Raw genomic sequence first — 121,896 nt, forward strand, 5'->3', positions numbered from 1 at the left:
GCACAAGGCTGAGAGCAATAAGGAATAATGGTCACCGACCCTCCAGCTGAACTGCCACCACCATAAGGCACCTACAGAACACAGCTTTTGAAGGCTGTGGGCCACTTGAGGGAAGGAGAACTCTGAGTTCAGGCAGCTTGAGTCTGTACCAAGGACTCCCAGGCTACCCCAAGGTTGCATCTTCTGAGGTCTGTCTTCAGACAGTATGAGGGGCATGCCTGATTGGGGTCGGCATAAAAAAAAAAGTTTGCTTTTTTGTAAAAACAAAGAGAGTGGGAGCGGGGAGAGAAGTCCTCTAAACACCCCTCACCCCTATAAAACTAAGTGCTGCTAGTCAGGCAACCAACTGATAAGGGACAGAGTCTGAAATATCTTAACATGACACAAATCCATAGCAGGTGAGGTGCTGCACGCCTTTTATCCCTGCACTAAGGAGACAGAGGCAGGTGGATTTCCATGACTTTGAGGCTAGCCTGATCTATATAGTAAACCCCAGGACAGTCAAGGCTACATAGTGAGACCCTGTCTCAAGCAAACAATAAATAAAATAAAATCCCACGAATCCAAAGGACTGAGTTTGGTTTTGCCTCTTCTGGTACCATCCCTCCACCCCCACAAGGACAGCTCCGTCATTCCAAGAGACATCTATTATCTAGGAGTCATCCTGGATGCCAGTGACACAGCACTCTATGTTCCACTACATCACCTCCACAGTTACCACTCTCTCAAATGCCTTGTTCCTTTACTTGGATTCTGTACCCCTGAAAAGACAGGCCCAAAGATGTCCCTGCTGTGTCTCCAGTATTAGCATAAAGTGGGTACTGGATTCACACTGCCCAATTTGCAGAGCTGAATGGTAGTGTGTGTCAAATGTACACAGTCTGGCCTCAGAGGGACTGTTTAAAAATATTTTATTTCTAATTATGTGTGTGTGTACACGCACACATGGGTATGTAAATGTGAGTGTGAGTGCCCCTCCGTGACCAGAGGCATTGGTTCCCTTACAACTCTAGTCACAAGTGGTTGTAAACTGACGTGGGTGTAAGAAACAAACTCTGGTCCTTTCAGAGGGACTTTGAATGAGCATGTGAGGTGGGACCTGACATGCTTGGGTACATAAACTATGGTACACTTGTGTACTCAGGATACTATGCACATCTATAAAGACAAAACTCCCTGTGAAGCAATATAGGATGGTCCCTGGGATACAGTAACTGGTTTAGGCAGACTGTTGCTGTCTTCAAAGGATGGGGGAGAATACAGAAGAGAGAAGATACATGCACATCCATTGTTTATACAAACCATTGCTGCCTGGAAACAAACAATAACAAAAAACTAGTTATTCTGACTTCTTCCAGGGAAGGGAAGTGGGTTATTTGGAAATAAGGAAGAGGTCTTTTGTTTTGGGTGGGTTTTTTTTTTCCTAACCACAAACTTTCACGTAACTTTTTAAGTTTTAAGACTATATTGCTTTTTTCAAAAAGAATTAAATTAAATGCATAATCATATCGACAACTCCTTATAAATACATGTCATTGAAGGAGCTGCAAATGCCCTGGAGTTTCCTCTGGCGGCCTGCAGGAAGTGTCAGCCAGGAACCCTTCCTATTCTCCAGCAGTCACCACCCTGGGTCCCAGCTCTTCTCCAGGCTTCAGTCCTCCCTTCAAAGAGGAAGGCTGGGCCTGGTAGCAGCTGCCTCTTCTGCTGAAGGTGTGTGTGTGTAAAGGACAGGTAAACAGTAGCCTGTGGTGGCAACAGAAACTCCCTCCATGCCAATGTGTCCTGTAAACAGAATGGAAGAATATGTCATGTTTACCTTGTAGAGAGTTTTACAAAAACAACTTCCCTGCTTCCTCCAGCTACTAGATAATAAACTTGGCTCTGCTCTGAGTCAGCACTGGGAGCCATAGTGCTTAAAGGAAATGTCTGGCAAAGCGGCCGCACTCTCCTCGATTCCTGGTGTGCCTTGGATAGCTGCAAGAAGTATCTGTGGACACTGAAGGGAAGGATCTGGGAAGCTGTGATGTCCACAACAGTGCATGGGCAGCCCAGGAATCTGAACCAATCTCCTGGCTGTGTGACCCAGGCAGGATTGTGACCCAGGCAGGGGTATGACCCAGGCACTGCAGGGCTTTTACACTTGGCTGAGTGCTCTGCCATCTTGAAACTGACTTTTTCTTTTTCTTTTTCTTTTTTTTTTTTTTTTTTTTTTTTTTTTTTTTTTTTTTTTTTTTTTTTTTTTTTTTTTTTTTTTTTTTTTTTTTTTCTTTTTCTTTTTCTTTCTTTCTTTCTTTCCTTAACTTTATGGGCATTGGTGTCGGGTCCACTGGAACTGCAGTTACAGACAGTTGTGAGCTGCCATGTGGGTGCTGGGAATTGAACCTGGGTCCTCTGGAAGAGCAGCCAGTGGTCTTAACTGATGAGCCATCTCTCCAGCCCCTTTTACTGACTTTTAAAAGGGGGCCCACATATTCGTGTTGAATTGGGCCTTGAAAATTATACACTCGGTACTCCAGGAAATACTCCCAAAAGTTTTTGTCCACCACAAATGTCAGTTAATTCTTTGGTGAGAAACTGTAGTGTCTCCTCCTCACCACTCACAATGTCAGTGTTTCTTATGTACTTGTGTGGAGAGATGTGTGGTGGGGGTGGGGTACCACAGAGCATGTGGGAGTCAGAGGACAACTCTCAGGAACTGGTTCTCTCCTTCCCCGTGGGTTCTGGGTTGTAGGTTTGCATGGCCAAGAGCCTTTGCACATTGAGTCATCTCAGCCCCAAATTCAGAATTTCTGAATTCATCAGGTCCTTTCCCATGAAATCTGTTTTAGAAGAATTTAAAGGTCTAGACACTTATACCTGCTGCCCTGTGCGAGCAGAAGGCTACAGCAGCAGTTTAGAGGCCCTGAGAATCTGGGACACACACAGCCAGACACATATGCCACTGTAGAGGGGCTGGGCAAGACGGATCTCAACCGCCCCTTCAGCCCTAGGCAGGCACTTTCAGGGCTGGAAGGGAGTTAAGTCAGTTGTCAGTGTTTGGGCCAGGACTGTCCTCTCTACCTAGAACGACTGGTTCATAGGCCTGAAGAAGTCTGAAGAAAGCACAAGAACAATGTCTTTAATTTCGCAAATGCTTCTTCTTTGACTCAAAAGATGTTTGTGGAGGTCTAAAGATGTCATCATTAGGTGTAGAGTGCTTGCCCAGCATTCACGAAGCCCTGGCCCAGTCACTAGCACCACATACACTGAGTTTATGAGCACACACATCCTGTATCCCAGGACTTGAGAGGTGGAAGTAAGAGGATCCAAAGTTTAAAGTTATCCTCAGTTACATAACCAGCTTGGACTATCGAGGGCCCAGTCTCAATTTTTTCTTTTTCATTTTTTCCTTCTTTTTACTTTTTGTGGAGAGCTATCTACAGTATGCACACCTATAGTCCCAACTGTTCAGGAGGCTGAGGTCACATGAAGCTTGAGCCACAGGTTGGGTCATAGCAAGACCCCACCATGAAAAAATAAAAATACAAACAGAACTACAACTGGAGTTTCAAAGCCCTGGGATACAGCAGGAAAATGTTGTTCCTGCCTTCATGAAATGAGTAGAATGATGGACTAGTCAGTGAGCAAGTGTGTGAACACATGATAAATGTGAGTTTCGGCAGCTGTCATGGATGGAACACAAAGACCACCAAGAGAAAGTGAAGGGAGGGCCAGAGAGATGGCTTGGGGGTAAAGGTGCTTGCCAACTCAAATATCAATTAATTCCTTGGTGAAAAAAATTATAGTGTGTTTTTTCACTATTCACAATTTCAATGTTTATTTAGATGTGGTGGGGGAGCACTCGGTGTGGTAGGTGTGTGTGCTTCAGTGTCTTAGTTAGGGGTTCTATTGCTGTGAACAGACACAAGGACCATGGCAATTCCTATACAGGAAAACATTTAATTGGGGCTCACTTACAGTTCAGAGGTTCTGTCCATTATTGTCAGCAGCAGTAAGTTTGCTGCCTTAATTTTAAATGCCCTTTTTTGTCCTGTCCCAGTTAAGTTGTTTGTGTGAAAAATGTTGGGCTTCTGGAGGGTGCTGGGGATCAGTTCCCCTGTGTTTTTTTCCTGTTTGGAAAACAGTGTCACGCTTGCCTCTGGATACAGAGTAAACCATTCCTTGACCCCTGCTGTTAGAGGGGTATATAAGCCCATGTTGGTACGAATAAAGAGAGCTGCTTCCCTGATGAACTGAAACTGGGTGTCTAGAGTGTTGTTTAACCTCGGCGTCCCTCGCCAGATTTCATGCTCCAGCTGCGCAGGTCGCAGCACATTATGATCATTGTGAGACATGGTGGCCTGCAGGCAGACATGGTGCTGGAGAAGGAGCTGAGAATTCTACATCTTGAGCTGCAGGCAACAGGAAGTAAACTGAGTGTCACACTGAGCAAAGCTGGAGCAAAGGAAACCTCAAAGCCCACCCCCACAGTGACACACTTCCTCCAATAAGGCCATACCCACTCCACCGAGGCCACACCTCCTAGTAGTACCACTCCCTACAAGCTTATGGAGGCCAATTACATTCAAACTACCACAGTGGAGATGTATGTGAGTGTGTGATGTGGGGGGAAGGGTTTGCCACAAAGCATTTGTAGGTCAGGACAACTTCCAGGACAACTGGTTCTCCCCTTCCATTAACTCGTGCGGTGCACACGCGTGCGCACGCTCTCTCACACACACACACACACATTAAAATTAAAAGACTAGAAGTAAAGAGGGGCAGGGTGCTACTGGAAGAGGTGATAGGGAAGGCTTCTTTGACAACGTGTGTGGCCTTCGACCTGCACTTGAGCCATTAACAGGAAGAGCTACATGAAGAAAGGAGAAGAGCTGGTCAGATAGGACAATGGCCTAGGAAAGCCCATCAGCATATTTCAATGTGCAGGAACTAGTTTGTTCATAAGCAGAACAGAGACTAGTACTGGAACAGCATGCAGAGAGGAGGCTGGGCCAGGGAGGTGGGCCGGGGCCAGGTCCACAGGGTGTTCTCTGTAACCACACCAAGAACTGTGGAGTTCATTCCAGATGTGCCCAGCAACCTCTGAAGAGTTGTAAGAGGGGTGGTAATGACATCAGATCTGTATATGAGAAGGTTTACAACAGCTGGTGCGAATATTCTGGGATGGAGGGGAACAAAACCGGAAATAGTTACTAACAAGTAAGTAAAAGAGGAGAGAATCTCGGGTGGGTGGTAGCGTGGGAATGGGCCAAAATGGAAGTGTGCTTTAGAAGGGAACAGACAGGATTTGATAACAGTGTGTGTGTGTGTGTGTCTCTGTGTGTGTGTGTGTGTGTTGGGCGGGGGTGGAGGGGACTGAATGGCTACAGATGACATTTATGAAATTGTAAAAAATACAACAAAACATGTTTCAGAGGTAGAGACAGACCATAAGACTCATTCCAAAGGTTAACTTGACATAACTGTTTCCCAGTGGATGTGATTCCCACCACACACCAGAACAGGCCAGGGGAGGCTCTGTGCAGAGGTCCCTGGGGAGGACAGGCTGGTCGGTCACTAAAGAGCCTTGCTTCCTGCTCCCTCGCCCCCATTTGCTGGGTCTTTTGTCTCCAGGCTGAGAATCCAGGATCCATTCCCCCTGAGTGATTTGGAGCCATCGGTGATCTCTGGCCTTCATCCTGATCCCAGGTGCCTCAGTTTACGACCTAGGATGCCACTGCTCTATAACACGAATCTTAAAAGGTCTTATAATAAAAGAAACCAGAGCCAGATACTGGGGTGGAAGCTGAAAGATCAGAGAAGCAGAGCAGCAAGTCACTGGCTTACCTCTCCAAAATTCTCAGCCTCGAGAGAGTGAGTTCCTGTTTCCGCACGCCTTATATGCCTCTCTGTGTCCTGCCATATTACTTCCTGGGATTAAAGGCGTGTGTCATCACTGCCTAGTTCTGTTTCTCTCATGTAGCCCAGAGTGGCCTTGAATTCACAGGGATCCAGAAGGATCTCTGCCTCCTGAATAATAGGATTAAAGGTGTGTGGCACCACTTCCTGACTTCTATGTCTAATTCAGTGGCTGGCTCTGTCCTCTGATCCCCAGGTAAGCTTTATTGGAGTACACATATATCACCACACTGCTCTGTAGAATAACAAGGTTTATTCATTTAGGGACAGGATATCATATATTCCAGGCTGGCCTCAAACTCCCTATGTATGTATGTAGCCAAGGATAACCTTGAACTCCTCATTCCCCTGCCTCCACCTCTCAAGTGCTAGGGTTACAGGCATGTGCCACCGTGCTCAGACTCTATGCATGGTAGCCAAGCATTCTGCCAACTGAGCCACATCCTAGGCCCTCAGGTTTAGGGTGCTAACCTTCCTCAGGAGTAGGGAGTCCCTGAGCCTCACTGGGTTAGGAGTCAGGGAGTCCTAAGCCAGTTGGTCCCCCACTCAGCCAGCTCTCCGGGGCCTACACAGAACTTTCCCATCCATTGCTTCGCTTCAATCTCTCAATGGCCTTTTCGACCAAAGGCATAGAGTATTATGAGTTCCATTTCACAAAGTAGGTCCAGAGAGGTGTAGTGACTTGCCCCGGTTGCACAGCCATAGAGGTGGTCCACAACTAAGGCAGGAATCTGATGTCAAGATCAAGGCCCTTTCTAGCAGGTGACATCACTCCATGGTAGCTATCACCCACGTTCTGAAAAAGCTGCTTCCATTTATATCGTGTGATATACAGGCGCAGCCTGTGACATTGACCAGAACCGCAGTCTCACACAGAGCTGCACGGCCCCATAGAAGTTCCACCCAGTCTCTTTGTCACAAGGAAAAAGAAAAACAAGAGGCTTTGAAAAGAAGGACATTTGTGCCAGCATCAGGCCAGAACCCAAAGCTCTGGCCCGGATCTCTTCCTGCTTCACTCAAGGCCTCCTGAGTTCCACCGGCCTCCATGCTGGAAGATTAGCCCTTGAGTGAGGCAAGCTTGTGGAACAGGGGACTAACCAAAACGGAAAGGCGAAAGGTTGCTTAGCAACTAGGAAGGTGACCATATGTGACTGCTCTGGCCACCTGGCATCGATTTCCCCTTCTTCCTGGCGCCATCATCTCTCCCCACGTCTTCCTCGGGGAGCACTTCCAGCTCAGCATCTGCGTGGAATCTGTTTCCCAGAGTTCATTTTTCCTTCCGCTTGGGAGGGGCATGTGACTCAGGCTCGACCAACCAGAACATCGTATTCATTGCACCCTGGTGAGTGAGTCAGGAATGGTCATGTGACCTAAGTTTAGGGGCTTGCCTTTTCTCACCCAGGACTCATTAGTCTTTCCGGCCGTGGTAAACCGAACAGATGAAGGCCTGGAATCCTTCAGTTGGTTCTGTAGCAGCCTCCGCTCATCAGCCACAGCCTTTAGCCCTCTCAACCACAACAACGCATCCCAACTGAACCCCCTCTGCAGCCCTTGGGGAGTGATAAACAGGACAGATTATATTATTACTTCTTCACAAGAATAATCGCTGGCTCCGAGGGCGACAACTTTATTCCTAAATGCTTACGTGAAAGTGAAACCCAGGGCAAGGAAATTCCTCTAACACAGTCCCTTCTTTGTCTTTGGGTCTTTAATTTGGGGCGCAAGTGTGGGACAAGCAGCAGCAGCACCACTGCAGCAGCAGCACGTGAGAACGTGCTGAGAACAACACATCCTCGACTCCACTCCCAGACTCCACCAGCAGAAACTCTAGAGCACAGGGCAGCAGCCCGGAGCTGTGGACGCTGTCAGGGAGGCTGGAGGATGCCAGAGCGTGTTAACTACGGCTTTACGCCGTGACTCTCCATCCTAGATGGGTTAATTTATAACAGTAGACTATGAAGAAAGGAGATGCTGACAAGTTCTCCGGGTCCCAGCATCATGGTGGCCCACACCTTTACTCTCAGGCAGAAGTCGGCGGAGCTCTGTGAATCCAAGAACAGCCAGGACTACATCGTGAGCCCACATCTTAAAGGATTATTACGTATTAATCTGGTGGTTTAGAGCTAGGCTTTACACTTTTAAGAGACTGAATTCTCACTCTCATTCTGTTATATACTGGCCATGTGATCCTGGGTTGCATACTTCACTCATTTTATATGTATCTGTATATGTTCAGGTGTCTACACATACATACAGGGTCTCACAAGCTTGTGGAGGCTCCAAGAAGACCAGTTATTTCACAGGAGACAGACACATTTTTTTTTTTTTTTTGAGACAGGGTCTCTCCTTGGCCTGAGGCTTACCAAATAGGTCAGGCTGGCTAGCCAGTGAACTCCAGGGATATCCAGTTCCTCTTTCCCAGTGCCGGTTACAAGCACATGCTGTCACACCTGTCGTTTGTTGTTGCTGTTGTTTTTTAGTATGTGTTCTAGGGATCAAACTAAGGTCTCCCGTGTGCAAAGGAGGCAATTCCTTGACCGAGCTGTCTCCTGCTTCTTGTATGTCTCAAGTTCTCCATCCGAAAAGCCTAGACTAACAGCATGTCCTTCACGGGTAACCGCAGAAATTAAATGAAGTAATGACCATAAAATCGCTAGCACATAATAAGCACATCATAAACATCTCAATAAATTTCAACTCTTAATTATTATGGGTGTGCAATTAGGGTGACTAAGTACCTGTTTACAAGCACCAGCTCCCCTTGCACCTCATGCTGGCTGAGGACATTTCCTATTTGCCTTCGGTAGAGCCTGAAGTAGACGTCTAGTCTGAGAGAATCAGAAGACCCTTGCCTTAGGCCTGGCACTGCCAGCAACTGACTATGGAACGCCCAGTGAGTCCTTTACCATCGCTAATCCTCATTTGCCCACATACTGACCTTCATGTGGACAAGGCTACACAGCTCTAGCTCATTGTTGGTTCCTATTGAGGGATGTGTGTACACCGTGTGAAGATGTGTTGCTGTGATTGGTGTAATAAAAGGCTGAATGGCCAATAGCTAGGCAGGAGAGACAGGCAGGACTTCCAGGGAGAGAAAGGAAGGGAAGAATCAAGATACAGAAGAGATGCCAATGAGACATGTGTGGGAGTCTGTGGGAGTCCAACTCCAACCTGCTCCCACCTGTCCAAGGGTTCTTGGGTAGAGGAGAGAAGAATGAGGAAATATTAGATAGAAAGATAGAAGGAGATGATTAAAAAAAAAAAAAGACAGAGACACAGGATAGCTTTGGGAGGGCCTTGGGTCTGTATGCAACTGCCCAGAGGTTTATTCAAAAGGGCCTTTTATAATATGCCAAGGGGAGAGGCAAAAGACCTTCCCCTTGCAAGATCAAAGCATGCCATATAGCTGAGTGTAGACCCTTCCAAACACCTGATAAACATGCCTGTGGTCAAATCATTTCCTTACACAGCCCTGCTGGGTAAAACAAGCTCAGATTCTCTGACCCTGAGTAATTAGGGCTCCCACAGACATGGAGGGAGCCAGACATACAGAATGAAGGAAAGGTAAAAAGCCATGTGGTAGATCAACATAAGTGAGTTAAGTTATAAGAGCTAATTATGAACAAGCCTAACCTCTAGGCTGATCTTTCATAATTAATGAGAAGTCCCTGTATCATTATTTGGGAGCTAGCTGGTGGATCAGAAAAAAACTCATTACAAGTTCCAACATGCTGAAGTACTATATTGGTAAAGTATGATGGCTCATGCCTATAATCCCAGCATTCAAGGTCATCTTTAGTTATATAGGGAGTTCAAGGCCAGTCTGGGCTAGAGACCTTACCTGAAAGAAAATGTATAAAGCAGGGAAGAATAGAGGGAGGGAAAGAGAGAGAAAGGAAAAGAGGGAGAGAGGGAGAGAGAGAGAGAGAGAGAGAGAGAGAGAGAGAGAGAGAGAGAGAGAGAGAGAGAAGGGGAAATGGAAGGAGGGAAGGAGAGAGAGTTTAACTGGCCAAAGGAAGCAGAGACTTCGATGCCTAGATGTAAATACAAATAACTGTTTACTAAGGTCAGAGGAGGACCAACATCTAACACTGGGTGTTAGAGGAGGCAACTCTTCCCCCAAACAAACCTCCCTGTAGATTAGTTCGAGGACCTCCCCATCCTCTGGGCTGTACCCTCCTCTAGGAACCCATCTCTCCGGTCCCCATTCCTCTCTCTTCCTCTAGTGGTTGTATAACCACTTGGCTTGAGTTGAAAACCCAGGCACTCCGGTGAAGAGCCTCCCCAAAGCTGAGTGGTCCCGAACCCTCAACAGCAGCAAGAAGACACTCACTTGCTGTTGAGTTTAAAACCTGCCCCTCTCAAAAGCTGGCAAGGCAACGGGTCGCTCCTTTTTGTTTTTCTCCATTTCTCTACTCTCTCTGTGCTGCCTTCCCCACACTGAGTGTTTATCGTTTCTGTTTAAACCTAAAACCAGTAACTCTATCTATCTATCTATCTATCTATCTATCTATCTATCTATCTATCTACCTATCTATCTACCTATCTATCTATTTTTATTTAGTTATTTATTCATGTAGCCCAATTTGCTACATGAATAAAGACTCCAATTTGCTATGTAGTCAAGGATGATCTTGAACCTGTGATCTTCCTGCCTCCACCTCCCGACTGCTGGGTTTGCAGGTGCCTATGCCTCCTATGTCTCATGTTGAGGATGAAGCCCGAGGCTTTGAGCATGCTCAGCAAGCATTCTGCCCGGTGAGCTACATCCCCAGACCTAAACTGGGGAGCCACACATGAAGATCTTTAGCAAGCACCCCAGTGGTCTCCCTTAGCAATGAGAGTCCAGCACACAGGGAGGCTGGAGGACCTGCTTTAGTGTGGGGTCACCGTGAACACTGAACAAGCTGCGGAGACCCCCAGTCTCCCCTTTTCTCTGTTGTAAGAAGCCGTGAATGTAATGGGGGGAGGGTGTTGGCTCTTCATACGCGACACTCCCTGGACTGCAGAACACCATTGGAGAGCTGGGCAGAAGTCTAAAGCACTTCCCAGGAGAGGTCCTGAACTCAAGCCTGGCTCCAAACCAAGTTGTACCACGCATGGTGTTTGCACAGTGTGCCCCCGAGTTCTGCGAAGGAGGGAGGGTGGGTGATCCTGGAAGGCTCACATCTTTCCACAGGCCCCTGAGCTCATGGAGTACAGACTAGAAAGAGAGGAACAGAGCCATGGCTGTGTCACCTCATATCTGAAATGAGGCCATGAGGACTCCAACTGAGGAAGTGGGCCCTCGGGGCCACACAGACAGGAAGCAACTCCAGGCTCTGCTTTTATGTTCTAAAAGCTAATGGGCTCCAGGGTTAAAAGAAAAAAATATTTTTTTGACTAGATCTACCATGGAGGTAGATCAGAGGACCCCTCTCAGCCATTCAGGGCAGGTCAGTCAAAACTGAAGAATGCCCTTTGGCAACCCTAACCCCTCCATAGCCAAACAGACCCCAAATGCATTTTCTCAGGACCTCTGGAACAAAGGACCGGCCTGGCCTGGCCTGGTCTTCTTATCTCTTGCCCTACATCAGACACAGTCCATTTTCTATCGGTTTTACCTACAAAAACCTCCTTAGCTGCCCAACAGGAAGACCGTGCTGAAGCCCAGAGTTAGTTTGAAGGTCAAGCTGGGACTGGTTTGAAGGGAGAAAATGCAGTGCATGTGTTGGACCTCCAGCCTGTGGTACCTTCAGACACCCACATGCCGGCACATACTTGGAGGCAGTGTGGTGTAGCAGAAAGAGCAATAGGGCAGGCAGGCCTGAGTTCTAATTGAGCCTAATTTTTGTTGTATGAATCTGGGTAGGATATTTAGCCTTCTGAACCTTGGTTTTCTCATATGCAAAATAGGGACGACACCATTTGCCTCATGGGGTGTTGGGTTGGATGTATAACATCAGAAGCTCTATACCTAGAAGAAGGACTTTGGGTTATGTTTGTTTTCCTGATGCTCAGTGTGTGGAGCTGTGTTAGATAGGAGTTAAAGTTTCCTCTCTGACTGGAGGTGAGCTGTGCTGTGGCAGTCAGAGCCCATGAGTTAGGTCTGGGGGAGGAGGCACAGAAGTTCACTGGATGTAGCTAATCCCATATCTTACTGAAAATTTAATTTCTTAGCCTGCATGTAGAAAGCCTAATGACTTTCCTGCACCCTGAGACTGGTTTTGAAAGTTTCCTAGGAACTGTAAAATACCGTAATAGTTTTCTGAGTAGCACTGGTATGCAATCAAATCCTCTTGCAACCTTGGGCAAGTCATTAAGCCTCTCTGAGCATCCCAGTCAGGCTTCCAGCAGGAAGCAGATGGTACATTTAAGCTTCTTCCTGATTTGATTACAGGGCACTCACAGGACTCCTACAAAGGTGCACACACAGAATAAAGTGCAGTGTCTCAGGATTTGATGCAAAACTCCTTGCTAACCCCAGGCCTTGAGAGAATGAGAGAGAGGCAGTGAGTTCAGCAGAGATATCACTGCATAAAGCAAGCCACCATGTGAGAGCTGTGGCCTTCAGAGCGGAGACACAGCCCATGCAAAGTGTCCTAGCAGGGAGGGAGTTGAGCAAATAATAGCCTTGCCTCACTCTCCTCCTACCTCTCATCTCCTTGTGTAGGGACCTTGCTTGGCCTAGCCCATTGACACAGCTCACCCAAGCCAGCCTCCCGGAACAGTGCAGGGTGGAAAGGGTGGAGAGCAGGCCCGAAGAGGCAACTGGCAGGTGTCCAACACCCTGGCCGTTTATGTACTTCACAATTAAAGGAAGATGTTTGCTGAGCAGATGTCTCTTTCAATCTCTGACTCTTGCAGATTCTCAGCACTTTTTCCAGTCTCATATGAGAGCCAAAGGTAAGACTCTAGAAGGGAATCCCAGACCTCTCTTGGGGAGATATTTAGCCTTCCTGATTAATCTGGAGCAAGGATATCTGGGACTTGAGGAGTGGGAGGACTTCTTGAGGCCAGGCATTTGAGACAAGCATGGACAATATAAAGAGACTCCACTTCAAAAGAGAAGAGGAAATGGGGCGGAAGGCAGGGACATCCTTTTCTGGCAGCCCCAAATTTAAATTAGATTTAGTAAGGACTCAAAGCAGTGGGCAAGCCAGCCACAAAAGGAGTGATTCTATGGATTGTTATATTTTAGTACTTATTTTTCTCTTTTAACCGAAGTGAGCCAGGTGTGTGACTCAAATGCTAAATCAGATGTCTTTCTGCACTGACTCATGGAAAGGAATATAGAGGTCCCTGTAGGCCTTATCTTTAGAGATAATAAATTGTATCCAAAAAGACTCTAGAGCAATCTAATTTCTTCCTGTGCCGTCTAGTTGACAGTCAATGTGGCTCCCAGGGGAGAAATCGAAGTGCTGAGTAATCCTGGAGAGACAGGAGCTGTGTCCTATTCTGGCTGGGTGACACAAATCATATGCTTAGAAAAGAAGGAAGGATGAGCAAGCTTCCCAGGAGTCTCAGCACTGTGGGCTGTCCCCTACACAGCCATGATACTTTGTCTGTGGCCTTAACACTTGCCTTGGTGTGCTGACCATCCCTGTGTTCACCCAGCTTGGGTGCATCAACTACAGTGTTTCACACACACAGTGCCCTTGCTGAAGAGCACTTCCTTTCTCCCAGTTCAGTGTTTGTCCACTAAAGAGTCATGCACTTGGCCCCTCATGCAATGATCTTGGGAAGCTGTGGGATCATTACCAGGTTGAGTCTGGTGTGAGCTTATTGGATCATTGGGAGCATTGTCCTCAGAAGAGCTTAAAGCTGGGTCTAAAAGTAAGTCAGTTCTCATAAAAACGGCTAGTTATAAGAGGAGCATGCCTGGCCACTGAGCTTCTCAAGCTTTCTGTCCTACAGTCTGATCTCTCCCATGAGTGCTCCTACCATATCCTCTGAAATGTGATATTGCTGGGAGGACCTCGAAAGAACCAGAGCCATGCTGTTTGAACTTTCAACCTCCAATACAGTGAAATGAACCTTTTTTCTTTGTAGGCACACAGGCTCAGTTATTTTGTCACAGCAACAGAAAATAGATTTGCCCAGCTGCTAGATGTGTGAGGAAGTATTAGCTCCCAAAGCAAATCAGCACCCTGAAGAATTGTGTTAGTTATTGAGCATGTTTTGGAATACTAAGTAGGAGGCATCTGGGTTGTGAATAAATCTAGAACCAGATGAACCTATATATCAGACAGTATCTAGAAGACCGGCAGCCCTAGAATCTACATGACAACAGGCAGTTTAGCCCAAAATAGTCCCTGTGGACAGACAACCAGCCACAAGCAAGAAGCAGATGAGAAAAGAGAGGAAGAAGGGTTTGAAACATACCTTTTATTTCTTGTTTTCAATCTGTTTCTATGTATTTCACCTTTAATTGTTTACCTTTTATTTATTGCTCACTGGCAGGTCTTTTCCCCATGAGACCGGCAAGTGAGAACCACAGCTCTGGGAAGAAGCTAGCTGTGCCTCCCCTCTCTGTAGTGGAAGAAACTGTCTCAGAAAGAGGAAGTGGGAGCCGGGAAATAGCCCTCAGGCTAAAAGCACTTGCTGCTCTTGCAGGGGCTCCAGGCTCAGTTCCCAGCCGCCCCCTCCCCTAGTGGTGGCTCATCACCATCCAAAACTCCAGAGAACCTGATGCCATCTTCTGACCTCTTCAGGTGCCAAGCCCGCAGCACCTGGTACACATCCATAGATACAGACAAACACTCACATACATAAAATAAAAAAATAAATAAATCTAAAAACATTTTTAAGACGAGGAAAGTGAGTCCAGCGTGGTGACACAGGCCTGTAACCCCAGATCCTGGGAGGTAGAAGCAGGAGGAACACAAGGGCAAAGTTATCCTTAAGCACATTAGCTGGCTTATGGCCAGCCCTAGCTACGTGCAACCCTACCCCCAACCCCCAAAAGGGGGAAGTGAGCGACTTACCCCAGAATCACACAGCTTTTTCAAAAAGAGTAGAAAATCTCAACAGATGGATATGTATCACGCCACCCTTCCAAAGGTATGTTGTAGGACTCTAAATTCACCCTGACGTTTGCCAAGGTGTACCTACTCAGCACCCCTGTCTCCGAGGTGTTAAAGATGCTGTATCCTCACAATGTACCTAAGCACGCCTTATGGCTGGGATACATCGAAGGAGCAGAACATCTGCCTGGCATGTCTGAGGCAAAGGGACCTTCTGCTTCTTGTCAGTGTCCTGCTCATACTTGGCACTCACCCTTTGGGGTTATAAACTATTGGCCTAGAGAAGCCACCTAAGAACTTGAGGCGGTGTGTGTCCAGCCTTGCCTTCAGTGTGGGCCTCAGTAAGTGACAAGGACTTCTTCTAAGACTCTGAGTCCAGACTGGGGCTCCGGCTCGGCTGTTGGAGAGTTGGCTAGAGAAGGCCTCTGGGGCTCAGCACCGCACAAAGCAAGCACTGGGTAGCATGCCTTAATCCAACCACTAGGAAAGTGGAGGCAGGCAGATTAGAAATTCAAGGTCATACTAGGCTACGTAGAGAATTTGAGGCCAGCGCAGGATACATAAGACCATTTTTTTGTTTGTTTGTTTGGTTTTTGTTTTTGTTTTTGTTTTTGCAGGGTCTCTCTAGGTAGTCCTGGCTGTCTCTTGAACTCACTGTGTAGCCGAGGCTAGCCTCAAACTCACAGAGATCTGCCTCCCAAGTGCTGGGACTAAAAGTCATTCACCACCATGCCCAGATAGGACCCTGGCTTTTTAAAAAATAAAATAGCCACATATGATGGTCTTTAGCCCCAATACTTGGGAGACAAAGGCAGGTAGATCTCTATGAATTTGAGGCCAGCCTGGTCTACATAGAGAGCCCCAGGCCAGCCAGAACTACATAGTAAGACCCTAACTCTAAGTAAAAAAGTAAATGAGAAATAAAACAGAACCCTTAATCTGTCATCTTTTTTTCTACTTCCTTCCCCTCTTTTCAGCTCTTTGTTGCTGTGTCAGGGTTCAGTCTTTAGGCTGCTTTGGTACCTACCAGTGACCTCCTCTTGTGCCAATCCGATCTACCCTTCACATACTGCCTTTTTCTAAAAAGGGTAATGAAGTATTTTCAGTATCTTCAAATTACCTATATATTTATTTAAAAACCTCCTAGCCCACACCCAAGGCTCTCACCTCTTCCTACTCTGACAATAACATCCTTTTTCAATACTCCCATTGGACAGGAGCCTCAACTATTGCCACTGAATCTCTCTACTTTCCCAAAAGAATATACCCATGCCCAGTTTCTCCTCTGCCCTACCTCCTTCTTCTCATCCTTCCTCCTCCTCTTCTTCCGTCTTCTCCTTCCGTTTCTCCTTTTCCCTCTCAACTCCACCTCCTCCCCACAAGAAGGCTGCCCCTGGCTGCTCAGGTCACAAGCTTCCATGCTCAAATCCACCTGCTTTCTGGTAGGTGTTCCTGGCTGGCCTAGCATTTGCCTTCTGCCTCTTTGAATCAAAGCCTGTGGCCGGAGACAGGCTAGGCTGATTATAGCAACTCCCTGATCAGCTCGATGTCTTGGCAGATGTGCCTTAGAACTGAGTCCAGGGATGTCCCTAGTGGTGTGTGTGTGTGTGTGTGTGTGTGTGGTGTATGTGTGTATGTGTGTGTGTGTGTGTGTGGTGTGTGTGTGTATATGTTGTGTATATGTGTGTGTGTTGTGTGTGGATGTGGTGTGTGTGGGTGTGGTGTGTGGGGGGTGTGTGGTGTGTGTGGTGTGTGGTATGTGTGTGGGGTGTGGATGTGTGTGTGTGTGTGTGGTGTGTGGTGTGTGTATGTGTGTGTATGTGTGTGTGTGGTGTGTGGATGTGTGTGTGTGTGTGTGTGTGTGTATGTGTGTGTGGTGTGTGTGTGTGTGTGTGTGTGGTGTATGTGTGTATGTGTGTGTGTGTGTGTGGTGTGTGTATGTGTGTGTGTGGTGTGTGGATGTGTGTGTGTGTATGTGTGGATGTGTGTGTGTATGTGTGATGTGTGTGTGTGTGTGTGTGTGTGTGTGTGTGTGTTGACCAAACACCCTGCAGGCTTATGAGCCATGGAGCTTCCTTCTTAGTTCTCCAGCTAACAGGCACATTCTTATACAAATCTTCAATTCTTTTTTGTTTTTGTTTTTCAAGATCAGAATTTCTCTGTGTAGCTCTGGCTGTCCTGGAATTTTGTAGACCAGGCTGGCCTCGAACTCACAGAAATCTGCCTGATCTGCCTCCCAAAGTGCTGGGATTAAAGCGAGTGCCACCACCACCACCTATTTTTTTTATAGCTTTACTTTTATGGTATGAATGTTTTACCTTCATGCATAGCTGTTTTCTACATGTGTACCTGGTCCCCATGAAGGTCAGAAAAGAGCATCAGATCCTCTGGAACAAGAGTTACTGATGGCTATGAGCCACTGTGTGGGTGCTGGGAATCAAACCTGGGTCCTCTGCAAGATCATCCAGTGCTCTTAACCCCCGAGTCAGCTCTCCATCACCTCATTCTTAATATTTCTTTCCTTTTTTTTTTTTTTTTAAGACAGGGTGTTTCTATGTAGCTCTGGCTGGCCTGGAATGCACTATGTAGATCAGGCTGGTCTTGAACTCAGATATCTGCCTGCTTCTACGTCCCAAGTGCTGGGATTACAGGCACACACCAGTACACCTATTTTTATGCAATGCTGGGAACACACCCTAGTCTTCATGCATGCTAAGCAAGCATTCTATCAACTGGGCTATATCCCCAGCCCTACCATTTTTGCAAGTAAAATTTTATTGGAACATTGCCACACTTGTTCATTTACATATTGTCTCTAGTTATTTTCATACAGCAAAGTTAAGTAATTCGGATAGACACTATATGGCCCCCAAAGCCTATATCCCTTCTGGTTATTTATATTTTAAAAATTGCTAACCTCCCAGCCTATCATAAAACTTAGCCTGCCTTCTTGATCGCTGTCTTTAGCAGGGATAATGGGTCAATCTGTGATCAAGATCAGGGTTCAGTTTGGGGCCCTCAAACAGCGCAATTCCAAAAACTGTACCATGCCTAGGGCTGTTCTCCATCCCCTTGACCTCGGAGATTGCCGTACGTCCCTTCCTCTTCCGGTATGGAGAAGGGCTCCAGAAGAGTGTACGACTTCACAGCCCAAAGGGAAAGAATGCCCATAAACAAGAACAGGATTTTCTGGAAACTGCCCTCGCTGACTCCATCCTATATCCGCACCCTGTATATAACATCTAACTCAAGAGAAGGCTGCCGCGGCCCTTTCTCTCTGAAAACCAAAGAGGTTTTTCATTTTTTATTTTTATTTATTTATTTATTTATTTTTTCCTAGGCAGGGTTTCTCTGAGTATCCCTGGCTGTCCTGGAACTCTCTCTGTGGACCAGGCTGGCCTCAAACTCAGAGAGATCTGCCTGCTCTGCCTCCAGAGTGCTGAGATTAGAGGCGAGTGCCACCACCGCCGACACGGAAGAGATTCTTAACAATACTGTGCCTGAATGTGAAACAAGTTCTTGCTCATTCACAGTCCCATGGTAAGCCCACACAAGGCCCACATTTGCGTGCTGGAACAGGGTTTCTAATCACACTGCGCATGCTCTTCTGCCTACCCAGGCTGGACACCCACTTAGCACTTCGGTTCATGGCAGCCCCCTTGCCCTCTCTGTCTCTCTGTCGGCCGCCCCACCCCCTCCTCAGTTATTGCTCACAGTTGTGGGGCACCGAGAGTCCCTAACTGAGTGTCAGCAGATATAGTGTCTGCTCAGAGCCTTCTGCTTCAAGATGGCATTTCCTCATGACACCCTTTCATGGTGGAAGGGGAACGTCACAACCCTCCACACCCTTCGTAAGGTCACGAATTCCATTCATGAGAGACAACGCTCTGACTTAGTCACTTCCCCAAAGGCTTCGTTTTTTTAATATTATTACATAATCAATTGGGTTCCACTATATTAACTGGGCAGAAACCCAACATTCAAAACGTTATAAAGTCACATTTCAACTTTTCTGGTGAAAACAGCCTTCTTTTAAATGTAACTATTTTAAATATACCGCAACTTGTGTAATACTTCTTTTAGAACTTCTTCATATTTTCATTTGCCAACAAAACGCTGAAGAGGGCTGGCAAGCTGGCTTATCCATTACGGGCACAGATACCAAGCCCAGCACCCACAAGAACGCACAGAGAGAATCAATTCCTACACATTGTCCTCTAATGTCCAAATTTGCTGTGCCAGACATACACACTAAATAAATAAAAATATAATTTAATTTAAACAAAACCAGAAGAATCCCAAGCTTCCTCTGACTTCCAAAAAACCTGCTGTCTCAGTCAGGTTCATCTGATCAATCAAAAGGCAGGGCTCTGTCCTGACCACAGCCCAGAGGTGGTATAACTGGGTGTGGCTTACCTACCCCAACCATGCTCCACGCTATTGGTACACTTCAGAGGTCGGAGGGGAGTCTCTGCTACCCTTATGATGTCATCCCCTCCCCTCATCTCCCTCCTAGAAGAAAGTTTCAAACACGGAGCAACCCGAGAACTGCATGCTTCAATAGAACAGAAACGCGGACTCCATCACCCCAGACTAACTCAGTGCTGGACACACTCACATGCCGTCAGAGGGCAAGCGGTGTTGTCTGCCAGGATCTATTTAACTTGGCACGGTGTAGCCTGCGAAAGCTGATATATACAGTGCTAATGTGTATACACATTATTTGTATATATATGTATATATATGTGTGTATATAACTGTTACAGATGTAATATGATTTATATTGGCATTCACATACAATACATAATATATTTATAGTATATGATAGCTAATTATATATTATTTATTTATTTTATAATCCCTTTGTGTTTTTATTTAAATATTTTAAAATTTATTTTTATTGTATGTGTGTGAGTGATTTGCCTCCATGTCTGTGTACCTTGTGTGTGCCTGGTGCCCTCAAAGTTTAGAAGAGGAAGTCAGACGCCCTGAAAGTGGAGTTCCAGATGATTGTGAGCAGCCACGTGAACACCGGGAACTGAACTCAGGCCCTCGGCAAGAGCAGTAGTGCTCCTAACCACTGAGCCATCACTCCAGCCCAAGCTAATTATATGCTGTAATACATAATCACACGTTTATTATATGATACATATTATGTAATTATATATGATTCGTTTGTAAAAATGAATCCAGTATAATATTATGTGATATGACAGCACCCTGCCACTGAACTGCATCCCAGCCCTTTTGTGTGCATGTAATTAACTGAATTAGCAATGATTTCTGAAATTGCACCTCCCGTTTCTGATGCTGGAGGTTAAAGTTACTGCACCTTTACATGAGCGGAAGACGCCCGGGGCCAGGTTCTCTCTGTGTGGTTCAAGCTGGCATTGGCCTGTGGCAGTTCATGCCATCTCATCCCAGGGCTGGGATGGCATGCTTGTGTAAACACCAGTCGTTCTTCTACTAAAGTCCACTGGACAGCTTGAACACAGGTAAGTAGGATGGCTGTGGGGACCTGGAGAGTGGGGAGGGAGAAGGAGATCGTCTCCAGTACACGCAATGTGCTCAAGGTCCCAGCCTGGCTTCGAGGGGGACTTCAGCTAGAAGTGAAATTCGGTCTGGGACTTTTAAAACAAGACTTTAGCAGGGTGGTGGTGGTGCACGCCTTTAATCCCAGCACTCAGGAGGCAGAGACAGGCAGATCTCTGTGAGTTCAAGGCCAGCCTGGTCTACACAGTGAATTCTACGACAGTTAAGGCTGTTATAGAGAGACCTTGTCTCAAACTAACAAGCAAACAAATAAATAAACAAAATAAAACAGGATTTGGGAGACAGAGATGAGAAGGGTTTTCTATTCAATTTGGCATCCTCTACCAAAACCACCAAACTGCTTTTATTTTTTTGGGGGGGGGTTGGTTTGAGACAGGGTATCTCTATGTAGTCCTGGCTGTCCTGGAACTTACTATGAAAGACGAGGCTGGCCTCAAACACAGAGATCCTCCTGTCTCTGCCTCCCAAATACTGGGACTAAAGGTGTGCGCCACCACTCCCATGCTCAAACTGCTTTTCTTGAATAGGTGCTCAGATCTTTCTCACACTGTTATGAAGTCAGGTACACACTGAGCCCACAGTAGCCTACCTGGAGCCTTTGTTGTATTAGAAAAAGCATCCTTCCTTCTAATCATTAGAGGACACAAAGACTTGCTGAGTCAGGTTGGGGTTTAGCCCTGTTGACAATCCCACTGACCCAACCTGTTCAACACTGTGTGGCTGTCCTGAGTGCATGAAAGAAAGAAAACACTAATTCAAGGTACAGTTCCTGGCCTTGAGTAGCTTAGCCAGGCGAGGGAGGAAATACATAAGTGCACATGATATCATGTGAGAAGCATCCGTGATAAAGGTATGTTTCGGTGTTATAGGAAGAAAAGCATAAGAAGGAGGTGTAATCAAACAGAAGGAAGGAAGAGAACACCTTGAGACAGGAAGGGACAAGGAGTCCCTGTCACCACCCACGGCTTCCTAAAACTTACAGGCATCAGAAGCAGAAAACTGACAGTCTCCTGTCCTCCATACTTCCATCAGGTCTGAGGTGGGACTAGAACTCAGTATGAGAAGTTGATTTTGATGACGAGAGCCATGGGTGCGAACAGAGCCCAGACAGCCTCGACTCACCTGGGGCCCACTTTCTCTCAGTGAAATCGCCGTTCTCGGTACTTTCTCCCTAGAATAAAAAGGAAATGAAAGTCATGGGGTCGCTAGAGCTGGCTGCACAGGCGAACTTTCAGTTCTGCTCTAGAAAGACAAAGGCCCCCTGAGACCCGAGTTGGCAGACACAGCAAGAACAAGTCCACAAAGTGTTATGAAAGTGTTTCCCACCTGCTGGTGCAGCTACCGCAAGCTGTGTGGAGCAGAGGGGCAGCCTGGCCAGGAGAATGGTCTGAGAGCAGAAATCGTGACCCTCAGAGCAAATCAGTCTGGTGTCTGCCATGTCCACACCCACGAAAGGACCTTTCCTGACTTCCTTGGCTATGACCTTTCTTTCTTCCTTCCTTCCTTCCTTCCTTCCTTCCTTCCTTCCTTCCTTCCTTCCTTCCTTCCTTCCTTCCTTTCTTTCTTTCTTTCTTTCTTTCTTTCTTTCTTTCTGGCTTTTTATTTGGGTGAATTTGGTGAAGAGTTACAGGACCAAAAGGTGAAGTGTGTTCCTAAGCACTTAGGCTTATACACAAATGCATGAGTGCATTCTCGTGCAACAGAAAGGCCTACTGAGTCTTCCCATCCATGACTATGAACTGTCAGTCAACCAGACCAAAAGCCTTCTTTTGAATAGGTCAATAAAATCAACAAGCTTCTTACTAGGATAACTCATAAAGAGAGAGAGAGAAAACACAAATTACTGTCACCAGAAATGAAAGATAAGACATCATCACTACAGATCTTCATTGACATTAAAAGGGTAATAATATATCACAGGGCAAGTGGTATCTAGTTATCCTGCCCGCTGCACCCTAGCGGTGTATGCAATAAATTATGAAATAAGGGAGGAAGGAAAAGAAGAGAGAGGAGAGAGAGATTAGAATGCTGAGATAGGAGGATCTTGAGTTCAAGACTACCCTAGAGGGGCTGGAGAGGTGGTTCAGGGGTTAAGAGTACTTGTTGCTCTTGTAAAGACCTGCGAGTTCCCAGGACCCATGTGGTGGTTCACAACCATCCACTCTAGGGGAATCTGGCCTCTAAGGGTTCCAGGCACATACATGGTGTACATATATACATCCAGGCCAAATATCCATGCACAAATTTTAAAAATAAGTCTAAAAAAAAAAAAAAGCCTAGGCCACACTATCTTTTAAAAAAGATTTCAGGGGTGCTAATGTAAATGGCAATGTGGGATTTTAACGTGTGTGTGCGCGCGCGTGTGTGCATGTGTGTGTGTGTGTTCATGTCTGTGTGTGGAAGTCAGAGGACAACTTGTGAGTGTATCTCCTTCAACCATGGGGGTTTTAGAGATCGAACCTGGGCCATCAGGTTTGGCGGCAAGTGACTTTTCCTGCGGAGCCATCTCACCTGCCCAGCAATGTGTTTTTATTTTCAAATTCTGTTTGTTCATTGCTGGTATATAAATGATTGACCTTCAGACATTAGCCTTGTATCCTTATTCTTGCTGTCATCACCCATTTAAGGATACCGCTCAGATGGTAATATGGCTATTCTAACTTTCTTCCGCTAAGTGTTGGCATGGATATCTTCTCCTCCCACCCCTCTTACCTTTTGTCTGTCTGTTTTGTTGTATTTGAGACAGGGTCTCTTGTTGGCCAGACTAGGTAGTCAAGGATGACCTTGAACTCTCGACTCTCCCACCTCTACCTCCCAAGTGTTGGGATACTAGACCTGACCCACGGCACCCAGCCGAGCAGAATTTCCTGACTGGGGTCCATGGATTCTATTGAGCATTCAAGTCTTCAAGAGGTGTATTGTTAAAACTCTTAAAACTGTTATACTTTGTGAGTGTGAGAAGTTTATCTGCTTCATCAAAGCCTCAAAGAGATTCCCCAGTGCAAACAGGATTAAAAATAATTAATATATTCTTTAGCCAAGACAGGACTGTTTTTAGATTTCCTCCCACGACCAGGGAGAAAATCAGACACAAGAAAGGAATGTGGCAGTTCCTAGTGGGAAATAATAATAACAGTAATACTTCAGTAATTACTCTTTTCCTCTGTGTTGATTGAAACCAAGATCTGGCTTTGGTGAGGAAAAAGGAAGGAAGGAAGGAAGGAAGGAAGGAAGGAAGGAAGGAAGGAAGGAAGGAAGGAAGGAAGGAAGGAAGGAAGAAACCCCCTGAGTGGAGCTGGGACTGGAAGGATGCATCTGTTTCCTGCATCTGCCAGATCAAATGGGTACGCACCAGAAACTGCCTTGCTGAGGTGACCCCCTAGTGCAGAGAGAGATGAAGGAGCAGACTCAAAGAAGTGGAGGAGGAAGCCCAGGCAAGAGCAGAAACAGGAGCTGCATTTGAGGTGAGGCCGACAGGTTCCGTTTGGTTTTCCTCGTGTCTCTGCAGTCCTGGACATATCAGCCGGAGCCCCGCACACAGGAGACTCTGCCATGGGCCACAATGACAGCAGATTGGAGGGAGATTGCGGGGTCTTGCTGTACAGCCCAAACTGGTCTAAACTCATGATCCCCCTGCCTCAGGCTTCTAAGTGCTGTGATTATGGCCATCTGCCACTCTGACTGGCACCAGCAGACTCTTCTCATTTTGGTGGTGGTATTTTTTGAGACGGAGGATCACTATGTAGCCTAGGCTAGCCTCAAGGTCACAGAGATCCACCTCCCTCTCCCTCTGCTCCCCGATTAATGTTTTGCCTCTTCAGTTTTTTAATGGGCTAGTGATAAGCATGAGCATGTGACATGCCTCTCTCTCTACCACGACAGCCCAGGGGACCTAACTCAGTCAGGCTTAGCAGTAGGCACCTTTGCCTGCTCAGCCATCAGCCATCGGCCCCCTGCTTGAGTTGTTGATTTATATGTCTGTGTGTAGTTCTACACACACATGTGCAGGTGCGCTGAGACCAGAGATGGCATCAGATCCCCTGGAGCTGCAGTTAGAGGTGGCTGTGAGCAGCCCAATGTGAGACTGAATCTGAGATCTGCTGAGCTACCCCCCACCCCAGCTCCCACCTGGGGGTTCTTGACATGGCACCTTCTTCAGACTAAAGGTCTCTCAAAACAGGTGTCGTCTCGAGGCACCTCTCTGAAATCATTAAACACTGGAGACTTTGACTGAGTCTGTCTGATTTTATTTCTGCAAATGGGACCTTGAAGCCTGCCCATCCCTCCATCCTCTCCAGTTTCCCATATTCCTGCTGTGACGAAGTCATACTTTTCCTTGCCGAGTTCTTGGTTCTCCCTGAACCTCTGCATTTGCTGTTCTCTCTCCTTAAAACACTCTGTCATTCCTTGTCACCTTGTTACCTCCTCTGCAGTCCATTGGACACCCAGGGAACTTTCTCTAAGCTGGTAGGAAGAATTAAGTAGCCTTTCTTGTCCTTGAAATCTGTAAACCATGCTTTGCTCGGCTTCATTCTAGCATCCACTGAGACCATTCCACTCTAAGCCCCGAGACGGTGGGAACCACAGGTTTCATTTGGGGTGTGCGCCCATGCCTGACACACGCTGTAACTGTGTAACACAACTGGACATGTGTAAATGAACACACGGTTGATTCCCCACCAGTGCCCAAATAAAGGTCACGAAGTGACGAGCCCTTGCCCAAGTATCTGTTGACAGTGACAGAACGATCCTGGCCACCACCATCTCCCACCCCTGGAAGACCTGTGTTTTGAGAACTACTCCCCTCTCAGTGCCAGAAAACTCAGTATAGCATACCCCACTAGATATCACAGAAGCTTTAAGAAAACAAAGTGGGGGCCTGGTTTCATTTAATATAGGAAAGCAGACAAATTTGTTAAAACAAAAGAAAAAAATTGGGTGCTAGTTTCAAAAGTACCATTTCTTACTCTGAAGCTATTGCTCTGATGTTCAAGGGAAATGACCATCATTAGTCTCTTTTTTTTTTTTCTGTTTTTTTGAGACAGGGTTTCTCTGTACAGCCCTGGCTCTTGTGGAATTCACTCTGTAGACCAAGCTGGCCTCGAACTTGCTCAAAGATCTGCCTTCCTCCGTCTCCTGAGTTGCTGGGATTAAAGGCATGCACCACTATTGCCCAGTAAGCCATTTTTTTTTTTTAAAAAAAAAAACTGACTATACAGCATATAAACTTCATTAACTTATCTGGGATGTAGTTTAGTTAGAATAGTGCTTGCTTAGCATGCTCAAGCCCTGGGTTTTATTCCCAGCAGCACATAAGACAGACATGGTAACCTATGTCTGTTAATTCAGTAGAGGTAGGAAGATCAGAAGTTCAAAGTTACCATAGTCTACATATGGAGTTCAAGGCTAACCTGAGATACAGGAGACTATACACACACACACACTAGAGATAGATAGATAGATAGATAGATAGATAGATAGATAGATAGATAGATAGATAGATAGATGATAGACAGATAGTGATAGAGATAGAGATATGGATATAGATATGCACATACATATACATATTTAGGCCGGGTGTGGTGACATATGCCTTTAATACCTGCACTCGAGAGGCAGAGAAAAGGGGAGTCTCTGTGAGTTTGAGGCCAATCTGGTCTATATAGTGAGACAGACTCTGTCTCAAAAATAAATAAATAATAATAAGACAATAAAACAAGCATATATAATATACATTTTATATGTTATTTGTACATTTTAAACTGTTGTTTCTCCAATTGCTGAATCACAGCTGCTCATTGAGTCTCAATGCTGTTTAACTTTGAACTTGAGAAATGCAATTACAAAATTGGGAAACCAGATAAAATTTTAACTTCTGTGGTGGTTTGGAAGAAAATGGGCCCCAAAGGGAGTGGCACTATTAGAAGGTGTGGCCTTGTTGGAGGAAGTGTGTCCCTGTGGGGTGGGCTTTGAGGTCTCCTATGCTCAAGCTATGCTCAGTGTGGCAGACAGTTCACTTCCTGTTGCCTGCAGATCAAGATGTAGGACTCTCAGCTCCTTCTCCAGCACCATGTCTGCCTGCAGGCCACCATGTCCTGACATGATGGTAATGGACTAAACCTCTGAAACTGTAAGCCACCGAGTAAATGTTTTCCTTTATAAGAATTATGGTGAACATGGTGTCCCTTCACAGCAATAGAAACCCTAGTAAGACAACTTTCCTCTTCTAAGAAGGGAAATTGAAGCTGCCTTTCCTCTCCCATTTCCTAGAGGAAAAGAAATGAGTGAAAAAGAAAAGGAACATAGACCATAGACCAATGACTTCACCCATTTCATCCAACTGGGGGAAACTAGGTGTTGTAAAACAGCGTGCAGCAGCCTTCGAAGGTTTGAGCTAAGGTGCCCGTAGTGGGTAAAGGAGACATGCCTTGCAGACAAAACAGGCAGTGTTGCCTAGTGGAAAGTTACTCACACCATGTAGACACAGCATCCACATTGAATGAAAGTTTTATCATTAAAGGGGGAGGGGAGGGAACAGAGAGAAAGAAAGGGAAAGAGAGAAAGCAGAGGTGCACATAGCCTCATGGAAAGAGGAAGAGGGAGAGAGGAAGGAAGAGAGAGAGAAGAGGAGGGGTTTTCTCTTAAAGGGGACTTTATGTAAAATGATGTGGTCAGGACGCTGGGCAGACATTCCCTAACACTATATCTCATTAACCCTAGCGGAGCTTAAGACAAATGAAGTAAACAAACCACACAGAAGAAATGGCTTTGGGCTGTGTTGCACATCAGTGGCAGAATGGTTACCTAGCATGTGCAAGGCCTTGAGCTGGACTCCAGCACCAAAAAGGAGGAGAAGGCAGGAAAGAGGGAAGGACGGATATAGGGAGGGAGGAAGGGAGAAAGGGAGGCAGGGAAGCAGGGAAGCAGGCAAGAAAAAAAGATAAAAGATTTTTTGATCCCAGAAATAGGATTTTAAAAAACTAAATTCTTCTTTTTTATTTAATGTTTCAAATAATTTAGTATTTTGTCCTCTGACATCCATACCCGTGCCCTGGCACACAGGTGCCCACACTTACATACACTTACAGTAATAGTAATTTTTTTAAGTTTAGTCTTAAAAATAAGTGTGTGCATTGTAATGTAGCTGGAGTTTTTTGTGTCCACCTGGCTCCTGCAGCTGCTCAGACCCAAGTAAACACACAGAGACTTATCTTACTTATAAACTGTATGGCTGTGGCAGGCTTCTTGCTATCTAGTTATATCTTAAATTAACCCATTTCTAGTCATCTATAAGTTGCCACGTGGCTTGCAGCTCACTGGTACTTTATCCTGCTTCCTCTGTGTGTGGCTGGCGACTGCTGGCAGCAGCATCTCCTGACTCAGCCTCACATATGACACTTCACATGTATTGTTAATTCGGGCTGATCGGCAAGTCCATCCTTTCACATACTTGTTTAGGATGAGGAAAGCCTCTGAAATCTACTTTTGGAACAGCCTGAGAGCTTCTGCGATTCTTTTCTAATGATACTGACAAAGTCCAGTTGACAGCTGTCCCTGTTGGGCAGCTTGCAACATTCCTAAAAGAACCAGTTTCTACATAGCAGGAAGAGTTCGTTCTGACCAAGCTTGAGACTGAGTGCTCCCTACTTCTGTGTTAGCCTGGACAGAGAAGAAGAGGGGATGAACTATTTCAATAGTTCTATTTCAATGGAAAGTTTTGAAGGTTTAATCTTTAAGATCAAACAGACTTGCATTTGAGTCTCAGATGTGCCTCTTATTGGTTGTAGGACCTTGAAAAAGTCAATCACAAATCCAGTCAGTTTCTCAAAACTTCAATTTCCAAAGGTAGAACAGATGTAACAGTGTGTAACTCATGATATTAGCTGAGGATTAAATAGCTAATGAACAGTGCCCAGGATGTTGTCTGGTACCCAGCAGACTCAACACATCACACCTTCTAAGAAGGCAAATTCTTGGGAGACCCTGGACTCACACTCTGCCTGGGAGCTGGCTCCCTTGCAACTGACAGAGTGTGACAAAGAGGGACAGAGTTCCATCCTTACAGTGCACACTAGAGAGACTCTGGCCCACGTGGCAATGGACAGTGGGCAGCCTCGGTGGTTAACAGCAGCTCTTGGTTGTCAGGCAACAAGAAAACAGAGACCCTTGACATTCATCCATAAGGAAATGTCTTAGAAGAGTTCTGGATTAGAATGTGGCCAAGAAACTGCTTTAATGGGAGCTGTGTGAGACCTTGAGTGAAAGACAGAGCAAAGCAGAATCCAGAAGGCCTGGCATGAGGGATGGAGATGACCTATGTGATGCTCTCACTCACACAGGAATTTAAAAAATGCATAATACAGATTGGACTAACTTTCATGGTATAAAAATATTAAACATTTTTATTATGTTTTGTTTATTCTGTGTGCAGGTGATGAGGTGAGATGGAGGGGTGGGTATACCCATGCCACAGCATCCAAGAGGAGGAAGGAGTCCCTTTCTCTCTCTCCATCATGTGGTGAATCCAAGAGCAAACTCAGGTTGTCAGACTTAGTATGAAATCGGGGATGTAAGGTATGTCAAGGGAATATATAGATATAATGTTGGAGTAATTGATAAGTTTTAGGCCTCCTGAAGGCCTCTCTGCTGACGCAGCAAACTGAATCAGAATGAACTGGAAAGCCCAGGTTTAATGGGTAAAGCATTCCCAGGTCATGCAGAGAGGAGATGGGGACATGAGTCCTGAAGAACCACATGTCTGTTTTTGGAGATGCCACTTTATATCCCCTGTGGGAGTGGTCTTGAGCCTCTTTGGTGGAGGAGCTGTGTTTGGTGGGCTTTGAAGGGGTGGGTCTAGGGAAAGAGATGGGGAGGGGAGTTGAGGTGGGTCTTCCGCCAGACTCCTTCCAAACAGTAAAATCTTTGCAATATTAGGTTAAATCAAATATACTCTGAAAATCAATGTCATCTGTTTCTTTTTACTCTTTTTAGTGTGGCTAAACATTGTTTCTTTTGTAGTTTACATTATGTTGTTATTGGACAGGGTTGCTCTAAATGAAACTACCAGCCCCAAGGAAGCACTATACACCTGAAGCCAGGGGACAGCAAGACTGTTCAGTGGGTAAAGGTGCTTGCCAACTACCTGAGTTCTGTCCCCAGGCCACAGCATGCAAAGAGAGGAAGGAGAGAACTCACTCCTGCAAGTTGCCCTCTGACCTCCACAGGGGAGCTGTGATATGTATGTGCACATACGCTGATTTCTTACTGAAGAAGCAACAGCCCCCAGGCTCATTCCTACAGCGGGAGGAGGTACTCATTTGAATTTGGTTTTCTTAGAATCTGTGCTTTTCTATTGATACTCACCAGTCACCATGGTCCTCTTCTCCCAAATCATCTCCTTGAGCTAGCATTCACACATCAAGCCAATATGTCCCCTTCCCTAAAACACCAACCTAGAGCCAGGCACCAGCCCCTGGGCCTCAGAGTACACTTCAGTTCTTCAAGCTTTTCACCCTCTATGCTCTGTCTTTGTTACTGAAACCTTGACAAAGGACATCAGCCTATTCCCTGTCCTGCCTCCCCTTTGCTTTGTTACCAGACCTATCCCTCTTCATGGGGCCCCGTGGAAACATAAATCATAAATTCTGTGTCACTCAGACATGTTATTAAGCGGTGTTGTTTACCTTGCTAGAGAAGTCATGAGGCATAACAAAACCCACTAAAAGAGTTTATTAAGAAAAGGGAATAGAAAGGATGTGCATAGGCTTCTGGAATGACTATGCAGGAAGAGAGAGAAGGAATAGATGGAACCCACTTTTAGAGGTGTCCCCCACCCCTGCACAGGGCATATGAGCTTATGTAGCTATGCCACGCATGTGCATAGATTACGTGATCACACAGTGCATGGATTATGTAGGACGTAAAGTCCTAGGATGACTAAGCATCTTGCCTGGCTACTGGACAGTGCATGCATGGTCATGTAGCTGGGAGAGTGGCTAGGAATTCTAACAAGACATCTCCATAAATTAAAATCCTATATGGAGCTAGGGATGTGATCCAATTGCCATAGATCTTGCCTACCATGCACGGAGCCCTGGGTTTGATCCCTACCACGGCATAAACTGGGTGTGAAGGTGCATGTCCTTAATCTCAGCTCTTGGAAGGTGAAGGCAGGAAGATCAGAAATTCAAGGCCATTTTCAGCTATATAAGAGTTAGAGGCAAGCCTAGGATATATGAGATTCCACCTCAGAAGAAAATACAACACACACACACACACACACACACACACACACACACACAGTATGACAAAGACAGTTCTGTCTCTGTACTTCCTAGTCAGAGGGAAAGAATGGGTCCCTTTTTAGACTCTAAGCTAATCTGAGTTTCTATCACTTGTAGGCTACAGAATCTAGACTGATATACAGACCCCTCAAGGTCTACCAGAAGCTCTAGAACTTGCATCTGGATAAAGTGATCTTTTCGTGCCATGGTTTGAAACCACACCAGGCTATGGTTTGAAAACACTTGCTGGGGTCCAAGGCAGTTCTTTAGCGGGTGGGATAAAATCATGATTACATTTCAGATGCAGGAAAATCATTGCTGACAGTTAACTTGAAAGATGAACCAAGAAGGCAAGGGATGAATGACAGGCCACTCCCAGGCCCTCCAGAGACTGCCAGTGTGCCCCCTCACCCCCAAGCACTGTGCCATTCCCAGGACATGGGCGTAGAAGGAAAAGGAAGGGATGTGGGCATGTACTGACGCCTCTGGCCCAAGAGGGTGGAATTTTGGGAAGGGGTGTGTTCTGAAAGTCAGGAGGAAGTTGCCACCCCATTGGAAAGAATCTGCCACCCTGCCTTCCAGCTGAAATATCAGATAGAGACTGTTCTTCTCCAGGACAGGAGGGAATTGGAATGGCCAAAGGGGTTTACTTTTTTCCTGAGGGACTGAATGAAAGAACATGATGTTTCAGGCTCACAAAGGGAAAAAAGATAAGGGGAAAGCAGCAAGTTAAAAAGTCCATTGTGTGTTATCTCTGTTATTTTAGAATTAAATAATACGTGTGGTGGGCTGGGGTCACAGTTCATGCCAGCCTAGTGAGGAACCCTCGCTTTAACCCTGCAGCCTTGCATTTAGCACTTTTGGCAAAGCTTTCTCTAGAGGTCTTCTGCACTCAGCCTGGCTAAGAAAACTGAAGAACCACTGAATGGAGAAAGGTTGTGTTGAGAGAGAACAGGGGGTGCAGGGTGACGATGTGGGCCTGGTGGAGTGCCTAGCATGTGTGAGTCCCTTTACTCAACCCTTTGCGTGCATGCTTTTACACACACACACACACACACACACACACACAGAGAGAGAGAGAGAGAGAGAGAGAGAGAGAGAGAGAGATCTGGAACCCTTGAGACATCTAGAAATGTTACAAACCATCACTACACCATCAAGTAGCCAGTAACGGAGGGGACAATGGGAAGGGACTGCCCTGGGACCTCTGCTGCCCATACTGCAGGACAGTCCCTCCACAAAGGTGAGGTCACAGGCCTCAGCGAGAGCCTGTTACTGTTGCTCTGGCGAATGGACATGTTGTCAGACTGTCTTACAAATATTTGTGTATCTGTGTTGCTTCCTTGGAGAAGTCTCTTTTTACAGGAGGGAGAAGTCAATGCAGACTCTTAACTGGTCAAAGAACTGGGAAGAGGTGGCTGCTGAGTGCTCAGACATAAAGGGAGCGTTTACTTCAACCCCACCCCCAGCCCCACCCTCATGGCTGGAGGAAGAAAGGGCATGAAGAATGTAAAGGCGGGAGGACATGGAAGAGTGCTGTGAAGTGACATCTGGACATGACGTGACACGGCCATTGCATTTAGGAACAGACAGCTGTGTGGTTACCTGCACAGGATCACAACAGTCACAATTCTGACACAGACAGGGGAAGGTCTCATGAGGCTCTACCCCTAGTGAGGAGCTGCTGGCAACTGATGGTTGTTGGGGGTGAGGGAGTTTTTGGTTGGTTGGTTTTTGTTGTTGTTGCTGCTGTTTTTTTCAGGGATGTGGCCACTGGAAGGTTGTCCATGCTCTTGCAGTATTTGGAGTCAGTGGAGAAGAAGAAAGGGAAGGAGGAGGAGGACATCGATGACATGAAGGGAGGGAGAAAGGGGGCATTTGGGGTGGTCTTGTGGGAGGGGGATGGAGATGGATATGATCAAGATGCATTGTATGTATGAAACTGTCGAAGAATAAGTAAAATGTTCTTTAAAAATGAGAACAACAAACCACAAAAAATTGCAAGCAAACAAAAGACTTAATGACAGCAGGCGCTGGTAATCAGATACATCCATTTCCACCTCAAGGGGCAATAGCACCAGATATCTGTTATCTCTGTTATTTTAGAATTAAATAATACGTGTGGTGGGCTGGGGTCACAGTTCATGCCAGCCTAGTGAGGATCCCTCGCTTTAACCCTGTAGCCTTGCATTTAGCATTTTTGCGAGGGAGCACAGAGAGGGCACACCCGCTTTTTAGGCTGGGACGCCGTTGCAGGCTGGTGACATAATAAGGACGTAATCCTTACACCTGGGACCCACATTGTTTTAACAGGAGCTGTACAACCTGAGTCTAATCCCTTATGTGCATCATTGGCACAATGTATCAGTTAAATCAATACCATGTGTAGCCTTCAAGTCTGGTAAAACTGAGGGCCTGATTACAAGGTTCCCTTCTCACTCTACTCTTGAGGATACAGTCCCTAGCCAGTCATCATTGTCTTGGCCTTTGTATAAGGGATGGAGATACAGCTCAGTGGTAGAGGATGTGCTTAGCAATGTTCTGGTCCAACCCCACACTCTCAAGTACACACACACACTCATTATCACATAGGCCACATGCAATTCCTGCTCCTCCCTGACTGGCAGGCTTCAGTTCCCTCCCAGACCATAGGATTATCCAAACAAGCCAACCACAGCCTTCCTACGGGAGCAAAGGGCACCTCGCCCTCTTGTTGCACTTGCCTTCTGTAGCCCCTTGCAGTTTCCCGAGTGCAACCCCCCTGGCCCTGAGTGGCCGCCGAGTCCCTCTGGGTGAGCACATTTACCTGATGACGCTGTTGCTCCCACTTGTCCGGTAGTAGCTGTACTGTATCTGACTCTCACTATAACAGCAGGCCAAGGAGCTCTCGCTCTCCAATAGGGTGCATAGGAAGTAACTGAAATAAGTAGTTCAACTTCTTTTTAAATTTTACCTTTTGTGTATGGGTGTTTTGTTTTGTTCACGTATGTTTTCTGTGCAAGTCTTTAATGCCTTTAATCTCCGAACACTAGGGAGGCAGAGGCAGATGGGCATCTGTGGTTTGAGGCCAGCCTGGTCTACATGGTGGGTTCCAGGCCAGCCATGGCTGCACAATATCAGAAACAAACAAACAAAAAGCATGTGAATTTGAGGAACTAAGCTGTCTTAAGAGTGGGAGAATTAGTCTTCCCTAGGAATGACCCCTCGAGGGTTCAGCCCTGATACCATAAACACAAACACGCAACACTAAATGGACTCAGCAAGTTGTCTTTATATATTTATGAGTTTATATACATAAATAACAATAGCAATTGAAGAGGTTATGAATTTGGGGGCATGGGAAGAGTTGGAGGGAAGAAAGGTACGAGTAGAAATGTGATTATTATTATTTTTTTTTGAGACAGAGTTTCTCTGTGTAGTTCTGGCTGTCCTAGAACTCACTCTGTAGACCAAGCTGGCTTCAAACAAGAAGATCCACCTGCCTCTGCCTCCCAAGTGCTGGGATTAAAGGTGTGCACCACCACCGCCCAGCTATTTTAATTAAAAAAAAAATAAAATATATATTCATATATATTTTAAAATATATATGAATTTGGGGGCCTGAAAGTTATCTCCATGGTTCCTGAGGAAGGCCTGAGTTTGTTTCCCATGTTAAGCAGCTCACAGCCACCTGTAACACCAGCTCCAGAGGATCCCACACCTCTGAGCTTCTTAAGAACCTTCACACACACACACACACACACACACACACACACACACACACACACACACTACATCTTTTAAAACAACACAAAACCTGGGACTGGACAGAGCTAGGTTGGAAGTCCTACTTTGCCATTTACTGGGTGTGCACTGCACTAAACTCTTTTACAGATATAGTGAAGTGTTTAAAATTATTTTATGTGCATGAGTATTTTGTCTGCATGTATGTATGTTCATCATGTCCATGCTTGGTGCTCATGGAGGTCAGAGTTATGGATGTTTGTGAGCCACCATGTGGGTGCTAGAAACCAAACCTGGATCTCTGAAAGAAGAACGAGAGTTCTTAACCACTGACACATCTCTCCAACCCCGTTCATCTATAATTTCTACAGAGGTAAGTTAAATTAATCACATAAACCACCCCAAAAGGTTGTCATAAGTATTTGATGTTGTGATGATATGTGTTCCCTGCTAGTAGAGAACCCACATTGGTAGGAGTCCGTGGACAGTAGACTTACTGCCTCTTTCCCAAGAACTCTTAGAGGGGCCTTGCCCAAAGAGTCTGAAAGGATTAAAAAAGAGTGGCTTCTGGGAAAGTCTGACAGTAAGATATAGACACATGGAAAATGGAAGGCTTATATGTACCTACATCTGTGACTCCCTTCGAGGATTGTTGTAAGAGTCGAATAAAACGGCTTGGCACAGTGGCTAGCACACAGTGGTCACTATGTAAGTATGAGATATAACGATCATTGTATACATAAGATGGATATTGGGTTCTTATAGGTACTTGTGGGCATTTTATTTCTCAGTATTTACTTTGTCTTGTTTTTGTGTTTGTGATTTTAAAAAAAATTTATGTTCATTAGTTACCAGCCTGACTATTATGAGGTTCAACTGTAATGTTCTATCTAAAAATTTTTTTCTTTTTTTTTTTTTTCAGAGCTGAGGACCAAACCCAGGGCCTTGCGTTTGCTAGGCAAGTGCTCTACCACTGAGCTAAATCCCCAACCCCTAGAAATATTTTTTAATTAAAAAAAATCTTGCCTACATTAAATGGAGTATCATTTTTGGAGAAGACATTTAAAATCCCATTTCATTTTTCACTAAGGTTTGAAACACTGTGTCACATGATCAATTTTGTATCTGACACTTTGTAAGACTGCTTTTTTTTTAAATCATGCTTTGTCTTTCAAACTATATTAAACTTTTAAGATGGAAAAAAATTGATGTGCATATGTCCATGTATGTGCATTGATTAGTGTGCGTGCATGTGTGTGAAGGCCAGAGGTTGACACCAAATATCTTCCTCAATTGTTTCTCCACTTTATGTTTTTGAAACAGAGTCTCTCTGAATCTAAAGCTCACTTACTTGGCTAGACTGACTGTCCAACAAGTCCCAGGATGCTCCTGTCTCTGCATCCTCAGCATCAAAATTACGAGCATACACCACACACTGGCTTTTTATATGGATGCTTGGGATCGAACTCAGGTTCCTATGTCTGTGACTGATGCAAGTACTTTACTAACTGAGCCCAGTAACTTCAGCTCCAGAGGGATTGAACCTCTGGCTACTGCCGGCACCTGCACTCACAGCCCTTATCTTTGTTTTTTTTTTTTTTGTTTTGTTTTGTTTTGTTTTGTTTTGTTTGTTTTTGTTTTTGAGACAGGTTCTCACTATGTAGCCTAGGTTAACCTTGAATTCCTCCTCCTCCTGCCTCTGCCTTCCAAGTGCTGAGATTTCAGGTATGGACCATCATGCCTATCTATTTGCTGAAATTTAATGTAAAATATCCTCTGGCGACACTCTCCAGGAGTTTCACTGTATGTGGTCACTGGAGTCTCACTTTTGACAGTCACTAATCCTGTGAAAGAGTCTGTCGTGCATTTGTACAAAGAAACAATGAGACGTTTGGGGGAGGGTTCCTGACTGTCTAAGTTCTCTGGACAAAATTAGGTGTGAACTGTGTGCACTCTGGAAAGGAATGAGCTGGCCGCTGTACAGCTAAGCTCTGTATTGTTCTGTGAACCCAATGCCTGGTCCCCGAGATTGTTTGGGGTTGGACTGACCTTCTGAACTGGATTTCTTTTCAGATGGGTGTATTTTTCCTTATTGCAAATTTCCTCCAATTCATCATCAGAAATTATAGCCACTTTTCTGGGAGCTTATGACCCTGGTTTGGATGGCTTATGAACTTGCCTTTCAATAAATCCTTTTTCAGTTTCTTCATGGCACCACTACCCTCCCCCTGTGATGCTGTCTTAGTTTTCTGTCACCATTTTCTGCACCCTCCCGCTATAAACCACTTCCTTTGGGTCACTGTGTTCTCTTGTAGGAAAATCAAAATAAACAAAACAAACAAAAAAAAACTGGAGGTGTTTGCTTTACCATTCACTAACAATTCCTGGTCCTTTTGACTTAAATGCAAGTCACACTACATTACAAAATTTTCTATACTGTGAGGACTGCCATGGCATCTCACACAATCTACACTGCACTGTGGGTAATTTTTGTTTCTTTGAGATGTGTCTCATGTAGACCAGACTGGTCTTGAACTCCTGATCCTCTGGTCTCCACCTCCTAAGTGTGGAAATTATAGATATGCATGATCACACCCAGATTTCACCATGGGCAATTTGTGGCAGACCTCTTATAAATGAAACTGTCTGCTACCTTAGACAACTAATTTCTCTTTGGATTTTCGTATCCACAATGTTTAATCACTCATTTATATTTCATCTAAGGCCAATTTATAGATGTAAACACTGTAGCAATGAATTAGATATAAAAAGCATGCAGTAAAGTATAAAAACAAGATGCAAGCTGGGCGTGGTGGTACATGTCTTGAGTCCCAGCACTCAGGAGGCAGAGACAGGCAAATCTACATGAGTTTGAGACCAGCCTGGTCTACACTACAGAGGGAGTTCCAGGACAGCCAGGCTACACAGAGAAACCCTATCTTAATAAACGAAGAAGAAGAAGAAGAAGAAGAAGAAGGAGGAGGAGAAGAAGAAGAAGAAGAAGAAGAAGAAGAAGAAGAAGAAGAAGAAGAAGAAGAAGAAGAAGAAGAAATATTCAAATCAGCTAGTCGGGGAATAGGGATGCCACTCAGTTGGTAAAGTGCTTACCCAGCATGCAGGAAGCCCAGGGCTTAACTCTCTATATTCCATAAAACAGGCATGGTGGTGCATGTGTAATCCTAGTGCTCTGCAGATAGAAGTAGTGGTATCAGAAGTTCAAAGCCACACTGGAGGTAATCCCAGTCCTTGAGATGTAAGCAGGAGGATCTCAAATTTGAGGCCATCATGGCTAGATACAGAGTTCTAGAACAGCTTGGGGCAATTTAGCAAACTCTTTTTTTTTTAAGTCTCAAGTCAGTGAGACGACTCAGCAGGAAAAAGCATTCACAAAATCCACAGCAAAAAGAGAGAACCAACTCCCAACGGTTATCCTCTGACCTATGAAGCATTAATCTAATTAATCTTACCAATAAAAATCAGGAGTCAGATAATGGGGTAAAAACCTGAAAGATCAGAAAAACAAGGGAGCAGCCACAGTCACTTCCTACCTCTCTAGTTCCTCCATCCAAAAGAGGCCATGATCCTCTCTCCACCCTGCCTTACTACTTCCTGTATCCTCTCTGTCTACAATCCTCCAAGCCTCTATGGTTAATTTTGATGAACTAGTGGCTGGCCCCACCCTTTGACCCCAAGCAAACTTTGTTTGTCAGAACACAATCAAAATATCACACAACATTTCCCCTTTTTTGTCTAAATAAAAAGCAAAGGTTTTAACTAACAAAGTAAAACTATATACAATAAGTACAATAACTATATACAAATATATATAGCAATAATTACACTAACAATGTCCAGTCCATTTTCAATTGGTAAATTCAGAGAAAATACTCCATTATCTATTGATCTTAGTAAGTCCAAAGTGTTGTACTTAATTCACTTTCTATTCTAACTTGCATTACCAACCCAAAACTATCTTTTTATGTCTGTCAACCTTATACACTTTACACATTTTTTGTGAGTTTCTTTTCTGCATCTGGTAACAAAGAAAACTATAACTATCTTGTCTTCAACACCATCAGAGACTTGAGAAGGAGATAATATGACCTGAGTAAACAGGAAGTACGGAGCAAACAAGTTTCAAAACTAAGAAATGACAGAAACAGCTGGCTGCCTGGACAGTCACCCAAGGTTCCTCTGTAATTTGGGGGCATCCATCTTCTGCCTGCAGGCATAGAATATCTGACAGACTTTTCTGTGAAGCAGGAATTTTGAAGGACTGTCTCACATTGTCCTGGAAAAGTTCAGCAGTCACTTATTTTTGTGTCCTGTTTGTCCAATTTGAACAGCATACTCTTAGCAGTTGAAGCAGGGGCAGTTTCTTTCCCAGTGACTAATTTTTGCCACAAAGAAAGTAAACTCCATATGGAGTTTCTTCAGTGCCCATTATCTTCTCTTAAGTAGATTGGTGCTGCCAGGAGTAGACATGTCTCATTGTCATAAAAAAAAAGAACCTTATGTTATTAAACATCTTAAATGCCATATTCTGTAGATCTCTGAAGTTTTTGAAGATCACCTGTCTATCTAAAATATATCTGTGATGGATCTTGAAAACATACCTAACACAACTACAAGTTTGATTATAATAGGTGACTAACTACTAACTACTAACCTGCATTTCTTTTTTTTTTTCTTTTCTTCTTTTTTTTTTTGGGTGGTTTTTCAAGACAGGGTTTCTCTGTGTAGCTTTGCACCTTTCCTGGAACTTGCTTTGTAGACCAGGCTGGCCTCAAACTCACAGAGATCCACCTGGCTCTGCTTCCCAAGTGCTGGGATTAAAGGTGTGCACCACCACCACCTGGTGCATTTCTTTATTATTCCAGATAGTTTGTAATAATAACTTTCAAGGACTAGAAATTTGTATTACATTGTTAAATGAGCTGTATAGGTAGAATACCTTAAACAAAAATAGAAACTATGTACAGTATGTTCTAACAAAAATAACCTTAAATTTGTATCAATATGTAAAAATATCTTAAATGAGTAGAAACATATTATATATAATACAACAAAAATACCATCAAATTTGTATCAATATACAAAAATCTATACCAATGTAAAATATTTAAGACCAGTAGTTGCTCTTTTGGTTACAAGTGGATTCAATAATCTACCCTTTTGTTTTATTTCTATACCCCCCTTTTCTTTTTAGAACAAGATCCCTGAATCTAATTTCCTTTGTTCAGCTTTTTTCCTGACCATAACCAATAATAACTTGTAACCAACCTCTCTAAAAGATTACAAATATCTATGACCCACTGAATGACCAAAAACTGCCTACCCATCTCTTAGGAATGTGGGTGTCATGTTTTTAAAATTACTTTCCATTGCCTGGGGGATAACAGCATCTTTAGGGGACCCTGAAAAAAATTGGGATAATTGTCAAGTCCTGGAAGAGCTAGCTGTACCATTTGTTGTTCATGGGAAAGCGCAGGGTTTATGTTAAATCCTGGCTAGAGTAGTCTGTGAGGCTGGACCATCTCAGATAGCCACCTTGAAATTGTCCTGAGCAGTTTGCAGTCCAAAGCCCACCTTTAAGTGGTGTTTGTCAGCTTAATGTTATCACCAGATTCTGGGTAGAATCACTGTTGTGGGGCCCCATCCTCCTTTTGGAGACTTCGTCATTGTTAGGCATGGTCATGGTTTGCTGCAGAAAACTTAGACATTTTAAATGTCATTTGCCGCAGATCTCAAAGACGTTAAAGGACCATAATTTATTATGTACATCCAGAGTACAAAAACCTAATTCCTAGTTACCTAACAGAGACTCAAACCCGAAGTCTTGTATAGAAAGCTAAATGAAGCCTTTTTCTAAAATTAGTTAGTACTCTATATGACCATTAATATCATGACAAAAAGTTGAATATATATATGTATATATTATTTTTATAAAATTTGAGATATTTATACCTTAAGAGAAGTTTTAAAGAGTCAAAACCAAAGGATTACGAGGTTAGTGGCAATAGAATAGTCCCTTAATTTTGGTTTTGCTTCTGTCCCATATCATGTGGCTCTTCTGACATGAGATAGAGATTTTGTATTTTACTTTAACAACATGCTTGGGTTTAGAGAAGGAGAGAGTCAAGCTCCAATTCCAAAGTCAGCTTTAATTTTTAATTGAACTGGGACTACAAAAAGACCATTAGCATTATATGTTTATAGAGAAGAGCAGAAAAAAACATTTGGGAAGATTTATAAAATGTAATACTGTTGGAAATGTGATAGACCATTAGGCCAATTTACTCTTTTTCTTGGGACATTTTCTCTAGATAATTCATCCTTTTTCTTCACATGTCTCATTTGTCCAGTGGTCTTCAGATTCTTTAGCTGGATTCCTTCATTCTCCTGAACAGACAAAAACAAAACCCTGCGCCAAGCCTAACTTTGGGGAGGTTCCCTTTTGGCAAGTTATATTTGATTAAATTTGTTAGTCTTACAAGTTAGTTTAGATTGAATGGCCATGCTGTTTGATGAATTATCGCCTCTTCTAATCAAGAGGTCTCTCTTGTTCAAATTTAATCTTCATCAATTTTGATGGTATATTGTGTGTTTGCTCTTTTGGGGGGCCCACCACCCAGCTTCCAAATAAGTCACACATGGAGGCTTATTCTTAATTATAAATGCCCAGCCTTAGCTTAGCTTGTTGCTAGCTAGCTTTCCTTAACTTAAATTAGCCCCATCTGTCTTTTGCCTCTGGACTTTTCCCATTCTTACCCTTACTCCGTGGCTTGCTGTGTAGCTGGGTGGCTGGCCCCTGAAGTCTTCCTCCTTCTCTGGCTACTTTCTTTTTTCTTCCCAGATTTCTCTTTCTATATATTCTCTCTGCCTGCCAGCTCTGCATATCCTTTCTCCTGCCTTGCCATTGACCATTCAGTTCTTTATTAGACCATCAGATGTTTTAGACAGGTAAAGTAACACAGCTTCACAGAGTTAAGCAAATGCAACATAAACAAAAGTAACATACCTAAAATAACATTCTACAACAATGGTATCCATAGCTTTTCTTCACCTGTGGAAACAAAAGCAAAACCTCTTACCCAACTTAACACATATTCTGGTTTTCATTCTGAAGTCATCACATCTTTAAAGTATACAGGCTGACCTAATTCAGCAGTTTTTTCTATTTTCCAATGTCTCTCCACAGCTGTTGTTCCTTTCTCATTAGCATTTAGAAAATTTAAAGTTCATAAAGCATTATGCAATCTATTTGTGGGGGTCTTTATCACCCCTTTCTGTTTATTAAGCATATCTTTTAGAGTTTGATTAGATCTTTCTATAACTGCTTGCCCTGAAAGATTGTGTGATATACCTGTAATATGCTTTATGTTGTAATATGCAAAGAAACTGTTTCATTTTACTAGAGACATATGCTGGAGCATTGTCAGTCTTAACGTGTACAGGTATCCCCATGATGGCCATAACTTGTAATAGATGTGTATGGTGTACATATTTTCATTTTCCAAACTCTGAAAAATGAAACATATCCATTTGCCAAATTTCATTTCTTTGAGTACCCTTTGGATTACCTCGTGCAGGTAGTGGAATTTGGTTATACAAAGAACAAGCAGGACATTTTAATGGGGGAATGTCTTTCTGTATGCTGTGAATATGTGTTGCTTTGATTGGTTGATAAATAAAGTTTTGGCCTATGGCAAGGCAGCTTAAAGGAGGTGGGAAATTCAAAGAGAGAGACAGGAAAAAGGCTGGTGGAGATGCCAGTGAGCTGCCCAAGGAGCAACATGTAATGGGATGCAGGTAAAACCACTGAACATGTGTTGATATATAAATAGTTATGGGCTAATTTAAGATATAAGAGCTAGCTAGCAAAAGGCTTGAGCCATGGCCATAGAGTTACAATTAATATAAATGTCTGTGTGTTTACTTGGGGGACATGAGTGGGAGAGATTTGGCAAGTCGCAGGCTGAGACACAGGAAATCTTTCTACTACAACATTTCCTTGGCCTGTTGCCAAGTGATGGGAATATCTTTCTTCAAACCCTTGCTATTGACATGATGTTTCTTATAAAATTCTGAGGCTTCTAGCACATTTCCTACCAATAGTTGATCAATTTCATTATTACCTTGTGCTAAAGGGCCTGGTAGACCTGTGTGGGATCTGATATGTGTTATATATAAGGGATCATTTCTATTTCTAATTATTTCTTGTAACTGAACAAATAAAGTCAATTCTGAATAATCTGGAATAAATTCAACAGTTTCAATATGTAAAACAACTCTTTCTGCATATTGAGAGTCAGTAACTATTAAGAGGTTCTGGAAAATCTAATAATAGCATGAGTGAAACATTTCACTATTAAGATAAGAATTTTTACCTTATCAAGCTGATGAAAGATTATGCTGGCTGTACTTCCAAGAGGGGAGGCTAAAATCTTTTTAGATTATGGATTAGCCTATAGAAAAATGTCTGCCGTAAATCAAACAGTGAAGGGGACGATGAATAGGAATCTCATTTACACAACTTAAGTAAAACATAGATAGCTCTCTGAACAGATGAAGATAGGTTTCTTCTATATGCCAGAATCTAATGAATATTTGTATGTATAATTCAGCTATTATTTGGCTTAAAAGGGCTTATTGGGAAATGTTATCATTTTTACTATTTTATACAGAGAAAATATTTTCCAGTTTCAAATAACCCTGGACTTTTGAATTATAACCTGTTTTTATGTTTAAAAAAGTCTGTATGATATACTGGTTTTATGTATTTTCTGTCTATCTCCTATAATAAGAGAAGCATTTTTTAAAGTTTATTTTGTTCAGTGATAGGATTCTCAAATATATAGAACAGTGCTTTGTACAAAGTTGGCACTTGTAATTGTTCAATAAATAAATTGATACTTAAATAAAAAAATAGATTAAAAAAAATAGGACGACTGTTGATACCTTTAAAAGATCAGCATCTGTTGTGGCCTGTTTACGTACAACCTGAACAGTCGGTAACTATTCTTTAAAATGCCTTTTAATATTTTCCCCAGAAATGTACATTAGTTTGTAGTTTGCTTATGAGATTAGAGGAATGTTAATCTGGTTATTCCATTGCTTTAACAAATCATATATCCATAAATTCATTGCTATGTTAGCCACATATGGCTTTAATTTTCCTCTCTGTCCTTCTGGCCGTATACACTCAACCCATTGTTTTACCTGAGATAATGTTCCAGTCCCTAAAAGCTAAACATTTACCTCTTGAAGAGGTCAATTTGGCTGTGTAGATTCTGGTGGAGTTATTGTTACATCTTCCCTTGTGTCTATAACGACCCTCAATTACAATATCATTTATTTGTATTTTTAACTTTTGCCTTTAATCACTCATAGAAGTTTGACAAAATATTTGCTTTATGTTTTTTTCAGTTTCTCATGAAATTTTTGTTTTATGTTCTAAAGCTATTCTATCATCCAGAGCAGTTTTTTTTTTTTTTTTTACAACAGGCATTAGGTCCTTTAATTGCTCTATGGAAGTTTCCCCTATGATGACAAGCAATGATTGAACCAAATATGACATGGGGCTATGAGAGGCCTCCAAGGCATTTTCTAGTGACTAAGGGAAATGTCTGTCTCCTGTTAATCTGTATTCATTCATCCAATGTCTGCCTTTGCCACACCTTCTGCATACTCCAGAAGGCAGCGGTCTTCTGTTTGGATTATTCCTAGAAAAACATTGTCTCTAGGAACACTTTGCCTACAATCCCTTTTTAGGTGACCTTGTTTACCATAATTAAAACATATGACATCTTGATTTTTCTTCAAGCCTCTGTAAATCACCTCTCCTATCGAAGCACCATCATGGTTATGAGATTCAATATTGACGGTATCTCAGATCCTCTATGGGTGGTGATCTTGCCTTTAAAGGCTTAATTACCCTTTTTGCATTGTGAATTCACATTTTCAAAAGTCAAAGATTCAATTATTATGTCTAGCTTCTGAATTTGGTATCATTCTATTTACAGATGAAGTCAATCTTTGTAAAAAAAATCAATGAAGGTTTCTTTTGGACCTTGTATAACTTTAGTAAATGACTGTTGCTGTGGGATATTCTCTATGCTATGAATGTGTTGCTCTGATTGATTGATAAATAAAACGCTGATTGGCCAGTAGCCAAGAGGAAGTATAGAATAGGTGGGACAAAGAGAGAGGAGAATTCTGGAAAGTGGAAGGCTGAGTCAGGAGACGCTGCCAGCACTGCCATGAGAAGTGAGATATAAAGATACCAGTAAGCCACGAGCCAGCAAGGTATAGATTTATAGAAGTGGGTTAATTTAAGATATAAGAACTAGATAGCAAAAATCCTGAGCCATTAGGCCAAACAGTTTAAATAATATAAGCATCTGTGTGTTTATTTGAGTCTGAGTGGCTGCTGGCCCAGGCAGGACTGGAGATAACTCCAGCTACAGACTGTTCTCTTTTTGACTTCTTCAACTCAGTGCCAAGTATTCAAAGCTACTACATAACATAGAGCCAGGGTATGGGCATCATATATAGCCTGTCTTTGTACATCAGCATAATTGCCCTCTTCAAGAAGTTGATCTTGGGAGATTTCAATACTTCTAGTCCTACTTTGTTGTTCAATGGTCCTAGCCTCATCTTTCCACCAGGTCCTCCACTGTAATTGAAGACCAGGTTCCAATACTGCTGTAACCAAGTCTCTCCAGTGTTGTGGGAGAATTCTACTACTAGTTGACCATGAATTTAACATCTACCTCACAAAAGGTGAATGCATACCATATGAGACTACTGCTTCATTAAGTTTCCTCAAATCTAACATTTCCACAGGAATCCAGTCAGCTCTTACACAGCCTTGGGGATGCCTGTCATTTGGCAGTTGTTCCTGTATGGTGACTGGATAAATTAAGTTTTTTTTTTTTTTGATAACCTTAAGCTGTTCCTTTCTAATTTCACAATGTAATGTTGAGGTTGGTTCTCCCTTAAATTCCTTTGTCTTTGTCTGAATATCTCTATTATCTGTTTTAATAAGTTTTTTAAGGCTTCTAATTTAGAAGTCAAAACTGCATTATTTTCTTTAGTAATTAGTTGTAGGGCTTGCATATTATCAGTCAATTTCTCATATTTGGCATTGGTATCAAACAACTTTTTTAGGGATAAAACAAGAATTGCCAGACTGATAATGATTATAATTAACATTATGTAAATCACAGCTAAGTTAATTATCCCCTCAGTTAATTGTTCCATTTTATGATTGTGGAATCATACAGAGACATAACTCCCTCCATTGTAATAGTGTCTCCCATTTTTTTAACTGGGGGGCAGGGAACTCTTCTTTTTTTACAATTCCCCCTTTAAAAAGTCCCAGTTGTCTCAACGCATACACACACACACACACACACACACACACACACACACACACATACATCCTGAAGCATGTGTACACCCTTACACATACACAATACACATACAATAGTAATAATTATTTTTAAAAGCAAGAAGTCATTTTCAATGTGTCTCAGTAGTAGTTAGTTTGCCTAGCATATGTGACTCCTGCAGTTCAAAGCCCAGTATCAAAAAAAAAAAAAAAGTTATGTTGTCCATTGCCCTAAAAATCCTTTGTGCTCTACCATGTCCATCCTCCCTCCAACCTAACCCCTGCAATTTTTAACCTAGAATGAAATTCAATTTGACTGTGTTGAGCATTCTGACATGCCCTAGCAGGGGTAGCAGTGTTGAACATTAGATCTGTTCTATTCACTATCAAATTTCACACCCTATCTTTTTCACTGAAACCTAATTGAGCTCTTTTCCATCACAGCTTCTCAGTTTAAATCCCATGATACAATTCAGGAAATGAACACACTGTTTCCATCTAGAGTTAAAAAAAAAAAATTGAGTTTAGCAGAGTAAATAAATCTCTGTTAGTAAAACTTAGCTCTTGTAGCCATTATTTAATTGATTTGGGGGTTGGCAAGATGGCTGAGCAGGTAAAAGAACTGGTCACACATGACTGACTACCTGAGTTCAACCCCTAGAGTCATTTAAAAATGAAAGGAACTGACTTCAAAAAGCTTTTTATCTACACACACACACACACACACACACACACACACACACACACACATATTCATTTGAAGTTAGACACAATTCTCACTCTGAAGTGCAAATACATCAGAGGTATAACAGGCACGTGAATTTTCAGAACTCCCCTGCAGTGTGCCTGGGATGCAAAGGAAGCACTACCTGAATGTTTCCATACCTGGGGAGAAATGCAGCCAGGGAAACGTTAGGATCAGAGTGACCGCTGAGAAACGTTTGCAATGAGAAACTGAACATCCCTCCCACTGACAGCCGGTAGCTTCCTCTGGATCAACACTGAGTCTGCATAGAATATCGTTATCAACAGGGATCTAAAAGGCACGGGAGAAATCATTTTCTCTAACTTCCTTCTAACGTTAATTACTGACTTGGTTTCTAGTAGGGTTAAAAAAAATTAAGATAAATGCTTCTCTAGAAACTAAAGTTCAGTAAAATGTTTACGTTTTTAAATTATGTTTTAGGTATTGAGAGAGGTGTGGGCTCTGGTGTGCATGTGAAGGTAAAAAACAACTCATGAGAGTCAGCTCTCCCCTTCCAGCACATGGGTTCCAGGGATCAAACTTGGGTTGTCAGATGCAGGCGCCTTTGTCTATGAGCCGTCACAGTGGCCTTAAATTTATTTTTAATAAAATTAAAAGATTTTCAAAAGTATGGTACCAATTTTAGAAATTTCAAAAAACAAACAGACTTTTAAAAACTGTGTTACTAAAAATAGACCTGACCTTTGCTATTTGTCTAATGAATCCTCCAGAGCAGAAAAGATTTCACCCATTGAAGGTACAGTGGAGCTAACTCATCTGCAGTCCTTCATTTAATTAGCTAAATTCTTCCAGATGGGGAACAGTTGAAGCAGAATGATGGTTCTGAGCTCTTGGAATTGTAAGTACAACAATATGTTCCATGTATAAAGGGGTGCCCTTTGTCTTTACCTTCGCCTAGCAATGAGGAAGCCAGCATTTGGTAATATCATCTTAGGCCACTGAGAAAGATCTGCTCTCATTTTATCCAGTTTTCAACAAGCACATATCCAGCGCTCCCTCCTCCCCCTCAACAAACACTGGAGATAAAAAACCAGGCAGGCCCTGCCCTTAGAGACTCTCAAAGTGTCACAGAGGTTGTCTTCCGTGCATGGCATGTATGGTGATTGGATAACAATCTGCTGCATCAATGAAGTAAATGATACAGTTAAATAAGGAGCTGCTTTCATAAAGCTCTGGACAGAAGGCTTCCATCAGAGCGGAGCATTGGGCTCTTCAGCTGTCAGGGCGAGCTCTGCAAAGAAGTTTACCAGGCAGGAGTGAGTAAGAATTCCAGGCACAGAAAACGATGCTTACAAATATAGTATCATGTATTTAGACAAGAGCCAGTAATTTGGTGTGGCTACAGAGTGATGCGTCTATGGAATGTGGTAGAAGGTGGTGAGGTCACAAAGATAGGGTGTGGGTTCATATGAGGGGACCCTGAAAGCCAACTCAGTGTAGGTTTGACCCTTTAGCATGTGGTCGTGTTTGAGAGAGCTGACACAAGCCACAGTATTAGAGGATGCATAGAAGGAGAAAAGGAAACAGAAGAGAGAGAAGGAGAAGCGCTCATCTGTACCACGCAGTAGCTCAGATCCTCTGCAGATTTATAGTAAGCCTCATTTAATCCCTGCACTAGTCCCGCTGGCCACATAATGTTGTCCTTGTTTTCAGAGGAGGAAACTCAAGTTGTGCAGTTGTCCTCAGATCACACAGCTAATAATAGACAGAGCTGTGAGTGGAAACTAAAGGTACTAAAAACCTTATTAGAGACCGAAAATACTGCCCAACGTGTAAATTACCATCAGAAAATACACAGTGGAAGGCTGGAGAAAGTCGGTGAGTGACCAAGGAAGGAAAAGCCAGAGTGTACAAAGGGATACTTTACAGCGAGGGCACGGCAGCACAGGAAGTGGAAAGATAATCATAGAAAACCACAACACGTGTTTTTTCAATGCAAAGCCCCAGGGAAGAGACAGCCAGGATATGACTCTGCCTCTCACACAGACATCCTTAGCATTTGGTATCACTCTTCAGTCTTCTTTTTTTAACTTTAAACAATTTGTTGAGAGTAACAAAGACCCAGCTCATGATCTTGCAACTTTAATGCTCTAATCAGAAACAGATGGTGCCTAGTTTCCTAGAAACTGCAGAATTTTGAGGACATCACTCTGCCCCACACCACTGATTTCAGTTCCTTCACAGACAGTGACAAGTGCCACATAATGTGGCTGCTGGGCACCGCACTGGAACATCTGTCCTCCTAGCTAGAGAGTTTTTTAAAGGTTACAACCTTTTTTCCAGGGCACCAAGCTGGATGACCTGAGTTCCGTCCTTGGGAACCGCATGCTAGAAGGAGAAAGTCAAGCCCCATAAACTGACCTCTAACCTGTACATATATGCAGGGGGTATACATATGCATATATGCCTACATGCACAGAAATGAATTTTTTTTTCAAAATCCTCCATTTTAGTGTATCTCTTTTTAATTTCAAAATAATTCCTAAGCTGGGCATGGTGTTTAGTCCCAGCACTAAGGAGGCAGAGTCAGGAGGGTCTCTGTGAGTTCAAGGCCAGCCTGGTTTACATAGCAAGTTCCTCAACAGCCAGGGCTACATAGTGAGACCAGTGTCTCAAAAATAAAAAACAAAAAACCCAATAACGTTTTAAAATATTCCTTTTTATTGTTAAAAAATTAAACATTGAACATCATTGGAATGTAACTTAGTGTAGAAAACTATAGAGGCTATCCAGAACATGGAAAATTCAAGAAACTCCCACTGACTTGAGGAACCTAAAGATATGAATCTGGGTGCTGCATGTAACTGAGTATCCTAGATAGAATCCTGGAACAAAAAAGACCATTACGTTAAAAAGTAAGCAGGTCCAGTGAGATGGCTCAGTGGAAAAAAACACTTGTTTCACAAGCCTGACAACATGAGTTAAATCCCTAGAAACCAAAGAAGAAGGAGAACTTCTGGAAGTTGTCCTCTGATCTTCACATATGTACATGTGTAACATGCCCCCCCACACACACACACAGTATGAAGGTCAGATATAATGGTGAATGCTTGTAATCCTAGTATGCCAGAGGTGTCTCAAGGCTAGCCCAGACTTTACATAGTGAGATTGTAGCTTGGGGTGGGAAGAAAAGAAAGAAAAAGTATGCTTTAAGGGGGTATACTGGATAGTTCTATGTCAACCTGACACAAGCTAAAGTCATCTGAGCGGAGGGAACCTCAAATTAAGAAACTGCCTCCATAAGATCTGGCTGTAGGCAGCTGGGCACAGGAGCGCATGCATTTTTGGTTTTTTCCAAGCTTAAGTTTCTCTATGTAGCCCCGGCTGTCCTGGAATTTGCTTTGTAAACCAGGCTGGCCTTGAACTCAGAGATCTGCCTGACTCTGTCTCCCAAGTGCTAGTATTGAAGGTGTGTGAGGCAAAGGCAAGTGGACCTCTGTGAGTTCAAGGCCAGCCTGGTCTACATACTGATTCCCAGGACTGTCAGAGGTATATAGTGAGAACTTGTCTCAAAAAAAAGCACACAAGGGGCTGGAGAGATGGCTCAGAGGTTAAGAGCACTGCCTGCTCTTCCAGAGGACCTGAGTTCAATTCCCAGCAACCACATGGTTGCTCACAAACCATCTGTAATGAGATCTGGTGCCCTCTTCTGGCCTGCAGACATACATGCAGACAGAATACTGTATACATAATAAATAAATCTTTTAAAAAAAAAAAAGCACACAAACAAAAAAGATCCATCTATACATAAACCTATAGGGCATTTAATTAATTAGTGAGTGATGGGGGAGGGCCCAGCCTATTGTGGATAGTACCACCCCTGGGGTGGTGGTCCTGAGTTCTATAAAAAAGCAGGTTACGTATGCCTTTAATGCCAGCACTGGGGAGATAGAGCCAGGCGGAGCTCTGTGAGTTCAAGGCCAGCCTGGTCTACAAAGGGAGTTCCAGGAAAAAAAAGCAAGTCATGAGGAGCAAGCCAGTAAGCAGCACTCCTCTCCATGGCCTCTGCATCAGCCCCTGCCTCCAGGATCCTGCCCTGTTTGGTTGTCTGTCCTGACTTCCTTTGATGTTGAATAGTGATAAAGCATAAACCAAATAAATCCTTTTCCACCCCTGGTTGCTTTTGGTCATGGTGTTTCTGTTGTTGTTGTTTTTTTGGGGGGACAGGTTTTTCTGTGTAACAATCCTGGCTGTCCTGAAACTCTTTTTACAGACCACACTGACCTAAAACTCACTCACAGTGATCCCCCTGCCTCATCCTCCTGAGTGCTAAGATTAAAAGGCACGTGCCATCATGCCTGGTGGTCATGGTGTTTCTACACAGCAATAGCAACCCTAACTAGGACAGGGAACTTGCTTGGTTTTAGAGACAAGATCTTGCTATCTATTATTTATGTAGCTCTGGTTGGCCTAGAACTCACAATTTAGACCAAGCTAGCCTCAAACTCACAGAGATCTGCCTGCCTCTGCCTCCCAAATTCTGGGATTAAAGATGTGAGCCACCACACAGACTAAAGTATGCATTTTAGTTAACAATATGTTAACAGTGGCTCATCAGTTGTGACAAATATTAATGCGATCTGTTAACCACAGGAAACTAAACGTTTGCTTACGAAACAAACACTGCATCCCTCTGATTGTTTCCTTGGAATAAAACCCCGAGAGTGAAATGGCTTAGTCAAACTATGGAAACATTTTTCTCCTCAGAGATACTCATTTTTAAAGTAATATTGTGATGTGATGAGAACAAGTAACTCGAATGTCCATTCTATACATCTCTGAAAATGTCACAGGGAAACCTGATATTATTAACCATTAATGTACACTGAAAAAGGAAGAAAAGAAGCAAACAGTTACAAATGTGTACCTGACTCTTTACCAATAACTAGCACCCATGCCTTTATCTCAGCCTTTCCTCCTGGTTAACTCCTAAGAATGGAAGGCGACCTAAGAGATCATGACGCTTGGCTGCCTCATTTGACAGCTAAAGCAGCAGCTCAGAGCAATGAAGCAATCTGCCCGAGGTCACACAGCTTGTGAGCAGTGGGCAGGAAGGAGAGTCTGCACTCCCAAGGACTGCACACCTACTGAACTGACCTTGAGGCTGGTCCAATGAACTCACCTTTTCTGGCTTCTGGTGGTTAAAAGTAGTGATCAACAACCAGATCTGAGTCTTCTTATTTTCCTTTATTGCCTCCTATGTTTTGGACATGGTTGTAAGGCATGAGAGAGAGAGAGAGAGAGAGAGAGAGAGAGAGAGAGAGAGAGAGAGAGAGAGAGAGAGAGAGAGAGAGAGAGAGAGAGAACATTAGTTTATGTGCACCACATGTATGCAGGAGCCCAAGAGGCCAGAAGAGAGCATTGGTTCCTCCTGGAACTGGAGTTACAGGCAGTTCTGAGCTTCCATGTGGATGCTGGGAACTAAACCTGAGTCCTCTGCAAGAGCAGTAAGTGATTTGACATCTGAGCCATCTCTCTAGCCCCAGTTTTTAAATAGGTTTAAAGAATGGGTTCAGACCCAACTAAGAATTGTTTGACTAAATACATGGACAAGCTCACTTACCCTTTCTGAGTTATTCCTTGCCAATGAGGAAAACTTAGAATTCATAGCTAGGCACAGTGGTGCATGCCTGTATGCCAGCATTCTGGAGGTGGAAGCAGGAGGATCAGGAGTTCAAGGTTATCTTAAGGGTGTAACAGCTTTGAGACCAGCCTGGGCTGCATGGAGAAATGAAATAGTAAGTGTAGAAAGCATGTCGTCGGAGAGAAAGGCATTTGAATGAGAACAAAGGGAGAATTTTCTGCTAAGCAGTCTGTCTTATCCCAAGAAAGCTCATTTCCTTGCTTATATGGTCTTTAGACAAGGAAAATCCCAGACTTGGCATCAGTAAGGAAGAAGAGGGCAACAGAAAGGAAGGGAGAGAATTGTTAGACTTCTTGGCTAGGTTTCAGAAACAAATACTTCCCGAGCCTGGCATTGTCAGGCTAGCGTCAGGGCAAGCCCAAGAAGACAGACAAGGAACATTAGTGTTACTGACTTGGCTCCACACACTGTTACTCAGGAGAAACTGGTGCGTAAGCAGGGTCCTGGAGGGTTCGAGAGAAACATAACAATCACTGGGTGTGGACTGTGCTTGCCTGCGGAAGCTTTGCCAGGCCTGGAACTGCAGGCCTATGTTTCGGCTTACTGAATTTCCAGACATTCTTGCAGGAGTGACAAAGGCTGGCTAAAACAAAACTGGAAGCCTGGGATTTCGGAAAGCATTGGCCTCTGACCTCCAGCCTGAACCGCTTATCAAAGTCCCAAGTCCTGCTCGGGTCACTGAACACCAGGCTCTGCTGTATGAGAAAGCGACTTATTTTATTTTTATTTTATTCTTTTGGCACCTGCATAGAAATGAAACTTGGTGGTAAAATGAGGAAGGAGTAACGTTTCTAAAGATTCTATTTTTATGAGTTGAACCTTTTTACCCTTTTGAAGGAATAAGCAGAAGGATTTTTAAAGAACTTTCCAGAGCAGAGGAGAGGAGAAAAACCACTAAACAGATTGGGAAATACCTCCACTGATATTAATTGCCATCATTATTTTTTTTGCTGAGCAAGACACAAAGGTATGACATATTGGCACAGTAGCAAAGAAATGACATCCTAGGACAGGCTGGGAGCTCTCCTTTAGTCCCAGTACTTAGGAGGCAGAAGCAGTCAGAGCTCTGAGGGTTCTAGAGATCTGGTCTACATAGTGAGATCCAAGTTAGTCAGAGCTACACAGCGAGACCCGGTTGAAGAAGGAAGAAGGGCAGGAGGAGGAGGAGGAAGAGGAGAGGAAGAGGAGGAAGAGGAAGAGGAGAGGAAGAGGAGGAGAAGAGAATGAAAAGAGACCATTTAAAAAATAGTTTGTTCTTGAGACAGGGTCTCACTATGTAGCCCATATTGGCCTCAAACTCATCATCCCCCTGCCTCTGTCTTCTTAGTGCTCAGATTACAGTTGTGCACTACCATACACTACTTGAAAAAATTAAAGTATTGTTGGAATCATCCTGGGCTAATAGCAAGATGAGAGAGAAAGAGGTATTAAGCTCTATGGTTCTAAATAAAACTTAATTATGGAATGAGTTTTAATTTTCTTATCCCTAGGCTGCTCTTTTCTTTCTTTTTTTTTTCTTTAAGATTTATTTTGTTTTTCATGTATGTGTTTTGCCTGCATATGTGTTTGTGCACTGTGTGTGTGCCGGGTGACCTTAAAAGCTAGAAGAGGGTGTCAAATGCCCTAGAACTGGAGTTACCGGTGTTTGTGAGCCACTGTGTGGGTACTATGACTAATTGCTGAATTTTCTCCAGGCCTGAATGAGTTTTTGTCTTGGTTGGTTGGTTGGTTGGTTGGTTGGTTGGTTGGTTGGTTTGACACAGGGTCTTATCTTGTAGTCCTAGACAGCCTGAGTCTTGCTGTGTGAACCATACTTGCCTCAAACTCAAAGAAATCTATCTGCCTCTGTCCCCAAATACTGAGATTAAAGGTGGACCACCTTTCCCCCAGCTGAATTATTGTTGTTCTCTCTCTCTCTCTCTCTCTCTCTCTCTCTCTCTCTCCTCTCTCTCTCTCTCTCTCTCTGTGTGTGTGTGTGTGTGTGTGTGTGTGTGTGTGTACACATACACATGTATCAGAATGAATGTGTGGATGTCAGAGGACAGCTTTCAGGAGGTGGCTGTCTCCTTCCACCATGGGTTCCCAAGATTAAACTCAGGTCATCTACCCTGCACTGTGAGCATCTCTACCCGCTGAGCCATCTCCCTGGTCACCTTTATTTTGTTCTTTAAGACTGTTAGTCTTAGCTCAATGTTAAGAGCTTAATTAACACCAGTAAGGCTACCTACACATCTTTCTTCTTATTTATTTATTTATTTATTTATTTATTTATTTATTTATTTTTGCTTTGTCAAGGCAGGGTTTCTCTGTGTCGCCCTGACTGTTCTGGAACTCACTTTGTAGACCAGGCAGGCCTGGAACTCAGAGATCTGCCTGCTTCTGCCTCCCAGGTGCTGGGATTAAAGGCGTGTGCCGCCGCCGCCGCCGCCGCCGCCGCCGCCGCCGCCGCCACCACCACCAACACATCCTGCTTCTTGTTAGTGCTGTCCTCCCTTCAGGGCTACTCTCAAGGGCAGACGGTAAATGCACTATACTATATTGCTAGGTCCTAGCTGACTCCCTCATGCTGACACTGTGGGAAAGCATCCCACACTCACAGCAAGCTAAGCGAAGGTGGAAGGGCCACAGGCTTCACTGGTAAAGACCAGTGCGTGGCTCCTGTCCCTCTAGGAAGGGCAATTGATCAAGCTTTTATTTTTTTATTAAGAAAATCTTTTCATTCATTTTACACACCAATCAAAGATCCCCCTCTTCCCTCCTCCCACCCCCCAGCCTCCTCCCCAGCCCACCCCCACTCTCCCTCACAAGTAGGCCAGGCCTACTTGTGGGAGGCACATCCAGTAGAGGCAAGTCCAAGCTCCTCCCTCCGCCTCAAGGCTGCACTGATTAAGCTTTTATACATTATCACTACATAAGTGTCAGGTCATTTCCAGATACACCAGAGCTGGCTTTGATAGGTAAAGCCATCTCAGGAAACTCAATTTTTTCCTGATTTTGTGGATTACATTATGTACCACATTTAAAACAAAACCAGGGTCTTATTATGTAGACCTAGATGTCCTGGAACTCTTTATGTAGACCAGGCTAACCTCAAACTCACAGAGGCCAACCTGTTTCTGCCTCCCAAGTACTGGAACTAAAGGTATGTGCCACCTTGTCCAGCCTATGTGAACTGCTTTTGTGTGTGTGCGTGAACTGCTTTTTTTAAATATACAAAAAGGAATATCCCAATACTCATCCCTTGGTCCTCTGCAACTCTCAGAAGTTCTTTTCCCACTATTCTACCTTAAAAAGTTCATGTTCACTTTGGTTACTCCAAAAAAGTAAAATAAAATAACATTAATTAATCATGGAACAAAGTGCAACATGTTGAAATTTATGGAAAATATTATATGAAAAGTGGAAAAAAGTCAAGACAAAAATCACAAAAACAGAAGTGAGAACACTGATATACTTCACTTCTCTCAGAATTTCTCTTTTTAAAAGAAGTTCCCCTTGCAATGTTATGTGCTAGGGTTTTCCTGGGGAGAACTGAAACATTCGAGGCTCTGTGTCAGAGCAATTAGTGTACACTTACGATGTCAGCCTGACTGCTCCATGACTTAACTTTCTAGTGACCTTTACTCTTTAAGCAATGTCCTGCCGAGCAGCGGTGGCACACACCTGTAGTTCCAGCACTCCGGAGTTAGGAGCAGGAGGATCTCTGAGTTCGAGGCCAGCCTGGTCTGCAGAGTGAGTTTCAGGACAGCCAGGGCTACACAGAGAAATCCTGTCCAAAAAAAAAAAAAGGCAATGTTCTCCTAGCTCACCCTTGTTCAAACCTTCTATACTGAGGTCAGATCTACTTTAACAAATATTTATTTATGTTTATGTGTATTTGCCTTAGTGAGTATAAGTGCACCACAGGTGTTCAGAATATCTAGGAGGCCAGAAGAGGCCACTGGATCCCCTGGGACTAGAGTTATAGGCAGTTACGAGCCACCATGTGAGTCCTAGGAACCAAAGCTGGTCCTCTGCCGTAACACTAAGCCCTGAGCTACCTCCTCAGCCCCTCCAATATACTTGATTTTTTTAACTGTTTACAAAGTTTGATTTAAAAAAAAAAATTAGATAGGGTCTCAGGTAGCCCCAGTTGGTCTCAAACTCACTCCGTAGGCTGACTTTGAACTCCTGACCTTCTTGCCTTCTCCTCCCAAGTGATGTGGACCATTACACCCAGCTAAAAGAAAACTCTTAACTAGTCATGGTGCTGCAGGCTTTTGATCTGAGGATCCAAGAGTCAGAGGCAAGCAAATTTCAGTGAGTTTTAGGCCAGCCTGATCTATATAGTAAGTTCTGAGACAACTTAGGCTACTTAGTGAAACCTTGTCTCAAAACAACAACAAAAAACAACCAAATAAGCAAAAAACCCACAAAACAACAACAACAATAATAATTTTAAAAACTCTTAATATTTGAGGGAAAGCGATACTGAGGACTATGAATCTGGGGCTTGTGCATTCCAATCAGGGACTCCACCACTCAGCCACCACCTTAGTTCTTAAAACAATACTTTAATTTCTTTCTTTCTTTCTTTTTTTTTTTTATTTTGGACTCATCAGTTAAGAGCATTGGCTGCTCTTCCAGATGACCCAGGTTTGATTCCTAGCATCCACACGGAAGCTCACAAGACTCTACAACTCCAGTTCCATGGGATCTGATGCCCTCTTCTGGCCTCTCTGAGCAGCAGGCACACACAAAGTACCCAGATATGGCCAGGCAGTAGTGGCTCACGTCTTTAATCCCAGCACTCGGGAGGCAGAGCCAGGCAGATCTCTGTGAGTTCGAGGCCAGCTTGGACTACCAAGTGAGTTCCAGGAGAGGTGCAAAGCTACACAGAGAAACTCTGTCTCGGGGGAAAAAAAAAAGTATGCACGCAGGCAAAATACTCATACACATAAAATCAACAACAAAAGTTAGTTTGGAAAATCATTATGGGGCTGGAGAGACGGCTCTGCGGTTAAGAGCACCCACTGCTCTTGCGGAGGACCTGGGTTCCATTCTCAGCACCCACATGACATCTCACAACTCTAATTCTAAGAGACCCGATGCCCTCTTCTGGTCTCCTAAGGCACCAGGCATGTATGTGGTCCACATGTACACATGCAAGTATTCACACATACACACAATAAAAATTAATGAATCATTGAAAAGGATTTTTAAAGGGGGCTTACCACAGCTCGCACGTGGATGTCAGACGACAATTTTTAAGAGTCAATTCTCAGCCAGGCAGTGGTGGCGCACGCCTTTAATCCCAGCACTCAGGAGGCAGAGCCAGGCGGATCTTTGTGAGTTCGAGGCCAGCCTGGTCTACAGAGCGAGATCCAGGAAAGGTGCAAAGCTATACAGAGAAACCTTGTCTTGAAAAACAAAAAAAAAAAAAAAGTCAATTCTCTCCTTCTACCTTTACATGGATTCTGAAGTATAAATTCAGGTCATCAGCCATTAACTTTACCTATGGTTCTTCAGGGAAGGGTAGAGTCTCATGAGCCCACCCACACCCCATCCCACCCCAGTGATGGAGGTAACAGGCCCTGTCTTTTGTGTAGGTAACCACCATTGCTATGATTTCATGAGCACATCCACCATGTTGTGTTCAGGAGACACTTACAGCACTCCTCTCCATTCTCCATCTCAAGCAATCCTAATTAAACTCAGTGGGTCACACACAGAGAAAGACATGAAATATGAGAGGGATTGTTGGGAAGAAGGGAGGGCTTGTCAGAAGAGGGATAAAAGAGGACGGTGGGAATTAAAAGATCAAAATATATACATGTGTGAAATTGTCAAAGAATAACAAAACAATATTCCCCATGCTGTTCATCTCATATTAGAATAACTTCTTTGGTGCTGGAGAGATGGCTCAGTGGTTAAGAGCACTTGTTCCTCTTTCAGAGGACCAGAGTTCAGTTCTCAGCACCCACATCTGGCATCACAACCACACACACACACACACACACACACACATACAATTTTTTAAATTTCTTTTGAAAAAAAAAAAAAACTTGTTGCTGGGCATGGTGGAATACATCTTTAACCCCAGCACTCAGGAGGCAGATAGATGCAGGTAGATCTCTGTGAATTCAAGGCTAGCTTGGTCTACATAGTTCCAGGTCAGCCAAGGTTACATAGTAAGACCCTGTCCCAAAAAATAAATTAAAAAATAGCTACCTCTTAAAATAATAATTTGGTAACTTAAATAGGTATAGGATGTGATAAAATAAAGTCAAACGTAATGTTCCTGAAGGACTTTTCTGAGACATTAAAACGATGATGAGCTCTGTAAAGCTTCAAGAAGGACTTATGTGTGCTGCACTGACCTACAGAATACTCCTTTCCGGGAGCAACTTGGACCATGGTCTTGTGGGAGATGATGTTCTCCGCATATTTAAAATATCTATCAGGTCACTCTCAACTTCATAGCCATTTGAGGCCAACCTGGACTAGCTACACAAGAACCTGTTTCAAAAACAAAGGATGGGAGACAGGGAGGGAAAAAGAGGAAGGGAGAGGAAGGGAGAGAGAGCTAGAATATAATAAAAGGGCTGAAGATGTATGAGGATGTAGCTAGCTCAATGGTAGAGTGCTTTGTAAAGAGTGCATTAAACCCTGGGTTCAATCTCCAGCACCACATAACTGGGTGTAGAGCACAGGCCTGTAATTCAGCACTCAAAGGTGGAAGCAGGAAGGCCAGGAGTTCAAGACCAGCTGCTATCAAGTTGGAGACTAGCTGGGGCTACATGAAACCATGTAGTATGTGTGACAGAGAAAGTGGGCGGGGGAAGACTCTGAAGAGGCTGAGTCTAATAAGGGCTTGTTTATGGTGACCAGAAATGACAGTATGTTTGTATGTTTAGAGTAACTTGGTAAAAACTGGGAAAGTTAGAGATGCAGACAAGAATTGCTAAAATGATAATCAGGTGACCTAAGGTAGACGTAGGAAGCATATCTCTCTATAAGCTCAGAGACAAATCAATGTGCAGAATCAGAAGCATAAGCCTACAAATGCTGGCAGTGGGAAAAACAGTTACAGGGCAAGTTGTCCTTTTTGTTGTGTATGTGTGGTCTATAAGTGTATACGTCTGTTTACATAAGTGTGGTAGTGCATGCACATGGGTGCCAAAAGCTGATGACCACGTGTCTTTCTGGATCCCTCTCCACCTTATGCAGAGGCACCGGTGCTCACCTGAAATCGTGTATGTGGGCGTTGGGGATCCAAGCTTGGATTCTTGTGTTTAAATAACAAGCCTTGTGACCTGCTCTACTGTCTCCCCAGTCACTGTGTTTTGTTTTTTGAGACGGGGTCTCTACAGATTCACTGCTTCAGTTTCCCAAGTGCTGGGATTAAAGAGGTGGGCCATCACACTTGACTGCTTTTTGTTTCACTGGAGCCAGGGTTTCAGACAGCCTCAGGCCAGCCTTCATCTTGACATAAATTGGAAGATGACATAGAGAACCCCTGATCTAACCTGCTTCCAAAAGCTACTGTAATGTACCACTGTGCCCACCCAGACCGACTGCTTTGATTTTCAAAGTAAACTGAGAGTGAGAGTGAGAAAGGTGTGGGCAGTTATGATCTCAAAATACTCATTAGGGCAGCAAATGGTCAAGGGAAATGTGACTGCTGGGGCAGAATTAGGGAACTACCCACTGTTATGGTTCTGATGGAGTTGCCAAGGAATATGTTCAGCTGTAAATTTAGATGGAAGTTGTAGATAGTTTTATTTACTCGTTCATTCACAAAGTCTCACTATGTAGCCCCAGATAGCTTTGAATGAGCAAATCCACGTGCCTCAACCTCCAGAGTGCTGAGAGGTCCCAGGGAAGAATAAAAAACAATTCTTTTGCACGCTTGCAAATTGAGTGGCATTTTGGTAACCTCAGGAGGTTGCAACATTAACGTTTAATTCAACACATCCGACCGGTGTCCGTCATGGTGGCAGGTGCCTGTTAATCCTAGCACTCGGGAGGCTGAGACAGGAGGATCAGGGCTGGAGGCCAACCTAGGCCAAAAAGGGAGCCGCTATCCCAACACATGCACGTATATGAGGTTGTGTAAACAAAAAAAAGTCTCGCAAAAATGCCAACACAAAAGGTCCCTCTTCCGTTCACTTTTCTTCCATTCTGCTGAACGACGAAGAGGCTGGGTGACAACTTACACGGCGACATGGGACCGAGGGGAAGATGACCACAAGCTACGTGCGGCCCCGGCTAAGGCCATCGGCCCCTCGGGGCTCTTCCCAGCCACTCCCCGCGCCAGCTTTTCAAAATGGAAACACAGAGCCCCGCCCCTGCTCGAGGCCGCCGGGAAAGGGCGCCGCCGCCGCCGCCGGCTCTGAGGTGACCGCAGGTCGAGGAGTCTTCCGCCCTCCTCGGACTCATTCTCGTGGTGAAAACCCGCGGCTGACCGTCAGACCCGCGGTGCTCGGCCAGAGCCACAGCTACCCAGACCCGCCGTGCCACTGGCCCTGCGCCACACCCCCGGAAGTGACGACAACGGCGCGACCCGCCCTTGTCCCGTCGGGCCTCGCGGCGGCGGCGGGAAGATGGCGGCGGCGGGATCCCTGGAACGGAGCTTCGTGGAGCTGAGCGGAGCTGAACGCGAAAGGCCCAGGCACTTTCGGGAATTCACAGCCTGCGGCGTTGGTACGGAAAGGGCTTGGGGGAATGGGAGCCACTGTTTGCTTTCGGGATCCTCCAGTGTACGCCTTTGGCCTCCTCCCTGGTTTATCCAAGTCCACATGTCCAAAGCCTGGGAATCACAGCCTGACTTCTTTCTCCTTTTCCCACATCCTGTTGTATGCACTGTCAGTCCCTTTGCACTCTGCTTCCTCAGCACTCTTCAGGGCCTGTCATCCCCAGAGAAACACGTGTGCAAGCCGACCACATTCATTTTGCAGGGACTGCAAATGCTGTGTTTGGAGCGGTGAAATACAGTGAGAGCGCGGGAGGCTTCTATTATGTGGAAAGTGGCAAGTTGTTCTCCGTCACCAGAAACAGGTTCATTCATTGGTGAGTGCTGCGTTGCCCCATCCCCCTGGAAGGTAGAGTTGTTTGGTGTATGAATATTCGTGCCTGTCCCAAATTATTACGTCTGGCAGTAATCTACACTTAGGAATAGAGACCCACTGTCTTCAGTTCATGCCAGAATCGGTTCTAGGAGAGGTATTCTCCTAGCAGTATAAAAACAAAGAAATGTAGTTTAGGAGATACAACATTGAAGACCCATTTTAGACACACATTCATAATGTCAATATAGTCTTTGAAGCTTCATCCTGCTGATGAGATTGAGCTTATACATGTCATACATCATGCTGAGTACTGGGAAATGGTACAAGATATGGTAGCTATATAAGGATAGGAATATAGTAGATGCCACTTTTGTTTTGTCACTTTTTTTGGTTTTTCGAGACAGGGTTTCTCTGTGTAGCTTTGTACCTTTCCTGGAACTTGCTCTGTATCCCAGGCTGGCCTCGAACTCACAGAGATCCGCCTGCCTCTGCCTCTGCATCCCAAGTGCTGGGATTAAAGGCGTGTGCCACCACCGCCGCCTGTTTTGTCACTTCACACACACACACACACACACACACACACACACACACACACACAAAAAGACACTAAACTAATGATATAACATAGGTATATAAATACAGATTTTCATGCTTGCCCCAGAGAAAAATGTATGGACTATGAGGAGATAATGGGACAATTGAGGAGATAATGGGACAATTAGATGTTATTGGTCAGGGAGAGGAGGGTGTAGAAAGTTAGATCCAAACGATCAAAAAAGTCAACTAAGCGTGATCAAAGAGAGATCCAGAAGATACCATGGAGGGGAAAGGGCAGAACTTCAGAGCTGGATTAGAGGGAAGGCCGGGGAACAAAGAATCTGAATATCAAAGAAAGACTAAAAGAAGGAGGGTGGATGCAGGAAGAAGGTGTTTTAGCTGAAGGAGACTTGGTTTTGGAGGCAAGTATGCAGATTGGTTAGTTGGTAAAGTGATGGGCAGTTAGACTCCTGCACATTGGAGGAATCTTCTCACATCCTAGCATGGGTCTGGCCTTGTTTAAGCACGATATGTATCTTATTAGGGTTTCTATTGCTGTGAAGAGACACCATGACCATGGCAACTCTTATAAAGGAAAACATTTAACTGGGGCTTGCTTACAGGTTCTGAGGTTTAGTCCATTGTCATCATGGTGGGAAGCATGGTGGCAAACAGGCCGACATGGTGCTGGAGAATTAGCTGAGAGTTCTACATCTGGATCAACAGGCAGCAGGAAAAAAGAGTGAGCCACTGGGCCTGGCTTGAGCTTTTGAAAACTCAAAACTCACCCTCAGTGACACACTTCCTCCAACAAGGCCACACCTCCTAATACCACTCCCTAAGCATTCAAATATATAAGTCTGTGGGGGCCATTCTTACTCACACCACAACAGTATGTTATCATTTCTTTAGTTGTATGACCTGCTATAAGTAATTTTTGTCCAATTTTTTTTAAGAATATCAACGCAAAATGATCTTGGTGGGTTTTTTGTTTTGTTTCTTTTTTTTTTTTTTTTTTTACCTTTTTAATGATTTATTTATTCTTATTTTATGTGCATTGGTATTTGGTTCGCATGTCTGTATGAGGGTGTCAAATTCCTGGAACTGGAGTTATAGACAGTTGTGTGCTGCCATGAGGGTGCTAGGAATTGAACCTGGGTCCTCTGGAAGAGCAGCCAGTGCTCTTAACTACTGAGCCATCTGTCCAGCCCCCCTCTTGGTGTTTTCTTATGTACTGCTTTAAACTATTTCCTGCTAGGTTACCTATCCCTCAACAAAAATCAATAGATTTTTAGAATTTTTACTCTTAAGAATAGAAAAACCTAGATTCATTCATAGCATTTTTTTCTTTCCTCTATTGTGGGTAATATCAGACAGCTGAATCAAAAACAACACCACAGTTTACATGTACCAAAGATGACAGTCCCAAGAGTAAGGCTGAATTTCAGTAAAAGGAGTCAAGGTGAGAAACGTACAGGTGGCATTTCTCCTGTCATTAGTCAAGGGAACAGTTATAATAAAGAAAACTACAGAGAGCCACTTGGAAGAAGCCAAGTAAATTGGAGAGGGAAAATGAAGAGGATTTGAAGTGATAAAGCTCAAAAATACTTTATGAATAGAACATTGAAAACATACTTTTTTTAATTTAAAAGGGAAATTTATGTGTATGAGTGTTTTGTCTGCATGTATTTATGTGCACCACATGCATACATGGTGCCCTTAGAGACCAGAAGAGGTCATCTGGGTCCCTGGAACTGCAGTTATGGGTGGTTGTGTGGGTGCTGGGGAGCAAACCTGGATCTTCTGGAAAAATAACAGGTGTTCTTAATCATTGAGCCATCTCTCCAGTCCCCAAACTTAACTTTTTGTGTGAGAGGAGTTGGTGAGTGGAGACAAGGTTGCACTATGTATTCCCCAGCTGGTGTGGAACTCACAGTGTAGCCAAGCAGGCCTCTAATTCACAAAGATCTGTCTGCCTCTACCTCCAGTGCCAGATTAGTTATGTGCCATCATAAGCAACTAGCCAGAACAATTTTAATAAAAGAATATATTTCTTTGAAAGGAGCAGAGGGACAAAACTAAAGGCTAAAATTAAAGGAGAATGAGTTGGTTGATTTGTGTGTATGCTTGTATACATATTTTGTGTGTATATATATATATATAGTATATATCTATGGTTTAAATATAGTTTTGATTGTTGCTGTAAGAATTCATTTTATCATTCTGAAGTCAATGTGACCACAGCAAGATAGATGTAAAGGAGAAACCTTTGGCATTCACTTAAGTATCACCTGGTGCAGGTATGAAAAGCCCCCAAGGATAAAGCCAAAGAGCCATTGTCCCTCTGTTTTTAGGGGACTGATTCCAGCACCTCTCTCTTCAGATACCACAGTCTACAAAGGTTCTTTGTGCTACACAGCATAATATTTGCATGTAATCTGCATGGCCACACATACTTTAATTCACCTCTAGCCCACTTTTGATGCTTTGTGTAATGTTAATATTATGTGTATACTTGTGCTGTATAGAGGGATGTTGAAAAGAAAAAGGATAGAGGTACAAACACAAGTTTTGTTTTTGTTTTCAGTTTGTGGTTAGTTGAATTTGCAGGCATAGAACCTATGGAGTTGTAGAGGCAGCTTTTCTATTCTTAAGAGTAAAAATTCTAAAAATATATTGATTTTTGTTGGGGGATAGGTAACCTAGCAGGAAATAGAGAGCCTATGGATTTGTGGAGGCGTCTGGGGAGAAAGGTTTGTTTTGGTTTGTAGTTATAGAGGTTCTGGTACAGAATAGGTCTGTTCTTGCCTTTGGTCCTGTGGCCTTACCCTTAAAACGCCCTAGCACATCTCATTAGTGCCCTGAAGACTAAACCTTTAACACTTAAGACTTTGAGAGACATTCGGGATCCACACTAGCATCATACATGTTGACATAGACCAGTGAGTATGTGCAAAAGATGTTTTAAAATGACGAGAACTTAGAAGGCAAAGGTAATACCCTACAGAACCAGGTCAAGTGGCATCTGTGATGGGTACAAAGGACAGCACAGGCAGTGGGGGTGATTAGAATGACAACATGAATTTAAATTCAGACATATTGACTGTTGGCAAAACAGCTTGGCTCCTGTGCTGTGACTTGGATTTGAATAAAGCCCCTCCTCCCACTCCCACACAAGCTGCTGCCAGTGCACTTGTGTCCTACCAGACAGCGCTTCCTGAATGTCAGCTCTGAGTCCGTGCTTTTGTAGGTCTGCAGATCTCCAAGTGCACATGGCAGTTACCTCTACACTCCACGTGCTTATTGCCATTTATTCAGAAGGTCTCTGAAGAGTAACAGGAAGCTGGGCTAGCAGAATAGTGTGGAAACTAACCTTGATAGGCCCAACGTGCAGTTAGTTTTATAGTTTTAAAAATATTATGAAGTACTGACCCTTACACAACAAAAGCAAAACTCATAAAATTGCTATTTTTTAATATGTTAAAAAGTATTAGAAAAGGGAAATGTGCTTATTTATTGTTTGGTGATATAGTGTGCGTAGATACCTCATTCCTCTACAAGTGGTAGGGTTAATTTTTATATAGTAGGATTTATCTTTTTTTGGTTTTGGTTTTTGGTTTATGGAGACAGGGTTTCTCAATGTAGTTTTGGTGCCTGTCCTGGATCTTGCTCTGAAGACAGGCGGTCCTTGAATTCACAGAGATCCGCCTGCCTCTGCCTCTACCTCTGAGTACTAGGATTAAAGGCGGGCACCACCACCACCCAAAAATTTATCTTAAGTAAAGTAAGGACTAAGGAAATGGGATGTATATTTAACATTACCATTATGAGACTTAGATTTTGTTGTGCTGTGTTTTATAAGCCTATATAATATATTCTTAAATGGAAAAGTGATCTGAGTGAGACATGGTGGTGCACTCCTTTAATCTCAGCTCTCAGGAGACAGAGGCAGACAGATCTCTATGAATTTGAGGCTAACCTGGTTTGTAATGAGTTTCATGGCAGACAGGGCTATGTAGAGAGGCCCTGTCTCAAAAAAGAGAGAGAGAGATGAAAAGTGATTCAAATTGGATTGTCTAATCTTTTCAAATTTGCAGAGTTCGTTTAGACACTGTTATCATACATTTTGTTGCAGCAGTCATTGAGAAAGAAAAGCTTTAATTAAATAATCTCTCTCTCTTTTTAACAGGAAGACTTCTGGGGATACATTGGAGCTGGTGGAGGAATCACTGGACATAAATTTGTTGAATAATGCAGTTCGCCTAAAATTCCAGAATTGCAGCCTCTTACCCAGTGGGGTTCATGTCTCTGAAACTCAGAATCATGTGATAATCTTGATATTAACCAATCAGACAGTGCACAGGTTAATTTTACCACACCCTTCTCGTATGTACAGAAGTGTAAGTTGATTGTTGTGTGCACTGGCTTGTTTTCCATAGTATGCTAGCTATCACAGACTTAGGACTGGAATGATATTCTTTGAAATGGGAAAAAGTTGAATTCCTTGTTAACCAAGCATACTTTATAGTTATTGTTTGAAATGATTAGGCTTGGGGATGTTATTTAGTATTGAGTACTGGCCTCTCATGAACAAAGCCCTGAGTTCCATCCTCATAAATCAAGCTTGTGCCTGTAATCCCACTACTTACGAGATGGAAACAGAAAGGTCTGGAGTTCAAGGCCAGCTTGGGCTTCATGAGACCCTGTCTCAACAACAACAACAAAAAGATCAGACATTTTAAGTTGATAAAATAGTTTTCTTTTGCTGGGCGGTGGTGACACACACCTTTAATCCCAGCACTTGGGAGGCAGAGCCCGGTGGATCTCTGTGAGTTTGAGCCATCCTTCCAACCCATCAACATCTTTTTAAATAAACATACTTAGTACTTGAGAAGAACTAAGCAAAATTCAGGTTATTTCAAAACACTCTTTTTCATTACAGGAGCTGGTAACTGAAAGTCAAATGCAGTCAATATTTACTGACATTGGAAAAGTTGATTTCAGAGATCCTTGCAACTATCAGTTAATTCCAACAGTACCTGGACTGTCCCCAAGTTCTACCACCTCTGCAGCCTGGCTTAGCAGTGATGGGGAGGCTCTGTTCGCTCTACCATCTGCTGCTGGCGGCATCTTTGTCCTTAAACTACCTCCTTATGACATACCAGGTAAGGATGGGAATGGAGCGTGGATTTGTCTTTAGTGGTCAGTGTTGCCATTAGAACAGGCGTTCAGTCCCGTCCATTGGCAGTGCAGGGGTTGAGGCTGTAGAGTTCCTGCTTTCATTAGTATTTGCTTGGTCCCTGATGCTATACCTTTATTCAGTGGATGAGGAAAGAAGGGATACTGGGTATGGGAAAATAGATTTTATATATATGTGTGATAGCCTGTTCAAATTCAGTAGTAGACGTAAATTACTAGTTGTTCCACCCTCATACTAAAGTACTGTATTTACAAAGAATGAGTTTTGGGGACCAAGTTTGACAACTGATGCCTGTTCCGAGTCACATTGTCTCTTGCCTGCATTATTGGATTAATGTCCTAAATGTCTCCAGATCCGCCCTCCCATTTCAGGAACTTCTCAGGCATATTGATATATTAAACATTGGTTAGGGACTAGAGAGCTGGCTCAGCAGTTAAAAGCACTGGCTGCTCTTCCAAAGGACCTGGGTTCTATTCCAAGCACTCACATACCAGCTTATAACTGTCTGTAACTACAGAGCCACAGAATCTGATGCCCTCTTCAGGGGTTTCAGGCATGCAAGTGGTGTGTGTGTGTGTACATGTGCAAGCAAAATACCTGTACACATAAATAAGTTTAAAAATGAAATCATGTTACTCCAGTGTCCATCGTGATCTGAATAAAGCCAGTCTCCATACACTGGCTCACAGTGAGTGCCCACTGTCATCTCTAACCTCATCTTTTCATTCCTTTCCCTTTGCCCTCTATACCAGCTACATGCCCTTTTGCGGTTTCTTAATGACATGAGGCATTTTCCTAACTTGGTGGTTTTAGTTCTTGATTCTGTCTCCTCAGTGAAGCCTTCCTTGACCATCCTTGAAAATCCAGCCTTCCACAACACCAGCAATACTCATTTCGGTCCTTTTCCCTATTAATTTAACTCCTTACTTCTCTCATCCTCCAATGGTAGAATGTTAACTTTCATGGGGTCAGTTGTTTGTTTACCACTGAGTCTCCAACACCTAGAACCACTGCCACATGAAAGGTACCCAGTGATTAAGAAAATATGATTCTCTTGAGTGGAAGAATGGGCTGCTATCTGTAAATGGCAAGACATTTTTCCTAAAAATATAAAAAAGTTGCTGTTTTTATTGATCTCTTATTGATTCAAATTATTTTAGTTGTGATAAATGTAGAGAAGTACATTGAAGTACATAAGAAGAACCTTGTTAGTATAGGAATGTAGAAGTCTGTCGTGTATTATAAAGACCTCATTCTTGGTTCTACCATTTGTGGCTTTGGGTTTTTCTAAGTTATTTTCAGGAGGTTCCTTGTGTATCATTGCAGGGGTAACGTCAGTTGTGGAACTGAAGCAGAGTTCAGTGATGCAGCGATTGCTCACGGGCTGGATGCCCACAGCTATAAGGTAAGTGTGTCCTGCAAGGAATCAAAGGGCGTAGGCTGTGGTCCTTGTGTTATTAGTACTTCCAGTTGTACTGCATGGCGTACTCTGTCCTCAGTTGAAGAGTGCATAGCATGATGTCCTGCCTGAGGAAAGCCACACTCCAGAGTCTGTCTTCTTTGCAGCCCACCCTTTGACAGCATGCTTCTATGTTCACAATGTCCAGTTCCATGCTCTTCCCTGGTTTGGGAAAGACTGCTGAAGTAGAGCACACAGGTGGCCCTGCAGGTAAAGGCACTGGCTGCAGAGCCTGACATCCGGAGTCCAGTCTCAGGTCCCACATGGTAGAGGGAAGAAAACCAGCTACTGTATTGTCCTCTGACCTTCACCTATGAACCCTGGTGTCTGTCTGTCTGTCTGTCTGTCTCTCTCTCTCTCACATGGTAGAGGGAAGAAAACCAGCTACTGTATTGTCCTCTGACCTTCACCTATGAACCCTGGTGTCTGTCTGTCTGTCTCTCTCTCTCACATGGTAGAGGGAAGAAAACCAGCTACTGTATTGTCCTCTGACCTTCACCTATGAACCCTGGTGTCTGTCTGTCTGTCTGTCTGTCTGTCTGTCTCTCTCTCTCTCTCTCTCTCTCTCTCACACACACACACACACACACACACACACACACACACACACACACACACACACAATTAAAAGTGTAATTTTAAAAAAGACCTAATAAGCCTGGTGTGGTCACGCACGCCTTTAATCCTAACATTTAGGAAGCAAAGCCAGGTGCATCTCTGTGAGTTTGAGGCTAGCCAGAGCTATTAATGAGACCCTGTCTCAAAAAAAGTTAGCATAGGAAGTTTTTGACTATTGGGCTAAACTAATATGAAATGAATTGCTTTTTATAATATAGAACCTATTCAATTTTATGGTAATAATTAGTATAAAGTACATAGAAATGTATTTGTCTTATGCTAGCATATAAATTCTTGTTCTTTCTGCTAAGAGTATCCATTTATAATTTTATTTTACCTCTTAAATCACAAATTCTAATGATCTGCTTATTTGCAGTGGTGAAAAATCTAAAACCTGTCCTTTTATTTAGGGGTGATCAGGGGCCTTCGGATCGTGCCCTCAGTCTTGCTGTTCATTGTGTTGAACACGATGCATTCATTTTTGCCCTGTGTCAGGATCATAAACTACGGATGTGGTCTTACAAGGTAATACTACATTTATGATTGGCATATGTTAAAATCTGAGTGTGAAATGTGGAAGAATTGAAGTCTGTCCTGCTGCTCATTTAAAGATGATCAGATCATTTGGTTTGGAAATTATGATACACTTTCAGATCCTGATAGTCTGAATCACCATCATTTTCTGTACATTTCCCTACTTTGGTTTATTTTTTTTATTTTTTATTTTTTATTTTGAGGATTACGAGCTCTACATAGAGTTTAAAGATTAATGGAAGATAGAGTCTTCAGGGCTGGAGAGAGGGGGCTCAGCGTTTTAAGAGTGCTGGCTGCTCTTCCAGAGGCAGGGTTCAGTTCCCAGCACCCACACGGCAGCTCACAGCTGTCTGTAACTTTGGTCCCAAGGATCTGACACCCTCACAGACATACAGGCAAAACACTAATGAATATAAAATAAAAATAAATTTTAAAAAAAGATACAGTCTTCACTTAAGAGCAACAGTCATTTCAAAAAAATCTTTCTTAGATTTGTGTGTATGACTGTTTTGCCTACATTCAACATGTGTGATTAATGTATGCTTGGTGCTTAAGGACATCAGAAGGGGTGTCAGAACCCTGGAACGGAGTTACAGGTGGTTTTAGTCCTCACAACTGTGTCACTAAAATCCATGTTGGGGCTGAAGAGATGGCTCTGGCTAACAATGGTTAACAGTACTTGCTGCTCTTCCAGAGGGTTGGGATTCAGTTCCCAACACATATGGTGGTTCACAACTGCCTCTAACTCCATTTCCAGGGGATTTGACACCTGATCTCCAAAGACACCAGGCACACACATACATATACATTTTGTTTTGTTTTGTTTTTCGAGATAGGGTTTCTCTGTATAGCTTTGGAGCCTGTCCTGTCCTGGAATTCGCTCTGTAGACCAGGCTGGCCTCAAACTCACAGAGATCCACCTGCCTCTACCTCCCAAGTGCTGGGATTAAAGGCGTGTGCCACCACTGCACAGCAATAAATTTTTTTGTTTGTTTGTTTTGTTTTTTGAGACTGGATTTCTCTGTTTAGCTTTGAGCCTTTCCTGGAACTCACTCTGAAGCCCTGGCTGGCCTCGAACTCACAGAGGTCTCCCTGGCTCTGCCTCCTGAGTGCTGGGATTAAAGGCGTGCACTACCACTGCCCAGCTAGTAATAAAAATTTTAAGAACAAATTTTTTAATGCATGTTGATAAGACAATTTTCAAGATAAAAAAAAAAGGCTGGTAATTTTGTTTGTTTTGTTTTGAGGCAAGGTCTCACAGTGTAGCCATGGCTGGCCTGAAACTTGCCTTGGTAGACCAAGCTGGCCTTGAACTCAACAAAGATCTGCCTGCCTCTGCTTCCCAAGTGCTGGGATTAAAGATATGTATGTGCCTCTCTGCCAGGCCCCACAAAATCATTTTCTTAAATGGTAAGGGATGCATTTCTAGTCTCAATATTCTTTGAACATCACCTATTAACTCTTCTCTTGGGCAGGACCAAATGTGCCTGATGGTGGCTGACATGCTGGAATATGTCCCTGTGAACAAAGACCTTCGGCTCACTGCAGGAACAGGACATAAATTACGACTTGCATATTCACCTTCCATGGGGCTCTACCTAGGAATATATATGCATGCTCCAAAACGAGGACAGGTATGCAGTATATCAAGTTATTCTCTGTGGATTCATTGGGGAAATGTCAGGCTCATTGAGTCCACAAGCTGTGTTTCAAGCGCTAAGTTGTTCAAGGGTGATTGGGTTTTGTGCTGATATAAAGATTAGAATTGTGGAAGAGAAAGATATCTCAGTGGTTAAGAGCACTGACTGATGTTCCAGAGGAACTAGGTTCAATTCCCAGACTGTCCATTGTCCAATCACACCAGGATAAAATTTAAAAAATTTTTAAAAAGGAAGAAAGAAAATTGTGAAAGGTAAGGATTAAAGGGAAGTCTAAGGGAAAGTTAACAAACTAAACAAGATAGCAAATTTGAAAATATAGGTGGAAAAGATGAAATTGCTGAGAAGGAGTGTAGGTGTTAGTATGTTAGTATGTAGTTATGGGGAAATTAATGTTTAGAAATAATGTTCACCAACCAGACACTGCTGTTGTGTTTAGGTGAGGCATACAGAATGTATACAGTAGTGTAATCAAATAATAAGTAACCATTCTGGGTATTGTATGTTTGGCCTGGTGCTGTGCCTCTGTGTGCATATACTAATAGCAGCAGCACTGGGACAGGCTTGCTGTGATCCCACCAGAGAGAGGATGTGTCTCCCCTGCCTACTGGAGCTTGATTCCCCATGAGTCTTCGAATTCTTTGTTGGGCTCTGCTGTCCTCTCCTGTTTGGGACCTGAGACACCTGTTCCCCCAGGGGAAATTCTCATCACAGACTGATAAGATGGCTTCATAGGTAAAGGTGCGTGCCTTCAAGCCTGGCAACCTGAGTTAGATCCCAGGACACATGGTAGAAGAGAAACTCCTTAAGTTGTCCTCTGGCCTCCACACAAGTGACATGGCACATGTTACCACACACATGAATACTAAATAAATAAAATGTAATGAAAAATTAAATGAGCCTGGTGTTGTGGTACATATCTAAATCCCAGCATTCAGAAGGCTAAGGCAAGAGGATTATCGTGGTTTTGAGACCACACTAAGGGACATCGTAAGACTGCCTCAAAAGAAAAAAAAAATGGAATAAACTCATTCTTTTTCACAAGTCATTTGAAAAAACTCTGCACTCAGCCAGCATTTCCTGGATTTTTGCTGTTTTGTTTGGGCTAAAATCAACAATATATGTTTGCTTTGCTACTTAGTATGCACATGTGTAGTGATAGACATACAGCAGGCAAAAATTCATAAAGTGTTTGTTTTTACTATAACAGATACCATAGTGATGAACTGGTGAATTCTTTTTTTTTCCCCCAGAGCTGAGGACCAAACCCAGGGCCTTATGCTTGCTAGGCAAGCGCTCTACCACTGAGCTAAATCCCCAACCCCAAATTGGTGAATTCTAATTCTTTGTTTTGGGGTTATTTTATTGTGGTTTTTAAATTCTTTTTTGTTTGTTGTTGTTTTTGAGAAAGGATCTTACATGTATCACTGGCTGGACTGAAACTCAGAGATCACCTGCCTGTGCCTTCTAAGTGCTGGGAGTAAAGGTGTGCACCACCACACTCAGCTCTGAGTTCTGTTTTTTGTTTTTGTCTTTAGACTTCATACATGCTAAACATTTGTACTATCACTGAACTATACCTTCAGCCCCTATGTAGATTTTTTAAGATTTATTTTTGTGTGTAGATAGATAGTTGTTTGTGTGAGTACGCACACATATGTGTACAGATGCCACAGAGTCTAGAAGGTGTCAGATCCCTTGAGACCAGAGTTACAGGTGTTAGTGAGCTGTCTGATGGAAATGATGGGCCCCAGTTTCCTTAAGTGCTCTTAATTGCTAAGCTCTCAGAAGACAATTTCAGTGTTTGTTTTTTTTTCCCTTGTAGCTTGCTTGTGAGGCTGGACTGCAGATTAGTGGTGAAACTACCTACCATGAGTAAAGTCCTAGGTTCTAGTCCCCACTGCTGGGGAAAAGAAGAAAATTAGCATTTTCTCTTTCTAAAAACAATGTTTTTTAAAGCCAGCCATGATGGCACACTCCTTTCCTCCTAGCACTTGGAAGTCAGAAGCAGGTAAATCTGTGAGTTTGAGGCCAGCCTGGCCTACAGAGTGAGATCCAAGGCAACCAGATCTAAATCAAAAGAGCTTTTTAAAGAGTGGTTAGATGAGGATGATGGCAAGTGGGTTCAGTGGGTACAAGTGTTTGCAGCTGAACCTGACACCTGAGTTCAACTCCCGCAAGTTGTTCTCCACACAGACTCACAGACATGTACATACAAACAAACAATAAATAAATGTAGCCGGGCAGTGGTGGCGCACGCCTTTAATCCCAGCACTTGGGAGGCAGAGGCAGGTGGATCTCTGTGAGTTCGAGGCCGGCCTGGTCTACAGAGTGAGATCCAGGAAAGGCGCAAAGCTACACAAAGAAACCCTGTCTTGAAAAACCAACCCCCCCCCCCAAAAAAAAAAAAAGAAAATAAATGTAAAACATCTTTATCTTCCTGTGAACAGTTGCCTACCTATGGTATAAGGCACAGGTCATCACATTGTCAGTACACAGTGAATTTTCTTAATTGTCGTTTGTGTTTTGTCTTTTCCTCCAGTGTAAGGGATTCAACCCAGGGCCTTATACACTTAAACCTAGCCTTCAACTGTCACTTAAGGAAAACATTTTTACATATTTATATATAATACTTATGTTTTGTATATTATATATTTTAAGTTTATGTGTATGTATGTGAGCATGTGCACTGCATACATGCCGGAACCTGTGGAAGCTAAAAGAGGGTATTGAATCACCCTGGACCTGGATTTACAGGCAATTGTAAGCCACTATGTGAGTCCTGAGCACCAAATCCAAGGTCCTCTGCAAGAACAGTAAATCCTCTGAAATGCTGAGCTATCTCCCCAGGCCCATCAAATGTCATTTTTTCTGTGTGAAAGTTTTAGTTTTAGGAATAGTGTTTGTTGTTGTTGTTGTTACTGTTTTTGATTTTGTTTTCTCGTAGTGCCGAAGCTCAGACCCAGAACCTTGTACACACTAGGCAATGCTCTACTCCTGAGTTCTATTCCTAATCCTTGGTGGTAGATTTAAACACTTAAACATGAATTATCTCATAATTTTATAGGAAGTGTGCAGGTGCATGTGTACATGCAATTGGACACTCATATATGCTCTGAGGATCAAACCTAGGGTTTCACGTTATGATTTCTAAAGTAGCTATAGTCATAGACTCAAAATGGTAGTTTCAGGCAAAAGAAGGGATAGGGATTCAGAGTATTGGGGAAGTTGTTTGATAGGAATAGAGTTTCAGTTTTGCAAGATGAAAAGAGTCCTGGATATTGGTAGCACAGCAATGTCAATTTAAACTGCATACTTGAAAATGGTTAAGATGGAAACTTTATGTTAATTTAAGTCTGGTGGCACACACCTGTATTCCTAGCACTCAGGTAGGAGACTTCTGAATTCTTTCCTGAGTAATGTGTTGATTGTATGAAGTAATGGACTATTAACTTGTGTTTCAACAGTTCTGCGTTTTCCAGTTGGTGAGCACCGAGAATAATCGCTATAGTTTAGATCACATTTCTTCACTGTTCACTTCTCAGGTAAGTTGAACCATCCTCTGCATTTCACACAGGCACAAGAAGGAAGTGTTGGCTATGTATGGCCTGGTGAGGATGCTTGCCTTTGAAATCATAGCTACTTATGAGTCTGAAGCTAGAGAGACATTTGAACACAGGAATTCCAGACCAGCTTGGCAGTGTAGTGAGACTGTCTCAAAAGGCCTTAAACTTGCTTTGTTTAAGGTTATATTTTTGGCTGGGCAGTGGTGGCGCATGCCTTTAATCTCAGCACTCGGGAGGCAGAGGCACTCAGATCTCTGAGTTTGAGGCCAGCCTGGGCTACAGAGTGAGTTCCAGGAAAGGCGCAAAGCTACACAGAGAAACCCTGTCTCAAAAAACAAAAACAAAACAAACAAACAAACAAAAGATTATATTCTTAAAATATTTCATGTATAGACAGTGGAGAGCCCACCATGTGGGTCTTTGGAATTTAGCCAGGATCTTCTGGGAGAGCAACCAGCTCTCTGAACCAAAGCTCTCTCTCCAGCCCCTCTTCATGTAAAGAAACAGTTTAAGTTGGGATTTATCAAGTCCATATGGCATGTTGTACTTTTATGTATTTTTCTCTCTTGTCAATACAAACTTAGTCCCTGCTCCCTTTTCTTTCTTATCCCCCCACCCCCATTTCTTCCTAGGAGACACTGATCGATTTTGCCTTAACTTCAACGGATATCTGGGCCCTGTGGCACGATGCTGAGAACCAAACGATTGTGAAATACATCAACTTTGAACAGTATGGACTGTTTAACTTTTGTTCCTTCTTAACCCTGGGCAGAACCACACTGAGATGAGACCTTTTCGTGTGGAACCATGAAATGTGAAGGATTCTGATGTGTTTGTCTTGATTAATTTTCTAAAGTGCCCTTTTGTGGTTCTTACCTTTTGGTTTTAGAGCACATATACTTAGGCTTGTGTTAAGATAAAATATCATATTTCTTAGGAAAGATAGTCTGTACCCCAAATACTTCTAATCTGGAAGCTTGCTGCTAATACTCTAATACATAATGTTCCTTATACCCACAACTTAGCAAAGACATTGAAATTCCTTTTTATTCTCAATTTCCTTAAAATAAGATCAGAGGTAGATTGAACTAATAAGGTTCTTTGAAACTTTTTAAAACAGGAAACTTTTTTTTCCTCATGAGACAATGAACTTCAGGGCTCAGAATGTAGCTTAGTAGATAGAGTACCTTTCTCGAACTTAAAGCCTTAGATTCAATTCCTGGCACCTCTAAAACTAAGTATGGCCTTGCATACTTATAATTCCAGCACTCTGGAAGGAGAGGCAGGAGGATTAGAAATTCAAGATCATCCTCAGCTACATAGTTTAGGGCCAGTCTGGAGTACATGATACCTTGTCTTGAAAAAAAAGAGAGAGAGATAAGAGAAAATGAACTTTGATATATATAGAGAGAGCAAAATTAATATTTTATGATACAAAATTATACAATTTAATGTTTTGATAATCTCTACTATTAGATACACTTATCTAATGTGCATTGGTTTAGTTTTAAACTTTTTAACAGCTGTGGTTCTGGAAAGATGCCTCAGCAATTAAGGGTTCAAGGATAGTTCCCAGCACCCCTGTCGGGTGGCTTATAACTAACTAACTGCCCCGTTACTCCAGCTCCAGAGCCTCCTAGTTTTCTTGCTTCCTGGGACACTTGAACTCACATAGGCATGCACATACATACCATAGAGGATTAAAAATAATCTTTAAAAAAATATTTTTTTGTTTTGTTTTTCAAAACAGGTTTTTTCTGTGCAGCCCTAGCTCTTCTAGAACTGACTCTGTAGACCAGGCTGACCTTGGACTCAGATCTACCTGCCTCTGCCTCCCAAGTGCTGGGATTAAAGATGTATGCCTCCATGCCCAGCTTAATCTAAAAAAATTTTAATAGTTACAAATATATTTATAAAACAAATTTAAATATTTTTTAATCAAACACATAAACACTGAGACATTCTTCCATTGCTTTTTGGCCTTTTGATTAAGATCAAGTGTGAAGCACTGTTCTTGCAAGATTCCTCTGTGTACTGCTTGAGAACCGTTTAAACAAATTGAACCCTCAACACTAAACTTTAGAGTAGAATTGTAAGAAGGTCTATTCTGACCCTAAGCGAGACCTTGAAAAATATTAGTTTAGTCCTTAAAGGTAGCATTCAAACAAAGTAATGAAAAACCAGAGGCTTGGAGCTGGGCATGGTAGCACATGCCTGTAATCCCAGTACTTGGTAGGCGAATCAAGAATATTGAGAGATTGAATTGAAGCCCACTAGAGCTACAGAGTAAAACCATGTCTTAAGTCAAACAAAAAGGGTATGGGCTCTGGGTTTGGGGTTGCAAGCCTGGCTGTGCTGTTTATTAGCTGTGACAGACCTTAAGACTCACTTCCTCAGCTACAAATTAGATGTAATACATCCTCCAAGGAGAGTGTAGGGCATACATGAGTATTGTTTAGAACAGCACCTTGCATACTATCTAGTAAAAATCTAATAAAGATGAGCTGTTTGTAGATTTATATTTCAGGTTTTAAATTGAGGGTGGTGCCTGTCAAAGATAAGACATGGGGCAGGAAGATGACTCAGTTGGCAGTTTCTGCTGTTTATTCATGAAGCCCTGAGTTTGGATCCCCAGCTCCCATGTCAATAGCAAGCCTGTCATGGCAGTGCACACTCACAAGCCCAGAGGCAAAGACATGAGGATCCCGGAGCTTGCTGGCCAGCTTAGTCTAGCTAAATTGGTGAACTCTGGATTCAGTGAGAGACCCTGTCTCAAAAAATAAGGTTAGGGGCTGGTGAGGTGTCTTGCTACGTAAAAGTGCTTGCTATAGAGCCTGACCACCTAAGTTCAACCCCCAGAACTCATGATGGAAGGAGAGTACAGACCCTGAAAATTTTCCCTTTGACCTCTACATATCTACTATGACACTCAACTCACAATAAAAAAAAAAAATAAGCTAATAAATAATTGAAAACATAAAGTGGAGAACAATTGAGAAAGATATTTGGCATTGAGCTCTGGCCTCTACAAGGACATGCACATCTATGCACCACACACACACACACAAAGATAGTAAGAATACATCTGTACAAACTGTACTCAGTAACAGAATTAAGTAGTGATTGGCTGCAGGGGTTCACTGATAAGGCCTTCCCTACTCAGATACTGCCAAAGTGTGGTGCTATGTTTTGGTAAACTTTTGGACTTTTTTCTTATAGCAATGTTGCAGGTCAGTGGAATCCAGTTTTTATGCAGCCTCTGCCAGAAGAGGAAATTGTCATCAGAGATGACCAAGACCCCAGAGTAAGTATGTTAACTGTTATGTCATGTTAGCCCAGAACATTCTGTTCTGGTCAATGAACACATCAGGAATTAACACATCACTCAGGCCAGGCCAGTTCATCACAGGGACAGAGGACTGAGGTACTGCTGTTCCCTCCAGGGCAGCTAAACACACAGAATATAGACCCTATCAGGGGAAGAGGTACTGTCTAAGAAGGGAAACAGCAAGGGAAGAAGCAGAATAAAGAGATGAAGCCCTGAGAGCACCATGCCAGCCTTTCAGTTTACTGTCTGAAAGCAGACACTGAACATCTCAACTGCACAAGCCAGTGCATTGGCCTTCTCATTTCAGTCAGTATGTATGTGCACCCTGTGGTTGCCAGGTGGTGGCCACAGAGTTCAGAGTAGGGTATCGGATCCCTGGAACTGGAGTCATAGATGATGGTCTATAAGTTGATTGTTTTTTGTTTTTCTTTTTTTAAACTCTTCGGCCTTTGGGGGACACCACTCAGCCCCCAAATAAGTACACGGAGACTTATTCTTATTTATGAATGCCCAGCCTTAGCTTGGCATTTTTCTGTCCAGCTTTTCTTAAACTATCCCATCTACTTGTACCTCTGGGCTTTTACCTTTCTCTATTCTATATACCTCTCTTTCCTTCTTACTCCGTGGGTGGCTTTGTGGCTGGGTGACTGGCCCTTGGCATCCTCTCCTTTCTCTCCTCCCTCTTCTCTCTTCTATGTATTCTGTCTACCTAGCCAACCCCACCTATCCCTCTCCTGCCTAGTTATTTGCCATTCAAGTCTTTATTAGACCAGTCAGATGTTTTAGGCAGGCAAAGTAACACAGCTTCACAGGGTTAAACAAATGCAACACATCTTTGTATCATTAAACAAATATTCCACAGCATAAACAAATGTAACACATCTTAAAATAATATTCCACAACAGTGGTCAGCTGCCAGGTGGGTTCTAGGAACCAAAGCTGGGTCCTCTGCAAGAGAGCAACAAGTGCTCTTAACCACTGAGCCATCTCTCCAGCCCCCAAGCCATTTGTTTGTTTATTTTGTTTTGTTTTGAGACAGGGTTTCTCTGTAGCCTTGGTTGTCCAGGAACTTGCTGTGTATTCCAGGCTGGCCTCTAACTCACAGAGATCCACCTGTGTCTGCCTCACGAGTGCTGGGATTAAAGGTGTGTGCTACCACTGCTGGCTGCCCCTGAACCTTTTAATTGACATAGTTATTATACACATCTGTGAAGTATAGCATAATGATACAATAAGTGATATGTAATGATCAAATTACAGTGATTAGTATTTCTGCCTGTTTAAACATTCTGTGGAATTCAGATAAATTCTGAAGAGTATAACCTAGTGGTAGAGTACATGCACCAGACCTGGGTTCCATTCCCAGCACCACATCAGGGGGGCTAAATTTTATAAAGATAGATGCAATGAAAAAAATTTGAAGCCGGGCGTTGGTGGCGCACGCCTTTAATCCCAGCACTCGGGAGGCAGAGCCAGGCGGATCTCTGTGAGTTCGAGGCCAGCCTGGGCTACCAAGTGAGCTCCAGGAAAGGCGCAAAGCTACACAGAGAAACCCTGTCTCGAAAAACCAAAAAAAAAAAAAAAAAAAAAAAAGAAAAAAATTTGAAAAGGTAAGACAATAAAGCATAATAGGCCAGTCTCCTCCTTTTTCAAGGATATAGCTTCAGGATAAATGAAAGAAGTTTTTAGTTGATGCCTTAGTGCTAAATGATCTTAATGATTATGGACTTTAAGGCTGAAATGACAAAAATTTGCACCTATGGAAACCCCACTTTAAGTATGAAATTGAATGTTGCCGAAATGTTAATCCTTAGAGTTCATTGATAATGCTTATTTATTATTCAGTTAACAAATACTGACTTTTGGGTTTTGTTTAAAGCCAAAGTCACATGATAATCATTAGTAGCCTTTTGTTCCATTGTGTTCATCTTATTACTCATCAAAAAGCTCAGCAGATGGGCTGGAGAGATGGCTCAGTGGTTAAGAACACTGTCTACTCTTCCAGAGCACCTGAGTTCAGTTTCTAGCACTCATGGCAGCTCACAAATGTCTGTAATTCAAGTACAGGGGATCTGGCAACCTCACACAGACGTACATGCAGACAAAACATCAATACACATAAAAATAATTAAATCTTTTTTGAAAAAGAAGCAGCAGCAGCTCAGCAGAAGAAAGGACTCCATAATGAAGGTCAGTCAGATTTTGCTTAGAAGCAAATCTAGTTCATGAGTCTTGTTCAAAATAATGAGGCAGTGTGGAAGTTTTCTATTATAATCGGTAGTCTTTGTATGAGAGTTTTCTGCAGTTTATTTGGATATATTTACAGTATCTATTTCCAGTTTGTTTTATATGCGAGTTCTTGTGGAGATGGTCTGGAAACCAGCTTGTTAAAATTGCTCTTTTACCAGGGCATATCATCAACAGGCTGGGTCCACTCTGCCTGTTAGAGTGACAGCTGACCCCTTGTTTTTCAGTGTCCCCAGTAGAGTGCAGTATGAATGCACACCATTCAGAATAGTGTATCGTCGTGGTCCCGGAAGCCTTGCATTCTTTGCTTACACTGTGGAAATGTAACTGTAGTGCAAATTCGTTGCTCAAGTGTAGAAGGGCAGAGTATCCAAATCATCTGGTAGAAATTCACACATTAGAGTCAGTGTGGCCAGCCTCCTTTGTATTTTCCCAATTTCATCTTCAGAATGATATAGCTTTTGTTTTAATGTTCTAATAGGAAATGTATTTGCGGAGCCTTTTTACACCAGGACGATTCATAAATGCAGCTTTATCAAAAGCTTTACAGGTGAGCAAGAAAATATCTAATGTTTGTTTGTTTGTTTTTGATTTTCGAGACAGGGTTTCTCTGAGTAGTTTTGGTGCCTGTCCTGGAACTCGCTCTGTAGACCAGGCTGGCCTTGAACTCACAGAACCACCTGGCTCTGCCTCCGGAGTGCTGGGATTAAAGGCGTACGCCACCACTGCCCAGCCTTATGTATTTTGTTATGATTCTTTCAGACTCATAGATTTCTGAAGGTTATTCTGGATTAAACTTCAAAATTGCTATTGCTGTTAGGAATTGTTTGTGCAGTGTTAGAGGGGAGGAGACTCCCAGCAGTCCTGATGTTTCTGTGTAATTGAATTTTGCCTTAGTGCCTTTTAGGTGAGACTTCCTTCAGTTTGGGTATTTGATAGTGATCTGAAATCATTTCTTTTAATTTTAGATTTTCTGCCGGGGAACTGAGAGGAACTTAGATCTTTCATGGAGTGAACTAAAAAAAGAAATTACTTTAGCTGTTGAAAATGAGGTGAGGTGTGGGTAAGAGTGAGATTAACAATCTTGTCTGTCTGATAGAATTATCAGACTTAATCATTTTTTATCCTATCAGTAGAAAGTATAAATGCTCAAGCCTTTTCGTTAGGGAATTTGATAAGTATGTATACATATCCCGTGGATTTAGTGGAAATATTTTATAGAGAACAACCCCCAAACGTTAACTTTTCTTTCTTTGTCAGCTCCAAGGAAGTGTGACAGAGTATGAGTTCTCCCAGGATGAATTTCGCACCTTGCAGCAGGAATTCTGGTGCAAGTTCTATGCCTGCTGTCTCCAGTATCAGGAAGCCCTGTCCCAGCCTCTTGCTCTGCACTTGAACCCTCTCACAAACATGGTGTGCCTCCTGAAGAAAGTAAGCCAGCTGGGGCACTCGCAGCTCCTCTGCATGCCTCAATGAGTCTTCCAAATGCTACTGTGGTACATGGTGCCGTCTTTAGGATTTTATGTTTTGATCATTTACCTAAAGCTATAATTCATTTGAACTTTAGTATTCTGCATTATTATTGGTACTTTTAGGTTTCTGTCTTATTTGTTTACTTTTATATAAGTTACAAATATAATGAGATGGCTCATTCTTGTAAATCCTGTCATTTAGGACATTAAATGGGAGCACCACCATAAGTTCCAGGTCAACCTGGTGACGTGGGCTAGAGTGAGACCCTGCTTCAACAACCAAACAAAAACACCAATAATAATGATAACACAAAAATTTCTGTATTCCCTTCACCCATACTCATCACTTGTTAGCTTCCATTTTGGTGGGTGAATCGGTTGGTTCCGTTGGTAGATGGGTTGATTTTATTGCTAGGGATTGAATCAGAGCCCATTCATGCCAACAAGCATCCATAATGTCACTGAACTCTATCGTCACCCCAGTTTGCCTCTGCATTCCTTCTCCTCCAACTCCTCCTCTTTTTTTTCTCCTACTCCTCATTTTTCTTTGTTGCTGAACTCTTGATGCCTTTTTATCTGTAAATATTTCAGCACATATCCAGGGCACAGATATTGGGACTGGAGAGATGGCTTAATAGTTGAGAGTGCTTACCACGCTTACAGAGGGCCTGATTCAATTCCCAGCAGCCATGTCAAGTGGCAGCCACCGGTAACTCCAGCTATAGGGGATCAAACTTCCTCTTGTGGACTCTGTAGTCACCTGCGCTTACACTCACACCTGCATATACCCACACTCCAACACACAAATATATACACAAAGAAAGAAAATAAATACTTTTTACAAAACACAGATATTGTCTTAAATAACCACAGCACAATTTACAGCCCAGGCAATCAATTTGATATTGATAATGGCATTATACAGGTTTTGGGCTTTTGTTTTTTGGTGTGTGTGTCTGTCTGTCTGTCTGTGTGTGTTTGGTGTTTATGGTTTTTTTCTGAGGCAGAGTTTCTCTTAGAACTTGCTGTGTGTGTGTGTGAGAGAGAGAGAGAGAGAGAGGAGAGAGAGAGAGAGAGACAGAGACAGAGACAGCGCTCTTTTTTAAGATTTTTTTATCTTCTGAGAGAGAGAGAGAGAGAGAGAGAGAGAGAGAGAGAGAGAGAGAGAGAGAGAGAGAGCGAGCGCTCTTTTTTAAGATTTGTTTATCTTCTGGGTTTTCCAAGACAGGGTTTCTCTGTGTGTGAGGCTGCTTGAGTTTATGTGCCCTACAGGTGCCTGTGAGTGCCAGAGGGTATTGGATTCCCTGGAGCTGGAATTACAGGCAGTTGTGAGCCACCTGGTATGTGTGCTGGGAACCAAACCCATATTCTCTGCAAAACCAGTAAAGGTCCTTAACCTCTGAGCCATCTCTCTAATCTCCAGTATGTTTAGATGTTAAGTATATTTACTTGTGTATTTTGTTTTTAAGTTTGTATTACTTTGTTTGGTGTCTGTTTGTGGTGAGCAGGTGTGCATATGCCGCAGCATGCATGTGGAGGCCAGAGGACAATTTTCGGAGTCACATCACTCCTTCTGTCCTGGGTTCCAGGGATCAAACCCAGGTTGCCAGTGTGGAGCAAGCACTTCACCTGCTGAACCACCTCACCTTGCTGGCCCTCGTTGTTTCCTTAGCGTACTCTCAATGTTAGCAATCTTTGCCTGTTATGACATTGACATTGTGATTACATCTTTAATTGGTTTACTGCGTGTATCTCTGTGGGCACACATATGCCAGGGATTAAACTTGGGTAGCTAGCCTTGGCAGCAGGCATCTTTACCTATTGAGCCGTCATCTTGCTGGCTGAAGACTACATCTGTTTTATCTTTCAATGTGATTTGGTGTTTTCCTCACGATTCAGCGTCTAGGGAGATAGTTCAATCTGTAGTGTTCGCCTTGCAAGCAGAAAGACCCTAGCACCCATGTAGAAATGCCAGTTGTGGTTGTGCATGTTTATGGTCCCAGTGATGGGGAGGTGGGGACAGATAGATCTTGGGAGCTTGCTAGTCAGTCAGTCTAGCCTAATTTATGATTTCCAGGCCAGTGAGAAACCTGTCTCAAAGGAGGTGGACTGCATTCCTGAGAGTGACAGCCAAGATTATCCTGTACACACACATGCACACCCCCCTGGACTCAACTGAACATATACATACACACAGACACACACGTAAAAGTAGAAGACTTAGCTTGCTCTATCATTCTTTCTCTGTCTGCTGAGAATCAGATCTGAGGCCTGCATGTATTAATTAGGTAAGCTCTCTACCACTGAGTTACATCCCCTAGCCACTTCCAATTTTTAAAAAAATGGCATAGAATTATTTATAAATATTATGTACAATATGGTTTGTTGTCTGTATGATACATTATGGATTATGAGTTACCTAGAGGAATTATTAAAAAATAATAATAACTGAAAGCTTTGTACTTGCAGGGATACCTGTCTTTCCTGGTGCCATCTTCCTTAGTAGATCATTTATATCTCCTGCCTGATGAGCACCTTCTGACGGAGGATGAGACAACCATATCAGATGGTAATAATAATTGTTCTGTCTATAGTTGACCTCCTTGCTATATGTTTTATTCAAATGGCCACAAAAATCATTAATTACCACTGATCTGTCTTGAGAAGTTTACCTCACTGAAGATTTTTTTTTTTTTAAGCTCAAAGGCTTAAACAACCTATGCTGATGGAAAAGGGCTAACTTTCATTTAATTATTGATGCCTCTTTCAATGTATTAATCAGTAGACTTCATGGCTTCAGACATCAGTGTTATCATTCTCTCACTCACAGATGCAGATGTGGCTCGGGATGTTATATGTCTTATAAAATGCCTCCGGATGATTGGAGAGTCAGTTACCATGGATATGGCAGTTTTGATGGAAACCAGTTGTTACAACTTACAGTCTCCAGAAAAGGCTGCAGAGCACATTTTGGAAGATTTGATCACTATTGATGTGTAAGGAGAATTTAGGGTAAAGTGCATTTCCTAATGGAATTCAGCAGTGTTTGTTATCACAGATTTTTTAATGTGTGGTCAAGTATAAAAAGCTGTGCTTTAATGTTAAAGGGAGTTTTCCTGAGTTTGTGTGTGTGTGATGCTAGGGAGGAGCCTGGACCTTTTACATTCTAGGCAAGCGCTCTACCACTAAACTATATCCACAGCCCTGTTTTAGATGTTATGGGGACAAAGTAAGCATATTTATTCAGATCTGAAAACAAACTCATAAAATATACTTCTGTAACCCCTTAATTGAGCTGGATATGCTAAAAAATACCAATGTTTTCCTTGTGTTCATTTTGTGGGTCATTCCTAAAGAGCTGAAGGTGATTTCTGTGGACTTTTGAGGATCTTGTGTCAGAATGATTGTCTCCACTCTTTACTATGGGCAACACACATACAGCCTGTCTTAAATGTCAATAATCACAGTAATTTTCTAATTGTCATATAGAGAAAATGTGATGGAAGACATTTGTAGTAAACTGCAAGAGATCAGAAACCCTGTCCATGCCATTGGACTTCTCATACGGGAAATGGATTATGAAACAGAAGTGGAAATGGAAAAGGGATTTGACCCAGGTAAACAACAAGTATGCTTTTACCAAAAGCAATGACATGGAGCTAGAGGGATGGCTCAGTGGTTAGGAGCTTGCATTGTTTTTCCGGAGGGATCAAGCTCACTTCCCAACACCCACATCAAGTAGCTTGAAGCCAGTTCTAGGGGTATGAGTCACTGGTCTGTGGGCACCTGCACTCATGTGCACATACCCACATAGAGATAGACACACATATACATAGTTAATAGTAATTAGAATATTTTAAATGCTATATTTAATTCCATTTTTCTTTTTCAGATTATTACATTTATTTATGTTGTGTATGTGCATGTACACATAGCTGTGGTGCACATACAGAGGTCAGAAGACAACTTGTTGAGGGGGTCAGCTTTTTCCTACTACATGGGTCCCCGGGAATGAGCTCAGCTTATCAGGCCTGGCAGCAGATTCCTTTACCTGATGAGCCCTTAACTCCATTTTTTATGTTACAGCTCAGCCTTTGAATGTTCGAATGAATCTTTCCCAGCTCTATGGCAGCAGCACAGCAGGGGGTATTGTGTGCAGAGGTGTGTATAAAATTGCCAGCACTCGTTTCCTGATCTGCCGAGACCTCTTGATCTTACAGCAGCTGTTAACAAGGCTAGGAGATGCAGTAAGTACTCCTTGCGTGGAAACTTGTAACCTCTCAGACCCGGTAGAGCCCAGAGAGCTGGAGACTTGTCTCTGTTCATTGGTTTGTACCCTGGGCATAGCCTAACTGGGGGCTCTACAAATACCAGATGAAAGAGGTATTGTTGGTTTCTTTTCTTTCTGCCGTGACAAGATTCCTGACAATGACAGCTTCCAGTCTTGACTCAGTGTTTGAAGGTCCAGTCTCTTGTGACTCCAGGAGTGTGAGGGGGCTGTTGGTATTGCCTCACCGTCAATAAGCAGAGAGAAATGCTGGCACTCAGCTCACTGTGTGCAGAGTTGGGGTTTAATAAAAGACATTTCAAGTATAGATTGTAAGCATGGGAATTAGAGAAAGACACCCAGGAGTGTGGGCGTGGACTTTTCTAAGAAAACATTTTGTGATATTGACCCAGCCCATGAGATAGTCCCAGCTACATTCAGGATGGACCAACATCCCCTCCTCAGTTAAATCTTTCTTTTCTTTTCTTTAGTTGAACATTCTCTCTCTCTCTCTCTCTCTTTTTTTTTTTGGTTTTCAAGACAGGGTTTCTCTGTGTAGTTTTGGTGCCTGTCCTGGAACTCCCTCTGTAGACCAGGCTATCTTGGAACTCAGAGATCCGCCTGGCTCTGCCTCCCAAGTGCTGAGATTAAAGGCATGCGCCACCACCGCCCAGCAGTCAAACATTTTTTTTGTTTAAAGATTTATTTATTTAGCATGTATAGAGTGTTCTGTCTGCATATACACCTGCAGGTCAGAAGAGGGCACCAGATCTCATTACAGATGGTTGTGAGCCATCATGTGGTTGCTGGGAATTGAACTCATGACCTCTGGAAGAACAGCCAGTGCTCTTAACCTCTGAGCCATCTCTCCAGCCCCAGTTGAACATTCTTATAAACATCCTCAGACACATCCAGAGGTGTATTTCCATGATGATTCTAAATTTCAAGTTGATACGATTAGTCATCACATAAATAGAAATAAACATAATCAAATACACTCAGACTATGAAGCAGGTCACTGTTTCTAACCTCTGCCTGTTTAGTGATGCAGATTCCTCAGGTCAGCTCTTACAGGATATAATCTTCTTAGCACCAATCTGGGCGGGCTAGCAGAGTCCAAGTGTAGAGGGCGGGGTTCTGTTAAGCATAGTTTTGAGCTTGCAACATTTGTTTCTGTGGTCCTTTCTGCTCCTTCCTTTGTTTCCTTTTCCATTTTTTCCTTCTCATACCACACTGATCCTACTGCACACTACTAATGTAGTGTGTAAAAGGTTACTTTTTTGCCCACAATTGAATCTTTTTGTTCTTGGACACTCCAGGCCTGAAGATCAAACCCAAGGCCTCAGACCCATGTGTTTCTAAGTTGATAAATGCGTTCAAACCTGGCAAGAAAACAACCAGGTCAGACCAATTTGTGTTACTGTATAAAGATCCAAAAGACAAGGCTCCCAGGAGTGTTTATACCGTATATATATTTTTTCTTTTTTTTTAAGACTCATTTTTATTTTAGTCAGCCCGGTGGTATGCTGGGGGGAAGGGTTGCAGGGGCAGGTGGGTCTCTGTGAGTTTGAGGCCAGCCTGGTATGTGTAGAGAGTTCCAAGACATGTAGAGAGACCTTGCTTTGAAAAAACAAGCAAAAATACTTCTTTATTTGTATGAGTATTTGGCCTGCATGTATGTATGTATGTATGTATGTATGTATGTATGTGCACTGCATACATTCTTGGTGCCCTCAAAGACCAAATGAAGGTGTCAAACAGATCCCCTCAAACTGGAGTTACGGTTGTTGATGGCCTACTGTGTGGGTGCTGGGAACTGATGATGGGTCCTCTGCAAGAGCAGCACGTGCTCGAACCCTCTGAGCCTCCACTCCTGCTCCAGGAAGGTAATTTTAAAACCCCAACACGAAATAGGAAACTCTTCTAAAACCTCGTTTAGATGAGCCCTCACTTACTAATTTTTTAGATAGAACTACTGGAGTTAGAGGCATGTGCCACCATGCCCAGCTCCTTTGCCTTTTTTTGATAAACAGAAAAGCAATAGATGTTCATTATAGAACCTTTATGAAATAAATGTAAGCTACTAAACAGTCATCTATAATCATATACCCAGTAATAAACAGAATAGACATTTTGTTGTCTTGTGTGCTCCTTTGCTATGTAAAAAATTTTTTGATTTTGTTTATAAATCAGAATATTTTACTTAGTATTTTAGTAGCTTTCTAGTACAGTTATAACTGACTCAACCATTCTTGGCTATCCAGAATGTGGCCATTGTTTTTTCTTTTGGGAGGGAGTCTCAGGTAGCCTCAAACTCACCGTGTAGCTGAGGCTGACCTTCAGCTACTGTTCCTCCTGCCCCAATGTCCCAGCTGCTGGGAAACAGCATGGACCACTACAGCCACCTGCCAGATCTTTGACTATCTCTAGAGTGAGTTCTGAGAATAGAGTTGATGTTGCAGGCTGTACACATTTTGGAGACTGTGGGTATCATTGACAGATTTGCATCTATTGGTCAGACCGGTTTAACATGAACTACAGTGGCAGCAGGAGAGACTTAGATCTCTCTGTTCCTTTGTTTCTTTTCACTGTGAGCTTCCCTGAGTCAGAACTGGGTTGTGCCAGGTGTGGTGGTACATATCTTTAATCCCAGCCCTTCGAAGGCAGAGGCAGGCAGCTCTCTGTGAGTTCAAGGACAGCCTGGTCTACATAATGACTTCTAGATGGCCAAGGCTATGAAGAGAAGCCCTGTCTCAAAAAAGCAAAAGAAAAAGAAATAAACTGTTTTGGTTTGTTGTTGTTTGATATATTTGTTTGTTTTGACTGTTATTATTCAGCAAAATACTTTGCTAGTTGCTACCCAAAAATGTAGTGTGTGAGCCAGTTGGTGGTGGCACACACCATTAACCCCAGTACTTAGGAGGCAGAAGCAAGTGAATCTCAGTGAGTTCAAGGCCAACCTGGTCTGTAAAGCGAGTTCTAGGACAGCCAGGACCGTTACACAGAGAAACCCCGTCTCGGAAAAAAAACCAAACAACTAGTGTGTATACTGCCTTTACAATACTGTTCCCTTAACTGTGTTGCTTTATTCTACCTCTTCTGAACTCAGGAGTTAGGATCCTAACAGCTTACCATCTTTTCTGTCCTAGGTGATCTTGGGAGCTGGCCAGCTCTTCCAGGCTCAGCAAGACCTGCTGCACCGCACAGCTCCCCTGCTCTTGTCTTACCATCTCATTAAGTGGGCAAGTCAGTGCTTGGCAACCGACGTTCCAGTGGACACACTGTGAGTGTCATCGTCTTAGAATAGAGCTATTTTTAAAATAGGTTGGGGGACTTGTTGGCTGGGGTGCTGGGCATTGAACTGGGGGTCTTTTTTAAGCATGTTGTGAAGAAACAATTTGCCTTTAAGAATCAGAGAAGTTGGGGCTGAAGAGATGGCTCAGTGGTTAAGAGCATCAGCTACTCTTCAGAGGGCTCAGTGCCCGGCACCCACATGGCAGCTCTCAACTGTCTATAACTCCAGTTCTAGGGTGTCCAGTGCCCTGTCTTGCCTCCATTGTCGCTGTACAAACATGGTGCACAGACATGCAGAGACGAGACAGCCTCGTACAAAAGACAAAACTCAAAAGGAATTATGTTTATTTAAAAAATAATTAACTCTTTTATGTCCTCCTTTTTTTAATGGTTGAGGGTAACTTATCAGAAAGTAGTGTTAATATATATATAAGCTTTAGTGTATATATGTTTATATACTAAAGTTTGTGTATAATGTGGAGATAAGTCATATCGATGGCAAAATAAGATGAAGCAGGAAGAGTTAAACCATACACAAAATGGCTGTTAAAATTAGACTGAACTGTATTTGCAAAGAAGAAAGAACAATCCAGTGATTACAGTGTTGTGCTCCTTCCCCTGTTGCTGTGATAAAATACCCTGCAAAGGCATCTGCAGCTCACAGTTCAAGGATAAAGGCCCCTATGGCTGCAGGAGCTTGAAGCAGCTGGTTACAGCTGCACTCAGGAAGCAGAGGGCACAGCCAACACGCATGCTTAGTGCTCAGCCCCCTTTCTCCACAATACAGAGTCTGGGACTCCCTGCCTAGGCATGGTCTCAACACAGTGCAGATGGGTCTTCCCTCATCAATGACACACTCCAGAAAATCCCTCGGACATTCTCTAAGGACCACAGTACTAGATAATCCTTCACTGGTGTGCCTGTGTGCTTGCCTCCCAGATGACTCTAGATTCTGTGGAGGTGACAGTTAATACTGCCATTAGTCAGTGAGCTCTGGTGCACAAGTGACTCTTGGAACAGTCCTTGCATGATGTGACAGACAGCAATCTAAATCCTGATTCCTGTTCCCTGATTTTTTTTTTAAGCTTTCTGTGGAGTGTTTCCATACACTTTATTAATTTCATCAACAATGTAAAATAAAGTTAGAGACATAATGCTTAACAGAATATTTATTAGACTCTTTCTCTTTTCTCATAGGGAATCTAATCTGCAGCATTTGTCAGTATTGGAATTAACTGATTCTGGTGCCTTAATGGCAAATAAATTGGGTAAGGAATAGGCTATATATATATATTTGCTTTTAATTTGGAGGTTTATTGTGTATTAAAATGCTTGTCACCCTTGTTGTAGAAATGGTTTGCTTTCGTGCCATGGCAACCTATGGCCTGAGACCTGTGGTTATGGCAAGGCATCTGTGAAGATGTGCTCCCAGATCAGGCATAAATGAGGACTGTTGTAGCTGTACATGGCACAAATAAACACCATTAGGAAGATAATAGATGGCCACCAAAATAAACACCATTAGGAAGATAATAGATGGCCACCAAGAGAAACCTTCCTGAGAATCAGACTCTTGCCTTTAGTGTTTCTGTTTTTTTTTTTTTTTTTTTTTTTTTTTTGGTTTTTGGGTTTTTGGGACAGGTTTTCTCTGTGTAACAGCCCTGACTGCCCTGGAACTCGCTCTGGCCTAAACTCAGAGAGATCCACCTGCCTCTGCCTCCCTAAGATTAAAGGCATGCATTACCACCACCTGATGATGCCTTTAGTGTCCTCGTCGTCGTCGTTGTCATCATCATCGTCCCCTTTGGACTACATTTTCTATTCATTTTACATACCAACCACAAATCCCCCTCTCTTCCCTCCTCCCACCCACCAGCCTTCTCCCCCAACCCACTCCACATTCCCTCCTCCTCCATGGAAAGGCCTTTCATGGGGAGTCAGCAGAGCTTGACACTCAGTTGAGGAAGGTTCAAGCTCCTCTCCCTGTACTAAGGCTGTGTAAGGTGTCTCACCATAGGTAACCGGCTCCAAAAAGCCTGCACCAGAGACAGATCCTGATCCCACTGCCAGGGGGCCCCTTAAGCAGATCAATCTACATAGTCCAGTCCCATGCAGGCTCCACAGCTACTGGTCCGTAGTTCATGAGTTCCCACTAGTTTGGTTTGGTTGTTTCTGTACGTTTCCTCATCGTGATCTTGATGCCCCTTGCTCATAGAATCCCTCTTTGGCTTCGACTGGACTCTGCATCTGCTTCCATCAGTTACTGGTTGAAGGCTCTCTTGGTCCAATCAGAGCTGGCAGAGTCTATGTCTCAGGGAGCAGCTATGATCTCAGAGGATGGGTCTGCTCTTCCTTTTTTTTTTTTTTTTTTTTTAATGCTGAATGCCGTTTATTTATTTATTTTTTGGTTTTTTGAAACAGGGTTTCCCTGTGTAGCTTTGGGGCCTTTCCTGGAACTTACTCTGTAGCCCAGGCTGGCCTCAAACTCACAGATCCACCTGCCTCTGCCTCCCAAGTGCTGGATTAAAGACGTGTGCCACCACTGCCCTGAGCCTTAAGTGTGTCTTATATTGCTTATATTCTTACATTGTCCATTGTGTTTTGATACTCCAGTGATTTACTCAACAAAATCATTTTAAAATCTTACTAAGTTCTAAATTTATTAAGTGGATTTTGTAAACTTAGTCAAGAATATTTTAAGGGCTCTCATGCTTTCATACTTTTGAGAAGGATTTGTGTGAGCTAAATGTGGCATCTTGGGACTATATTGTGAAAGGTTTCTAGACAAACTGCTTAAGTATAGTGAGACCATGAAATTACTTAAGTGGCTTTCCATTGCATTTGTACAGTATGATACAGTTTGCAAACTGCTTTTATTGATATTGCTACTTATGGTTCCCATGATGCATGTATGTTTTAAAATGATCATTGTGGCTAACACAAAATGAATTAACATGATCTTGATTAAAGGTTTATATTACAATTACAAGTTTCTTTTCTTTTTAAGTGTCTAGTCCTCAGACAATTATGGAGTTATTCTTCCAAGAAGTTGCAAGAAAGCATATTATATCTCATCTCTTCTCTCAACCAAAAGCCCCCTTGAGCCAAACTGGATTGAACTGGCCTGAAATGATTACTGCGGTTACCAGTTATTTGTTGCAGCTTTTGTATCCTTTTGCTTGAAAGGCAGATGATAGTTCTGTCTAAAATGTCCCTAAAGTGTTTATTCTGCCCGTGTAATGAAGTTTTCTTTTCTTTCTCAGTGCTGGGGATCAAATCCAGGCAGCATGTATTAGACAAGTGTTTTAAGACATAGATAGCTATACCTCCAGCCCTAGAGCTAGAAACTATTTCATTGGCTCTTCTGAGTTTGATACCCATTAATATGTATACTTTACGTTTCACCCAAAGGAGGGGAAATTCCTTAATATGGTAACTAGATGGCCTAGCAATCCTGGTTGTCTCTTTCTAGAATGTTTGATGGGAAATTGCCAGTATGTACAATTGCAGGTGAGTTTTGTCGAAAAATTCTTACCATTCTTATAAAGAAAGTCATCTTAGATTGTTTATCTGTGTGAATGTTAACTATATTTTAATCGGCACTGACAGCAAGAGCTACAAAAATTAAACTTGATTATGCCAAGACACCTAAATTCATATTCTCATTCTCTGTCTCTACACACACACACACACACACACACACACACACACACACACACACCTCTTTCTCTGCAATCCCAGGCATTGAACCCAGGACCTTGAATATGTTAAGAAAGATCTCTACTGCAGAGCCTAGTGACATACCCCTTTAATCCCAGCACTCAGGAGGCAGAGGCAGGTAGATCTCTGTGAGTTTGAGGCCAGCCTGGACTATATAGTGAGTTCCAGACCGTCCAGAGCTACAAAGTGAGACCTTGTCTCAAAAAGCAAACAGAAAGAAAGGAAAAAGTTCTGCCATCACAGAGATCCACCTGACTCTGCCTCCCGAATGCTTGGATTAAAGGCATGTACCACCATCGCCCGGCCTGGATTCATTTTTAATCTCTGGGTATTTCAGAAATAAAGCCTTATACTGAACACTCTCTTCTCCCTCTGAAGAAGTTAGAAATGACTGCTCTTAAGTAGTGTTTATTTTCTAAGCAGAAAGTTCTTTTATGCCTTTTAGGATTATATTCAACTCTTGCATCCCTGGTGTCAAGTCAATGTTGGCTCCTGTCGCTTTATGCTGGGACGGTGTTACCTGGTTACAGGAGAAGTACAGAAGGTAAGCTCCATTTGAGTAGTGAGCAAACCAATGCAAGGCAGACACCTGGCTTCCATCGAACTAGGATAGAGGAAATGGTAGGCACAGAATTTTCTAGAAAAGTTTAAAGAAGACTGACCAGTAAAGGACATCATATGTATGTCAGGATTGGCCAGGTACTTGTACTTGGTTAATTAGTACAGAGAAGTAAGAAGAAAACGTTAAAATTCCTCTGTCCCAGGGCAGATGTTTTTAGGAATTAGTGATGCTTTTACTTAAAGGTTCACATAGTCGGAGCTGTTAGATGGTTCAGGAGGGAAGAGCTCAGACTGTTCTTCCACAGGATTTAGGTTTAATTCCCAGTCTAGGTCATAGCCCACAGCCAAGTGTAACTCTAGTACAGACGATCTGACATACATGCAGGCAAAATATCCATACATAATAAAGTTTAAGAAAAAAAAAAGATTGACCTAGTGAACAATCATATACCTACCAGTCACATTCTGTAGTTAGTAACATGCTGTTGTAGTTGCCTTATTACTAATTTATCAGATTAAAAACATAAAGTTTTTAAAAAGTTTTTAAAAACCCAAATAGACATCTTATTAAAGTTGACATGTATGTCTAAGATACTAGCAATTAAATCCAGAGCCAAACATGCTAGACAAGTCCACTTCCACTGAGCTAGATTTATGGACTAACCCCACCTTTGTTAATTAAATAATAGGAATTTATTCCCTCAAAGTGTAAGATCAAGGTATGGATAGAACTGGCTTAGTTCTGATGACCCCCCCACCCCGGACTTTTTTCTTTTCTTCTTTTTCTTTGATGATTTATTTATATTTATTTTACGTACATTAGTGTTTTATCTTTGTGATGGTGTCAGATCCCCTATAACTGGAGTTACAGATAGTTGTGAGCTGTCATGTGGGTGCTGGGAATTGAACCGGGGTCCTCTGGGAAAGTAGTCAGTGCTCTGCCACTGAGCCATCTCTCCAGCCCCCAAATTCTTTTTTCTAAATGAGAAAATTTTAAGAAATATAGTAAAGGATTCCTCAAATTTTAGTTTTGGCAACCAGGCATGGTAATGCATACCTTTAATCCCAGCTCCTGGGAGGCCAAGGTAGGCAAATCTCTGAGTTTGAGACTAGCCTGGTCTACATAATGAGTTCCAATACAGGTAGGGCTTCATTTAGAGACCCTGTCTCAAAAAACCAAAACAGATAAAGAAAGAACATAGATTAGACAGAAAATGTGAATGTAGTATAGACTTTCTTAAGCAGTTTTGTTTCCATTTTAGCTTTTTCTAGTACATGCACCCTGATTTATAGCAACTAGAATTGGAATGAACTTTTTGTTTGTTAAAACAAGGTCTCACTATGTAGCCCAAGCTGGCTTCACACTCAAAAATCTTCCTGTCTCTGCCTCAAGACTGTTGAGGTTAGAAATGTGTCCCACTGTGCTCAACATTTGAACGATCTTTTGTAAGTCACTTTGTATTTTATTCTTTATCTCTTCAGGCTCTGGAATGTTTCTGTCAGGCAGCATCTGAAGTAGGCAAAGAAGAATTCTTAGATCGCTTGATCCGCTCAGAGGATGGGGAGATAGTGTCCACTCCGAAACTGCAGTATTATGATAAGGTACAGTGTTGTGGTCCTGGCCCTTCTCAAACCGCTCTGTATGGAAGTGCAACTGAAATACATACATAGTCTTGGCATTTAATTGTTCCTAGAACTTTCTAGCAAAAACAGAAGTGGAAAATTCATTATCTACATACATTCCAATAATAAATATATACTTAAAGATGTACTTATTTGCCAGGCGGTAATGGCGCACGCCTTTAATCCCAGCACTTGGGAGGCAGAGTCAGGCGAATCTCTGTGAGTTTGAGGCCAGCCTGGACTACCAAGTGAGTTCCAGGAAAGGCATAAAGCTACACAGAGAAACCCTGTCTCGAAACCCCCCCCCAAAAAAAAAAGATGTACTTATTTAATGAAAGATTTCAAATTATTTTCCAAGCAGTAAAATACTCATAGAAGTAACAGGTGTGGTATATTATAGGTGTGCTTACCCCTGGAGGGCAAAGGTCAATTTCATATATCTTTTCAGTATCACACTCCATCTTTCCATCTTTATTTAATTTTTTTTTGTTTTTTTTTTTTGTTTAGTATTTAAAGAGTTTATTAGACACATACAATTACAGCCATTGAAGTTATGAGTGAGCTACAAAAATGGAAAAATTAAGAACTGACATTGATAAAACCTCAAACACATCTTAAATTCAAGCTTTTAGCTTAACATCTGTGTCTTTATCAATTTTGAAATGCAAAAGGACCCATTAAACACATGATAAAATTCAAAGATCTACACTAATTGCAGAGAATTTATAGTCCATGGCATTAGTTACATTGTTACCTTTCACAACTTCACAATCAGAACATAAGCTATTAATACAAAGCAGAACACTTCTTCAAATTAAGGTACCTTTTGCTGTACGTAGCAAAGACTGCCTTCCTGCACCAAGCAAAGAAGTGACTCTTGAAATACTGGGTGGGATTTCTTTATCCAGCATCGGCCGAGGCGCTGGCAGATTTGTAACAGGTGGTCAGGAGCCACATGCTGATTGGACAAGACCAATTCCTCGTAGCTCCCTTTGTGCTCGTTGCCCTCCCAATCCAACCTCTTCAGCAACACCTGCGCCGCTCGGCGACACGGGCCAGCCGAGAGGTAGCGGGTGATGAGGAAGGAAGTACAGCTCCGACTCAATGAGAGGCACCGGGGCGCGGGACGGGCGGGAGCGAGCGGAGCGTGTAGGCCGCGCCGAGGTCTGACCGGACCGGCATCCCCGTCCCTGTCCCGTCCCGCCCCGGCTCCTCAGGCGCGCGTCCGACGCGTCCTCCATCTTTATTTTACTTTATTTTTTTAAATATATTTCATGTGTGTGGATGTTTTGCCTGGATGTTAGGTACACCATGTGCTGAGTGCCTTGTGCCTGCAGAGCTCAGAAAGAGGGTATTGGATCCTTTGGAACTGGAATTATCGATGGTTGTGAGCCACCGTGTGGGTGCTGAGAATCGAACTTGGGTCCTCTGCAGGAGAGCCATCTCTCCAGCCCCACCTCCATCTTTCCTTAATATAGAGATTTGTTTTTATTTGTATGTCTGTGTCTGTGTGAGAATATATCACATGTGTGGGTGCCCTTATTAAAGGCTAGAAAAGGAGTCTATTCCCCTGGTGCTGAAGTTACAAGGGTTTTGAGATATATATATACGTGTATGTATGTATGTATGTATGTGTGTGTGTGTGTGTGTGTGTGTGTGTGTGTGTGTGTGTATGTATGTATGTAGTGCTAGGAACCAAACTGGCATTCTAGAAGAGCAGGAAGCACTCTTAACCTCTGAACCATCTCTCCAGTCCCTCCATCTTATTTTTGAGGCAGGATCTCTCACTGAACCTAGAACCAGCAATTTTGGTTTGATCGGCTGGCCATTAATCCCTTTCCCCCACCAGTATCCACCTATCTCTGCCTCCCACTACTGGACTTACTGTTACACACTGCCACGCCCTCCCTGCCTTTTACGAGAGTGTTGGGGATCCAGTTTCAGGTCCTCATATTTGAACAATTGCTTTATCAGTGAGTGGCCATCTCCCCAGCCTTCTATGTTCTGGAGGAGACTCTCCCATGAGATCATGTGTAGGGTTTTCCACTTAGAGTGACATATCCTCATTCAGAAAGTTTTGACCCTCATCTGCCATGTGGTGGCATGAACAAGGGAGATGGGCATGCTGCTGTGACAAATGGGAGAGCTGGTCCTGCCCCTCACCAGCTGCAGCACTTGGGAGAGTGGGCCATGTACCAAGCCTGTACAGTAGAGCTGGCCCTGGTGTGGGTGCAGGTGAGCCAGCCTGAGGGCAGGAGAACTGGCCTTGCCCCTTGCTGCCAGCTGCTTTGGGTGAACTAGCCCGGGCATGCTGGAGAGCTCACCCCGGTGCTGAAGATGAGGGAGAGCTGGCAGGCTGACCAACTCAGCTACCACCCAGGCCCAGAACCAAGGCTATGAGTTGGCCCACCCCACATCCACCCATCTATGAACTGATACAGCACATGAAGGGGCCAGTCCTGCAGATCCAAAGCTGCAGGATCGCCATGACACAGCGCAACAACAGGATATCCAAGAGGAGTCCCAGTGAGGGGCCAACATCAACAGTGTAGCAGAAGCCAGAGACCTTGAATCAGACCAGTGACTCATTGCAGTGAGCACTTGAAGCAAAGATGTATGAACTAAAGGGTTGACCGCGTGACTCGCTGTGTCACACTGCAGCTCCCATGAGAAGATTTGTTTCTTTTAAATTTTATTTTATTTTGGAGGGCAGGTGGCAAGGGCATAGAGTGGATAGCCTAGGGACAGGGAAACGAATGGGATCAGCATGCAGGATGTGAAATCCCAAAGAATCGGTAAAAAGTTTAGAGGGGGGGGAATGAAAGTTTTGAATTTGGATATTTTGGATTTCAGATTTTTAGTTTAGGGATGATCAATCTGTAGTAAGATTGTACTTATTCTTCCAAAGTCACTTCCTTGATTCTCGAGTGAGAAAGAGACTAGACATACATATATATGTTGCTGTATAGTGTGTATATATCATATATTTATATAATAATGTTACGTGTATGTGGTGATGTGTGTGTGTATAGTTATGTTACTAAATATTTGATAGAAGCGAAGCAGATCAAGGGAATAGATGAAGAAATGTTACCTTGTTATCAAAATACCTTGGAAACTGTAGTGGTAAAACCTAAACTTTAGTCTCAGTGTGGAGATTTGGGTTCCAAGACTGAGTAAACTTGGACAGGTTATTTACTGATAGTCTGTAAAGTCTTTATCCATTTGCTGTGAGAACACCATAGAGGCCTTCGGTAATCAGAGTAATTTTTGTACTCTGAGCTTACTGGGTGCAAATGTAAGGACATAGACATTTCCATGTCTTTGGGAACTTTTCATTATTCATCATATCTGTCAATAGGGAAAGAACAAATGTTCCTGCCTATGGTCTCAGTACTTGGGAGGCTAAGACATGACAATTACTTGAATTCAGGAGTTTCATTCAATCTGGCAATATAATAAGGCCCTGTCTATAAATTAAATAAGTAAATAAATAGGACAGCCAAACGCCCTCATTAATAGTGGTTCCTAACAATGTTCTGTAGAGAATGTTTAAATTATCTCTTAAGCTTCACCTGTCTGTTTCAACCTGACACTCGCAAACAACTCATCTGTAACTGGAGCCAGTCATTGTTGTAGTAGCATTTTCTAGTAAAACAAAGGATTTTACACTGAGCTGTGGTTGGGCAGGTTGGCTGGCTGGCTGGTTTTTGATGCAGCATCTCATGTAGCCCAGGCTGGCTGAACTCACTGTGTAGCTTTCTTACCTTCACATCCCAAACCTGGGTATAGACATGCACTCTGATGCCCAGCTCAGTGGAAAATCTTAAAAAACGTTATCCAAATTATTCTGTCCATCGTGGCACCTCACCTGTGGTGCTAGTTAACTGACCAGCTCCTCAAACATGCTGTCTATGCAAGGAACTGAGCAAAACTTCATTTCCCTTGTGAGCCTTTGATTTCATCGTGATCTCGCCTAACTCTTTTCTGAGTACTGTGGAACCCTTGGCGTTCTGCTGTCAGCTGAATTCTTCTTTAATCTGTGTGTGTCTGTGCATGTGAATGCAGTGTCCAGGGAGACTCCGGATCTCCCCAGAGCTGAGGTTAGAGGCAGACGAGTGCTGTCTGGTGTGGGTGCTGGGAATTGCACACCAGTCAGTACACTGCAAGAGCTGAACACGTTTGCACCTGCAGAGCCATCTCTCCAGCTCCCATCACTTGAATTTTAACAGAAATGTCTTCACTTGGTAGGTTCTACGTCTCCTGGATGTTGTTGGATTGCCTGAACTGGTTATTCAGCTGGCCACCTCAGCGATTACTGAAGCTGGTGACGACTGGAGAAGTCAGGTAAAGCTAACTCAATTTGACTGTTTTCTGTTTTCCTTAATATTTGTTATGGATATGGTGTTTTAATTTCTAATGCTCTCTTTTGATATTCGATTCAGGCTACTTTAAGAACGTGCATTTTCAAACATCATTTGGACTTGGGTCACAATAGCCAAGCCTATGAGGCCTTAACCCAAATTCCTGATTCGAGCAGGTAATCTCCTAGTCATTTTTAGAGAAGACAGTTGCCGGCCCTGTTTAACTCCTAAGACAGTTGACCCCCATCTCCTTCTCTCTCCCTGTAGGCAGTTAGACTGTTTGCGACAGCTGGTGGTAGTTCTTTGTGAACGCTCCCAGCTGCAGGATCTTGTAGAGTTTCCTTATGTGAATCTGCATAATGAGGTAATTAAGTTGTCCACTTTTGTCAAGTAACAAGTCTGGTTGCCATGATTACTACTAACTTCACCATCTGATTTCTCAACTTTTGTTAGGTTGTAGGAATAATTGAATCACGTGCTAGAGCTGTAGACCTTATGACTCACAATTACTACGAACTTCTCTATGCTTTTCACATCTACCGCCACAATTATCGAAAAGGTGAGCAACTGAACTAGAAGCTTGGTGTTGAAAGCAACTTTATGAGTTTAGTCATAGTTCAAGAACATTGTGTAGTGGATCTGTGTTTTAATTGTATTTAAGTAGAAGATTAGTTTCAACCTTTTGATGACTGTCTAGTAACATTGGAAATATATATATTTATATATATATTTGTCTAATAACATTGAAAAACTAGGGCTGGAGAGATGGCACAGGTTGAGTGCTGACTGCTCCACCAGAGGATCTGGGTTCAATTCCCAGCACCCACATGGCAGCTCACAACTGTCTGTAACTCTAAGATCTGACACACACAGACATAAGTGCAGACAAAACACCAATGCATATAATAAAAATAAACTTAAAAAAATCATATCATGTCAAAAAAATTATATATGTGTGTGTGTAGGTGTGTGGAGGCTCCCATTCTGGGACATTTTCAAGTGATTTCCAGTGAGCATTACTCTGCATTTTTCTTCCTGATTGTGAAGGGAACATTGGCTTTCTCAAAAATGAAGTACTTTTGTGCTCCTTAGTGTTTAATTCCTGTGCTCTTTCAGACTTGGCTGCCTCCTTTTTGATTTTCTTAGAGTAAAATCTTAACTGCTTAAATGTACTTAAGTCATCTGAATATAATAGACAGTCTTCTCTATTATCAGTGGTTGAATTGTCATATCCCTTCAGTATTATTCAATTCTTTTAAAAGAGGTGACAATTTGACATTCAGAAGTAATTAAATGGGGTGGTGGTGGCGCATGCCTTTAATCCCAGTACTCTGGAGGCAGAGCCAGGCAGATCTCTGTGAGTTCAAGGCCAGCCTGGTCTACAGAGTGAGATCCAGCACAGGCACCAAAACTACACAGAAAAACTCTGTCTCGAAAAATTAAAAAAAAACAAACAAGCAAACAAACAAACAAAAAAACCCCTACCAGAAGTAATTAAAAGAAACCTGGCCGGTGGTGGTGTACACCTTTAATCCCAGCAATGGGAGGCAGAGACAGGAGGATCACTGTGAGTTCGAGGCCAACTTGGACTACAGATTGAGTTCCAGGACAGCCAAGGCTATACAGAGAAGCCCTGTCTAAAAAATAAAAATAAAATAAAAAGTAATTAAATGAGCCACTTTAATTCCAGAACTCAGGATGCAGAAGCAGGTGGATCTCTATGAGTTGGAGGCCTTCATGGCCTACATAAAGAGCTTCAGGCCAGCCAAGGATACATAGTGAAACCCTGTCTCAAAAAAAAAAAATTAATTAAATTTTAAAAAAAAAAAAAAAAAAAAAAGAAGTTATCAAATGAGTAGGCATTGTAGTGTATACTTTTTAAAAAAAAAAAAAAACGATTTATTTATTTATTATGCATACAATATTCTTCCTGCATGTGTCCCTGCAGGCCAGGAGATGGCACCAGATCTCATTACAAGTGGTTATGAGCCACCATGTGGGTGCTGGGAATTGAACTCAGGACCTCTGAAAGAGCAGTCAGTGCTCTTAACCACTGAGCCATCTCTCCAGCCCTCTAGTGTATACTTTTAATCCCAGCACTTGGAAGGCTGAGGCAGGGGGACAGTGAGTTCATAGATAGCCTGTGTTTTAAAGTCCGCTTAATAAAACCTATTGTTTGCCTAGCATGCAGCAAGCTCTGGTTTATTGATCAGCACCACATAAAGGGGGAATGAATCAGCACCTATAATCCTAGTACCTGGAAGTTAGAGGCAGGAAGATCAAAAGTTCTAGGTCATTCTTGGACCACTGCTACATAAGACCGGGTCTAAAAATAGGGTTGTAGAGTGTAGGGCGAGGGCCTAGATTAGAGATAAAATTCAGTAAGACAAGAAAAATTAATGACTTAAACATAATTTGATATGGCTAGGTGTGGTGGTGCATATGTTTAATCCCAGTACGGGCCAGCCTGGTCTATATAGTGAGATCCTGTCCCACGTAATAATTTTAGAGCAGATCTGAGAATATAGTTAAAAGGCAGATCATTTGCCTAGCATGTTTAAGGCCCTAGGCTCAGTCCTCAAAACTGAAGTGAAAAAATTACTAAAGAAGTTACCAAATGATATCTTAGTAATCTGATTTGCGACCAGCAAGATGACTCAGCAGGTAAAGGTGCTTGCTTCCTGGTGACCTGATTTTGATTCCCAGAGACCACTTCTATTTGCTGATCGTGTGAAGAGTAAGTTACAGAGGCTGGAGAGAAGGCTCAGCAGTTAGAGCACTGGCTGCTGTCCCAGAGGACCTGGGTTCAATTCCCAGCACCCACATGGCAGCTCATAACTGTCTCTAACTCCAGTTCCAGGGGATCTGACACCTTCATACCAACACACATAAAATAAAGTTAAATAAATTTTTTTTAAAAAAGAGTAAGTTACAGATGTCATAACTCTTAATATTATAAATATTACAGATGACTATGGACATTCTCTTTTTTTTCCCCTTTTTAAGATTGAATTACATGATTAAGTGGTAGAAAATTTAGCATGTATGGAGGCTCTGGGTTTGATTACAAGCTAATGGGAGAAATCCACAAAGTCTATTTAATGAGTAAAGGGATCTCACAACCTTGGGAGATTTATCATAAGGTCCAGGAAAGCTGAGCTATGTCCTATGCTGATGTGCCTGGTCTAAGATCTCAAGCCCTGAGAGAGCCAAGAGCAAGCAACTTATGTGCATTCCAGGTCTTAAGCGTCCCCAGTGGCTACGCCTAGGGGCAGGTACTTCCAGGTCATGGGCAGATGTAGCCGTTACCTGCTGCCTCACACGGGGTGGAGCTTCAAGGTCAAAGCTGGAGCAGCTCCCCACTACAACCAGCACCACTACACGCCCCCCAAAAGATGTTATGGATGTATCAGTATGTTTTGTTTTTCTGTCCATCAGTGGGTACATGAATCACTTCTGCATTCTGGCCATTGTGAATAATGCTTCAGTATAATCTCCTCAAGGTCTTGCTTTCCGAAAGCCAGAAGTGGGGGAGAGGGAGAGAGCACAGCCAGTAGAGCACTTGGTGAGCTGAGCAGGCAGAGGACCTAAAAAGCTGGGCATGCTCCTGTGTTCTCTTGCCATCCTAGCACACGTCCTAGAGTGGAGACAGACGGAATTCCATGGGCTCCGTGCTCAGCTAGCATAGCCCACTGGAGAGCTCCAGACCAGTGAGAGAGGCCCTGTCTCAAAACAAAGTAGATGGCTCTAGGAACAACACCCAAGCTTGACCCCTGGCCTTCACATACACACAAACATACACAGACACAAATAACCAGCCAGACATAGTGGTACTTGCCTGTAATCCATCAATGCGGACATAAATGCAAGATCAAGAACCAAAATCATCTTAAGCTACAAAGTGAACTCAAGGCCAACCAGGACTCATAGCTACTGTACTTTTTACATTCCCTGAAAAGGTGCCACAAGGGTTGTTCTCCACGTTTCCCCCAACAGTTTTTGTGAGTGGCTTTAAGTTAGACTCAGTGTTGCCTTAAATTTTAGTGTCTCTTATGTAACATATTCTTTTTGTATCCATAAAGAAACATTTTTATCTAATTTACTCTTGTCTCATAGCTGGTACAGTGATGTTTGAATATGGGATGCGTCTTGGCAGAGAGGTTCGAACTCTCCGGGGACTTGAGAAGCAAGGCAACTGTTACCTGGCTGCTATTAACTGTTTACGCCTTATTCGTCCAGAGTATGCATGGATCGTACAGCCAGCCTCTGGGGCAGTGGTACGAAAACTTTTCTTCGTAGGATTTTTGGATCATTAGTTGTTGTTGTTGTTGTTGTTTCGTCCTTTCAGCTCTTATCTCATTTCCTTCATTTCATTTAAAATGTCTGCTGAGGATGCTGGCCATGGTAGCACAGACCTATAATCCCAGCATGCAGGAAGTGAAGACAGTGAGGCTCAGGACTTCAAAGCCATCCTCAGCCACATAGTAAATTTAAGGCCAGCCTGGTCTACATGAGACCCTGTCTCAAAAAAAAGTGCTTAATAAATGATAGCCACTTTTAAATTCAGTCGTGTTTATTAATATCCTGCTCATAGCTTTTTTTGGTGGGGGAGAGTTTCTAGACAGAGTTTCTCTGTGTAGCCTTGGCTGTCCTGGAACTCGCTCTGTAGACCTGACTGGCTTCAAACTCACAGAGATCCAGCTGCCTTTGCCTCCCAAGTGCTAGGATCAAAGGTGTGCGCCGACGCCCAACTGCTGATAGCTTTTAGTGTTAGGCTATTGCACAAGGTTACCAGTAAGTGGTAGAACTATGAATCCGGTGAAAAGCATATATGATTTATCTACAGATCAAATCTATGACCTTGGTCTAAATAACATGTAGATAAATGAGTCCTCTTGATAAACAGCTCCATTTTGTTGTGTGATGGATACAGTACCCCTGTAAGAAGAATTGTGCCACTGAAATAAAAATAATTGCCAGGTGTAATGGTAGATTCTGACTTTGAGGCTAGCCTGGTCTACGTAGTGAGTTCCAGGACAGCCTAAGCTACATAGTGAGACCCTCACTCAAAAAATAAAATAAAATAAAATAAATTCTATTGAAAATTTAAGCATGAATGCTCTAACAGTTAATGCTATAAAAATAAAATACTGTCTTTTAGCCAGGCAGTGGTACAACATTTTAATCCCAGGAGACAGAGGCAGGTGGATCTTTGTGAATTAGAGGCCAGTCTGGTCTACTAAGCGAATTCCAGGACAGCCAAGGGTACACAGAGAGACCGTGTCTTAAAAAGAAAAGAATGTATCTTTCACAGTTAAGTCCCTGGTTTTTGTCTTTCAGTCTGATCGCCCTGGAGCATCTCCTAAGAGGAATCATGATGGCGAGTGCACAGTTGCCCCGAGTGAGTCATGAGTTTCTCCTCTTTGGACAGGAGCTATTGCTGTAGTTCAGGACATGGGTTAGGGGTCTGTGTCATAGTAACTATATGTAATATAGACAGATGGTAACATTACTTAGATATGATACTGTAAATATGACACATAGTCGGTACATATGGTAAAATTATCTTATTTTGGTTTAGTTTCAACTTTCCAATCTGTCAAAAGTTGTCTTTAGAAGCCTTTGAAAATACCATACTGTCACATAAATGAAAATGACTTAAGTGTTTCTTTGGGAGTCTCTGTGGCCTAACCTAGTGGTGGTGCACACCTTTAATCCCAGAACTAGGGAGACAGAGGCAGGCAGAGCTCTATGAGTTTGAGAACAGCCTGGTCTATAGAGTGAGTTCCAGGACAGCCAAGGCCAGAGAAACCATGTTTTGAAAAAAATACACACAACACACATACAAAAGGGGGGAGGGGGTTCTTTGGATTTAGTAAATAGCTCAGTGGATAAAGGGTAAAGGGTCTGCTGTGCAGGCATGAGGGCCTGAGTTCAGATCCCCTGCACCCACATAGAAAGCCAAGCATATGGTGTGCGCCTGTAGAGGAGACAGGAAGATCCTTGGAGCTCACTGGCCTGCTAGTCTGGCCCATTTGGAGATCTCTAGGTTCAGTGAAAGACATAGTCTCATAGAATAAGGAAGAGTCAGGTATGGTGACACGTGCCTTTAATCCCAGCACTCAAAGGCAGGTGTACCATTGGGTTTGAAGGCAACCTGGCCTACATAACAAGTTCTAGGCCAGGCCAGGCCAGGCAAGGCTACGTAGTCAGATCTGTCTCAAAAAACTGGTAAAAAGTAAAAGTATTTATATTGATTATTGTTTTTAAGTTAACTCAGTACCAAACATCTCCGTCAGGGTCCTTTATAAATGGATCATGGCTTTTCACAAAGAGCTTGGACTCCAGATTCAGTCCTGCCTCTCTCGCTTAGGTGGTTGTAACAGCTAAGTAAAGTTACGTTTTTGAAACACTAAGCACTCCCCAACTGCAAGTTTTATTTCTAATCATTTGGTTTGACTCAGCTGTGTATATAAAGAAAGGGACATTGCTTAATTTTTACTGAATCCTCTGTTTTCTTCATTTCTTCCTCTATGCCTTGGAAAATTAAACTGAGAAACCTTGTCCCATTCTCATCCCCACAAAAGTGAAATGATTTAATGTACACTTAAAATTAACAGGTTCATGTAATAAACACTTCCTTATACTTTGGGTAATGAAATTTATTTGGTTTCTAGACAATCGGCAAATTGAAATTCTGGAACTGGAAGATCTGGAAAAAGAATGTTCTTTAGCTCGAATTCGCCTCACATTGGCTCGGCATGATCCATCAGCGATTGCCATTGCAGGTAGGAAGTTAACTTCCAACCAACTGGCAGCAATGACACAGGACCAGGCAGTGGGGTCATGTGTTAGGTAGGCCTAAGGCAGGAGTGTTGCTGAGATACTTGCCAACAATCAAGGCTTTTGGTCTCATTTGTCTATGCCCTTCGGTGCACTAACTAGCCACATTCCATTTCCACAGGGAGTTCATCAGCAAAGGAGATGGTCACTCTCTTGGTTCAGGCTGGCCTCTTTGACACTGCCATATCACTCTGTCAGACTTTTAAGCTTCCCTTAACACCAGTCTTTGAGGGGCTTGCTTTTAAGTAAGTAAAAATTATGTTTTAATAGCCTTAATTTTTACCCGGGTGGGGGTGGGGGGTGGCGGCGGCGGCGGCGGCGGCGCATGCCTTTAATCCCTGCACTCGAGAGGCAGAGGCAGGCAGATCTCTATGAGTTCAAGGCCAGCCTGGGATACAGAGTGAGTTCCAGGAAAGGCTCCAAAACTACACAGAGAAACCCTGTCTCAAAACTAAAAGAAAAAGAAAAACAATAACAAAACGCCTAATTTTCTAATCAGAGATTCTGTCTTATTTAGTGTGATACAGTAATCAGAAGCTGCTAAACCATTATAAAGAGGTGCTCTGATTTATGCAAGAATTTTTTTTAAGTTGATATCTTATAATTTTATTTTAAGAATGATCTTTATCAGGAGTGGTGGAGAGGTAAAGGCAAGAGAATCAGGTTCAAGGCCAGCATCAGCTATATAAGACCATGACTCAAAAACAAAGCAAAAATCTTGATTTTAAGCTTTCTTGAGAAGACACTCTGAATTAGATCATAATGGTGTTCATTCTAGATGAGGCATGTGTTCTTTTCGGTCCTTTGACCCTTGTAGTCATTTTTGAAAATTGTTTCTTTCTTGATTCTCCTCTTTCTTGTGCATGTGTGTGTGCCAGAAGACAACCTGGGATGTTGTTCCTCAGAAGCTGTCCACCTTGGTTTTGAGACAGGCTCTCTTTCCAGGGCCTGGAGCTTGCCCGTTAGGCTAAGAGTGCTCCTGTTTCTGCCTCCCCACCACGGGCTCCTGGCATGCCCCGTGCCCAGCCTTCTATTTGGCTGCCGGGATCACACTTGTGCCCTGCACTTGCACAGCAAGCGCGTCAGCCACTCGGCCTCTCAGCTGTCCCGAAAAGTGAATGTGAGCTGCAAGTGTAGCGCAGGGACAGACCTGCCTGGCTGCAGCAGAGGCCTTCCCAAGTGCTGCTCCTGGCACCTGGTTTTTGTGACAGGGTTTCTCTCCAGATAGCCCAGGCTGGCCTAAAAGTCATGATACTCCAGCCATCTAAGGGCTGCTATTACAGACAACTTTTTATTGAAGTTATAGCTATTGGTAACTCGCTTTGTGAAACATTCTAATTTGGGGAGCTGGAGAGAGAGCTCAGTGGCTAAGAGCACTAGCTGCTTGGCCTTCACAGGTACCAGGATGCAAACGCCACACAGACATACATGAGGCAAAACACACACAAATACACACACACACACACACACACACACACACACACACACATACAAAATAAAGAATTTCTTTTGATGAAACTTTCTAATTTTTTAGTTTGGAGACAGGGTCTGTGTAGCCAAGCTGGCCTCAAATCTGAGATCCACCTGCCTCTCTCTCTCCCAAGTACTGGAATTAAGTGTGTACAGACTGTCTGTTGACAACAGATAGGCGTATGGGTCATCCAGCTGTATGGCTTTTAGAGGAAGGGAAGCCAGTACACTAGTAGTGAATTCAGTGAAGCCAGAGCTAAATTGTCTTCTCTGCCGGCTGTGGTAGCAGACTTAGTGGCCCTGGACATTTGCTTAATGCTGTGGGACGGTTCTCGTTGCAGGTGCATTAAGTTGCAGTTTGGAGGAGAAGCAGCACAAGCAGAAGCCTGGGCCTGGCTCGCAGCCAATCAGCTGTCTTCTGTCATCACCACTAAGGAGTCCAGGTAGCCCTAGACTTCCGCTAGGCCTGGGTAGACTGACCTCTTGCAAAACTAGAGCACTCTTTCCTTGAATAGATAACTTTTTAAAAAAGATGGGTGTGGATGCTTTGCCTGAATTTGTGTACGTGAACCATGTGTATACTTGGTAACCAGGGAAGTCAAAACTGGGGTTATAGGTGACTGTGAGCCTCCATGGGGGTGCTGGGAACTGAACTCAGGGCCTCTGGGAGAGCAACAAGTACTCTTAATTGCTGGACCATCTCCAGCCCCTTGAATAGAGCTTTACACTAACCATTTCACTCTTATTTCTTGCTCTTTGAGGAGACGGGGGTTGTTTATTTGTTTTTGTTTTTTGGTATTTTGAGTTTTTTGAGACAAGGTTTCTCTGTGTGGCCTTGGCTGAACCTGGAAATCTCTCTGTAGATCAGGGAGATCTCCCTGCCTCCGCCTCCTGAGTGCTGGGATTAAAGGCATGGACCTTTTTTTTTTTTTTTGACTAATTTAAAGCTTGTTCTTTTTTTTTTCAAATTTATTTAACTTTATTAATTTTTTATTTGTTATGTAAACAGTGTTCTGTCTGTATGTTTGCCTGAACAACAGGAGAGGGCATCAGACCTTATTATAGATGGTTGTGAGCTACCATGTGGTTGCTGGGAATTGAACTCAGGGCCTCTGGAAGAGCAGTCAATGCTCTTAACCTCTGAGCCATCTCTCCAGCCACTCTTGTTGTTCTTTTGAACTATGATCTCCCTATGTAGCCTACATTTTTCTCAAATTCTCAGTTCTCTTACCTTATAGGCATGCAATGTCATACCTGCCTCTGTGTGTGTGTGTGTATTTGTTCAAGTTACAGGAAGTTGTAACCACCTGATAATTGATGCTGGGAACCAAATGTGGGTCTTCAGGAGAAGCAGCAAGTATTAACCACTGAGCTATCCCTCCAGCCCTCTGCTAATTTTTTTGTAGAAGCTGGAAGTTGGTTTGGAGAGATGGCCAAGTGGTTAAGAGTGCATGTTGTGACACACACCTTTAATCCCTAGGGAGGGAGAGAGGCAGACCAATTTCTGAGTTCCAGGACTAGAGCCAGAGCTAGGTAGAAACCCTTTCTCAAAAATAAATAAATAAATAAAAATAAATTAAAAGAATGCTTATTGCTCTTACAAGACTCAAGTTTGATTCCCAGCACCCACATGAGGCAACTCAAACAGTCATAACTGGAGCTCCAGGGCATCCAAGCCCTCTCCTGGACCCTGTGGGCATCTGTGTTCACATGTAGACACATAATTTAATAAAATAGGGGCTGGAGAGATGGCTCAGAGGTTAAGAGCACTGGCTGCTCTTCCAAAGGTCCTGCCTGAGTTCAATTCCCAGCAACCACGTTGTGGCTCACAACCACCTGTAGTAAGATCTGATGCCCTTTTCTGGCATAAAGGTGTATATGCAGATAGAGCACTCATAAATAAAATAAATAAATAAATGCTGGGGGTAGTAGAGCATGCTTTTAATCCCAGCACTTAGGAGGCAGAGGTAGGTGACACTCTGAATTTGAAGCCAACCTGGCCTACACAGCAAGTTCCAGGACAGCCAGAACTACACAATAGAAAGACTCTCTCAAACAAATAATCATAGAAGCTGGAAGTTTAAAATTAGGCTGGCAGTTCAGACCATGATGTATTGTCTATGAGATATCTCCTACGTATCCCCTTCCTCACACAGAGGGTACTCTTAGCTTAGTGTGTGATAGATAACCTATAGTCACAACTACTTTCAAGGCTAGGGCAAGAATATCACTTATAACCACAAAATTGAGGCCAGCCTGGGCAACATAGAAAGATCATTTCTCAAAGAAAAAAAACAACCTTGGGGCTGAAGAGATGACTCAGTTTTTCAAGAACACTCACTGCTCTTCCAAAGGACCCAGATTCAATTTCAAGCACCCACATGGTGGCTCACAGCTGTCTGTAACTCTGCTTCCAGAGGATCTGACACCCCTTCTGGGTACTGCATGCACACGGTGCACAGATAACACATAAAGGAAATTTTAAAAAATGAATCTTAAAAAAATTTTTTTAAATACCATTAAAGGGAAAAGTCTTTATTTACTTGGCTCAACTGTGATTTTTTCCCCCATTATTAAGCTTAGACTATATGGCGATCATCATAGTGTCCTCCTTACAAGTTACTCTTTAGCAGTCTGCCTTGCACTAACCTCCATTGTCTGCTTTGTTCGGACATCCTTTATGTATTTACTTGGCCTAAGACCCCCAAGATAGTGTGAATAAACTCAATTTGTTCGTAATTCCCTCAGACAATCCTAATTCTAGTAAACTGCCTTTTATGAAATGCATTTACACTGTATTATGCAGTTTAGCATTTTAAATGATACTGTTTTAGAATCTGAAAGTTCTTGCTTAAATGTGTTCTCTACTGATATTTCAGCATATCTGAGTTTGCATGATTTATAAACAGTAAAACTTTATTTGCTTCATGTTCCAACATCAAGATTCCAACAGCTACAAGGACCTTCTTGCTATATCAAGAAAGGAACAGTCTCTCCTTTACACCTAATGTATCCATCATGATTGTCCCACTTCTTCAGTGAGAACAGGATACGTTCATGAGACAGGAGTCTCTTCCGAGACTACACTTCCCAAAACTATTACATTGGAGGTTGTTTTCATCACAAGGGCTGGGGAGATGGCTCGTAGTTCCCAGCACCCATGCTGGAAGGCTCAGCACCATCTGTAACTACAACTTAGGAATCTGACACCCCATTCTGGCCTCTGCAGACACCTAAACACAGGCATGCATGCATATATATAGATATATAGACATACACTTAACATACATGCATATACATAAAAATAAATCTTGTGCCGGGCAGCAGTGGCGCACACCTTTAATCCCAGCACTTGAAAGGCGGAAGAAGGTGGGTCTCTGAGTTCCAGGACAACCAGAGCTACACAGACAAATCCTGTCTCCAAAAATTATATTTATGTATGTAAATAGATAAATCTTGTTTTTAAAGTGTTCCTAACACATGAGCTTGGAAGGACCATTTCAAATTATAGCTTTTTTACTCTTTATTTTTTAATATTAGTGGGAAACAAATGTCATATATGGAGTTCAGAGAAGTTTATGGAGTCAGTTTTCTCCTACCTCTACTCGGGCCCTATGACCTGACTCCAGTCTCTAGACTTACTCAGCAAGTGCCTCTACCCACCAAGCCGTCTCACACTGGCTCTTAACACTTCAGGATTTGCTTTTCTTTTCTTTTCTTTTTAATTGCAGTTTGGGGAGTGACATGTTTTCCTCAGGGAGTATGTAGGGGCAGAGGACAACTTTCAGGAGTTAGTTCTCTCTTCCACCAGGTAGGTCCCAGGGATCAAACTCAGGTTGTTAGGCTTACCAGCAAGCACTTGTACCTACTAAGAGATCTGCTGGTCCAGTGGTTGTTTTTGTTTTGTATTTGTTTTGTTTATTTTTGAGATAGGGTTTCTCAGTATAACAGCTCTGGCTGTCCTGGAACTCGCTTTGTAGACCAGGCTGGCCTTTAACTCACAGAGATCTGCCTGCTTCTGCCCCCCCACCCCAAATGCTGAGATTAAGGATGTGCACCATCACTGGCTTGTTTTTGTTTTTTTTGGAGACAGTTTCCTGTAGGCAGGCTGGCCTTGAACTCCAGATCTCCCGCCTGTACCTTTCAAGTGCCGTAATACTGGCATTTGCCACCACATCTCCCTCTGGCAGAAGTTCTTTTTGTTTTTCGAGACAGGGTTTCTCTGTCTTGTTTTGGTGCCTGTCCTGGATCTCGCTCTGTAGCCCAGGCTGACCTCGAACTCACAGAGATCTGCCTGCCTCTGCCTCCCAAGTGCTGGGATTAAAGGCGTGACGCCTGGCTCTGTTACTATTTTTAAATCCTGAAGTTTAGAGCATCATACATGAGAGCTGGACAAGTGACTCCGCACTTAACAAGTCCATGCTGCTTTTGTAGAAGACCAGATTTGATTTACAATATCTATTTGGTGGCTCCTAACTATAGTTCCAGGGGAATCCAACATCTTCTTCTGGCCTTCACGGGCACCAGAAACACACATGGTGCACATACATTACATGCAGACAAAATATTCAGAATTCAGACAAAATAAACAGAAGAAAAAAAAAACTGTTTTGTTTTCTACGTGACTCTATTGCTTAGTCAGTTTTGGGGACCAGAACTAGTGATGTGAGCTCTTTAAACTCCTAAAACAAAGGAATTAAATAAATTGTATGTAGTTAGTAGGAGAACAATAAATCTTAACTCATTTGGTTTTTTTGTTGTTTGGTGGTTTTTTTGTTTTGTTTTCTTTTTTGTTTTGGTTTTGTTTTTTTGTAATGTTTTGGTGCTGGAGAGATGACTCGACAGTTAAGAGCACTGGCTGCTGCTCTTCCAGAGGACCTGTGTTCAATTCCCAGTACCCACATGACAGCTGACACCTGTAACTCCAGTTTTTATTAGTTCATCTAATTTCTAGTTATCATTTAGCTGAATTACCAATTCAGTTGTTAGCTGGAGAGATGACTTAGCAGTTAAGAGCACATACTGCTCTTGCAGAGGACCCTAATTTGATTCCCTGGGACCCACATTATAGAAAAGAGAGTCAACTCCCAAAGTTGTTCTGTAACTTCCACATGGATGCTATGACATAGGAGCCTTCTCTCTCTCCCCCCTCCCCTCTCTCTTTCTCTCTCTCTCACACACACACAACAACAACAAATGTAAACTTACAGAAACTGCTTCAGTATGTCTGCTCATGCCTATAATCACAGCACTCAGGAGGCAGACAGTAGGGTCTTAAGATCAGTCTTACTGTAGAGTAAGACCCCGTCTCTAGCCAGGCGGTGGTGGCGCACGCCTTTAATCCCAGCACTCGGGAGACAGAGCCAGGCAGATCTCTGTGAGTTTGAGGCCAGCCTGGGCTACCAAGTGAGCTCCAGGAAAGGCGCAAAGCTACGCAGAGAAACCCTGTCTCAAAAAAACAAAAAAAAAAAGACCCCGTCTCTAATAATTAATTCATAGGAAAGGAATCTGAACTCCTTTGTCCTTTTTACTTTTTTCAAGTGCTACAGATGAAGCATGGAGGCTATTGTCAACTTACTTGGAAAGATACAAAGTCCAGAATAACTTGTATCATCACTGTGTGATTAACAAGTTGTTGTCTCATGGAGTCCCTCTGCCTAACTGGCTTATAAACAGTTACAAGGTATGTGATATTAAGGTGGAATTACAATTTGAGAAAAGGTTGACTTAGCAGCCAATTGTGGTGGCAGTACTTGGGAAGTGGAGACAAGAAGATCAAGGGGATTTCAAAGCCATCCACTGCTACATAGTGAGTTCAGGGCCAGCCTAGGGTAAATGACACACTGTGTCAAAAGATAGAAGAAGTGGGGATGGAGATGGCTCAGAGGTTAAGAGCACTGGCTGCTCTTCCAGAGGTCCTGAGTTCAATTCTTAGCAACCACATCTATAACGAGATCTTTTAAGAAAAGATTTATTTAAAAAAAAAAATAGATAGAAGGGGGGATAAAGAGAAGTCACTGATTGATATTTATATCCCAATCACAATTTATTTTGCTCACAGTTTTATAAGCTAAACATCAAGAACACATGGCTCATTGTTTTGGCCTTCAGTGCACCAGTACCCTCTGTACTGCGTTCTATCCTAGCAGACTGCACTGTGGTGGGAATGCACAGGAGCGAACATGATCACATCAGCAGACAGGAAGCCAGAGAGCAGTTCAGCCTCCAACAGCGCAGTCTCTTGAGAACGAGCTTAATCTCTTCAGAGAGGACAGTGCCCTCCTCCATCTAAACATCCTCCATTTGGTCCCGTTTCTCAAAGGTTCCTCCCTCTCCCAGTCTGTCACACTGGGGCAAGTCATCAAGAGCAAAATGGGCTGGGTGGTGGTGGCACACGGCTTTAATCCCAGCACTCAGGAGGCAGAGCCAGGCGGATCTCTGTGAGTTCGAGGCCAGCCTGGGCTACAGAGCAAGATCCAGGACAGGCACCAAAACTACACAGAGAAACCCTGTCTCGAAAAACAAAAAAACAAAAAAAAAAAATAAATAAAAAAGGGAGCAAAATGGTTTGAATGGTAACTTCTTTAAAATGTAGGTTCTGGGTCTCATGTCAGACTACAAAGTCAGATTACTGGGGGCAAGAAACCAGAACTCCTTATTTTGACAAGCTTATTTATTTTTCATTCGTTTATTTATTTTTTGAGACAGGATCTCACTGTAGCTAGCCCTGGCTGGCCTAGAATTCACTGTAAACTAGGCTGGACTTGAATTTACTGTATATAGCCAGGCTAGGCTCAAACTTAGATCCACCAGCCTCTCCCTCAAGTATGGGAGTTAAAAGTGTGCAACACCAAGCCAAGTTGTTGTTTTAATATATACAATGCTTCATGAGTTTATGTGTTATTCTTGTATAGAAGCTATGCCAATCTTTTCTTTATCATTCTAATTTTAGTATTTATGCTGCTGAGGCAAGCATTTCTTACCTGCTTAGGATGTACACTTGAGTTTGAAGAAAATATGTGAAGCACTTTTAGTAGGCGAAGAAAAGATAATCTGAAAGTTACTACCAGTAAAATGGGTTTTTTTGTTTGTTTTGTCAAAAGAACAGCCCAGTATGGTGTTAGACATTTGTAATTACAGACTTGGAAGAGTGAGCAGAAGGATTGCTATAAGTTGAAGGCCAGCCTGGCTTACATAGCAAGACACTGTCTCAAAAAAAAAAAAAAAAAAAACCAGTGGTTCAGTTGGTAGAGTGCTTACCTAGCATACAAGAACACTGAGCTCAATCCGTAGCACTGCATAAACTGGGTCTGATGGTGCACCTATAGGGTCAGAAGTTCAATATCAGTCTGAGCCACATGAAACCCTGCCTCAAAAACAGGAAAGTAGAGAAAAGTAGCTAAAATGGGAAAAGTAAAATTGAGATCATATCAGAACTGAGAAAGCATCCTCACTGTACTAAAGTATCCATTGAGTACAGCATGATCACTGTAATAGAGTATCCATCGAGTCCAGAATCCTCACTGTATCACTGTAAGAGTACAGCATCCCCACTGTAATAAGAGTATCCATTGAGTACAGCATCCTCACTGTAATAAAGTATCCATTGAGTAAAGTGTGATCATTGTAATAGAGTTCAGCATCCCCACTGTAATAGAGTATCCATTGAGTACAGTATCCTCTCTGTAATAGAGTACAGAGGACTGGGCTGGTGGTCCCTATAGACCACCAACCAAACAGGCGTTGGGACAGGATTTTTTTTCCTGTCCCAACACCTGTTTCCAAATAATCACTCTAGAGGCTTAATACTATTTACAAGTGCTCAGCTGATGGCTCGGGCTTATTACTAACTAGCTCTCACAACTGAACCAATTTCTATTAATCTACATTCTATCACATGGCTGTGTCTTACCTGTCCTCCAGCATGTCCTGCTCCTCCTGCAGCTGGTTGGTGTCTCCCCAACTCTGCCCTCCTTCCACCATTCTCAGTTTGACCTTCCAGCCTAACTTCCTGCTCAGCTACTAGCCTGTCAGCTTTTTATTAACCAATGAGAGTAATACATATAATACATATTCACAGTATGTAGGATTACTCCACAGCAGTGCCTGCCTTTAATCTCAGCACTCAGGAGGCAGGGGCAGGCAGGTTTCTGAGTTCGAGGCCAGCCTGATCTACAGAAGGAGTTCCAGGACAGCTAGGGCTACATAGAGAAACCCTGCCCCAGGGGGTAGAGTGCAGGTGGGGTACGGCATCCTCATGTAATGTAGTAAAGCATACTTACTATTCAAAAATGAGACTGTTCATCTTTCTATCACTTGAATTACATAACATACAAATTTAAAACTGGTGGTACTTTGGCATTTCATTGTTTCTGAGAATTGGTGTGTATATCCTGTTACTTCAGTGCTCAGCATTTCTGGGAAGACATGCTGACATGAATAATGTAAAATTGAAATAGGGACAAGTTAAAACATGTCTTGGGTAACAAAACAGAAAAGAAAAGCCATTTAATAGACAGAGCTTTACAATATGCCTAGAAGTAACTGGGCTTTTGGGAATTTACAGATCTCATCCTAAGGAACAGATAAATAAACCCAGGCATTCACTCACATTAACCACCTTTTTTAAATTGTTTGTTTGTTTGTTGTTTTTGAGGCAGGACTATGTAGCCCTGCCAGCCTAGGTGTTTCTTATAAGTTGAAATACAACTGTATTGAAAAAGTAAATAGAAGGCCGGGCGTTGGTGGCGCACGCCTTTAATCCCAGCACTTGGGAGGCAGAGCCAGGTGGATCTCTGTGAGTTCGAGGCCAGCCTGGGCTACCAAGTGAGCTCCAGGAAAGGCACAAAGCTACACAGAGAAACCCTGTCTCAAAAAACAAAAAAAAAAAAAAAAAAAAAGTAAATAGAAAAACCTGATATTGCTGATGATGCACAGAAACTCTCAATATATGTTTTGGTAGTACATTTAGGTGTATGAGCATTTGGTTTCTTGCATAATTTCTAAACATTCTAGAAGGCAGCACTGTTAAGTTTTATTTCAACTGGGAGTAGACATGCTTATAATTGTTGCATTTTACAGAAAGTTGATGCTGCTGAGTTGCTGCGTCTGTACCTTAACTATGACCTTTTAGAAGAAGCTGTTGATTTGGTCTCCGAATACGTGGATGCTGTATTAGGGAAAGGACATCAGTACTTTGGAATTGAGGTAAATGCATATGAATGTTTTCTTTTGATTGTGTATTACCACACTAAGTAATAAGTAAGGAAATCTTTAAAATAAATTGCATATAAAGTATATATTTAGTGATATAGTGAAATATTGATACTTCAGGGATCTCTAGTTTCTTTCTTTTTTTTAAGATTTATTTTTAGCCAGGCATGGTAGTACACACCTTTAATCCTAGAACTCGAAAGGCAGAGGCAGGGGGAATCTGTGAGTTCCAGGCCAGCCTGATCTACAGAGTTCCAGGACATCCAGGACTGTTACACAGAGAAACTCTGTCTCAAAAAATCAAAAAATAAATGAATAAATAAATGTATTTATTTTTAATTGTGTGTGCGCGCCACATGCCTGTGGATGCCTGGGGAGGCCAGAGAAGTATTGGGTTCTCTGGAACTAGAGTCACAAGCAGTTGTGAGCTAGCCGCCTGATACAGATGCTGGGAATCGAATTTGGATCCTCTGGAAGAATAATGTGTACTCTTTCTTTTTTGGCTTTTTTGAGATAGGGTTTCCCTATTATGTTGCTCTGATTGTCATAGAACTATTGTAGACCAGATGAGTGACGGCATAAAGTGTTAATATATTAACTCAATTGAAAGAAAAGGGAGGAATTCCGGTATGTATGTGTTTATATACATGTAATTCCTTTTTTAAAAATTACATTTACTTATTGTGTGTGCATACACACATATGCCACAGTGCACATGGAGGTCAGGGAACAACTTGGGGGATTCATTTCTTTCTTTCCACCATGTGATCCAGGAATTGTAATCAGTAACTTAGGCTTGGTGGCAAGTGCCATTGCCATCTCACCAGCCCCACACAATTTCTTAATGGGGGGGGCGGGTTAAAGTGTTTCATGTATAGAGTCCTGCAAAAGCAACTACCTAGAAGATACGGTGTCATGTTAATAATAGACATTTTCTTTCAGTTCCCACTGTCTGCAACAGCCCCCATGGTATGGCTCCCATACTCCTCTATTGATCAGCTTCTCCAGGCTCTTGGAGAAAACAGTGCCAACAGTCACAACATTGTAGTAAGTAAACCCTTGAGTTGTCTTCATCAAAGCTCTGCTGGCAGGCATACCCTAGGACATGATTATCGTTTCTCTGGGAGAGGGAGGATAAAGGCCATTTTTGCCCATAATGTGCTGTACCTCCATCCTTTTATAAATCAAAAGTCTAAGCAACCATTTCAAAAGTCTTAAGGAATTATGTAGGCTTCAGTTACACAGAGACAATGACCTACAGTTCTTTCTTAAACAGTGGTTAGCAGGGCAGCTCTACAGGATAAATAGTACTTGAATACAGTATTATTACTGTATTCGATTCAATTATCAGTATCCTGAGGGACCTCTGTAAACAGTAATGTGTTCTGGAACTCATACTAGCTACAACTTACCCTAAAAAGTAAATACATAAAATAAAATAATAGTATTTGCTTCCTAAATGTTACAAGATGAGTTTTTTGTTTACTAAAATGTCTTCCCAATCCTTTCAACTAGAACTCACAAAATATGGTTGTAAACTACTTATTACAGTAGCACACACCTATAGACCTAGCTACTGGAGCTGAGGCAAGAAATCAGTTCCTTGATTGTAGGAGTTTAGGGTCAGCCTGGTGTGTAGGAAAACGGCATCTTTGCAAAAATGAGTAAAAGACTGATGCAGAGTATGAGCGCCCCACTTTGTTTTTGTTGTCCTCCCCTGTTGGTTTGGATGTGGTAGGTGTATGCTCTAGCTGCTTTCACACTCATGATTTTCTAGGCCTCGGCTTCCCCAGGTGCTGGGTTATAGGCCTGTGTCACCATACCTAGACCTAAACTGGCTTTTGTTTCTTGGGGGGCGGCGGAGGGTGGGTGATTTGGTTTGGTTTTTCTCATGACAGGGTTTCTCTGTGTAGCGCTCTGCCCTGGAACTTGCTCTGACCAGGCTGGCCTAGAACTCGCAGAGATCCACCTGCCCCTGCCTCCCGAGTGCTTGGATTAAAAGTGTGTGCCACCACTAACTGACTTAAACTGTTTTTAAAGTGTTTAAAGTATTGATTAAGCAGGAAGATGAAATAGCCCTGAAAATTAGTTACTGTCAGATCTATCAATTTAAAATAAAGACAATATTTGTCCTGCATTTTACTAAGGAGCTAATAATGAATTAGTTAAATCAGATGTAATGTCTCATTCTGGGAAAAGAGGTAGTAATTCTTTCATGAAAATAATCCCAGCACTCGGGAGGCAGAGACAGGTGTATCTCTGTGAGTTTGAGGCCAGCCTGGTAGAGCTACTTAGTGAGACCCTGTCTCAAAAAGGAAAAAAAAATAAAATAAAATACTGGTATGGTCTGTTGTGGTAGAACACAGTGGTAGGATATGATGAAGAAGAGGCAGGAGGATCATGAATTTGAAGTCACATTTTCATAAGCAAGGCATTGTGGTGCACAACTTTCATCCCAAGAGGATGACTCGGGGCCTGGTCTTCATAGTGATATCCAGGCCAACCAGGGCTATGTTCCGAGACCTTGTCTCAAAACAACAGAACTGGCGCACCAGCACTTGAGAGAGCACTTGAGAGAAAGAGGGATACACAATGAGACCTTGTCTCATAAGTGAATGGATACATGCATATACATACACATGGAAACCACATACAAACATCCACGTGGGTAACTGAATAAATTCATTACAAAAACAGGAATGATTACATATAATAAGGAGGGACCAGTTCTGACAGTAGAATCACAGACTTCTGTGCTGAATAGAAAATAAATGAAGCAGAGCGGCTAATTTCTAATAGTTAGACTCTGATTGGAAAAGTCAGAGTGATTCAGTCTCCACTCTCAAGCTAGTCTTTCTTTTCCCTTACAGCTGTCCCAGAAAATTCTTGACAAACTAGAAGAGTACCAGCAGAAAGTTGACAAGGCAACACGGGATTTATTATATCGTCGGGACTTGTGATCTGGACAGCTACTCAGCCTTTGTAACCAATTGGTGCCTCTTAGGGCCTAAGACTACTCCACAGAAACCCTGTGCTCACGGCCAGTCTTTATAACTGTTAATGACGTGTATGGCACTCGAGTCTGCATTCTGCACAAGATAGAAGAGCTGGGGAGTCAGGACCGACCGTGCCTGCTGCTGGTGCTACCACGGTTTCTGGTTTTCAAACTTCCTCTCCAACGGCTGCTTTTGTATATGATTCTCAAGCTTTTTCAGAGTTTATATTTTTTTAAACTACCGAAGACATCCTTTATCTGCAAATGAATACTCACCTTCCCTTTCCATAACACCTAATGGTTGTTGGCTTGTTATAACTGGTCACCAAATAGTCACTGCATATCTTTTAATTTTTCTTCTGTTTTTGTATTTCAGTGGGATTGTTTTGGTCCAGAATTAACATGTATTTTCTGTATTGCAAACAAAGGCTAGTGGTTTTTCATACTCTTTTCATTATTTATTGTAGAGTTTTTCATATGACCATCAATAAAGTATTAAGTAATTTGCCTAGATTAAGTATAAATTATGACCAGCTTTTTAAGGAAAATATATTTTGAGTCTGGCTCTAAGGCTAAAGTTGAGTAAATGTCAGAAAAAAAAATTAATGTCCGTCATCTATAAAAGAAACAGATTGTCATTTTCAAAATGTATTAATTTATGTGATTTATAATAATCAAGCTGGACTTGATCATACAGTTAGTCTGATAATATATTGGACCAAAATAGAATTTTACTGGTCAGAATCAGAAACATTCATGCATACAAACTACAACTTTGGGAAAGGTAAAAAATAATAACAATAAAATATCCTTTGATTTTATTCTGTATATTAAGATTTATCTTTGAAGGAAACAGTCTCTATACTGTTGGTGTGAATGAACACCCTTTGACTTTCGGGTTGTTCATGAGCCTTGAGAATTTATACTGTCAGCAACCCATTTGTGTTACATGGATTTTAGCTCTACAATGCCTAATATGAGATGTCCAGAATTGGCCCTTCTTCTCCCAGCTTTCTAAGCTTGTGGCTTTCCACCACAAAGGCGTTGACCCATCTGTGTGCACGTGCTCAACCATGATCATCTAATCATAGTTTGAAAAATATCAAACCCAGTTGCGGCCATGTCTGAAGAGCACCAGGTGGGAGGTTGCTGATGGTGCTTCAGGATCCTTTGGGTTGGGTTGCTGGTCCAAGCTGTGTCTTCCACAGAGCAGTTCACACAGCAATGACCAGCTTGTCCTAGGCTACTGGTCCTTGTCCAAGCCAGTCCAGCTCTTCCTTCTCTGGACTTGTGTCTGCCTCACTCACTCCAGTCTGCATGCCATTCGGGCCTGTGTTTGTATTTACTGCACCCCGTGGTATTTGAACAGTCCACAGTAATACGGCCATTTCTTATTTTTTCCTACTCAAGTGATTTTTCTGTCACAAAGTATTATTTAAAGGGTTCCCTGAGGGTCTAGAGAGATGGCTCAGTGGTTAAGCAGGCTTGCCACTCTCCCAAAGGACCCAAATTTGACTCCTGTGTTGGGCAGCTCACAACCACCTATAACACCAGCTCCAGGGGATCTGACACCCTCATCTGAACTCCACTGACACCTGCACTTGTGCACA

The 121,896-nt window shown here is 42.8% G+C and overlaps 1 protein-coding gene, 1 non-coding gene and 1 pseudogene across 2 annotated transcripts; 1 reads left to right on the forward strand and 2 right to left on the reverse strand.

Moving 5' to 3' along the window:
- The first annotated feature begins 60,809 nt into the window (after positions 1 to 60,809).
- Nup160 (nucleoporin 160) lies at positions 60,810 to 121,107 on the forward strand. Its single transcript, XM_028859402.2, has 36 exons — positions 60,810 to 60,952; positions 61,207 to 61,318; positions 66,044 to 66,254; positions 66,797 to 67,019; positions 68,381 to 68,459; positions 69,542 to 69,656; positions 71,141 to 71,299; positions 74,791 to 74,868; positions 75,522 to 75,619; positions 78,109 to 78,193; positions 80,946 to 81,014; positions 81,433 to 81,516; positions 81,725 to 81,895; positions 84,406 to 84,505; positions 84,767 to 84,932; positions 85,426 to 85,553; positions 86,023 to 86,183; positions 89,353 to 89,486; positions 90,695 to 90,765; positions 92,505 to 92,664; positions 92,938 to 93,007; positions 93,663 to 93,761; positions 95,261 to 95,380; positions 99,653 to 99,748; positions 99,847 to 99,941; positions 100,033 to 100,129; positions 100,219 to 100,324; positions 103,882 to 104,042; positions 105,106 to 105,166; positions 106,443 to 106,553; positions 106,730 to 106,853; positions 108,420 to 108,521; positions 113,620 to 113,761; positions 117,160 to 117,285; positions 118,234 to 118,338; positions 120,162 to 121,107. The coding sequence occupies exons 1-36, from the start codon at positions 60,853 to 60,855 to the stop codon at positions 120,249 to 120,251; spliced, it is 4,209 nt and encodes a 1,402-aa protein (XP_028715235.1). The 5' UTR covers positions 60,810 to 60,852; the 3' UTR covers positions 120,252 to 121,107.
- LOC114684873 lies at positions 95,744 to 96,642 on the reverse strand (annotated as a pseudogene).
- On the reverse strand, positions 114,948 to 115,054 carry LOC114684874. Its single transcript, XR_003733412.1, has one exon. It is a non-coding gene; the product is annotated as a U6 spliceosomal RNA (small nuclear RNA).
- Positions 121,108 to 121,896: the final 789 nt, after the last annotated feature.

This window comes from Peromyscus leucopus, chromosome 4 (genome assembly GCF_004664715.2).
Source record: "Peromyscus leucopus breed LL Stock chromosome 4, UCI_PerLeu_2.1, whole genome shotgun sequence".
Taxonomy (NCBI): domain Eukaryota; kingdom Metazoa; phylum Chordata; class Mammalia; order Rodentia; family Cricetidae; genus Peromyscus; species Peromyscus leucopus.

Coding starts and splice junctions, on each gene's coding strand:
- Nup160 (XM_028859402.2), top strand. CDS start 60,853: ATGGCGGCGGCGGGATCCCTGGAACGGAGCTTCGTGGAGCTGAGCGGA. Junction 93,762..95,260: donor TTACAGGAGAAGTACAGAAG/GTAAGCTCCATT, acceptor TTATCTCTTCAG/GCTCTGGAATGTTTCTGTCA. Junction 100,325..103,881: donor CCGCCACAATTATCGAAAAG/GTGAGCAACTGA, acceptor CTTGTCTCATAG/CTGGTACAGTGATGTTTGAA.